Here is a 144,179-nt window from a genome sequence, read left to right on the forward strand (position 1 = left end):
AACCTAGCAACAGTAACAGATAAATCCACTGAATGCCTTCTCCATTAACCTCCAACATCCTCCAGCCATGCAGCATAAGATTCTCTTACAATGAGTGCTAGCCAGGACCCAGATTATATAGGAGATGGGAGTGGCTAACAGTGAACAGCTGAGAGCCTTAATACAGGAAAGCTTCCAGGAGCTCTCACCTGAGCAGATTAACACCTCCTGCACTGCTAGAAGCTTCTAATCAGTGCAGGAGTAGGAGAAATTGGACGCTTCGGTCTTCGGGCTCCTCTCTGTTGCGGTAAACCTGTGAAACCAGTACTGTGAAATGTTGATGTGGTGACCATTTGCTGTCTTCCTATCTCCCTCCTCCAGTACTAGGACCTCCTTTTGGTGGGGTCATGAGCAGCCAACAGCGCGGAGCATCGACCACCAGAACTGATAAAATATTTCCTTTATTATGTAATGACTCCATTACAGCGTGAAGGTGAGGGAGGGACAAAGCAGATGTTTGGGGTGATGAGGCTCCGCCGACTGGGTTAATACTCCACAATGGGAGCGTAGCCATGAGCCTGAGGGATAATGGGGGCATTGCTTATCAGGGTGGTGTGGGCCGTGGTTATGCTGGACGTTTGGCTTCGGACTTTGATCTCGCGGGCGATCTGGCACCAGGTGCAGGTGTAGCAACAGCAGGAGAGGACGCAGTCATTGCAGATAGACCCCTGAAAGAGGAAAATTTGGGTTACCCTGGTGTAAGGTGAAACCCCCCAACCCTAGAGACCCTGATGTTTCACTTACGGGAATCTTGTACCTCTCCCGGATTGCGGCCCTCATCGCAATCGTTACAGGGGGGCAGATGCCGCAGCACCAAAGGTATCCCATCAAGCGGGCGTCCAAAAGCGGAAGACAAAGGCACTCTCCAAAATCACTCGCGGTGTCACACTGCATGCAGGGGAAGCACCACATGGCGCAGCAGCCTGCGGGGAGATAATACACTTATTACCCTCCAGCCTGTAATACACAGGAGCTGAGAGGAGACGCTGCACTTATTACCCTCCACCCCGTAATACACAGCAGCCCGGAGAGGAGATGCTGCACTAATTACCCTCCACCCCGTAATACACAGCAGCCCGGAGAGGAGACGCTGCACTTATTACCCTCCACCCCGTAATTCCCAGCAGCCCGGAGAGGAGACGCTGCACTTATTACCCTCCACCCAGTAATACACAGCAGCCCGGAGAGGAGATGCTGCACTTATTACCCTCCACCCCGTAATACACAGCAGCCCGGAGAGGAGATGCTGCACTAATTACCCTCCACCCCGTAATACACAGCAGCCCGGAGAGGAGATGCTGCACTAATTACCCTCCACCCCGTAATACACAGCAGCGCGGAGAGGAGACGCTGCACTTATTACCCTCCACCCCGTAATACACAGCAGCGCGGAGAGGAGACGCTGCACTTATTACCCTCCACCCCGTAATACACAGCAGCCCGGAGAGGAGATGCTGCACTAATTACCCTCCACCCCGTAATATACAGCAGCCCAGAGAGGAGACGCTGCACTAATTACCCTCCACCCCGTAATACACAGGAGCCCAGAGAGGAGACGCTGCACTTATTACCCTCCACCCCGTAATACACAGCAGCCCGGAGAGGAGACGCTGCACTTATTACCCTCCACCCCGTAATACACAGCAGCCCGGAGAGGAGACGCTGCACTTATTACCCTCCACCCCGTAATACACAGCAGCCCGGAGAGGAGACGCTGCACTTATTACCCTCCACCCCGTAATACACAGCAGCCCGGAGAGGAGATGCTGCACTTATTACCCTCCACCCCGTAATACACAGCAGCCCGGAGAGGAGATGCTGCACTTATTACCCTCCACCCCGTAATACACAGCAGCCCAGAGAGGAGACGCTGCACTAATTACCCTCCACCCCGTAATATACAGCAGCCCAGAGAGGAGAAGCTGCACTAATTACCCTCCACCCCGTAATACACAACAGCCCGGAGAGGAGATGCTGCACTAATAACCCTCCACCCCGTAATACACAGCAGCCCGGAGAGGAGACGCTGCACTAATTACCCTCCACCCCGTAATATACAGCAGTGTTGTCGATTCTGTTTGTGGGCTCCCTCTGGTGGTTACTGCTGGTACTGGGTGACTTTGGTGGGTTGCGGCCTTTGGTTTCCACCTGTCCATCAGTGGCTGGGTGTTTCCTATTGTACCTGGCCTTTCTGTCATTCCCTTGCCGGCTATCAATGTATTCAGATGTGCTCTGTTTGGTTCCTGCCTACCTGCTCCCAGATCTTTCAGGATAAGCTAAGTGCTGATTTTCAGTTGTTTGGTTTTTTGTCCAGCTTGCTTATTATGTCTCTATGCTAGCTGGTAGCTCTAGTGGACTGAGGTTCTCCCCATGTGCCATGAGTTGGCACATGGGTTCTTGTAATCTCAGGATGGTTTTTTTGATTAGGGTTTTTTGCTGACCGCTCAGTCCCCTTTTGTATCGTTCTGCTTTCTAGTTTACAGCGGGCCTCAATTTGCTAAAACTATATATATCATCTCTATGTGTGTGCCTTCCTCTCTTTTCACCGTCAATACATGTGGGGGGGCAACTATATCTTTTGGGGTTCATTCCGCTGGAGGCAAGTGAGGTCTTTATTTTCTCTGCAGTGCTAGTTAGCTCTTAGGCTGGTGCGTGGCGTCTAGAACCAACGTAGGCACGCTCCCTGGCTATCTCTAGTTGCGTTTGTCAGGCGTAGGGCAGCGGTCAGCCCAGGTTCCATCACCCTAGAGCTCGTCCGTTATTTATTTGTACTTTGCTTGTCCTGTGCTATCCCTAGCCATTGGGGATTCATGACAGTATAGCCGGCCAACAAAGTGTTAATTGTTTGGGCTGAAGCAGGAGGAATAGAAGTGTTTAAGGGAAATTTTTTTTTTTTTTTTTCCTTCAGAGTTTTGCTGCCTAGCCCTTAATTGCTGTCTAGCTGCTTCTTACCTCCTCTTAACCCTTGAATGGCTCTGATCTTAGCTGTTTAACATAGATGTCCAGAGTTTGGCTTCCAGCCTGAGTAATCTCGCGGCAAAGGTTCAAAACATACAGGATTTTGTTGTTTACACTCCCATGTCTGAACCTAGAATTCCTATTCCAGAGTTCTTTTCTGGAGATAGATCTACCTTCCTGAATTTCAGGAACAATTGTAAATTGTTTCTTTCTATAAAATCTCGCTCCTCTGGAGACCCTGCTCAACAGGTCAAGATTGTAATATCTTTCCTGCGGGGCGACCCTCAGAATTGGGCATTTGCATTGGCACCAGGGGATCCTGCATTGCTCAGTGTGGATGCGTTTTTTCTGGCATTGGGATTGCTCTATGAGGAACCTAACCTAGAGATTCAGGCTGAAAAGGCTTTATTAGCCCTCTCTCAGGGGCATGATGAAGCGGAGATATATTGTCAGAAGTTTCGGAAATGGTCGGTGCTTACTCAGTGGAATGAGTGCGCCCTGGCTGCAAACTTCAGAAATGGTCTTTCTGAGGCCATTAAGGATATTATGGTGGGGTTCCCTACGCCTACAGGTCTGAATGAGTCTATGGCTATGGCCATTCAGATTGATCGGCGTTTACGGGAGCGCAAACCTGTGCACCAGTTGGCGGTGTCTTCTGAACAGGCACCTGAGACTATGCAATGTGATAGAATTCAGTCCAGAAGTGAACGGCAAAATTATAGGCGGAAAAATGGATTGTGTTTTTATTGTGGTGATTCAGCTCATGTTATATCAGCATGCTCTAAACGCACAAAAAGGGTTGATAAATCTTTTGCCATTGGTACTCTGCAGCCTAAGTTCATTTTGTCTGTGACTCTGATTTTTTCACTGTCTTCCATTTCCGTCGATGCCTATGTGGATTCGGGCGCTGCCCTGAGTCTTATGGATTGGTCATTTGCTAAACGCTGCGGTTTTAGTCTGGAACCTCTGGAAGTTCCTATTCCTCTGAAGGGAATTGACTCTACACCATTGGCTATGAATAAACCGCAGTATTGGACACAAGTGACCATGCGCATGACTCCCGTTCATCAGGAGGTGATTCGCTTCCTTGTACTGTATAATTTACATGATGTACTAGTGCTTGGTCTGCCATGGTTACAAACTCATAATCCTGTCCTGGACTGGAAAACAATGTCTGTGTTAAGCTGGGGATGTCAGGGGGTTCATGATGATGCACCTCTGATTTCAATCGCTTCATCTACTCCTTCTGAGGTCCCTGCGTTTTTGTCTGACTATCGGGATGTTTTTGAGGAGCCTAAGCTCAATTCGCTCCCTCCGCATAGAGATTGTGACTGTGCTATAGAATTGATTCCTGGCAGTAAGTTCCCTAAGGGTCGTTTATTTAATCTGTCACTGCCAGAGCATACTGCTATGCGGAATTATATTAAGGAGTCCTTGGAAAAGGGACATATTCGTCCATCTTCGTCCCCTCTGGGAGCAGGTTTTTTTTTGGTGGCAAAAAAAGATGGTTCCCTGAGGCCTTGTATAGATTATCGCCTTCTGAATAAGATTACAGTCAAATATCAGTATCCATTGCCATTATTGACTGATTTGTTTGCTCGCAGTAAGGGGGCTAGGTGGTTCACTAAGATAGATCTTCGCGGTGCGTATAATCTGGTGCGGATAAAACAGGGTGATAAGTGGAAAACCGCATTTAATACGCCTGAGGGCCATTTTGAGTATTTGGTAATGCCTTTTGGACTCTCCAATGCTCCGTCAGTCTTTCAGTCCTTTATACACAATATTTTCCGTGAATATCTGGATAAGTTTATGATTGTGTATTTGGATGATATTTTGGTGTTTTCTGATGACTGGGAGTCTCATGTTCTACAGGTCAGGAAGGTGTTTCAGGTTCTGCGGGCCAATTCTCTGTTTGTGAAGGGCTCAAAGTGTCTCTTCGGAGTCCAGAAGATTTCTTTTTTGGGGTACATTTTTTCTCCTTCTACTATTGAGATGGATCCCGTCAAGGTTCAGGCGATTTGTGACTGGACACAACCTACATCTGTTAAGAGCCTTCAGAAGTTCTTGGGGTTTGCTAATTTTTATCGTCGGTTCATTGCTAATTTTTCCAGTATTGTTAAACCTTTGACTGATTTGACTAAAAAGGGTGCTGATGTTGCTGATTGGTCTCCTGCGGCCGTGGAGGCCTTTCAGGAACTTAAGCGCCGGTTTTCTTCTGCTCCTGTGTTGTGTCAACCAGATGTTTCACTTCCTTTTCAGGTTGAGGTTGATGCTTCCGAGATTGGAGCGGGGGCGGTTTTGTCACAGAGAAGTTCTAATGGCTCGGTGATGAAGCCATGTGCATTCTTCTCTAGAAAATTCTCGCCCGCCGAGCGCAATTATGATGTGGGTAATCGGGAGCTTTTGGCCATGAAGTGGGCATTTGAGGAGTGGCGTCATTGGCTTGAGGGTGCTAAACATCGTGTGGTGGTCTTGACTGATCACAAGAATCTCATTTACCTTGAGTCTGCTGTTATGACCCCAATGGCGAGGGTCTCAGAGGAACGTGGAAGTCTGCAGAATACAAAAATCCAGCTCATAGGGCAGTGGTAACTGGGTTGACCATATATCTACTCCTAACGCCAACACTAGAAGTAGCCGGGGATCATTCCTACGTTGATTCTAGATGACACGCGCCAGCCGTAGAATCTAGCTACCCCTAGTAGAGGAAAACAAAGACCTTTCTTGCCTCCAGAGAAGGGGACCCCAAAGCTGGATAGAAGCCCCCCACAAATAATGACGGTGAGGTAAGAGGAAATGACAAACACAGAAATGAACCAGGTTTAGCACAGAGAGGCCCGCTTACTGATAGCAGAATAAAGAAAGGTAACTTATATGGTCAACAAAAACCCTATCAAAATCCACACTGGAAATTCAAGAACCCCCGAACCGTCTAACGGTCCGGGGGGAGAACACCAGCCCCCTAGAGCTTCCAGCAAAGGTCAGGATATAGATTTGGAACAAGCTGGACAAAAATACAAAACCAAAACAAATAGCAAAAAGCAAAAGGCAGACTTAGCTGATATAACTGGAACCAGGATCAGTAGACAAGAGCACAGCAGACTAGCTCTGATAACTACGTTGCCAGGCATTGAACTGAAGGTCCAGGGAGCTTATATAGCAACACCCCTAACTAACGACCCAGGTGCGGATAAAAGGAATGACAGAAAAACCAGAGTCAAAAAACTAGTAACCACTAGAGGGAGCAAAAAGCAAATTCACAACAGTACCCCCCCCTTAGTGAGGGGTCACCGAACCCTCACCACGACCACCAGGGCGATCAGGATGAGCGGCATGAAAGGCACGAACTAAATCGGCCGCATGAACATCAGAGGCGACCACCCAGGAATTATCCTCCTGACCATAGCCCTTCCACTTGACCAGGTACTGAAGCCTCCGCCTGGAGAGGCGAGAATCCAAGATCTTCTCCACCACTTACTCCAACTCGCCCTCAACCAACACCGGAGCAGGAGGCTCAGCAGAAGGAACTACAGGCACAATGTACCGCCGCAACAAGGACCTATGAAATACATTGTGAATAGCAAACGACACAGGAAGATCCAGACGAAAAGATACAGGATTAAGGATTTCCAATATCTTGTAAGGCCCAATAAAACGAGGTTTAAATTTGGGAGAGGAGACCTTCATAGGAACAAAGCGGGAAGAAAGCCACACCAAATCCCCAACGCGTAGTCGGGGACCCACACCGCGGCGGCGGTTGGCAAAGCGCTGAGCCTTCTCCTGTGACAACTTCAAGTTGTCCACCACATGATTCCAGATCTGCTGCAACCTATCCACCACAGAATCCACCCCAGGACAGTCAGAAGGCTCCACATGACCCGAAGAAAAGCGAGGATGGAAACCAGAGTTGCAGAAAAAAGGCGAAACCAAGGTGGCGGAACTAGCCCGATTATTAAGGGCAAACTCAGCCAACGGCAAGAATGTCACCCAATCGTCCTGATCAGCAGAGACAAAACACCTCAAATAAGCCTCCAAAGTCTGATTGGTTCGCTCCGTCTGTCCATTAGTCTGAGGATGGAAAGCAGACGAAAACGACAAATCAATGCCCATCCTACTACAAAAGGATCGCCAGAACCTGGAAACGAACTGGGATCCTCTGTCTGACACAATATTCTCAGGGATGCCGTGCAAACGAACCACGTTCTGGAAAAACACAGGAACCAGATCGGAAGAGGAAGGCAGCTTAGGCAAAGGAACCAAATGGACCATCTTGGAGAAGCGATCACATATCACCCAGATAACGGACATGCCCTGAGATAGCGGAAGATCAGAAATGAAATCCATGGAGATATGTGTCCAAGGTCTCTTCGGGACAGGCAAGGGCAAGAGCAAACCGCTGGCACGAGAACAGCAAGGCTTAGCTCGAGCACAAGTCCCACAGGACTGCACAAATGACCGCACATCCCTTGACAAGGAAGGCCACCAAAAGGACCTGGCCACCAGATCTCTGGTGCCAAAAATTCCCGGGTGACCTGCCAACACCGAGGAATGAACCTCGGAAATGACTCTGCTGGTCCACTTATCCGGGACAAACAGTCTGTCAGGTGGACAAGACTCAGGCCTATCAGCCTGAAATCTCTGCAACACACGTCGCAGATCCGGAGAAATAGCTGACAAGATAACTCCATCTTTAAGAATACCAACAGGATCAGCGACTCCAGGAGCATCAGGCACAAAGCTCCTAGAAAGAGCATCGGCCTTCACATTCTTTGAACCTGGTAAATACGAGACAACAAAATCAAAGCGGGAGAAAAACAATGACCAGCGGGCCTGTCTCGGATTAAGGCGTTTAGCAGACTCGAGATACATCAGATTTTTGTGATCAGTCAAGACCACCACACGATGCTTAGCACCCTCGAGCCAATGACGCCACTCCTCAAATGCCCATTTCATGGCCAACAACTCCCGATTGCCCACATCATAATTTCGCTCGGCAGGCGAAAATTTCCTAGAGAAAAAGGCACAAGGCTTCATAACAGAGCAACCAGGGCCTCTCTGCGACAAAACGGCCCCTGCCCCAATCTCCGAAGCATCCACCTCAACCTGAAAGGGAAGTGAGACGTCAGGCTGGCACAAAACAGGCGCCGAAGTAAACCGGCGTTTCAACTCCTGGAAAGCCTCCACGGCAGCAGGAGCCCAGTTAGCTACATCGGAGCCCTTCTTGGTCATATCCGTCAAAGGTTTCACAATGCTAGAAAAATTAGCAATAAAACGACGGTAGAAGTTAGCGAAGCCCAAGAACTTCTGAAGACTCTTAACTGACGAGGGCTGAGTCCAATCAAGAATAGCTCGGACCTTGACTGGGTCCATCTCCACAGCAGAAGGGGAAAAAATGAACCCCAAAAAGGGAACCTTCTGTACACCAAAGAGACACTTTGAGCCCTTGACAAACAAAGAATTTTCACGCAAAATTTTAAAGACCAACCTGACCTGCTCCACATGCGAATCCCAATTATCAGAAAAAACCAAAATATCATCCAGATAAACAATCAAAAATTTATCCAGATACTTCCGGAAAATGTCATGCATAAAGGACTGAAAAACTGAAGGCGCATTGGAGAGCCCAAAAGGCATCACCAAGTACTCAAAATGACCTTCGGGCGTATTGAATGCGGTTTTCCATTCATCACCTTGCTTAATGCGCACAAGGTTGTACGCACCACGAAGGTCTATCTTGGTGAACCACTTGGCACCCTTAATCCGGGCAAACAAGTCAGACAACAGCGGTAAAGGATACTGAAATTTGACAGTGATCTTATTTAAAAGCCGATAATCAATACAAGGTCTCAAAGATCCGTCCTTTTTTGCCACAAAAAAGAATCCCGCACCAAGAGGGGAAGAAGACGGACGAATATGTCCTTTCTCCAGAGACTCCTTGATATATGAACGCATAGCGGTATGTTCAGGTACCGACAGATTAAACAGTCTTCCCTTAGGAAATTTACTGCCTGGGATCAAATCTATAGCACAGTCACAGTCCCTATGAGGAGGCAGTGCACTGGACTCAGACTCACTGAAGACATCCTGATAATCAGACAAATACTCCGGAACTTCCGAAGGCGTAGAGGAAGCAATAGACACAGGCAGGGAATCCCCATGAATACCACGACAGCCCCAACTAGAGACTGACATAGCCTTCCAGTCCAGGACTGGATTATGGGTCTGTAACCATGGCAGCCCTAAAACGACCAAATCATGCATTTTATGTAAAACCAGGAAACGTATCACCTCGCGGTGTTCAGGAGTCATGCACATGGTAACCTGTGTCCAATACTGCGGTTTATTTGCTGCCAATGGTGTAGCATCAATACCCCTAAGAGGGATAGGATTTTCTAATGGTTCAAGAGTAAAACCACAGCGCTTAGCAAATGAGAGATCCATGAGACTCAGGGCAGCACCTGAATCTACAAACGCCATGACAGGATAAGATGACAGTGAGCAAATCAAAGTTACAGACAGAATAAATTTAGGTTGCAAATTACCAATGGTGACAGGACTAACAACCTTAGCTATACGTTTAGAGCATGCTGAGATAACATGTGTAGAATCACCACAGTAGTAGCACAAGCCATTCCGGCGTCTATGAATTTTCCGCTCATTTCTAGTCAGGATTCTATCACATTGCATTAAATCAGGTGTCTGTTCAGACAACACCATGAGGGAATTTGCGGTTTTTCTATCACATTGCACCGAATTAGGTGTCTGTTCAGACAACACCATGAGGGAATTTGCGGTTTTGCGCTCCCGCAACCGCCGGTCAATTTGAATAGCCAGTGCCATAGTATCATTCAGACCTGTGGGAATGGGAAAACCCACCATAACATTCTTAATGGCTTCAGAAAGGCCATTTCTAAAATTAGCGGCCAGTGCACACTCGTTCCAATGTGTCAGCACGGACCATTTCCGAAATTTTTGGCAATACACTTCAGCCTCGTCCTGCCCCTGAGACATAGCCAGCAAGGCCTTTTCTGCCTGAATCTCAAGATTGGGTTCCTCATAAAGTAAACCGAGCGCCAGAAAAAACGCATCAAGATCAGCCAATGCCGGATCTCCTGGCGCCAGCGAAAAAGCCCAATCCTGAGGGTCGCCCCGTAAGAACGAAATAACAATTTTTACTTGCTGAGCAGAATCTCCTGATGAACAGGGTCTCAGGGACAAAAACAATTTACAATTATTCACGAAATTCCTAAACTTAAACCTGTCTCCGGAAAACAGTTCAGGAATCGGTATTTTAGGTTCTGACCTAGGATTTCTGATAACATAGTCTTGTATGCCCTGCACACGAGTAGCCAGCTGGTCCACACTTGTAATCAAGGTCTGGACATTCATGTCTGCAGCAAGCATAGCCACTCTGAGGTAAAGGGGAAGGAGAAAAAAAAAACTCAGAATCTTCTTTCTTATAATCCCTCTTCTGCAATGCATTAAACATTTAATACTGGCCTGGCAAACTGTTATGACCCCAATGGCGAGGGTCTCAGAGGAACGTGGAAGTCTGCAGAATACAAAAATCCAGCTCATAGGGCAGTGGTAACTGGGTTGACCATATATCTACTCCTAACGCCAACACTAGAAGTAGCCGGGGATCATTCCTACGTTGATTCTAGATGACACGCGCCAGCCGGAGAATCTAGCTACCCCTAGTAGAGGAAAACAAAGACCTTTCTTGCCTCCAGAGAAGGGGACCCCAAAGCTGGATAGAAGCCCCCCACAAATAATGACGGTGAGGTAAGAGGAAATGACAAACACAGAAATGAACCAGGTTTAGCACAGAGAGGCCCGCTTACTGATAGCAGAATAAAGAAAGGTAACTTATATGGTCAACAAAAACCCTATCAAAATCCACACTGGAAATTCAAGAACCCCCGAACCGTCTAACGGTCCGGGGGGAGAACACCAGCCCCCTAGAGCTTCCAGCAAAGGTCAGGATATAGATTTGGAACAAGCTGGACAAAAATACAAAACCAAAACAAATAGCAAAAAGCAAAAGGCAGACTTAGCTGATATAACTGGAACCAGGATCAGTAGACAAGAGCACAGCAGACTAGCTCTGATAACTACGTTGCCAGGCATTGAACTGAAGGTCCAGGGAGCTTATATAGCAACACCCCTAACTAACGACCCAGGTGCGGATAAAAGGAATGACAGAAAAACCAGAGTCAAAAAACTAGTAACCACTAGAGGGAGCAAAAAGCAAATTCACAACAGTCTGCCAGGCGTTTGAATCCTAGACAGGCTCGTTGGTCGTTGTTTTTTTCTCGTTTCAATTTCGTGGTTTCATACCTGCCAGGTTCAAAGAATGTGAAGGCAGATGCTCTTTCCAGGAGTTTTGTGCCTGACTCTCCTGGAGACTCTGGGCCTACTGGTATCCTTAGGGATGGGGTAATATTGTCCGCCGTATCCCCAGACTTGCGACGTGCATTGCAGGAGTTTCAGGTGGATAAACCGGATCGTTGTCCACCAGAAAGACTGTTTGTTCCGGATGACTGGACCAGTAGAGTCATCTCCGAGGTCCATTCTTCTGTGTTGGCTGGTCATCCTGGAATATTTGGTACTAGAGACTTGGTGGCCAGGTCTTTTTGGTGGCCTTCCTTGTCTAGGGATGTGCGTACCTTTGTGCAGTCTTGTGAAGTGTGTGCTCGAGCTAAGCCTTGCTGTTCTCGGGCCAGTGGGTTGTTGTTATCCTTGCCCATCCCGAAGAGGCCTTGGACGCACATTTCCATGGATTTTATTTCTGATCTCCCGGTTTCACAGAAAATGTCCGTTATCTGGGTTATGTGTGACCGCTTTTCTAAGATGGTTCATTTGGTGCCCTTGCCTAAGTTGCCTTCCTCCTCTGAGTTGGTCCCTTTATTTTTTCAGAACGTGGTTCGTTTGCATGGGATTCCGGAGAATATCGTTTCTGACAGGGGATCCCAGTTTGTGTCTAGATTTTGGCGGACGTTTTGTGCCAAGATGGGCATTGATTTGTCTTTCTCGTCTGCATTCCATCCTCAGACGAATGGCCAGACGGAGCGAACTAATCAGACCTTGGAAACTTATTTGAGGTGTTTTGTTTCTGCTGATCAAGATGACTGGGTTGCTTTTTTGCCACTGGCCGAATTTGCTCTTAATAATCGGGCTAGTTCGGCCACGTTGGTCTCTCCTTTTTTTTGTAATTCGGGGTTTCATCCTCGTTTTTCCTCTGGTCAGGTGGAGCCTTCGGATTGTCCTGGAGTGGACGTGGTGGTGGACAGGCTACATCAGATTTGGAATCAGGTGGTGGACAATTTGAAGTTATCTCAGGAGAAGACTCAGCAGTTTGCTAATCGCCGTCGCCGCGTGGGTCCCCGACTTCTTGTTGGGGATTTGGTGTGGTTGTCTTCTCGTTTTGTCCCTATGAAGGTCTCTTCTCCTAAGTTCAAGCCTCGGTTCATCGGTCCTTATAGGATCTCGGAGATTCTTAACCCTGTATCTTTTCGTTTGGATCTCCCAGCATCGTTTGCTATTCATAATGTGTTCCATCGGTCGTTGTTGCGGAGGTATGAGGTGCCCGTTGTTCCTTCGGTTGAGCCTCCTGCTCCGGTGCTGGTGGAGGGAGAATTGGAGTATGTTGTTGAGAAGATCTTGGATTCTCGTGTTTCCAGACGCAAACTCCAGTATTTGGTTAAGTGGAAGGGTTATGGTCAGGAGGATAATTCCTGGGTGGTCGCCTCCGATGTTCATGCGACTGATTTGGTCCGCGCCTTCCATAGAGCTCACCCTGATCGCCCTGGGGGTTCTCGTGAGGGTTCGGTGACCCCTCCTCAAGGGGGGGGTACTGTTGTGGATTCTGTTTGTGTAAGCTAAGTGCTGATTTTCAGTTGTTTGGTTTTTTGTCCAGCTTGCTTATTATGTCTCTATGCTAGCTGGTAGCTCTAGTGGACTGAGGTTCTTCCCATGTGCCATGAGTTGGCACATGGGTTCTTGTAATCTCAGGATGGTTTTTTTGATTAGGGTTTTTTGCTGACCGCTCAGTCCCCTTTTGTATCGTTCTGCTTTCTAGTTTACAGCGGGCCTCAATTTGCTAAAACTATATATATCATCTCTATGTGTGTGCCTTCCTCTCTTTTCACCGTCAATACATGTAGGGGGCAACTATATCTTTTGGGGTTCATTCCGCTGGAGGCAAGTGAGGTCTTTATTTTCTCTGCAGTGCTAGTTAGCTCTTAGGCTGGTGCGTGGCGTCTAGAACCAACGTAGGCACGCTCCCTGGCTATCTCTAGTTGCGTTTGTCAGGCGTAGGGCAGCGGTCAGCCCAGGTTCCATCACCCTAGAGCTCGTCCGTAATATATTTGTACTTTGCTTGTCCTGTGCTATCCCTAGCCATTGGGATTCATGACACAGCAGCCCGGAGAGGAGACGCTGCACTTATTACCCTCCACCCCGTAATACACAGCAGCCCGGAGAGGAGACGCTGCACTTATTACCCTCCACCCCGTAATACACAGCAGCCCGGAGAGGAGACGCTGCACTTATTACCCTCCACCCCGTAATACACAGCAGCGCGGAGAGGAGACGCTGCACTAATTACCCTCCACCCCGTAATACACAGCAGCGCGGAGAGGAGACGCTGCACTAATTACCCTCCACCCCGTAATACACAGCAGCCCGGAGAGGAGACGCTGCACTAATTACCCTCCACCCCGCAATATACAGCAGCCCGGAGAGGAGACGCTGCACTTATTACCCTCCACCCCGTAATACACAGGAGCCCGGAGAGGAGACGCTGCACTTATTACCCTCCACCCCGTAATACACAGCAGCCCAGAGAGGAGAAGCTGCACTTATTACCCTCCACCCCGTAATACACAGCAGCGCGGAGAGGAGACGCTGCACTTATTACCCTCCACCCCGTAATTCCCAGCAGCCCGGAGAGGAGACGCTGCACTTATTACCCTCCACCCCGTAATACACAGGAGCCCGGAGAGGAGACGCTGCACTTATTACCCTCCACCCCGTAATATACAGCAGCCCGGAGAGGAGACGCTGCACTTATTACCCTCCACCTTGTAATACACAGCAGCCCAGAGAGGAGACGCTGCACTTATTACCCTCCACCCAGTAATACACAGCAGCGCGGAGAGGAGACGCTGCACTAATTACCCTCCACCCCGTAATACACAGCAGCCCGGAGAGGAGACGCTGCACTTATTACCCTCCACCCAGTAATACACAACAGCCCAGAGAGGAGACGCTGCACTTATTACCCTCCACCCCATAATACACAGCAGCCCGGAGAGGAGACGCTGCACTTATTACCCTCCACCCCGTAATACACAGCAGCCCGGAGAGGAGACGCTGCACTTATTACCCTCCACCCCGTAATACACAGGAGCCCAGAGAGGAGACGCTGCACTAATTACCCTTCACCCCGTAATACACAGCAGCCGAGAGAGGAGACGCTGCACTTATTACCCTCCACCCCGTAATACACAGCAGCCCAGAGAGGAGACGCTGCACTAATTACCCTCCACCCCGTAATACACAGCAGCCCGGAGAGGAGACGCTGCACTAATTACCCTCCACCCCGTAATACACAACAGCCCGGAGAGGAGACGCTGCACTAATTACCCTCCACCCCGTAATACACAGCAGCCCAGAGAGGAGACGCTGCACTTATTACCCTCCACCCCGTAATACACAGCAGCCCGGAGAGGAGACGCTGCACTAATTACCCTCCACCCCGTAATACACAGCAGCCCGGAGAGGAGACGCTGCACTTATTACCCTCCACCCCGTAATACACAGGAGCCCGGAGAGGAGACGCTGCACTTATTACCCTCCACCCCGTAATACACAGCAGCCCGGAGAGGAGACGCTGCACTTACTACCCTCCACCCCGTAATACACAGCAGCCCAGAGAGGAGACGCTGCACTTATTACCCTCCACCCCGTAATACACAGCAGCCCGTAGAGGAGACGCTGCACTTATTACCCTCCACCCCGTAATACACAGCAGCCCGGAGAGGAGACGCTGCACTAATTACCCTCCACCCCGTAATACACAGCAGCCCGGAGAGGAGACGCTGCACTTATTACCCTCCACCCCGTAATACACAGCAGCCCGGAGAGGAGACGCTGCACTTATTACCCTCCACCCCGTAATACACAGCAGCCCGGAGAGGAGACGCTGCACTTATTACCCTCCACCCCGTAATACACAGCAGCCCGGAGAGGAGACGCTGCACTAATTACCCTCCACTGTAGACTAATAGGGGGTTTGCGCCCTGGGGTAATGTACAGTCCAGACATGACCAGTAGGAGGCGCTCTGATAGCGTATGGCCCTGGTGCTGTAGAGGTCATTGTCCTGGGGGATGGAGACTTGTTGAGGTGCAAACTGTGCACGCGGAGGATTTTTTTGGCTTATGGAGCAGATTCTATTATACAATCCAGAAGAGACGACGCTCCATGTCCTGGAGAAAGGATGTAGGGTCAGAGGTTTGGAATTGTAAGGTCAGGGAGCAGTGTGGTCAGATATTGGGTGCTGTAGGGTCAGAGGTTGGGGGGCTGTGGGGTCAGATGTTGGGTGCTGTAGGGTCAGAGGTCAGGGAGCAGTGTGGTCAGATATTGGGTGCTGTAGGGTCAGAGGTTGGGGGGCTGTGGGGTCAGATGTTGGGTGCTGTAGGGTCAGAGGTTGGGGGGCTGTGGGGTCAGATGTTGGGTGCTGTAGGGTCAGAGGTTGAGGGGCTGTGGGGTCAGATATTGGGTGCTGTAGGGTCAGAGGTTGAGGGGCTGTGGGGTCAGATGTTGGGTGCTGTAGGGTCAGAGGTTGGGGGGCTGTGGGGTCAGATGTTGGGTGCTGTAGGGTCAGAGGTTGGGGGTTGCAGGGTCTGGGGGCTGTGGGGTCAGATGTCGGGTGCTGTAGAGTCAGGTTGAGGGTTGCAGGGTCAGAGGTTAGGGGGCTGTGGGGTCAGATGTCGGGTGCTCTAGGGTCAGAAGTCAGAGGTTAGGGGTTGCAGGGGCAGAGGTCGGTTGCTGTGTGGTGTTGCACTCACATATTCCACAGTCGTCACAGCAGTCGCACAGGTCGCTGCCCCAGCGTGGGCTCTGTGATATGGTCACGGTCTGCGTGGTGATGACCCCCGGCTGAGAGATGACGGCCTCCATCTGTTACCTGGATAGATAATAATAATAATCTCTTTATTTTTATATAGCTCTAATTTTTTCCGCAGCGCTTTATAGTTTGCACACATTATCATCACTGTCCCCGATGGGGCTCACAATCTCAATTCCCTATCATATGTCTTTGGAATGAGGGAGGAGTACCCGGAGGAAACCCACGCAAACACGGAGAGAACATACAAAACTCCTTGCAGATATTGTCCTTGGTGGGATTCAAGGCTGCAGTGCTAGCCACTGAGCCACCGTGCTGCCCTCAGATGAACAGGGGTCAGAAAAGAAGACTGTGACACCACAGACAGACCAGCAAATAGCCATCCAGGTGTCCAAACATAGTTCACCTGACCATCACCAACGACTAAGCGACTAAGATGCTGCCGCTGCGGTGGAAGGCGCGGAGAGGTGAGTGGTGCTGTGTGTGTGTGTGGTGGAGAGGGCAATGATGGGCGTGATAGGGGAGAAAGAAATGATAGAGGTGATGAAAAGGGCAATGATAGGGGTGATGGGGAGAAGGCAATGATGGAGGTGGTGAAGAGGGCAATGATGGAGGTGATAGGAAGAGAAGTGATTGGGGTGGTGGAGAGGGCTATGATGGGGATGGTGGGGGAGAACAATGATTGGGATGGTGGAGAAGGCATTGATGAAGGTGATGGAGAGGGCAATGATGTGTGTGGTGGAGAGGGCAATGATGGGCCTGGAGGATAAGACAATGATGGGATGTGGGGGATTGGGATGGGAAGAAGGGGGACTTATAATGGACTTACGAACAGGGGGAGGTGGAGGATGATGTTAGATATGGATGCAAAATGAATTGAGTGGTGGAGAAATATGCTAAGCCCCTGAAGTGTCCTCCCCCATCTCTCAATTAATTGTGAAGCTATTGGGGACTTACAATTTGTTGGGGATTGGGAGAGGAGGCGATAAGGTGCATAGGACCCTTTATAATGAACTGAAAGGTGGGAGAAGACGCTGCCAGGGGCTTGTAATGAATTGGGAGATAGCGGAAGATGTTCAGCACCTGATGGCGTCTTCTCCCACCCCCAAATTCAATGTGATGCTATCAAGGACTTATAATGAATGGGGGGGGGGCACAGGACAGGACCAAGGCTATGTGCACACGTTCAGGATTTGCAGGAGATAATTCTGCTGCATGTCCTAATGTGTGGGCAGGAAGAAAGTTACATAAAATACATTGTTTTCCCACATTTTTGCCATGTTTTTGTTACCTATTTTTCCTCATTAGTACGGGAGAAATATGCTACAAGAATTGATGTTATGCAGATTTTAATCTGCTGTAAATCTGCAAGGAAAAAATAATCAGCGTGTGCACGAGACGTCGGGGATCTCATTCACTTTCCTGTACTGTAAACCTTGCATATATTCCATGCACACATGGCCGTACAGGTAATTGGGGAGAGTCACAGACTGAACAATTTATACTACTGGGAGTCGGAGATTATAGGTAATGGGGGGCACAGTGCTGATTATCACTTTATATGTTTAATGGTGCGTGGCTAGCAGTATATTAATGGTGGGTACACATCAGTATGTGGGGGAGACACATCTGTATACAACATGTGTGTGTGTCCTTGTTATTTTTAGGGCTGCGAAGATCATCGTGACAAGACGAGTCGTGGCTGGGAGATGTCGACATCAAGGTCTGTCCAGATGGAGAAGAAACAGGAGAAAGTGGCTCTAATCAGACGAGACGTCATCGGTAAGTGCCTGGATGCAGATGTCACAGTTCACGGGGAGGACACCTTTATCATCCCCACCACTCACACCAATTTGTCATGAACCGGGGTTGATTGGTTGCCCCTGGTTCCTTCTGAAGGGGATTTATCTATATCCCACTTCCGGTTTGGAACCTGCAGCTCTCTGGCGCCCCCCTTACCCTCAGGTCAGATTAGGTACTACACCTAGGATAATTAGTCGCCAGAAAGGCTGCCTTACTTTCTACTGGCTAAAAAGCACACTGCAGCGAGGGCGATATAACTACTCCCATTCAGGTGGGAACAATAATTATCAACGCCGCCAGTCGCTGCAAAGACTCCGAAACGCCCAGGACAAATCCGCTGCCACCAGCTCCGATTGCTTAATTATTAACGGGTCCGGAGCCAACCCAGATTAGTAGTGTAATTCACTTCAGAGGACGTGACCGTACGTTATAGAACAAGGAGGGACAAGCTAGTAATTTTATATTTTACTCCAAAAAGAGGTAGTCAGTGTTTACAGAAGTCTAAAAAGATATTATAAAGAAGACAATTATCGTATGTACAGTACAATTACAAATAAAATGGGATTAAAGTTAAAAAACACTTACATTTCGTTATGTCATCTTATCTCATGGCTGACCATGTGCTGTGGGGGAAGGGCGAGCATATATCCAGATGCATCACCCCTCTGCATAGCAGCTAGACCCTGGACTAAAGACACTGCAAGACTGATGTACCACTCAGTTATTTCCCAGCCCAAAACCAAGGCTGGATACTCCCCTTTCTTAGCATTATGAAAAACCATCATCTCACATATCTTGGCGTAGGAACCTCGTAGAAAGATGACACCCGTGTCCTTATGCTCAGCATGCCATAGGGATTCGTTTAAGTATAGATATGGGGTAGCTGGGTGACCCAGTTCTGTAGTAATCCATTTCTCAATTGTGCTGGTTCTGGAACCTAGAAATCTCCCTGGCTGATAGTTCTAGTCAAGCCCATGTCAAAAATGTCTATCATTAATACTTCTACTTGTACTTTCAGTTTGAAGCCATAAAAATTCCTCAGCAGATTTGGCAGCTAGTCTCATATTACCACCACATGGCAGGAGGGAGGGAGAGTGGCTTAGAATTCCAGCCTTGTGTTGACAGGCAGAGGAAACTGCAGCTGAGAGCTCTGTATGTGTAATGTAAGTAATAAGGAGTCCTTCCTCTTTCCTGACAGTAGATATTATTCTGTATCTGCACTGTGTGACATGGAGTGATAATGTTATCTGTAAAATCCCTCATTCTACATTCTCACATTTGCGTGAAATGTCCATGTGCTGCCAGATTTTTTTATCGGGATGGTACACGGGATCGTAGAGTTTTATAGGTCCATTCACATGTGAGCAGGTCGTGGGATGCAACGACGGACAGGAGCCAGAGCAAGGGTAAACAGATTTATTAACACGGGGATTGCTCCTTGCGGGGAGATAAATCGGGGTTTAAACAGGGGGAAAAGAACCAGTATGAGGGCAGATTAGAGTAATAACGGGAAGAGTTAAAGCAACTGTTCATGAGAGACTAAACTTATCAGTCTGACTTCATAGCTGTAGAGTCCTAGAACCCATCGGTGGTGCCTACGCAAACGGCGTGTGAAGATCCCGGGGTAGTCCTGAAGAAGTTGAAGATCCGGTTCCTAACGGTGGCGACGAGTCCTTGCTGTCTTGAATGGGTCCTGGATCTAGATTCTCCATATGGGATTAAGGATAGTCTATGATGCTGCCTGTACATGGTTCAGCTTGGCAGAACACTATGGGTGAGGTAGGAAACAGTTCTATGCAAGTCACCTTGTCTGTCTCAGGTGGCACACGCACAGCAAAAACCGGCCCGGAGCGTCTGGCACATTCGGATGCAGGAGCCAGCAGGCACAATACAGGTCTCTGCTCAAAGTCACTATCCTTGACAGTTGGGGTTCTATAGCGCGTACCTGCGCTGTCTCATTGCTTGGAGGATCGAGTACCAAACTTCTCCTGCTGCACGCTCTGTCTTCCCGCCAAGTCTCTCCCCTTCTTCCCACGTGCACAGCCTTTTATCCCCAACTTGCCCCCTGCTGAGCAGTGCAAAGGTCCGTCCAGGTCAGAAAGCTTTCCCCCGGGCAACAATGGTGACAGCCACGGCAGTTCCAGAACCGGCACAAGAAAGATACCCCCGGTCCAGTCCATCTTCTTACACTCCCCCTCTCCTTTTGCTCATCATTCCATGGGCGAGTGTTCTTGTCCTCAATCTGTTGCCAAATAAATTGATCTTGGTTGTATTGGTTGAGGGGTACTCCAGCTGTTGTCCGTTCAGAGTGCCATAAGTCAGAAGGAGTAGCAGAGTCGAGTTGGGTAGTCAAGTCAGGTAGTACAGATGTTTCCAATGGGATAGTCTTATCAGGAACTTCAAGCTCTTGTCCCTCCATCAGGACTGCAGGTGGTTGTTCAGGGACTTCCTCTTCTTCACCATCAGCGAAGTCTGGAGGAAGTATCTCAGGAGCGTCTTGTACTTCCTCCACCTGGTCAGGATCTCTTGACAAACAGGGGCATAGCATGTTCCGGTGTACTATTCGAGTAGAAGCGTTCTCTTCCCCTTCTGGTTGAATTTCGTAGACGGGCCCTTCCGAATTGATGCTCCGCTTCACCCGATACAGGTTTTTCTCCCACCTGTACTCCAAGTTATCTTGAGGATGTTTATCTAGAACCAACACCCAGTCCAATGGTGGCATCCGTGGGTAGTTCTCCTCTGGGTCCAGATCCATCAAGGTAAGCTCTCTTTCTGGATGACTGAACAGCAGAATATATATGGGGTGTAACTGGTGGTCCGATGTATTCGGTTGCTGTACACCCACACTAACTCAGCTATATACTCAGGCCACTTGGCCTTTCGGTCTTCTTCCAGTGTCTTCAACATCTGTATCAGGATGCGGTTGCATCTTTTGCAGGCCACATTTCCTTGAAGGTGGTAAGGCGTTGTCCGAGATTTTTCTATCTGGTACAGACGGTGCAATTCTTCCATCACTTTCCCCAGGAAACAGGCACCTTAATTGGAATGAATGCATTTTGGGCAGCCGTACACCTGAATGAAATGTTTGCAAATGGCATGTGCAGCAGATTCAGCTGACTGGTCTCGTGTCAGGGTCACAACTGCAAACTTCGTGAAGTGGTCCGTCATTACTAAACAATGTTAATACCCTTGGTGGGTGGGCCTATTGTCAAATAGCCTATCATCAGTACTTCCAGGGGAGCCGAGGTCATGATGGTCTGTGTGGGAGCTCGCTGTTCTGGAGGTTTCGCTAGTTTGCAGCTTCTACATAGCCGACAGGTCTCTTCCACCACCGCCTTCTGCCGGGGATGATACACTAATCTTTGTAGCCATTGAAAGGTCTTCTCCTGACCAAAGTGAGCTCCTCTGTCATGCGCTTTGGGCGCCACTTTAGATAGCAGTGCCTCCGGGATTAACAACTGCCAGGTAACACCCAGCTCTCGCTGAAGTTGGATCTTCCGATACAGCAATCCATTTCTTATTTGAAGCCTTTCCCACTGCCAAAGGATCTGTAGAGTTCCCGGAGACTGGGCATCACTCTCTCTCTGACTGGGGAGTTCTTTTAATGTCATCCTCTGTCTCATTTGAACAGCACAGCACCATGTCCATGCAGGCTTCCATCAGCGTGGAAAATAAATGGTTGTGAGAAGTCGGCATAGGCTAGCACTGGCGCTTCCGTCAAGGCCACCTTCAGATCTCTGAATGCTTTCTCCTGACGTTCTCCCCATGAAATGGTTCTATTCTTTACACCAGACAGTATCCCCTTCAGAAGCTCTAGCAGTGGGTTCACTATGTGGGTAAAGTTCTTCAGGAGGCGCCGATAATGTCCAGTAAGCCCCAAGAAAGCCCGTACATTCTTCATGGTCTGTGGAGTAGGCCAGTCCTGTACTACAGCAATCTTCTCTCAGGACAGTCTCACCCCTTCAGCAAAAACGACATGTTCCAAGTACTCAATTTGGATGTGAAATAGATGACACTTCTGTGGCTTCACTTTCAAGCCGTACCTTTGAAGGCGGCTCAACACCTGTTCCAATTTTTGGAGATGTTCCTCGAACGAGGGGGCATATACGATGATATCGTCCAAATAGATTAGCGTGGACTTGAAGTTCAAGTCACCTAAACACCTCTCCATTAATCGCTGAAATGTCCCAGGTGCATTGGCCAGGCTGAACGGCATTCGGTTGAATTCGTCTAGACCCATGGGAAGTATAAAGGCTGTCTTGGCTCGGTCCTGCTCTGACATCGGCACTTGCCAATAGCCACTGACCAGATCCAACTATGAGAAGTATTTCTCGCTTCCCAGGGCAGATAAGAACTCTTCAATCCTTGGTAACGGATAGGAATCTCGCACAGTTCAGGCATTGAGTTTGCGGTAGCCCACACTAAAGTTCCATCTTTCTTTCACACCAGTACGATGGGAACAGCCTACGGGCTCTGACTCTCTCGGATAACCCCATTCTGTAGCATCTGGGTCAGCATTCCTTTTACCTCTTGGTACATCTGCGGCAGAATTTGGCAGTACCGTTCTCTTATGGGTGCGGTGTTCCCAGTCAGAGTCTCGTGTGTGATTGCTGTAGTGCACCCGATGTCATCCTCATGGCATGCTAACACATCCTGATATCGCCCTAACAGAGCTTCCACCTGCTGGACTTGTGGCGTAAGTTCTGCCAGTTCGCCCTGCATTTGTCCCTCCCACAGGTGTTGTGGCTCTGGTGTTAATGAGGTATCCACAGCCACGGTCCAAGGATCTCCCTGTTTTACTGTCAACTGCACGGCCTGTGGTGGTATTAGTTCTTCTGCATGCTCAGGATTTGTGCTACTTCACTTCTGGGAGCGTGATATTGCTTTTTCCCAAATTAGTACAATGCCCTGGGACCGTCCCGTCATATGCAGTGGCAACCAGGAGCCCTGGAGGTAGTTGCTCCACAATGGCTGGCTCTATTTGTATCTCGACTCCTTCCAGAGGGGTACAAGCCCGGACGGGCAGGGTAAGAACGGTCTGTCCCGGTGGCAAGACAAGACGAGTGGAGGCTGGAACAATCACTTTTCCCAACATCTTTCCGCCACTGGAAGTCTCTTGGGCTTGAGCCACACGGATTAGCTGCTGAAACACTCCTTTGGGGAGTGTGAGGGCTCTACTATTTCAGGAGCACATTTGGGGAATCGTTAATGAGGAGACTTCCGAATTCTTTCAGCATGTTCATCCCCAGAGGGATAGCGTGTCCTTTACCTGCGTCTCCAGCGGTCAGGACCACTCCCTTTCTACCTAGATCTTTACCGCGGGCAGTTATTTGCATCCAGACTACCCCTGCGACCGGGATGGGCAAGGGATTGGCAGCCATCAACTTTATTACTGAACCCCACTCAGGCCGCATTGCCTCTGGAGAGTTAGACGGGTAGTGTGGCGAGCACTCTTGCTGACATCCGAGGTGCTGGTGAAGTGCGATGGCACTCCCCTTAATAGAGTAATATCACCGCACACTCTTGATAGATTCTTGTGGAGACTTTATTATACAGAGGTAGATGCGGTGATAACACAATTCAGGAATAAGGAATTGGTGCAGGGATAGAGAAAATGGCGAGGTGACAAGAACAGAACGTTTCCACCCTCATAGGGTCTTATTCATATAGTCGCTGTACAAGAACAAAACAAGGTATGAGAGATCAATTCCATAATAAAATTGAAAACAAAAACCCAAATAAATAAAATATAAGTATATACATGGTAAAAACAATAAGCTTACAAGATTACGAGAAACAAAATGATGATTCACAGCATAATTGCAGTCATTGTATAGATCTGGAAAACGTCACATATAGGTCTGGAATAAGCCATAGAAGCCATCAAATATCATCCCAAGGCAAGACATGGCAATCCTTTAGAGGGAAAAGGGGTGCAAGAGACAATATCTGGATAAGCATGACTGGATATGTGTGAATATAGGGGAATTAGCCCCAATTGACCGTGCCATAAATATATGGTAGGGTGTATGCCATTATTCTAAGATGTACCCATTAAATGTGATGCTGAGTTGGAAACGATAGAGCCCATATTACCTGTTGGCAAAGTTCACTGAATGGTGTAAAGGATATCCTGCTTGCAAAAGGACACCTGTTGTAGGAAAGGGGATTTAGTACTAATGGGGCAATAAACAGAGTGATAAGTGCCAAGAGTCACGGGGCCGTGGATTACCTGGGTCCAGGGTCCGTCCGGCGCACCTGCGCCTTGGATTGTAGGCTGCAATGTGCAGTATGGAGGCATTGGTGGCTATAAAGTGTGCTGAAGCGGCCACCTGACAAGCAATGTGCAGGTGCGTTCGCACCCCCGGAGATGATGTCTCTGAGGGGCAGCGCAATCACCAAAAAGAGGCTTGGATCACAATGACCAGAATGAGGCTTGGAACACAATGGGAGAAAAACAAAAGGAGAATGCAGCATATGAACAGTGGTATAACCATTAAAGTGTAATCCACGGATACTAGTGTCCAGGTGCAGTTGTTTTGTCAAATAGAACCGATCAGGGTAACCAGTCAGATAAATTAGAGGCATCCAATGCCCATGTTGTTGGTAATGATATAAGAGTATGTGGTGAAATGGGGTAGGAACAAGGGGGACCATGGGAAGGGGTAGAGACAAAACAAGGGGAGAAGGGAAGGGAAAGGAGGGGGAGGGAAAAAGGGGGGAAACGTGAAAGGGGAACTCACCTGAATGGAGGGGTCCAAGGTAATATGGGTAAAGGCTCGCTACTTTGTCTGTGAAGAAAAGGAGAAATTAGATCAAAAAATCAAGTTCGCGGTTCAGACCCTTGGGGGAAAGTATCTGTAGGTCGCCTCTAAAGCAGGAGTCATGGGGTGCATCCTCATCATCCCCCTGATGCACACAGTCCAGCTCCATAGCATAGTATTGTTCCCAGTAAACTTGGGTGGGTTGCTTAACATGGCCCCCAGGGATATACTGGACCTAGGGCTCACCCCAACTGCTTGGTCTGCCACTTCCGTGTTGTTGGACTGCATCTTGCTGACTACACCAAGTGTGAGCAGGTCGCGGGAGGCAGTGACGGACAGGAGGCAGAGCAAGGGTTAACAGATTTATTAGCATGGGGATTGCTCCTCACAGGGAGATAGCGTGTAAATCGGAGTTTAAATAGGGGGAAAAGAAGCAGTATGAGGGCAGGTTAGATTAATAACGGGAAGAGTTAAAGCAAAGAGTCCTAGAGCCAGTCAGTGGCGCCAATGCAAACGGTGCGTGACGATCCCGGGGGTAGTCCTGAAGAAGTTGAAGATTCAGTTCCTAATGGTGGAGACTAGTCCTCGCTGTCTCAAACAGGGTGCTGGATCTGGATTCTCCATGTGGTGTGAAGAATAGTCTATGATGCTGCCTGTATGTGGTTCAGCGTGGCAGAACACTATGGGTGAGGTAGGAAACAGTTCTATGCAAGTCACCTTGTCTGTCTCAGGTGGCTCACGCGCAGCAAAAACCGGCCCGGAGCATCTGACACTTGTGGATGCAGGAGTCAGCGGGCACAATGCAGGTCTCTGCTCGAAGTCATTATCCTTGACAGTCGGGGGTGTATAGCGCGGGACTGCGCTGTCTCATTGCTCGGAGGATCGAGCACCAAACTTCCCCTGCTCCGTGTGCTGTCTTCCTGCAAGTCTCTCCTCTTCTTCCCACATGCACCACCTTTTATCCCCAACATGTCCCCTGCTGACCAGTGCAAAGGTCCATCCAGGTCAGAAAGCTTTCCCCCGGGGCAATAATGGTGTCAGCCCTGACAGTTCCGGAGCCGACGCAAGAAAGGTACCCTCGGTCCGGTCCATCTTCTTACACACACATGCAGGAAACCTACGGAGAATGAGATCCGTGAGGGTCCGAGAATGTCCTGTGCTGATCAGATTTTGAGGATCAGAATAGGACATGCTCAATGCATCTGTAAAAGTGGGCAGCACACCAACACTGCACACGGATACAGGGATGTAGCCTTATTATGTATAGCACAGTCCCTTAGTATATAGTGTACTCACTTATCATGTATAGCACAGTCCCTTAGTATATAGTGTACTCACGTATTATGTGTAAATAAATAACTTACTGATAGGGGTTTGTTATAAGTCTCCAAAAATAATGGAAGCAATGGAGAATATCCTCATAAAGCAAATACATGAAGCTGCGACCCAAGGAGAAGTCATTATTTTGGGGGACTTTTCAACTACCCTGAGATACATTGGGGAACAGAAACCTGCAGTTCCAGCAAAGGTGATCGCATACCTCCCAACTTTTGAAGATGGGAAAGAGGGACAAAGTTTATGGCACGCAACGCGGCAAATTTTAGGCCACACCTCTGACCACACCCATTCATAATTAGTCACACCCATATCCACGTCCCAACCACACCCATTTAGCACTGCTGATCACACTGTTTCATATACTATAATTATAAACAAAAAATATGGCCACACAGTGCTCCATACTGTATAATGGCCACACATGATGCTCCATACTGTATAATGACCGCACATGATGCTCCATACTGTATAATGACCGCACATGATGCTCCATACTGTATAATGACCGCACATGATGCTCCATACTGTATAATGGCCACACATGATGCTCCATACTGTATAATGACCGCACATGATGCTCCATACTGTATAATGACCGCACATGATGCTCCATACTGTATAATGGCCCCACATGATGCTCCATACTGTATAATGGCCACACATGATGCTCCATACTGTATAATGACTGCACATGATGCCCCATACTGTATAATTACTGCACATGATGCTCCATACCATATAATGACCGCACATGATGCTCCATACCGCATAATGACCACACATGATGCTCCATACTGTATAATGGCCACACATGATGCTCCATACTGTATAATGGCCCCACATGATGCTCAATACTGTATAATGGCCACACATGATGCTCCATACTGTATAATGACTGCACATGATGCTCCATACTGTATAATGACTGCACATGATGCTCCATACTGTATAATGACTGCCATGATGCTCCATACTGTATAATGACCGCACATGATGCCCCATACTGTATAATGACTGCACATGATGCTCCATACTGTATAATGACCGCACATGATGCTCCATACTGTATAATGACCGCACATGATGCTCCATACTGTATAATGGCCGCACATGATGCCCCATACTGTATAATGACTGCACATGATGCTCCATACTGTATAATGACCGCACATGACGCTCCATACTGTATAATGACTGCCATGATGCTCCATACTGTATAATGACCGCACATGATGCTCCATACTGTATAACGACTGCACATGATGCTCCATACTGTATAATGACTGCACATGATGCTCCATACTGTATAATGACCGCACATGATGCTCCATACTGTATAATGACCACACATGATGCTGCATACTGTATACTGGCTGCACATGATGCTCCATACTGTATAATGACCGCACATGATGCTCCATACTGTATAATGACCGCACATGATGCTCCATACTGTAATGACCGCACATGATGCTCCATACTGCATAATGACCCCACATGATGCTCAATACTGTATAATGACCACACATGATGCTCCATACTGTATATTGGCCGCACATGATGCTCCATACTGTATATTGGCCGCACATGATGCTCCATACCATATAATGGCCACACATAGCTACTCCTACACACGCGGCTGCGCTCCGTACACCTAGTACACAATCAGCTCTGCTCCATACACCTCGTACACATTTAGCTCCATACACCTCATACACACACGGCTCCGCTCCGTACACCTCATACACACACGGCTCCGCTCCGTACACCTCGTACACACACACACACACAGCTCCACTCCATACACCTCATACACACACACGGCTCCGCTCCATACACCTCGTACACACACAGCTCCGCTCCATACACCTCGTACACACGGCTCCGCTCCATACACCTCGTACACACTCGGCTCCGCTCCATACACCTCATACACACACGGCTCCGCTCCATACACCTCATACACACACGGCTCCGCTTCATACACCTCGCACACACACGGCTCCGCTCCATACACCTCGTGTACACACGGCTCCGCTCCATACACCTCGTACACACACGGCTCCGCTCCATACACCTCGTACACACACGGCTCCGCTCCATACACCTCGTACACACACGGCTCCGCTCCATACACCTCGTGCACATGGCTCCGCTCCATACACCTCGCACACACGGCTCCGCTCCATACACCTCATACACACACGGCTCCGCTCCATACACCTCGTACACACACATGGCCCTTCTCCATACACCTCATACACACATGGCTCTGCTACATCCACACTGGACACCTCCTGACCCCACACAAGGCATTACTTACCTCATCCTGCGGCTGCAGCACCATGTGGCAAGTTGGCAATCAGCACAGCAGCCGAGTCCTGCAATCCACGGAGGTCCCGATCATGTGACCCCTGACTCCTCCCCTCCTGTGACCTCATCACAGGTCCTGTGCGCAGAAAGCAGGCAGCCATATGGAAGGGTAAGGGCCCGGGGCATGGCTTTACACAAGGGGGCGTGTCGGTCCTGCTGTCTGCGGGAAGCAGAGCATCCCATGCTGGACAGCAGGGCAAAGGCTCAAAACCGGGACGGTCCCGCACAATGAGGGATGGTTGGGAGCTATGTGATCGGTGTCTGATAACTATGGGAGACAATTACCTCTGACAACTGGTTCAGGACCCAACAAGGAGGGGGGCACTGCTAGACCTAATATTAACCAACAGGCCAGACCGCATAGCAAATATAAGGGTTGAGGGTCACTTGGGGAATAGTGATCACAAAATAATAAGTTTTCATGTATCCTTTAATAAGATGGGTAGTAGAGGGGTGACAGGGACACTAAACTTCAGGAGGGCAAATTTCCAACGGATGAGAGAGGATCTTGGTGCAATTAACTGGGACGATATCCTGAGACATAAAAATACACAAAGAAAATGGGAGACGTTTATTAGCATCCTGGATAGGACCTGTGCACAGTATATACCGTATGGGAATAAACATACTAGAAATAGGAGGAAACCAATATGGCTAAATAGAGCTGTAAGGGGCGCAATAAGGGACAAAAAGAAAGCATTTAGAGAATTAAAGGAAGTAGGTAGTGAGGAGGCATTAAATAAATACAGAAAATTACATCAATTCTGTAACAAGCAAATATCTTGGGCCCGGGCCAGAGTAGGATCCTGGAGCTGAGCTGTCCCGAACTTACCAGGGGACACTTCCAGCACGGGGATAGGTTGGGTCTCCTCGACCTCTCTTGCCAATACCTCTAGGGGAAACCTATCGGGGGTTACACTCTAGGTTGGCGACCCCTACAGCAGGTATCACTGACTTGGGATCTTCGGGTTCCGCTCCCGGAATAACATTTACGTTTGGAGGGTTAACCCTGGTCTCCCACAGGGACTACAGCAGGGGCAAGTATCTTCACAACACAGTCCTATAAGGAAGGGTCTTCACCACTCTCACCGCATGTTTTATTTCTCCACATGGTGTGGAAAAAGTAACCTCTGCGGTCGGGTACTCTCGGAGTTCCCCATGTATATACACCACCCCCACTTTCCATCTATTGGGGTTGTCCCCGGCAACAAGTGACACATGGACCAGAGTCACTAAGCTCCTCGAGTCCAAGAGAGCATCCGTTTAGTACCCGCTGACGAGTACTGGCCCTGTTGGGGTTTTCTGCCTGTAGTGCCTGCAGCTGCGGTTCAGACTGACTGGGCGCACATAGAGACTGCGCATAAACCCGCTGTCCATAGGTTCTACAGTCAGGGGCAGTTGGCAGCCACATATCCGGGCCATTGACAATGCCAACACCTAAAATGGGCGGCACGACTGGACCTCGATTCCATTTTAAGGGAAACGGGACGTTTGTCACCATCACTTTGGGGTACCCCCTCCATGACCCTCTGTTGGGGCTCGGTTCTGATTAGCCCCAACAGAGGGTCATGGACTTTCCCCAGGCTCCTGGGCTGGCGGGGCCCGTCCTTATAACTGTAGCAGAGCAGAGTCCCATATAAAGTCCTGAGTGGCTGTATACCGCTCTATCTGGCAGACGCGGTACTGAATAAGGTGCGCGTCTCTGACTGGGGAGCACCTAGATAGAGCAGCACGGAAAGGTTGTCAGTGCCAGTTCCCCCCTAGCATCACTCCCCTTTAGTGATGCACTAATTGGAAGACCCCCAGCCGGCCAGTGGTCACTGGAGGGGAGGGGTCCTACGGCCACTCCTACAGGGGTTAAATCCAGGTGTCCGGCCGGGAACTTCCTCTTTTCCTCCCGGCGGACACCTGGAAGCTTTTGTCTGTACCCCTGCAATAATGTCGGACCCCCTGGTTGAGGCCCTGCTGAAGGGAGCAGCACAGAAAGGTGAGCACTGGCTTCAGGCCATTTTTACCAGGGTCAGGGCTCAACTTTCTGTCCCCTCTCCTCCCCCCCTGCTCACAATCCCCTCACCCGGTCCATTTCCCCTGCACCTCCAGGTCCCTGCGTGTCCGGCTCGCCCCCGACCGGCACCCCAGCTGCGGGTCGCTGTGTGCCGGGGGTCCGGAGAGCGGAGCTGCCCAGTGTCCTACGCCAGAGCCCCTCTCTGTACCGCAGCGGTCTGCCCGGATTCCTACGCCGGAGCCACTCTCGGCATCGCAGCGGTCCGGGGCCCTCCCTGCTGCGGGTGTGCAGGCGACTGCCCGGAGGAGGCGGGGTCGGGCTGGGCGACGCACCCGCCGTAAAAATGTTCACAGTCCCCCGGCGGAGGGGGCGGCGGGTCGCGCCGGTACGCGTGCGGCGCCACCACTTTCCCCCGCAGCGTGGAGGTGCAGCGCCGGGCGGCTAGAGGCATCGCCCCATTCCCCGACCGCTCCGGTGATGCTGCGGGCGGTGCAGGGGGAAGGGCGGACCGCCCGCTTACTCCGCGCCCCAGAGCGGGCTCCAGGTCGGGGAGGGGGCGGCCTCGCCGCCTCGCAGCTGCCGGCGACGTCCGGCTCCCTCCTCGGGCTCGGTCCGTCGCTCCGAGCAAGCTCCGCCCACATACTTCCGGTCCCCGCCCACACACTTCCGGTCACCGCATCAAAGCGCTGAAAACAGCGCTAGCTAGCCAGTCCTCCATTACCTTCCCTGCGGGCACATATATGCCGCCCGCAGGAGTAGCCTGGAGACTGGCATTAACGCCACACGGTCTCCAGAGCGCGCTGATCGGTCGCACCAGACCGATCAGCGCGCTGATTGTTTACCTGGCCTTACCTCCAGCCTACCCCCGGCAGACGCAGCACTGATGCCTGCTCGGGGGTATCAGGGGTCAGGCCGCGGAGGTTACAGCGCAGCTGAAGAGCGCATTGTTCGGTCCAAAAGAACCGAGCAAGGCGCTCAACAGCTGCACAGCGGGAATCACTGCGAAAGATCAGTAAACGCACCAAACACGGACATATTTACACCTCCCCCCACTGCCCAAAATCCTAATAAACAGTATACGTTTACCGCCGCCCTGTCAAATTCCAGCAACGGGATAGAATACGGTTACCTCCTAACCCCCACACACACACACACACTCCTAAGTAGCACTACGGAACCGTACACTGCCATTAATCCCCCTTGTAATAATGTTAGAACCCCCCCCATTACACCGCTGAGCAACGGTGGACGAAGGCGTAGACGCCAAACGTCCTCCCAATCCTCCTCGGACAACTCCTATCACCATTCGCGCTACCCCTCTAAACACCCCTCCCGTCACCGTCGCAGACACAGCTCCCATAGGAGCCGCCGCAGACCGCGGGCCTCAGGATGGCTGTCATCAGCAACATCCGAGGGGTCCGAAGTATCGCAGAGCCCGGATAGAAGTCGCGCACGTGGCAAATCCTCTAAATCACGGGCACCATCTAGGGCTTTCAGCCGGGGAGCACAATCCCCCGCGGCTTCCAGCCACAACAACCACCACGCAGTCGCTGAAGACAGAGCCATCAATCCGCCACTACGTGGTAGTAATCGGGCTCCAACGCACGATACTCAGCATCAGTCCCTCGCTGTAGCGGGAGCCAGAGTTTCCCCGTCCTGCGACATCACCCTGTCATCATCTGCGGGGGGTCCTCCAGGATCGGAGTACACTCGTCCAGAGTCACACAGCGGTGAGTGTTCCAAGGGTGGCAAGGAAATGTTACAAGAAATGGAGCTAACCTCAGCGGTAAAGGAGTCAATCCTACAACTATCACACTCTAGCGAACAAGTGGTGAACAATACAGCACCACAATCCGCTAATCTACACAAAGACGCCTTCTTCTGCGGGATCAGCCTGCTAGGCGCACATATAGATCAGGAAACTAGACAGAAAATCTGGAGCAACGATTATGTGGACATATGGTCGCTGATATCAGCGGACCAACAAACAGTGGATAAAGCCAACGATAGGAATTTCGATAGGGGGAGATCAAAAAATTGCATTAGCCATGAATAATTGGCTCCAGGCCTTCGCAGTATTGGGCTGTATTATGGGCCAGAAACATCCGGAACGCTGCTCCGAATTGTTATATATCAGGACACGATATATAGTTCGTACAAGTCGCACGGCGGTTCAGCCTGGCGTCTGTACGACAAGGAGTTCCGCAGGCGTCTGGCCCTACAGCCCGATCTAGGCTGGGGGGTTAAAGCAACAGACGTATGGTTGGCCCCCTGGCTAAAGCTCTACCCCAATAAGAAAGCGGGTTTTTATTCCCTTTAGGCTAACAAGAACACCAACCCTATCCGATAACCTAATACCGGCTCGCGAATTTCCCCAAATGCTTAGACAAAAAATTGAAAATGAGGTAGAACTGGGTAGAATAGCAGGCCCCCTTTAAGTCGCTCCCCTTCAAAACCATTAAAATATCATCACTAGGCATACCAAAAATGAAACCCTGTAGTTACCGCCTAATCCATCATTTATCTCACCCAAAGGGCGGTTCGGTTAACGCTGCAATTTCACCAGAAGAAGCTTCCGTATCATACGCGTCTTTCGATAAGGCAGTAGAATTAGTCCGGGCAGCTGGACCCGGCGTCCTGCTAGCCAAATCCGACATAGAATCGGCATTCCATTTACTACCCGCACACCCCGAATGTTTCCTGGGCTGCAAAGAGGACCTACATTACTAATTCGACATGTGCCTCCCGATGGGATGTTCCATCTCATGTCACTATTTTGAGCTATTCAGCACCTTCCTAGATTGGGTAGTTCGGTGCGAGACGGGCAGTAAATCCCTAATTCATTACCTCGACGATTTCCTGTTCGTCGGCCCCAGAAATTCTAATCTCTGCTCCCGATTTACTAGAAAAATTCAAATATATCGCACACAAATTCGGCGTGCCATTGTCACCAGAGAAAACGGAGGGACCATGTAATGCGTTGCCCCTTTTTGGGCATCGAAATAGATACCAATTCGATGGTTTTCCGATTACCAGAGGATAAAATACTTAAAAACCCAGCAAATGTTGAAAGGCTTTCGTGAAGTAAACAAGGTAACCCTACAGCAAATGCAGGCATTATTGGGCCTACTGACGTTCGCCTGTCGCGTAATGCCGGTCGGCAGAGCATTCTCACGCAGACTTTCTTTGGCAACAAAAGGCGCTTCGCAGCCCGGCCATAGAATTAGGCTCACTCGTTCGCTAAAAGCCGTTCTGTTAGTATGGCAGACGTCCTGCAATCGTACAACGGTTACACGTGCGTCATGGATAGAGAGATCACATGCTAGGAATTAGTGCTGACAATAGGGTGGAACAAAACAGAGGGTTTTGCAGCAATCTACAAAAACCAATGGTGCAAATCTGATTGGCCAGGGAAATGGACGACAACAAAGTGGGGGCAAGACCCGGCCCTATGGGAATTGTTTGCGGTTGTAACGGCATTGGAGTTATGGGCCGATCAGTTGAGAAACATGAACATTCATTTCCAAAAAAAAAAAAAAAAATGGGAAAGCAGCAAAGAGATTAAATCACATGTCTTCTTCATCCTTTCCCATACTCGCTCTTTTGCGCCAGCTAGCGCTGATATGCCTAGAAAACAATATTTGGTGTAGAGCCACCGTGGTGGCGGAAGTTGACGATAATATCATTAGCCCACTGTTAGTTTCCAATTGGCAGGCTTTCAGAATCCAGCAGCCCAACGCGCAACCGCGGGGTATTCTGTGTCCACTGTCCCTGTGGGACACAGTGGCCAATCATTGATGCCCTTATTCCGGGCCTCCGTTTCCCCAGCTACCGGGCTAGTGTATGGTAAGGCTTGGGAGGAGTGGTGCTCACTAAGTCAGGGTAGGCCAGTTGACGAAAGCGTCGGAACACGAAGCGCGGTGACGGATGAGGGAAGGCAGGGCCTCGAGGACCTCGGCACAACGGAAATTATTAACGGGACTAGCATTTTTTCTTTCAATTATTGGGATGGGTAGACGTAACTAAGTCCTTCTGCATAAGACAAGCCATAAAAGGTTGGAAAAGGCTTCAGCCAAGAATGTCGCCGCCCCATTTCTCTGAGACTGTTGCAGGACCTGATTGCGATATCCCCGTCAGTCTGCTCATCGCAATATGAGGCGGCCCTCATACCGGCAGCTTTTGCGACCGTCTTTTTCGGAGCACTGCGTATTAGTGAATTGCTACCGCGGTCAAAAAACACGTCGGAAGGAGGCCTAATTAATGAGGACATAGTTATATACAGCGACGCCCTGCGCATCAGGGTTTGAAAATCCAAATGCGATCCCACCGGTAGGGGCACATGGGTCCCGGTTAACTCTACAGAGGGCTCAGCTTGCCCGCTGAAAATTGTTAAAAGATACGATGTAATAGGACACGCTGGTAGATTTTTCTTCACTCAATCTTCACTCATACAGACGGGTCCCCTCTGACCAAGTACCAATTCCAGGCACAGTTCAAGCTATGCTTAAAAAAATAAAAAAAAACGGATCCAAAGGAGTATGGAACACATTCGTTCCGGATAGGGGCGGCCACAGAGGCAGCTAAGGCAGGAGTGTCAGAGGCCGAAGTGCAGAGAATGGGTCTTTGGAAGTCCGCATGCTTCGCCAGATACATAAGACCCGACTTGCTTAATTAACATGTGTTGTCTCTTACAGGGGTTGAAGTTTGGGTTGTAGGAGATTCCTACGTATACTGGGCCGAAGAGAGGGCCAAACTGCGGCCGGGAGGAACAAATCTTTACCTCCCGGGCATAAACGTTAACTGGAGGGATGTCAGAGGCCTCCAGCGGAAGCAGGTGTTCAAGGAGATGGTTGGCATAGCAAGGATGGCGGATCGCCCGGTGATATTGGTGTTACACGCAGGTGGCAATGACCTTGGCAAACAAAAGGTGGCCGAATTGTACAAATGGGAGACAACTGATATGGATTGGTTCAGCTGTCTATTCAGGAACATGATACTGGTGTGGTCAGATGGAACACCACGGGACCTATGGCGAGGAGCAAGAGATAAAAGAGCCATAGAGCGGACAAGGGGTAAATTCAATGCTCGGATTGGAAAATGTGTGAGGAAAAGGCGGTATCGTGATTCGTCACCAATACCTATAAGGGGATAACACGCCACAATTAAGACCGGACGGAGTTCACCTAACGGACAATGGCCTCGATAATTCTTGTTGGGTTTACAGGATGGGGTTGAACAGGCCCTAACATTGATGGGTGGGGTCGGAGTCCCGCGTAGGTAATACACGGGATCCTCCGTGGCGGAAGAAGCGGAGGAGGGCAAAGGTCGTAACCGCTCGTTGGGCCAATTCCCCTGTCGATCACGGACAGGAGCTCGGCGCGAGCGACCGTTACGATATGTAATTGCCTTTCTCTGCTTATTTAATTAATAAACTGTGACCGACCTGTTCAACCCACCTAGGACTGTGTGTGTTTTCATTACGGGACTGATGGGAGGGGGGAAAGCACTGGTTACGACACCCAGGTCTCCACAGTCTGGCAGACGCGGTACTGAATAAGGTGCGCGTCTCTGACTGGGGAGCACCTAGATAGAGCAGCACGGAAAGGTTGTCAGTGCCAGTTCCCCCCTAGCATCACTCCCCTTTAGTGATGCACTAATTGGAAGACCCCCAGCCGGCCAGTGGTCACTGGAGGGGAGGGGTCCTACGGCCACTCCTACAGGGGTTAAATCCAGGTGTCCGGCCGGGAACTTCCTCTTTTCCTCCCGGCGGACACCTGGAAGCTTTTGTCCCACCCTCCCTCCCTTTTAAAGGCTATTGGGGATACTAACCCGCGGGATAATGTAAATTTGTAAAGTCTATGGCAATTTAAAAAAAAAAAAAAAAAAAAAGTGTGTATATAAGCATGTGGATGTAACTAACCTTAGTAATTTTATTAAGTCACAGCGGAAGAAGCGGAGGAGGGCAAAGGTCGTAACCGCTCGTTGGGCCAATTCCCCTGTCGATCACGGACAGGAGCTCAGCGCGAGCGCCCGTTACGATATGTAATTGCCTTTCTCTGCTTATTTAATTAATAAACTGTGACCGACCTGTTCAACCCACCTAGGACTGTGTGTGTTTTCATTACGGGACTGATGGGAGGGGGGAAAGCACTGGTTACGACACCCAGGTCTCCACAGTCAGGCTGACCACCTGGTCCAGAAGGCCGTGATCCCCTTGTCCCACCCAACACTGAATAGCGGCTGACAGAGTTCGTACTAGCCGGTCGACCACCACTCTCGCCACCATCTGGTGAGGGGTTAAGGTCTCAGGCTAAAGCCATTTTTTTTTTACCAGTTGCAGTAAGTCATATGCCTGAGACCTGGCGGCTGGCGGGGCAAGACTCCGCAAAGGACCATTGGAACATCCGTTGTGCCCGTACATATGTGTTAACCCTCATTTGGCCAAGGATCTCACCTTTCAGTTTCCCATAGTCCAGGGCATCGTCCCATCTGAGGACCAAGAAGTCCTTCTTGGCATCTCCAGTCAGGAAGGGGGCCACCACTTCAGCCCACTGCGACATCGGCAAGCTCTCCCACTGTGCGGTGCACTCGAACACGGTGAGGAAAGCCTCCAAATCGTTCTCAGGACTCATCTTCCTCAGCGCTGACTGGACTTTGTATCAGCTCTCCGATCGGATTGGGGTTGGCGGTGGGGCTGCCTCTAGCAGAGTCACAATCTGCTGCATCAACAGGTTACTTGTCTGCTGCTGTTGCTTATTATGCTGTTTCTGCAGCTCCTGTTGCTGCTGCTGGGTGAGGGCCAACTGCTTTAGTATTTCCTCCATCTTGTTAGCGGGCTTGAGCTGTGGCATTGCAGGCTTAATCACAGACATGCAACACACGTTGGGGTATGCCTCAGTTCACACTGCTCACATTCAGGCAGTGACCACAGGAAAGTTCAAAACAAAGAGTCTTTAATGTCCAACGTAACTCACAAAGGAAAAACAAATGGTATCGTCTTGATCACAGCCGAGAATCAAGACAGTCCATATACGAGACCAATTGCCGTGGGCAACTGCACCGTCGTGTCACGCTGAGAGGTGCCAGGCCTTTTGGCTTCATTTGGCTCCGTGTTGCTTCACACAGGCTGAGCTTTGCAGAGCCACCAGCTCTGCAGTCTGCAAACCAAGACTGACACACACAACAACTCCTTACTGCAGGGTTTTTACAGGGAATCTGTGGCCATCGGCCACATGTAAGACCCAGCCTGGTGGAAGCGGACTGCACCACTACCATCCTGTTGTCCGCTCCCAAAATACAAGCCCATGCCGGGTTTTATAAATCTGCCCGGGACAAATAGCTTGCCCAAAACCAACACTTACTTTTATTTTGCTTTGCAATCACAGCTATGCCTGTGACTGCAATGTACTCCAGCGGCCTCAATACGCTTCTATGCGCATCCTGGGGGACACATAGCGACCTTCGTATATAATAGCTGTCACTGCCTCACAACATACAGGAGTGCAATATATAATGTACAGGACTGTAATATATAATCTACAGGAGAGTAATATATAATATACAGGAGTATTATATAGAATGTGCAGAAGTGTAATAAATATAAAGGAGTGTAATATATAATGTACAGGAGTGTAATATCTAACGAACAGGAGTGTAATATATAACATACAGAAGTGTAATATATAACCTACAGGAGTGTAATATATAATGTACAGGAGTGTAATATGTAATGTACAGGAGTGTAATATATAATCTACAGGAGTGTAGTATATAACCTACAGGAGTGTAATATATAATGTACAGGAGTGTAATATATAATGTACAGGAGTGTAGTATATAATGTACAGAAGTGTAATAAATATAAAGGAGTGTAATATATAATGTACAGGAGTGTAATATCTAACGAACAGGAGTGTAATATATAACATACAGAAGTGTAATATATAACCTACAGGAGTGTAATATATAATGTACAGGAGTGTAGTATATAATGTACAGGAGTGTAGTATATAATGTACAGGAGTGTAGTATATAATGTACAGCAGTGTAATATATAATGTACAGGAGTGTAGTATATAATGTACAGGAGTGTAGTATATAATGTACAGGAGTGTAGTATATAATGTACAGCAGTGTAGTATATAATGTACAGGAGTGTAGTATATAATGTACAGGAGTGTAATATATAATGTACAGGAGTGTAGTATATAATGTACAGCAGTGTAGTATATAATGTACAGGAGTGTAGTATATAATGTACAGGAGTGTAGTATATAATGTACAGGAGTGTAGTATATAATGTACAGGAGTGTAATATATAATGTACAGGAGTGTAGTATATAATGTACAGGAGTGTAGTATATAATGTACAGGAGTGTAGTATGTAATGTACAGGAGTGTAGTATATAATGTACAGGAGTGTAGTATATAATGTACAGGAGTGTAGTATATAATGAACAGGAGTGTAGTATATAATGTACAGCAGTGTAGTATATAATGTACAGGAGTGTAGTATATAATGTACAGGACTGTAGTATATAATGTACAGGAGTGTAATATATAACCTACAGGAGTGTAATATATAATGTACAGGAGTGTAGTATATAATGTACAGCAGTGTAGTATATAATGTACAGGAGTGCAATATATAATGTACAGGACTGTAATATATAATCTACAGGAGAGTAATATATAATATACAGGAGTATTATATAGAATGTGCAGAAGTGTAATAAATATAAAGGAGTGTAATATATAATGTACAGGAGTGTAATATCTAACGAACAGGAGTGTAATATATAATCTACAGGAATGTAATATATAACGTACAGAAGTGTAATATATAATGTACAGGAGTGTAATATCTAACGAACAGGAGTGTAATATATAACATACAGAAGTGTAATATATAACCTACAGGAGTGTAATATATAATGTACAGGAGTGTAATATATAATGTACAGGAGTGTAGTATATAATGTACAGGAGTGTAATATGTAATGTACAGGAGTGTAATATATAATCTACAGGAGTGTAGTATATAACCTACAGGAGTGTAATATATAATGTACAGGAGTGTAATATATAATGTACAGGAGTGTAGTATATAATGTACAGGAGTGTAGTATATAATGTACAGGAGTGTAATATGTAATCTACAGGAGTGTAATATATAACCTACAGGAGTGTAATATATAATGTACAGGAGTGTAATATATAATGTACAAGAGTGTAATATATAATGTACAGGAGTGTAGTATATAATGTACAGGAGTGTAGTATATAATGTACAGGAGTGTAATATATAATGTACAGGAGTGTAGTATATAATGTACAGGAGTGTAGTATATAATGTACAGGAGTGTAATATATAATGTACAGGAGTGTAGTATATAATGTACAGGAGTGTAGTATATAATGTACAGGAGTGTAATATGTAATGTACAGGAGTTTAGTATATAATGTACAGGAGTGTAATATATAATGTACAGGAGTGTAATATATAATGTACAGGAGTGTAGTATATAATGTACAGGAGTGTAATATGTAATGTACAGGAGTGTAGTATATAATGTACAGGAGTGTAATATATAATGTACAGGAGTGTAATATATAATGTACAGCAGTGTAGTATATAATGTACAGGAGTGTAATATATAATGTACAGGAGTGTAGTATATAATGTACAGGAGTGTAGTATATAATGTACAGGAGTGTAGTATATAATGTACAGGAGTGTAATATATAATGTACAGGAGTGTAGTATATAATGTACAGGAGTGTAGTATATAATGTACAGGAGTGTAGTATATAATGTACAGCAGTGTAGTATATAATGTACAGGAGTGTAATATATAATGTACAGGAGTGTAATATGTAATGTACAGGAGTGTAGTATATAATGTACAGGAGTGTAGTATATAATGTACAGGAGTGTAGTATATAATGTACAGGAGTGTAATATGTAATGTACAGGAGTGTAATATATAATGTACAGGAGTGTAATATATAATGTACAGGAGTGTAATATGTAATGTACAGGAGTGTAGTATATAATGTACAGGAGTGTAGTATATAATGTACAGGAGTGTAATATGTAATGTACAGGAGTGTAGTATATAATGTACAGGAGTGTAGTATATAATGTACAGGAGTGTAATATGTAATGTACAGGAGTGTAGTATATAATGTACAGGAGTGTAATATATAATGTACAGGAGTGTAGTATATAATGTACAGCAGTGTAGTATATAATGTACAGGAGTGTAGTATATAATGTACAGGAGTGTAATATGTAATGTACAGGAGTGTAGTATATAATGTACAGGAGTGTAATATATAATGTACAGGAGTGTAATATATAATGTACAGGAGTGTAGTATATAATGTACAGCAGTGTAGTATATAATGTACAGGAGTGTAGTATATAATGTACAGGAGTGTAATATATAATGTACACGAGTGTAGTATATAATGTACAGGAGTGTAGTATATAATGTACAGGAGTGTAATATATAATGTACAGGAGTGTAGTATGTAATGTACAGGAGTGTAGTATATAATGTACAGGAGTGTAATATGTAATGTACAGGAGTGTAATATATAATGTACAGGAGTGTAATATATAATGTACAGGAGTGTAATATATAATGTACAGGAGTGTAGTATATAATGTACAGGAGTGTAGTATATAATGTACAGGAGTGTAATATATAATGTACAGGAGTGTAGTATATAATGTACAGGAGTGTAGTATATAATGTACAGGAGTGTAATATATAATGTACAGGAGTGTAGTATATAATGTACAGGAGTGTAATATATAATGTACAGGAGTGTAGTATATAATGTACAGGAGTGTAGTATATAATGTACAGCAGTGTAGTATATAATGTACAGGAGTGTAGTATATAATGTACAGCAGTGTAGTATATAATGTACAGGAGTGTAGTATATAATGTACAGGAGTGTAATATATAATGTACAGGAGTGTAATATATAATGTACAGGAGTGTAGTATATAATGTACAGGAGTGTAATATATAATGTACAGGAGTGTAGTATATAATGTACAGCAGTGTAGTATATAATGTACAGGAGTGTAGTATATAATGTACAGCAGTGTAGTATATAATGTACAGGAGTGTAGTATATAATGTACAGGAGTGTAGTATATAATGTACAGGAGTGTAATATATAATGTACAGGAGTGTAGTATATAATGTACAGGAGTGTAATATATAATGTACAGGAGTGTAATATATAATGTACAGGAGTGTAGTATATAATGTACAGGAGTGTAATATGTAATGTACAGGAGTGTAATATATAATGTACAGGAGTGTAGTATATAATGTACAGGAGTGTAGTATATAATGTACAGGAGTGTAGTATATAATGTACAGGAGTGTAATATGTAATGTACAGGAGTGTAGTATATAATGTACAGGAGTGTAGTATATAATGTACAGGAGTGTAGTATATAATGTACAGGAGTGTAATATATAATGTACAGGAGTGTAGTATATAATGTACAGGAGTGTAGTATATAATGTACAGCAGTGTAGTATATAATGTACAGGAGTGTAGTATATAATGTACAGGAGTGTAGTATATAATGTACAGGAGTGTATTATATAATGTACAGGAGTGTAGTATATAATGTACAGGAGTGTAATATATAATGTACAGGAGTGTAATATGTAATGTACAGGAGTGTAATATATAATGTACAGGAGTGTAGTATGTAATGTACAGGAGTGTAGTATATAATGTACAGGAGTGTAGTATATAATGTACAGGAGTGTAGTATATAATGTACAGGAGTGTAATATATAATGTACAGGAGTGTAATATATAATGTACAGGAGTGTAGTATATAATGTACAGGAGTGTAGTATATAATGTACAGGAGTGTAGTATATAATGTACAGGAGTGTAATATATAATGTACAGGAGTGTAGTATATAATGTACAGGAGTGTAGTATATAATGTACAGCAGTGTAGTATATAATGTACAGGAGTGTAGTATATAATGTACAGGAGTGTAGTATATAATGTACAGGAGTGTAGTATATAATGTACAGGAGTGTAGTATATAATGTACAGGAGTGTAGTATATAATGTACAGGAGTGTAGTATATAATGTACAGGAGTGTAGTATATAATGTACAGGAGTGTAGTATATAATGTACAGGAGTGTAGTATATAATGTACAGCAGTGTAGTATATAATGTACAGGAGTGTAGTATATAATGTACAGGAGTGTAGTATATAATGTACAGGAGTGTATTATATAATGTACAGGAGTGTAGTATATAATGTACAGGAGTGTAGTATATAATGTACAGGAGTGTAGTATATAATGTACAGGAGTGTAATATATAATGTACAGGAGTGTAATATATAATGTACAGGAGTGTAATATATAATGTACAGGAGTGTAGTATATAATGTACAGGAGTGTAATATGTAATGTACAGGAGTGTAGTATATAATGTACAGCAGTGTAGTATATAATGTACAGGAGTGTAGTATATAATGTACAGGAGTGTAGTATATAATGTACAGGAGTGTAATATATAATGTACAGGAGTGTAATATATAATGTACAGGAGTGTAATATATAATGTACAGGAGTGTAGTATATAATGTACAGGAGTGTAGTATATAATGTACAGGAGTGTAATATGTAATGTACAGGAGTGTAGTATATAATGTACAGCAGTGTAGTATATAATGTACAGGAGTGTAGTATATAATGTACAGCAGTGTAGTATGTAATGTACAGGAGTGTAGTATATAATGTACAGGAGTGTAATATATAATGTACAGGAGTGTAGTATATAATGTACAGGAGTGTAATATGTAATGTACAGGAGTGTAGTATATAATGTACAGCAGTGTAGTATATAATGTACAGGAGTGTAGTATATAATGTACAGGACTGTAGTATATAATGTACAGCAGTGTAGTATATAATGTACAGGAGTGTAATATGTAATGTACAGGAGTGTAATATATAATGTACAGGAGTGTAATATATAATGTACAGGAGTGTAGTATATAATGTACAGCAGTGTAGTATGTAATGTACAGGAGTGTAGTATATAATGTACAGGAGTGTAATATATAATGTACAGGAGTGTAGTATATAATGTACAGGAGTGTAATATATAATGTACAGGAGTGTAATATATAATGTACAGGAGTGTAGTATATAATGTACAGGAGTGTAATATGTAATGTACAAGAGTGTAATATATAATGTACAGGAGTGTAGTATATAATGTACAGGAGTGTAGTATATAATGTACAGGAGTGTATTATATAATGTACAGGAGTGTAGTATATAATGTACAGGAGTGTAATATATAATGTACAGGAGTGTAATATGTAATGTACAGGAGTGTAATATATAATGTACAGGAGTGTAGTATGTAATGTACAGGAGTGTAGTATATAATGTACAGGAGTGTAGTATATAATGTACAGGAGTGTAGTATATAATGTACAGGAGTGTAATATATAATGTACAGGAGTGTAATATATAATGTACAGGAGTGTAGTATATAATGTACAGGAGTGTAGTATATAATGTACAGGAGTGTAGTATATAATGTACAGGAGTGTAATATATAATGTACAGGAGTGTAGTATATAATGTACAGGAGTGTAGTATATAATGTACAGCAGTGTAGTATATAATGTACAGGAGTGTAGTATATAATGTACAGGAGTGTAGTATATAATGTACAGGAGTGTAGTATATAATGTACAGGAGTGTAGTATATAATGTACAGGAGTGTAGTATATAATGTACAGGAGTGTAGTATATAATGTACAGGAGTGTAGTATATAATGTACAGGAGTGTAGTATATAATGTACAGCAGTGTAGTATATAATGTACAGGAGTGTAGTATATAATGTACAGGAGTGTAGTATATAATGTACAGGAGTGTATTATATAATGTACAGGAGTGTAGTATATAATGTACAGGAGTGTAGTATATAATGTACAGGAGTGTAGTATATAATGTACAGGAGTGTAATATATAATGTACAGGAGTGTAATATATAATGTACAGGAGTGTAATATATAATGTACAGGAGTGTAGTATATAATGTACAGGAGTGTAATATGTAATGTACAGGAGTGTAGTATATAATGTACAGCAGTGTAGTATATAATGTACAGGAGTGTAGTATATAATGTACAGGAGTGTAGTATATAATGTACAGGAGTGTAATATATAATGTACAGGAGTGTAATATATAATGTACAGGAGTGTAATATATAATGTACAGGAGTGTAGTATATAATGTACAGGAGTGTAGTATATAATGTACAGGAGTGTAATATGTAATGTACAGGAGTGTAGTATATAATGTACAGCAGTGTAGTATATAATGTACAGGAGTGTAGTATATAATGTACAGGACTGTAGTATATAATGTACAGCAGTGTAGTATATAATGTACAGGAGTGTAATATGTAATGTACAGGAGTGTAATATATAATGTACAGGAGTGTAATATATAATGTACAGGAGTGTAGTATATAATGTACAGCAGTGTAGTATGTAATGTACAGGAGTGTAGTATATAATGTACAGGAGTGTAATATATAATGTACAGGAGTGTAGTATATAATGTACAGGAGTGTAATATATAATGTACAGGAGTGTAATATATAATGTACAGGAGTGTAGTATATAATGTACAGGAGTGTAATATGTAATGTACAAGAGTGTAATATATAATGTACAGGAGTGTAGTATATAATGTACAGGAGTGTAATATATAATGTACAGGAGTGTAGTATATAATGTACAGGAGTGTAGTATATAATGTACAGGAGTGTAATATGTAATGTACAGGAGTTTAGTATATAATGTACAGGAGTGTAATATATAATGTACAGGAGTGTAATATATAATGTACAGGAGTGTAGTATATAATGTACAGGAGTGTAATATGTAATGTACAGGAGTGTAATATATAATGTACAGGAGTGTAGTATATAATGTACAGCAGTGTAGTATATAATGTACAGCAGTGTAGTATATAATGTACAGGAGTGTAATATATAATGTACAGGAGTGTAGTATATAATGTACAGGAGTGTAGTATATAATGTACAGGAGTGTAGTATATAATGTACAGCAGTGTAGTATATAATGTACAGGAGTGTAATATATAATGTACAGGAGTGTAGTATATAATGTACAGGAGTGTAGTATATAATGTACAGCAGTGTAGTATATAATGTACAGGAGTGTAATATATAATGTACAGGAGTGTAATATGTAATGTACAGGAGTGTAGTATATAATGTACAGGAGTGTAGTATATAATGTACAGGAGTGTAGTATATAATGTACAGGAGTGTAATATGTAATGTACAGGAGTGTAATATATAATGTACAGGAGTGTAATATATAATGTACAGGAGTGTAATATGTAATGTACAGGAGTGTAGTATATAATGTACAGGAGTGTAGTATATAATGTACAGGAGTGTAATATGTAATGTACAGGAGTGTAGTATATAATGTACAGGAGTGTAGTATATAATGTACAGGAGTGTAATATGTAATGTACAGGAGTGTAGTATATAATGTACAGGAGTGTAATATATAATGTACAGGAGTGTAGTATATAATGTACAGCAGTGTAGTATATAATGTACACGAGTGTAGTATATAATGTACAGGAGTGTAATATGTAATGTACAGGAGTGTAGTATATAATGTACAGGAGTGTAATATATAATGTACAGGAGTGTAATATATAATGTACAGGAGTGTAGTATATAATGTACAGCAGTGTAGTATATAATGTACAGGAGTGTAGTATATAATGTACAGGAGTGTAATATATAATGTACACGAGTGTAGTATATAATGTACAGGAGTGTAGTATATAATGTACAGGAGTGTAATATATAATGTACAGGAGTGTAGTATGTAATGTACAGGAGTGTAGTATATAATGTACAGGAGTGTAATATGTAATGTACAGGAGTGTAATATATAATGTACAGGAGTGTAATATATAATGTACAGGAGTGTAATATATAATGTACAGGAGTGTAGTATATAATGTACAGGAGTGTAGTATATAATGTACAGGAGTGTAATATATAATGTACAGGAGTGTAGTATATAATGTACAGGAGTGTAGTATATAATGTACAGGAGTGTAATATATAATGTACAGGAGTATAGTATATAATATACAGGAGTGTAATATATAATGTACAGGAGTGTAGTATATAATGTACAGGAGTGTAGTATATAATGTACAGCAGTGTAGTATATAATGTACAGGAGTGTAGTATATAATGTACAGCAGTGTAGTATATAATGTACAGGAGTGTAGTATATAATGTACAGGAGTGTAATATATAATGTACAGGAGTGTAATATATAATGTACAGGAGTGTAGTATATAATGTACAGGAGTGTAATATATAATGTACAGGAGTGTAGTATATAATGTACAGCAGTGTAGTATATAATGTACAGGAGTGTAGTATATAATGTACAGCAGTGTAGTATATAATGTACAGGAGTGTAGTATATAATGTACAGGAGTGTAGTATATAATGTACAGGAGTGTAATATATAATGTACAGGAGTGTAGTATATAATGTACAGGAGTGTAATATATAATGTACAGGAGTGTAATATATAATGTACAGGAGTGTAGTATATAATGTACAGGAGTGTAATATGTAATGTACAGGAGTGTAATATATAATGTACAGGAGTGTAGTATATAATGTACAGGAGTGTAGTATATAATGTACAGGAGTGTAGTATATAATGTACAGGAGTGTAATATGTAATGTACAGGAGTGTAATATATAATGTACAGGAGTGTAGTATATAATGTACAGGAGTGTAGTATATAATGTACAGGAGTGTAGTATATAATGTACAGGAGTGTAATATATAATGTACAGGAGTGTAGTATATAATGTACAGGAGTGTAGTATATAATGTACAGCAGTGTAGTATATAATGTACAGGAGTGTAGTATATAATGTACAGGAGTGTAGTATATAATGTACAGGAGTGTATTATATAATGTACAGGAGTGTAGTATATAATGTACAGGAGTGTAATATATAATGTACAGGAGTGTAATATGTAATGTACAGGAGTGTAGTATGTAATGTACAGGAGTGTAGTATATAATGTACAGGAGTGTAGTATATAATGTACAGGAGTGTAGTATATAATGTACAGGAGTGTAGTATATAATGTACAGGAGTGTAGTATGTAATGTACAGGAGTGTAGTATGTAATGTACAGGAGTGTAATATATAATGTACAGGAGTGTAATATATAATGTACAGGAGTGTAGTATATAATGTACAGGAGTGTAGTATATAATGTACAGGAGTGTAGTATATAATGTACAGGAGTGTAATATGTAATGTACAGGAGTGTAATATATAATGTACAGGAGTGTAGTATATAATGTACAGGAGTGTAGTATATAATGTACAGGAGTGTAGTATATAATGTACAGGAGTGTAATATATAATGTACAGGAGTGTAGTATATAATGTACAGGAGTGTAGTATATAATGTACAGCAGTGTAGTATATAATGTACAGGAGTGTAGTATATAATGTACAGGAGTGTAGTATATAATGTACAGGAGTGTATTATATAATGTACAGGAGTGTAGTATATAATGTACAGGAGTGTAATATATAATGTACAGGAGTGTAATATGTAATGTACAGGAGTGTAGTATGTAATGTACAGGAGTGTAGTATATAATGTACAGCAGTGTAGTATATAATGTACAGGAGTGTAGTATATAATGTACAGGAGTGTAGTATATAATGTACAGGAGTGTAGTATGTAATGTACAGGAGTGTAGTATGTAATGTACAGGAGTGTAATATATAATGTACAGGAGTGTAATATATAATGTACAGGAGTGTAGTATGTAATGTACAGGAGTGTAGTATATAATGTACAGGAGTGTAGTATATAATGTACAGGAGTGTAGTATATAATGTACAGGAGTGTAATATATAATGTACAGGAGTGTAATATATAATGTACAGGAGTGTAGTATATAATGTACAGGAGTGTAGTATATAATGTACAGGAGTGTAGTATATAATGTACAGGAGTGTAATATATAATGTACAGGAGTGTAGTATATAATGTACAGGAGTGTAGTATATAATGTACAGCAGTGTAGTATATAATGTACAGGAGTGTAGTATATAATGTACAGGAGTGTAGTATATAATGTACAGGAGTGTAGTATATAATGTACAGGAGTGTAGTATATAATGTACAGGAGTGTAATATATAATGTACAGGAGTGTAGTATATAATGTACAGCAGTGTAGTATATAATGTACAGGAGTGTAGTATATAATGTACAGGAGTGTAGTATATAATGTACAGGAGTGTATTATATAATGTACAGGAGTGTAGTATATAATGTACAGGAGTGTAATATATAATGTACAGGAGTGTAATATATAATGTACAGGAGTGTAATATATAATGTACAGGAGTGTAGTATATAATGTACAGGAGTGTAATATATAATGTACAGGAGTGTAGTATGTAATGTACAGGAGTGTAGTATATAATGTACAGGAGTGTAATATATAATGTACAGGAGTGTAGTATATAATGTACAGGAGTGTAATATATAATGTACAGGAGTGTAGTATATAATGTACAGGAGTGTAATATATAATGTACAGGAGTGTAATATATAATGTACAAGAGTGTAATATGTAATGTACAGGAGTGTAGTATGTAATGTACAGGAGTGTAGTATATAATGTACAGGAGTGTAATATATAATGTACAGGAGTGTAGTATGTAATGTACAGGAGTGTAGTATATAATGTACAGGAGTGTAATATATAATGTACAGGAGTGTAATATATAATGTACAGGAGTGTAGTATATAATGTACAGGAGTGTAATATATAATGTACAGGAGTGTAGTATATAATGTACAGGAGTGTAGTATATAATGTACAGGAGTGTAGTATATAATGTACAGGAGTGTAATATATAATGTACAGGAGTGTAGTATATAATGTACAGGAGTGTAATATATAATGTACAGGAGTGTAGTATATAATGTACAGGAGTGTAATATGTAATGTACAGGAGTGTAGTATATAATGTACAGGAGTGTAATATATAATGTACAGGAGTGTAGTATATAATGTACAGGAGTGTAATATATAATGTACAGGAGTGTAGTATATAATGTACAGGAGTGTAGTATATAATGTACAGCAGTGTAGTATATAATGTACAGGAGTGTAGTATATAATGTACAGGAGTGTAATATATAATGTACAGGAGTGTAATATATAATGTACAGGAGTGTAGTATATAATGTACAGGAGTGTAGTATATAATGTACAGGAGTGTAGTATATAATGTACAGCAGTGTAGTATGTAATGTACAGGAGTGTAATATATAATGTACAGGAGTGTAGTATATAATGTACAGGAGTGTAATATATAATGTACAGGAGTGTAGTATATAATGTACAGGAGTGTAATATATAATGTACAGCAGTGTAGTATGTAATGTACAGGAGTGTAGTATATAATGTACAGGAGTGTAGTATATAATGTACAGGAGTGTAATATATAATGTACAGGAGTGTAGTATATAATGTACAGGAGTGTAATATATAATGTACAGGAGTGTAATATATAATGTACAGGAGTGTAGTATATAATGTACAGGAGTGTAGTATATAATGTACAGGAGTGTAGTATATAATGTACAGCAGTGTAATATATAATGTACAGGAGTGTAGTATATAATGTACAGGAGTGTAGTATATAATGTACAGGAGTGTAGTATATAATGTACAGCAGTGTAGTATATAATGTACAGGAGTGTAGTATATAATGTACAGGAGTGTAATATATAATGTACAGGAGTGTAGTATATAATGTACAGCAGTGTAGTATATAATGTACAGCAGTGTAGTATATAATGTACAGCAGTGTAGTATATAATGTACAGGAGTGTAATATATAATGTACAGGAGTGTAGTATATAATGTACAGGAGTGTAGTATATAATGTACAGGAGTGTAGTATGTAATGTACAGGAGTGTAGTATATAATGTACAGGAGTGTAGTATATAATGTACAGGAGTGTAGTATATAATGAACAGGAGTGTAGTATATAATGTACAGCAGTGTAGTATATAATGTACAGGAGTGTAGTATATAATGTACAGGACTGTAGTATATAATGTACAGCAGTGTAGTATATAATGTACAGGAGTGTAATATGTAATGTACAGGAGTGTAATATATAATGTACAAGAGTGTAATATATAATGTACAGGAGTGTAGTATATAATGTACAGCAGTGTAGTATGTAATGTACAGGAGTGTAGTATATAATGTACAGGAGTGTAATATATAATGTACAGGAGTGTAGTATATAATGTACAGGAGTGTAATATATAATGTACAGGAGTGTAATATATAATGTACAGGAGTGTAGTATATAATGTACAGGAGTGTAATATGTAATGTACAAGAGTGTAATATATAATGTTCAGGAGTGTAGTATATAATGTACAGGAGTGTAATATATAATGTACAGGAGTGTAGTATATAATGTACAGGAGTGTAATATATAATGTACAGGAGTGTAATATATAATGTACAGGAGTGTAATATGTAATGTACAGGAGTGTAGTATATAATGTACAGGAGTGTAATATATAATGTACAGGAGTGTAATATATAATGTACAGGAGTGTAGTATATAATGTACAGGAGTGTAGTATATAATGTACAGGAGTGTAGTATATAATGTACAGGAGTGTAATATATAATGTACAGGAGTGTAGTATATAATGTACAGGAGTGTAATATATAATGTACAGGAGTGTAGTATATAATGTACAGGAGTGTAATATGTAATGTACAGGAGTGTAGTATATAATGTACAGGAGTGTAGTATATAATGTACAGGAGTGTAATATATAATGTACAGGAGTGTAGTATATAATGTACAGGAGTGTAATATATAATGTACAGGAGTGTAATATATAATGTACAGGAGTGTAATATATAATGTACAGGAGTGTAGTATGTAATGTACAGCAGTGTAGTATATAATGTACAGGAGTGTAGTATATAATGTACAGGAGTGTAGTATATAATGTACAGGAGTGTAGTATATAATGTACAGGAGTGTAATATGTAATGTACAGGAGTGTAATATGTAATGTACAGGAGTGTAGTATATAATGTACAGGAGTGTAGTATATAATGTACAGGAGTGTAGTATATAATGTACAGGAGTGTAGTATATAATGTACAGCAGTGTAATATATAATGTACAGGAGTGTAGTATATAATGTACAGGAGTGTAGTATATAATGTACAGGAGTGTAATATGTAATGTACAGGAGTGTAGTATATAATGTACAGGAGTGTAGTATATAATGTACAGGAGTGTAGTATATAATGTACAGCAGTGTAGTATATAATGTACAGGAGTGTAATATATAATGTACAGGAGTGTAGTATATAATGTACAGGAGTGTAGTATATAATGTACAGGAGTGTAGTATATAATGTACAGGAGTGTAGTATATAATGTACAGGAGTGTAATATATAATGTACAGGAGTGTAGTATGTAATGTACAGGAGTGTAGTATATAATGTACAGGAGTGTAATATATAATGTACAGGAGTGTAGTATATAATGTACAGCAGTGTAGTATATAATGTACAGGAGTGTAGTATATAATGTACAGGAGTGTAGTATATAATGTACAGGAGTGTAGTATATAATGTACAGGAGTGTAGTATATAATGTACAGGAGTGTAGTATATAATGTACAGGAGTGTAATATATAATGTACAGCAGTGTAGTATGTAATGTACAGGAGTGTAGTATATAATGTACAGGAGTGTAGTATATAATGTACAGGAGTGTAGTATATAATGTACAGGAGTGTAATATGTAATGTACAGGAGTGTAGTATATAATGTACAGGAGTGTAGTATATAATGTACAGGAGTGTAGTATATAATGTACAGGAGTGTAGTATATAATGTACAGGAGTGTAGTATATAATGTACAGGAGTGTAATATATAATGTACAGGAGTGTAATATATAATGTACAGGAGTGTAGTATATAATGTACAGGAGTGTAATATATAATGTACAGGAGTGTAATATATAATGTACAGGAGTGTAGTATATAATGTACAGGAGTGTAATATATAATGTACAGGAGTGTAGTATATAATGTACAGGAGTGTAGTATATAATGTACAGGAGTGTAGTATATAATGTACAGGAGTGTAGTATGTAATGTACAGGAGTGTAGTATATAATGTACAGGAGTGTAGTATATAATGTACAGCAGTGTAGTATATAATGTACAGGAGTGTAGTATATAATGTACAGGAGTGTAGTATATAATGTACAGGAGTGTAGTATATAATGTACAGCAGTGTAGTATATAATGTACAGGAGTGTAGTATATAATGTACAGCAGTGTAGTATATAATGTACAGGAGTGTAGTATGTAATGTACAGGAGTGTAATATATAATGTACAGCAGTGTAGTATGTAATGTACAGGAGTGTAGTATGTAATGTACAGGAGTGTAGTATATAATGTACAGCAGTGTAGTATATAATGTACAGGAGTGTAGTATATAATGTACAGGAGTGTAGTATATAATGTACAGGAGTGTAATATATAATGTACAGGAGTGTAGTATATAATGTACAGGAGTGTAGTATATAATGTACAGGAGTGTAATATATAATGTACAGGAGTGTAGTATATAATGTACAGGAGTGTAATATATAATGTACAGGAGTGTAGTATATAATGTACAGGAGTGTAGTATGTAATGTACAGGAGTGTAATATATAATGTACAGGAGTGTAGTATATAATGTACAGGAGTGTAATATGTAATGTACAGGAGTGTAGTATATAATGTACAGGAGTGTAGTATGTAATGTACAGGAGTGTAGTATATAATGTACAGGAGTGTAGTATATAATGTACAGGAGTGTAGTATATAATGTACAGGAGTGTAGTATGTAATGTACAGGAGTGTAGTATGTAATGTACAGGAGTGTAGTATATAATGTACAGGAGTGTAGTATATAATGTACAGGAGTGTAATATATAATGTACAGGAGTGTAGTATGTAATGTACAGGAGTGTAGTATATAATGTACAGCAGTGTAGTATGTAATGTACAGGAGTGTAGTATATAATGTACAGGAGTGTAGTATATAATGTACAGGAGTGTAGTATATAATGTACAGGAGTGTAATATATAATGTACAGGAGTGTAGTATATAATGTACAGGAGTGTAGTATATAATGTACAGGAGTGTAGTATATAATGTACAGGAGTGTAGTATATAATGTACAGGAGTGTAGTATATAATGTACAGCAGTGTAGTATATAATGTACAGGAGTGTAGTATATAATGTACAGCAGTGTAGTATATAATGTACAGGAGTGTAGTATGTAATGTACAGGAGTGTAATATATAATGTACAGCAGTGTAGTATGTAATGTACAGGAGTGTAGTATGTAATGTACAGGAGTGTAGTATATAATGTACAGCAGTGTAGTATATAATGTACAGGAGTGTAGTATATAATGTACAGGAGTGTAGTATATAATGTACAGGAGTGTAGTATGTAATGTACAGGAGTGTAGTATGTAATGTACAGGAGTGTAGTATATAATGTACAGGAGTGTAGTATATAATGTACAGGAGTGTAATATATAATGTACAGGAGTGTAGTATGTAATGTACAGGAGTGTAGTATATAATGTACAGCAGTGTAGTATGTAATGTACAGGAGTGTAGTATATAATGTACAGGAGTGTAGTATATAATGTACAGGAGTGTAGTATATAATGTACAGGAGTGTAATATATAATGTACAGGAGTGTAGTATATAATGTACAGGAGTGTAGTATATAATGTACAGGAGTGTAGTATATAATGTACAGGAGTGTAGTATATAATGTACAGGAGTGTAATATGTAATGTACAGGAGTGTAGTATATAATGTACAGCAGTGTAGTATGTAATGTACAGGAGTGTAGTATATAATGTACAGGAGTGTAGTATATAATGTACAGGAGTGTAGTATATAATGTACAGGAGTGTAATATATAATGTACAGGAGTGTAGTATATAATGTACAGGAGTGTAGTATATAATGTACAGGAGTGTAATATATAATGTACAGGAGTGTAGTATATAATGTACAGGAGTGTAGTATATAATGTACAGCAGTGTAGTATGTAATGTACAGGAGTGTAGTATATAATGTACAGGAGTGTAGTATATAATGTACAGGAGTGTAGTATATAATGTACAGGAGTGTAATATATAATGTACAGGAGTGTAGTATGTAATGTACAGGAGTGTAATATATAATGTACAGGAGTGTAATATATAATGTACAGGACTGTAGTATATAATGTACAGGAGTGTAATATGTAATGTACAGGAGTGTAGTATGTAATGTACAGGAGTGTAATATATAATGTACAGGAGTGTAATATATAATGTACAGGAGTGTAATATGTAATGTACAGGAGTGTAGTATATAATGTACAGCAGTGTAATATATAATGTACAGGAGTGTAGTATATAATGTACAGGAGTGTAGTATATAATGTACAGGAGTGTAGTATATAATGTACAGGAGTGTAATATATAATGTACAGGAGTGTAGTATATAATGTACAGGAGTGTAATATATAATGTACAGGAGTGTAATATATAATGTACAGCAGTGTAATATATAATGTACAGGAGTGTAGTATATAATGTACAGGAGTGTAGTATATAATGTACAGGAGTGTAATATATAATGTACAGGAGTGTAGTATGTAATGTACAGGAGTGTAGTATATAATGTACAGGAGTGTAATATATAATGTACAGGAGTGTAGTATATAATGTACAGCAGTGTAATATATAATGTACAGGAGTGTAATATATAATGTACAGGAGTGTAATATATAATGTACAGGAGTGTAATATATAATGTACAGCAGTGTAATATATAATGTACAGGAGTGTAGTATATAATGTACAGGAGTGTAGTATATAATGTACAGGAGTGTAATATATAATGTACAGGAGTGTAGTATGTAATGTACAGGAGTGTAGTATATAATGTACAGGAGTGTAATATATAATGTACAGGAGTGTAGTATATAATGTACAGCAGTGTAATATATAATGTACAGGAGTGTAATATATAATGTACAGGAGTGTAGTATATAATGTACAGGAGTGTAGTATATAATGTACAGGAGTGTAGTATATAATGTACAGGAGTGTAGTATATAATGTACAGGAGTGTAGTATATAATGTACAGGAGTGTAATATATAATGTACAGGAGTGTAGTATATAATGTACAGGAGTGTAATATATAATGTACAGGAGTGTAATATATAATGTACAGCAGTGTAATATATAATGTACAGGAGTGTAGTATATAATGTACAGGAGTGTAGTATATAATGTACAGGAGTGTAATATATAATGTACAGGAGTGTAGTATGTAATGTACAGGAGTGTAGTATATAATGTACAGGAGTGTAATATATAATGTACAGGAGTGTAGTATATAATGTACAGCAGTGTAATATATAATGTACAGGAGTGTAATATATAATGTACAGGAGTGTAATATATAATGTACAGGAGTGTAGTATATAATGTACAGCAGTGTATTATATAATGTACAGGAGTGTAGTATATAATGTACAGGAGTGTAATATATAATGTACAGGAGTGTAGTATATAATGTACAGGAGTGTAATATATAATGTACAGGAGTGTAGTATGTAATGTACAGGAGTGTAATATGTAATGTACAGGAGTGTAGTATATAATGTACAGGAGTGTAGTATATAATGTACAGGAGTGTAATATATAATGTACAGGAGTGTAGTATATAATGTACAGGAGTGTAATATATAATGTACAGGAGTGTAGTATATAATGTACAGGAGTGTAGTATATAATGTACAGGAGTGTAGTATATAATGTACAGGAGTGTAATATATAATGTACAGGAGTGTAATATATAATGTACAGGAGTGTAATATATAATGTACAGGAGTGTAGTATGTAATGTACAGGAGTGTAGTATATAATGTACAGGAGTGTAGTATATAATGTACAGGAGTGTAATATATAATGTACAGGAGTGTAGTATATAATGTACAGGAGTGTAGTATATAATGTACAGGAGTGTAGTATATAATGTACAGCAGTGTAATATATAATGTACAGGAGTGTAGTATGTAATGTACAGGAGTGTAGTATATAATGTACAGGAGTGTAGTATATAATGTACAGGAGTGTAATATATAATGTACAGGAGTGTAGTATATAATGTACAGGAGTGTAGTATATAATGTACAGGAGTGTAATATATAATGTACAGGAGTGTAGTATATAATGTACAGGAGTGTAGTATATAATGTACAGGAGTGTAATATATAATGTACAGGAGTGTAGTATATAATGTACAGGAGTGCAGTATATAATGTACAGGAGTGTAATATATAATGTACAGGAGTGTAGTATATAATGTACAGGAGTGTAGTATATAATGTACAGGAGTGTAGTATATAATGTACAGGAGTGTAATATATAATGTACAGGAGTGTAGTATATAATGTACAGGAGTGTAGTATATAATGTACAGGAGTGTAGTATATAATGTACAGGAGTGTAGTATGTAATGTACAGGAGTGTAGTATATAATGTACAGGAGTGTAGTATATAATGTACAGGAGTGTAGTATATAATGTACAGGAGTGTAGTATATAATGTACAGGAGTGTAGTATATAATGTACAGCAGTGTAGTATATAATGTACAGCAGTGTAGTATATAATGTACAGGAGTGTAATATATAATGTACAGGAGTGTAGTATATAATGTACAGGAGTGTAGTATATAATGTACAGGAGTGTAGTATATAATGTACAGGAGTGTAGTATATAATGTACAGGAGTGTAGTATATAATGTACAGCAGTGTAGTATGTAATGTACAGGAGTGTAGTATATAATGTACAGGAGTGTAATATATAATGTACAGGAGTGTAGTATATAATGTACAGGAGTGTAGTATATAATGTACAGGAGTGTAGTATATAATGTACAGGAGTGTAGTATATAATGTACAGGAGTGTAGTATATAATGTACAGGAGTGTAGTATATAATGTACAGGAGTGTAGTATATAATGTACAGGAGTGTAGTATATAATGTACAGCAGTGTAGTATATAATGTACAGGAGTGTAGTATATAATGTACAGGAGTGTAGTATATAATGTACAGGAGTGTAGTATATAATGTACAGGAGTGTAATATGTAATGTACAGGAGTGTAGTATATAATGTACAGCAGTGTAGTATATAATGTACAGGAGTGTAATATGTAATGTACAGGAGTGTAATATATAATGTACAGGAGTGTAGTATATAATGTACAGGAGTGTAGTATATAATGTACAGGAGTGTAGTATATAATGTACAGGAGTGTAGTATATAATGTACAGGAGTGTAGTATATAATGTACAGGAGTGTAGTATATAATGTACAGGAGTGTAATATGTAATGTACAGGAGTGTAGTATATAATGTACAGCAGTGTAGTATATAATGTACAGGAGTGTAATATGTAATGTACAGGAGTGTAATATATAATGTACAGGAGTGTAGTATATAATGTACAGGAGTGTAGTATATAATGTACAGGAGTGTAGTATATAATGTACAGGAGTGTAATATGTAATGTACAGGAGTGTAGTATATAATGTACAGGAGTGTAGTATATAATGTACAGGAGTGTAGTATATAATGTACAGGAGTGTAGTATATAATGTACAGGAGTGTAATATGTAATGTACAGGAGTGTAATATATAATGTACAGGAGTGTAATATATAATGTACAGGAGTGTAATATGTAATGTACAGGAGTGTAATATGTAATGTACAGGAGTGTAGTATATAATGTACAGCAGTGTAGTATATAATGTACAGGAGTGTAATATGTAATGTACAGGAGTGTAATATATAATGTACAGGAGTGTAGTATATAATGTACAGGAGTGTAGTATATAATGTACAGGAGTGTAGTATATAATGTACAGGAGTGTAGTATATAATGTACAGGAGTGTAATATGTAATGTACAGGAGTGTAGTATATAATGTACAGGAGTGTAGTATATAATGTACAGGAGTGTAGTATATAATGTACAGGAGTGTAATATGTAATGTACAGGAGTGTAATATATAATGTACAGGAGTGTAGTATATAATGTACAGGAGTGTAGTATATAATGTACAGGAGTGTAGTATATAATGTACAGGAGTGTAATATGTAATGTACAGGAGTGTAGTATATAATGTACAGGAGTGTAGTATATAATGTACAGGAGTGTAGTATATAATGTACAGGAGTGTAGTATATAATGTACAGGAGTGTAGTATATAATGTACAGGAGTGTAATATGTAATGTACAGGAGTGTAATATATAATGTACAGGAGTGTAATATATAATGTACAGGAGTGTAATATGTAATGTACAGGAGTGTAATATGTAATGTACAGGAGTGTAGTATATAATGTACAGCAGTGTAGTATATAATGTACAGGAGTGTAATATGTAATGTACAGGAGTGTAATATATAATGTACAGGAGTGTAGTATATAATGTACAGGAGTGTAGTATATAATGTACAGGAGTGTAGTATATAATGTACAGGAGTGTAGTATATAATGTACAGGAGTGTAATATGTAATGTACAGGAGTGTAGTATATAATGTACAGGAGTGTAGTATATAATGTACAGGAGTGTAGTATATAATGTACAGGAGTGTATTATATAATGTACAGGAGTGTAGTATATAATGTACAGGAGTGTAGTATATAATGTACAGGAGTGTATTATATAATGTACAGGAGTGTAGTATATAATGTACATGAGTGTAGTATATAATGTACAGGAGTGTAGTATATAATATACAGGAGTGTAGTATATAATGTACAGGAGTGTAGTATATAATATACAGGAGTGTATTATATAATGTACAGGAGTGTAGTATATAATGTACATGAGTGTAGTATATAATATACAGGAGTGTAGTATATAATGTACAGGAGTGTAGTATATAATATACAGGAGTGTATTATGTAATGTACAGGAGTGTAATATATAATGTACAGGAGTGTAGTATATAATGTACAGGAGTGTATTATATAATGTACAGGAGTGTAGTATATAATGTACATGAGTGTAGTATATAATGTACAGGAGTGTAGTATATAATATACAGGAGTGTAGTATATAATGTACAGGAGTGTAATATATAATGTACAGGAGTGTAATATATAATGTACATGAGTGTAGTATATAATGTACAGGAGTGTAGTATATAATGTACAGGAGTGTAGTATATAATGTACAGGAGTGTAGTATATAATATACAGGAGTGTAGTATATAATGTACAGGAGTGTAATATATAATGTACAGGAGTGTAATATATAATGTACAGGAGTGTAGTATATAATGTACAGGAGTGTAGTATATAATGTACAGGAGTGTAATATATAATGTACAGGAGTGTAATATATAATGTACAGGAGTGTAGTATATAATGTACAGGAGTGTAATATATAATGTACAGGAGTGTAATATATAATGTACAGGAGTGTAATATGTAATGTACAGGAGTGTAATATGTAATGTACAGGAGTGTAATATGTAATGTACAGGAGTGTAATATATAATGTACAGGAGTGTAGTATATAATGTACAGGAGTGTAGTATATAATGTACAGGAGTGTAATATATAATGTACAGGAGTGTAATATATAATGTACAGGAGTGTAGTATATAATGTACAGGAGTGTAATATGTAATGTACAGGAGTGTAGTATGTAATGTACAGGAGTGTATTATATAATGTACAGGAGTGTAGTATATAATGTACAGGAGTGTAGTATATAATATACAGGAGTGTAGTATATAATGTACAGGAGTGTAATATATAATGTACAGGAGTGTAGTATATAATGTACAGGAGTGTAGTATATAATGTACATGAGTGTAGTATATAATGTACAGGAGTGTAATATATAATGTACAGGAGTGTAATATATAATGTACATGAGTGTAGTATATAATGTACAGGAGTGTAGTATATAATGTACAGGAGTGTAATATATAATGTACAGGAGTGTAGTATATAATATACAGGAGTGTAGTATATAATGTACAGGAGTGTATTATGTAATGTACAGGAGTGTAATATATAATGTACAGGAGTGTAGTATATAATGTACAGCAGTGTAGTATATAATGTACAGGAGTGTAGTATATAATGTACAGCAGTGTAGTATATAATGTACAGGAGTGTAGTATATAATGTACAGGAGTGTAATATATAATGTACAGGAGTGTAATATATAATGTACATGAGTGTAGTATATAATGTACAGGAGTGTAGTATATAATATACAGGAGTGTAGTATATAATGTACAGGAGTGTAGTATATAATATACAGGAGTGTAGTATATAATGTACAGGAGTGTAATATATAATGTACAGGAGTGTAATATATAATATACAGGAGTGTAGTATATAATGTACAGGAGTGTAGTATATAATGTACAGGAGTGTAGTATATAATGTACAGGAGTGTACTATATAATGTACAGGAGTGTAGTATATAATGTACAGGAGTGTAGTATATAATGTACAGGAGTGTAATATATAATGTACAGGAGTGTAATATATAATGTACATGAGTGTAGTATATAATGTACAGGAGTGTAGTATATAATATACAGGAGTGTAGTATATAATGTACAGGAGTGTAGTATATAATATACAAGAGTGTAGTATATAATGTACAGGAGTGTAGTATATAATGTACAGGAGTGTACTATATAATGTACAGGAGTGTAGTATATAATGTACAGGAGTGTAATATATAATGTACAGGAGTGTAATATATAATATACAGGAGTGTAGTATATAATGTACAGGAGTGTAATATATAATGTACAGGAGTGTAATATATAATGTACAGGAGTGTAGTATATAATGCACAGGAGTGTAGTATATAATATACAGGAGTGTAGTATATAATGTACAGGAGTGTAGTATATAATGTACAGGAGTGTAGTATATAATGTACAGGAGTGTAGTATATAATATACAGGAGTGTAGTATATAATGTACAGGAGTGTAATATATAATGTACAGGAGTGTAGTATGTAATGTACAGGAGTGTATTATATAATGTACAGGAGTGTAGTATATAATGTACAGGAGTGTAGTATATAATATACAGGAGTGTAGTATATAATGTACAGGAGTGTAATATATAATGTACAGGAGTGTAGTATATAATGTACAGGAGTGTAGTATATAATGTACATGAGTGTAGTATATAATGTACAGGAGTGTAATATATAATGTACAGGAGTGTAATATATAATGTACATGAGTGTAGTATATAATGTACAGGAGTGTAGTATATAATGTACAGGAGTGTAATATATAATGTACAGGAGTGTAGTATATAATATACAGGAGTGTAGTATATAATGTACAGGAGTGTATTATGTAATGTACAGGAGTGTAATATATAATGTACAGGAGTGTAGTATATAATGTACAGCAGTGTAGTATATAATGTACAGGAGTGTAGTATATAATGTACAGCAGTGTAGTATATAATGTACAGGAGTGTAGTATATAATGTACAGGAGTGTAATATATAATGTACAGGAGTGTAATATATAATGTACATGAGTGTAGTATATAATGTACAGGAGTGTAGTATATAATATACAGGAGTGTAGTATATAATGTACAGGAGTGTAGTATATAATATACAGGAGTGTAGTATATAATGTACAGGAGTGTAATATATAATGTACAGGAGTGTAATATATAATATACAGGAGTGTAGTATATAATGTACAGGAGTGTAGTATATAATATACAGGAGTGTAATATATAATGTACAGGAGTGTAGTATATAATGTACAGGAGTGTAGTATATAATGTACAGGAGTGTAGTATATAATGTACAGGAGTGTAGTATATAATGTACAGGAGTGTAATATATAATGTACAGGAGTGTAATATATAATGTACATGTGTGTAGTATATAATGTACAGGAGTGTAGTATATAATATACAGGAGTGTAGTATATAATGTACAGGAGTGTAGTATATAATATACAGGAGTGTAGTATATAATGTACAGGAGTGTAATATATAATGTACAGGAGTGTAATATATAATGTACAGGAGTGTAGTATATAATGTACAGGAGTGTAATATATAATGTACAGGAGTGTAATATATAATATACAGGAGTGTAGTATATAATGTACAGGAGTGTAATATATAATGTACAGGAGTGTAATATATAATGTACAGGAGTGTAATATGTAATGTACAGGAGTGTAGTATATAATGTACAGGAGTGTAGTATATAATGTACAGGAGTGTAGTATATAATATACAGGAGTGTAGTATATAATGTACAGGAGTGTAGTATATAATGTACAGGAGTGTAGTATATAATGTACAGGAGTGTAGTATATAATATACAGGAGTGTAGTATATAATGTACAGGAGTGTAATATATAATGTACAGGAGTGTAATATATAATGTACAGGAGTGTAGTATATAATGTACAGGAGTGTAGTATATAATGTACAGGAGTGTAATATATAATGTACAGGAGTGTAATATATAATATACAGGAGTGTAGTATATAATGTACAGGAGTGTAATATATAATGTACAGGAGTGTAGTATATAATGTACAGGAGTGTAATATGTAATCTACAGGAGTGTAATATATAATGTACAGGAGTGTAGTATGTAATGTACAGGAGTGTAATATATAATATACAGGAGTGTAGTATATAATGTACAGGAGTGTAGTATATAATGTACAGGAGTGTAATATATAATGTACAGGAGTGTAATATATAATGTACAGGAGTGTAATATGTAATGTACAGGAGTGTAATATATAATGTACAGGAGTGTAATATATAATGTACAGGAGTGTAGTATATAATGTACAGGAGTGTAGTATATAATATACAGGAGTGTAGTATATAATGTACAGGAGTGTAGTATATAATGTACAGGAGTGTAGTATATAATATATAGGAGTGTAGTATATAATGTACAGGAGTGTAGTATATAATGTACAGGAGTGTAGTATATAATGTACAGGAGTGTAGTATATAATATACAGGAGTGTAGTATATAATGTACAGGAGTGTAGTATATAATATACAGGAGTGTAATATATAATGTACAGGAGTGTAGTATATAATGTACAGGAGTGTAATATATAATGTACAGGAGTGTAATATATAATGTACAGGAGTGTAATATATAATGTACAGGAGTGTAGTATATAATGTACAGGAGTGTAGTATATAATGTACAGGAGTGTAATATATAATGTACAGGAGTGTAATATATAATATACAGGAGTGTAGTATATAATGTACAGGAGTGTAGTATATAATATATAGGAGTGTAGTATATAATGTACAGGAGTGTAGTATATAATGTACAGGAGTGTAGTATATAATGTACAGGAGTGTAGTATATAATATACAGGAGTGTAATATATAATGTACAGGAGTGTAGTATATAATGTACAGGAGTGTAATATATAATGTACAGGAGTGTAATATATAATGTACAGGAGTGTAATATATAATGTACAGGAGTGTAGTATATAATGTACAGGAGTGTAGTATATAATGTACAGGAGTGTAATATATAATGTACAGGAGTGTAATATATAATATACAGGAGTGTAGTATATAATGTACAGGAGTGTAATATATAATGTACAGGAGTGTAATATATAATGTACAGGAGTGTAATATATAATGTACAGGAGTGTAGTATATAATGTACAGGAGTGTAGTATATAATGTACAGGAGTGTAATATATAATGTACAGGAGTGTAATATATAATGTACAGGAGTGTAGTATATAATATACAGGAGTGTAGTATATAATGTACAGGAGTGTAGTATATAATGTACAGGAGTGTAGTATATAATGTACAGGAGTGTAGTATATAATGTACAGCAGTGTAGTATATAATATACAGGAGTGTAGTATATAATGTACAGCAGTGTAGTATATAATGTACAGGAGTGTAATATATAATGTACAGGAGTGTAATATATAATGTACAGGAGTGTAATATATAATGTACAGGAGTGTAATATATAATGTACAGGAGTGTAGTATATAATGTACAGGAGTGTAGTATATAATGTACAGGAGTGTAATATATAATGTACAGGAGTGTAATATATAATATACAGGAGTGTAGTATATAATGTACAGGAGTGTAATATATAATGTACAGGAGTGTAGTATATAATGTACAGGAGTGTAATATATAATGTACAGGAGTGTAATATATAATGTACAGGAGTGTAGTATGTAATGTACAGGAGTGTAATATATAATGTACAGGAGTGTAATATATAATATACAGGAGTGTAGTATATAATGTACAGGAGTGTAATATATAATGTACAGGAGTGTAGTATATAATGTACAGGAGTGTAGTATATAATGTACAGCAGTGTAGTATATAATGTACAGGAGTGTAGTATATAATGTACAGGAGTGTAGTATATAATATACAGGAGTGTAGTATATAATGTACAGGAGTGTAGTTTATAATGTACAGGAGTGTAATATATAATGTACAGGAGTGTAGTATATAATGTACAGGAGTGTAGTATATAATGTACAGGAGTGTAATATATAATGTACAGGAGTGTAATATATAATATACAGGAGTGTAATATATAATGTACAGGAGTGTAGTATATAATGTACAGGAGTGTAGTATATAATGTACAGGAGTGTATTATGTAATGTACAGGAGTGTAATATATAATGTACAGGAGTGTAGTATATAATGTACAGCAGTGTAGTATATAATGTACAGGAGTGTAGTATATAATGTACAGGAGTGTAGTATATAATGTACAGCAGTGTAGTATATAATGTACAGGAGTGTAGTATATAATGTACAGGAGTGTAGTATATAATATACAGGAGTGTAGTATATAATGTACAGGAGTGTAGTATATAATGTACAGGAGTGTAATATATAATGTACAGGAGTGTAATATATAATGTACAGGAGTGTAATATATAATGTACAGGAGTGTAATATATAATGTACAGGAGTGTAATATGTAATGTACAGGAGTGTAGTATATAATGTACAGGAGTGTAGTATATAATGTACAGGAGTGTAGTATATAATGTACAGGAGTGTAATATATAATGTACAGCAGTGTAGTATATAATGTACAGGAGTGTAATATATAATGTACAGGAGTGTAGTATATAATGTACAGGAGTGTAATATATAATGTACAGGAGTGTAGTATATAATGTACAGGAGTGTAATATATAATGTACAGGAGTGTAGTATATAATGTACAGGAGTGTAATATATAATGTACAGGAGTGTAGTATATAATGTACAGGAGTGTAGTATATAATGTACAGGAGTGTAGTATATAATGTACAGGAGTGTAATATATAATGTACAGGAGTGTAGTATATAATGTACAGGAGTGTAGTATATAATGTACAGGAGTGTAATATATAATGTACAGGAGTGTAATATATAATGTACAGGAGTGTAGTATATAATGTACAGGAGTGTAATATATAATGTACAGGAGTGTAATATATAATGTACAGGAGTGTAAGATATAATGTACAGGAGTGTAGTATATAATGTACAGGAGTGTAGTATATAATGTACAGGAGTGTAATATATAATGTACAGGAGTGTAGTATATAATGTACAGGAGTGTAATATATAATGTACAGGAGTGTAGTATGTAATGTACAGGAGTGTAATATATAATGTACAGGAGTGTAATATATAATGTACAGGAGTGTAAGATATAATGTACAGGAGTGTAGTATATAATGTACAGGAGTGTAGTATATAATGTACAGGAGTGTAATATATAATGTACAGGAGTGTAATATATAATGTACAGGAGTGTAATATATAATGTACAGGAGTGTAGTATATAATGTACAGGAGTGTAATATATAATGTACAGGAGTGTAATATATAATGTACAGGAGTGTAAGATATAATGTACAGGAGTGTAGTATATAATGTACAGGAGTGTAGTATATAATGTACAGGAGTGTAATATATAATGTACAGGAGTGTAGTATATAATGTACAGGAGTGTAATATCACTGATGAACTGTGACCTCTTCCTCTGGTGACATATGTCGGCCACCTGTAATGGGGTCTCTTACCTTCGCTGTCTGGGGGTCTCCTCTCTGGGTGATGATGGCCTCTGTCTCCAGCACACGTGTCTGCTCTCACTTTCGTTTCTCACTTCCCCTCCTAATTTCCTGGGGCTCTTCCCTCCCCTCCGCTGATGTGTCTGTTCCTGTACACAAACCTCAATGCCAAAAACTGCAGCTCAACCACCAGCGCCCACATCACAGCCCTAATATTACTGCGGCGACCACCGAGCACCCACATTACAGGGTCTCCCATCTGCACCCATGTGGCATCCTGCAGAGCAGCGAGCCCACCACATGCACCCCCATAAAGGCTCATCACCTGGTCACACACAATGTATCTGGATCTCAGCTCTGGATGGTGGACAAGAGACCCTGACTCATCAGCCATAGTCTCCTCCGAGAAGTTTTTATACTCCAGATTTCCAACTTCCCACTCCATTCTTTTCCACCACAACATTTCTGTATTGTACACTTTTCTCTACTAAGTCTTCATCTCCTCCTTCCTCTCACCCATTCTTCATCATCTCCTCCTTCCTCTCACCCAATCTTCATCATCTCCTCCTTCCTCTCCCCACTCTTCATTTCCTCCTTCCTCTCCCCCACTCTTCATCATCTCTTCCTTCATCTCCCCACTCCTCTCTTTATCATCTCCCCCCTCGTCTCTCTCCTCTTCCTCATCTCTTTCCTCTCCCCCCTTTCTTCGTCATCTCCTCCTTCCTCTCACCCAATCTTCATCATCTCCTCCGTCCTCTCCCTCACTCTTCATCATCTCCTCCTTCATCTCCACCACTCTTCACCATCTCCTCCTTCATCTCCACCACTATTCATCATCTCCTCCTTTCTCTCCACCACTCTTCATCATCTCTTCCTTCCTCTCCCCCACTCGTCTCTTCATTTCCTCCTTCCTCTCCCCCACTCTTCATCATCTCTTCCTTCATCTCCCCACTCCTCTCTTTATCATCTCCCCCCTCGTCTCTCTCCTCTTCCTCATCTCTTTCCTCTCCCCCCTTTCTTCGTCATCTCATCCTTCCTCTCCCTACTCTTCATCATCCCCACCTCCTGTCCCCCACGCTTCATCATCTCCTTCCTTTCCCTCCTCTTCATCATCTCCTCCTTTTTCTCCCCCACTCTGCATCATCCCTCGCCTACTCTCCCCCCTCTTCGTCATCTCCTCCTTCCTCTCACCCCTCTTTTAATCTCCCTCCCCTTCTCGCCCCTCTTCATCTCCCCCCTCGTCTCTCTCCTCTTCCTCATCTATTTCCTCTCTCCCCTTTCTTTGTCATCTCCTCCTTCCGCTCCCCACTCTTTGTCATCTCCTCCTTCCTCTCACCCCTCTTTTAATCTCCCTCCCCTTCTCGCCCCTCTTCATCTCCTCCCTCGTCTCTCTCCTCTTCCTCATCTCTTTCCTCTCTCCCCTTTCTTTGTCATCTCCTCCTTCCGCTCCCGCACTCTTCATCATCCCCCGCCTCCTCTCCCCCACTCTTCATCCTCTCCTCCTTCCTCTCCCCCCCTCTTCGTCATCTCCTCCTTCCTCTCCCCCACTCTTCGTCATCTCCTCCTTCCTCTCCCCCTCTTCGTCATCTCCTCCTTCCTCTCACCCCTCTTTTAATCTCCCTCCCCTTCTCGCCCCTCTTCATCTCCTCCCTCGTCTCTCTCCTCTTCATCATCTCTTTCCTCTCTCCCCTTTCTTTGTCATCTCTTCCTTCCTCTCCCGCACTCTTCATCATCCCCCGCCTCCTCTCCCCCACTCTTCATCCTCTCCTCCTTCCTCTCCCCCCCTCTTCGTCATCTCCTCCTTCCTCTCCCCCACTCTTCGTCATCTCCTCCTTCCTCTCCCCCTCTTCGTCATCTCCTCCTTCCTCTCACCCCTCTTTTCATCTCCCTCCCCTTCTCGCCCCTCTTCCTCGTCTCCCCCTCGTCTCTCTCTTCCTCATCTCTTTCCTCTCCCCCCTTTCTTCGTCATCTCATCCTTCCTCTCCCTACTCTTCATCATCCCCACCTCCTCTCCCCCACGCTTCATCATCTCCTTCCTTTCCCTCCTCTTCGTCATCTCCTCCTTTTTCTCCCCCACTCTGCATCATCCCTGCCTACTATCCCCTCTCTTCATCATCTCCTCCTTCCTCTCCCCCCTTCGTCATCTCCTCCTTTTCTCCCTCACTCTAAATCATCCCCCGCCTACTCCCCCCTCTTCGTCATCTCCTCCTTCCTCTCACCCCTCTTTTAATCTCCCTCGCCTTCTCGCCCCTCTTCATCTCCTCCCTCGTCTCTCTCCTCTTCCTCATCTCTTTCCTCTCTCCCCTTTCTTTGTCATCTCCTCCTTCTGCTCCCCACTCTTTGTCATCTCTTCCTTCCTCTCCCGCACTCTTCATCATCCCCCGCCTCCTCTCCCCCACTCTTCATCCTCTCCTCCTTCCTCTCCCCCCTCTTCGTAATTTCCTCCTTCCTCTCCCCCACTCGTCGTCATCTCCCTTCTTCCTCTCCTTCCTCTTCATCATCTCCTCTTTCCTCTCCCCCACTCTTCATCATCTCCTCCTTGCTCTCCCCCTCTTCATCATCTCCTACTTTTCTCCCCCACTCTTCATCATCCCCCGCCTACTCCCCCCCCTCTTTGTCATCTCCTCCTTCCTCTCCCTCACTCTTTATCATCTCCTCCTGTAATAATTATAGGGGATAACTCAGGAGACTCTTTGCATGGAACAAGACAACTACAGGACACAGTTTTATAAGTGGTAAAGTCTATATTATCACACGGTGATTCAAACAGGTGCAGAGAGAAACTCAAGTCCACAACACTTGGTGCAAATATCAAATGCAGCTCAGCAGTCTATAGGAAACTTCAGAGGAAAATGCAATCACGCAGAAAGTCTATGAAGCACAATTATTCTTGAGGATACTTGACACGAGTAAGTCCTTGCTTAGTCCACAACACAGATAGATATGCTTATAAGGCAGTTCAAATAATATCTTAGCTAAACCAGGGAGGTCTGGGTAATAGTCTCAGGTTCTTGCAGAGCAAAAACAGCTTACATGTCCAGCAAATGCAGATGGAAGCAAACACGAGCAGCAGATGGAGGATTACTGGAACTGGTGTATGCAGCAGGAACTCAGAGCAGAGTAGCAGGATAACCCACACAGGTTCACAGGAGCAGGTATATAGCCAGGGAGTCACCAGAGGTCAGGAGCTGGATGCAAGGCAGAATACTCTAGCACAGACTGAAGGCTGGGGTGGAGTTTTATAGCAGGAAGACACAGTGCACATGAGACCAAAGGCGCCATCTTGGAAAAGGGCAGTAATGCACAAAAAGGTAATAAAAAATGTTCAGAGTCCTGACATTACTCCCTCTTTAGAAGCGGCCTCAGGACGATCCTGGACCTGGTTTCTCAGGGAATCTCTGATGAAAATGAGAAATCTTCTGTTTGGCATTGATGTTTTCCCACAGGTTCCCAAGAGTCTTCCTCAGGGGGATATCCCTGCCATCTTATCAGATATTGGAGCCGATTCCTGCGAATCCCGGAATCAACAATTTCCTCCACCACAAATTGTTCTTGCCCATCAGTCACCACAGGCTGCGGAGGTGGCACAACACATCCCTGGAAGGTATTAGGAGATACAGGCTTTAGTAAAGACGCATGAAAAACTGGATGTACCTTCATAGTCCTAGGCAGCTTCAGCCGGCAGGCCGCAGAGCTCACAATACCGTTGATCTTGAAAGGGCCAATGAATTTCTGTCCAAGTTTTTGTGAAGGAACGTTTAACTTCAGATTCTTAGTTGCTAACCACACGGAATCTCCTACCTTGAACATGGGTGCAGGTTTACGGAATCTATCAGCCGATCTCCTATAACGTTCTTGAGCTGTGGTCAGGGATTCCTTCAGAACCTCCAGATTCTGTCTCATCGCAGTCAGCCTTTCCTCCACTGCCGGAACCGGAGAATTAATTGGAGATCTAGGTAAGATACACGGATGATAACCCAGATTGGCAAAGAAAGGTGTAAATTTAGTGGAGGCGCTCTGAGAATTGCTATATGAAAATTCGGCTAACGGCAGCAACTCCAACCAATCATCCTGGAGATGGCTGACATAGCATCTTAGATATTGTTCCAGCGTCTGGTTGGTACGCTCAGTCTGACCATTTGTCTGGGGATGGTAAGCGGAAGAGAGACAGACATTAATATTGAGTGCAGAGCAAAACCCCTTCCAGAATCTTGAAGTGAACTGCACTCCTGCAGCGCCCCAGAGTCCTGGTCGTTGCAGTACTGTGGCTCCGCCGCTAAGGGGAGCTATGGTACGTCTGATGGCACTGAAGGAGTTCATCTGACCAGGTATCACAGACACCAATACATTTCACAGCTGGGCCTCCGGGGGGAGCTAAGGGTTCTATTCACTAGGCCACTCCCCACCATAGTGGGTAAACTGGGGGTCAGGCAGGAAGTCAGATCAGAAGCTGACTGGGTTGGAACCAGGCAACACCTTGTGGCAGAGGGTGTTGTGGGGGAAGATACAGTAGGGTCTCTGTCAGGGGTGGGATCCTGACAGAGGCTTGGCAACTTGAACGAACGTAACGGGACCGTGCCTGCTCAGGATAGCGGCGGTGCCCAAGGAGGGACCAGAAGCGAGATAGATTGTGCTGAGTGAGAAACGAGATCATAGCAATAGGAGAATACCAGTAGGAGTCGTGCTGTAAGACCGAGGCAACATCCTACTGAGGCGCATAACCGGTGGCCGGAACGCCGAGGAAGTATTATAATATCCAGCTTCAAGCAATACTCTAAACAGCGGCAGGACAGTCAGTCTAAGGCGGGCTGTCTAACTCAAATCACCTATGCAGTCTTGGGGGGCAACTTGTGGAGAGGGGCGACTCTAGGGTCCCGGAAGAGCTCCGAGCCTACCCGTCAAACGGGTGCCGTCCCAACCAGAACATCAGGGAGGGACGGAGGATTAGCAGAACATCATCTAATCGAGTTGTGAGGGAACTTAAGAAACAGACACAACAGTTGTGGGGACTTTCCGTAAGCACAGCAGGGAAGGACCACAACACATAGCGCAAGCAGGAAGGCACAGATTTCCACCTGAGAAGAGAACTCTGGAGGTGCCATTGGACCGGCCGGACTTGCGCAGCCTGGTGAACCGTATTCTGGACTGAGGACCCAGAGATCTTCAGTAAAGAGGTAAAGAGACTGCAACCTGGTGTCCTCGTTATTTACTGCGACTTGCACCCCACAACTGCACCATTATCATCACACCCCATTCCTATAGACTGTGCGCCCCACGGCAGGGTCACGGACCGGGGCCTAGCCGCCGTGACAACCCCAGAGCAGAGACTCAGAGGCCCGGTACCGGGTACCCCTCGGCCCTGCGGCGGTGGGGGGCGCAACACTCCACGGTCAGAGATGATCTCATCCAGAACCCCATGCAACTGAAAGACATTCTGTATAACCAAGTTCACTGTATCTTTAGCTGAGGGGAGGCCGGTGCACGGAACAAAATGAGCAGCTTTAGTCAGGCGATCAACTACCACCATGATTGTATTCATGCCCCACGATGTAGGCAGCTCCACAATAAAGTCCATTGATATAGACCCCCAAGGGTGGGACGGAACAGGTAATGGTTGTAGAAGACCCGTAGGTGCCACATGAGAAGTCTTGTAACAAGCACATACCTCGCAAGAGAGAACATAGTCCTTGGTGTCCTACAGGCAAGTTGGCCACCAGAAGAATCGGCTCAGGAACTCTTGTGTCTTCTGTACCCCCCTGTGACCAGCCAACTTGGAGTCATGTACCAACTTGAGGATCTGCAGACGGACGACCTCAGGGACGTAGATAGGTCAATCTCTGAACCACATGCCACCCTTAAAGACAAGATTAATATCCACAGGTGGGTTGGCCAGAAATACATCACCGTCATAGGCCTCCCTGCACTCCTTCCACAAGTCCTGATCGTGGATAACTCCGATAAAATTGGCATCAGGTAGAATGGTCTTGGACGGGGCTCCAGGTACGGAATCCGCAGCATGCATGGGCACCTCCTCCACCTCCCGAGATGTTTTACCTGCAGGCTCTTTGGAAGGAAGGGAAAAGTTAGAAATACGGTTATATGCAGCAAACTTCTCCTGCCTACGCTTAGTAAGGCGAATGTCTACGCGCACACAATGCTGTATAAATGTCTCTAGCTCTTGTGGTGACTCAGAGGGAGCTAGTTCATCTTTTATAATACTAGACAGACCCCTTTTAAAAATAGGCAATTGTGCATAACTGTCCCAATTGGTATCTACCGCTAATCTCCTGAATTCAGTAGCATACTCAATAACACAACGTTTAGCCTGGCGTAAAGACAATAAAGCAGATTCAGCGGTTGCACGGCGATTAGGATCATCAAACATTAATGCCATAGCGGCCAAGAAATCATCCAAATTATTTAACCGTGGGTCACGAGACTTAATCATCGGATTCGCCCAGGCGAGCGCTCGTGTGGTCAGCAGCATTATTACACACATTACTTTGGATCTATCATTAGGAAAACGGTCAGCATGCACATCAAAATATAGCATACATTGATTCACAAAGCCACAAAATTTGTTGCGATCACCATTAAATCTGAATGGGGGCAACTTAGGTGGGCTAGCTGGTGGCGGTTGCCCAGAGGGTAAAGTCACTTGGGCAGCTATTTGCGTGCTTATGTCCTGAAAAGCCCGTCCATACTGGGACTCTATGCCAGCAAGTTTGTTTTCCTGGGCAGCCATGCGGGTGCTTAAGTCCTGCAAAGTTTGTCCAAACACTTGTTGATTGTGTTCAAAGCTTCCAAACTTCTTTTGCAGACCTTCCACATCTTTCTGCAGTGTTCTAATTATGGAAAACACCTGCTCTAGTCTGCTTTCTGTTCCAGCAGTCTCCTTTCTTTTTTTTTTAGGCTAGAGTATCCTGTAATAATTATAGGGGATAACTCAGGAGACTCTTTGCATGGAACAAGACAACTACAGGACACAGTTTTATAAGTGGTAAAGTCTATATTATCACACGGTGATTCAAACAGGTGCAGAGAGAAACTCAAGTCCACAACACTTGGTGTAAATATTCCTCTCACCCCTCTTTTTATCTCCCTCCCCCTCTCACCCATCTTCCTCATCTCCTCCCTCATCTCCCTCCTCTCCCCCTTCTTCATCTCCTTCATCTCACCCCTCTTTTCATCACCTTCCCCCTCTCCCTCACTTTTTCACCTTCACCTCCTCCCTCATCTTCCCCTTTCCTAAATCTCCTACTCCCTCTACTTCATCTCCTCCCTGTTCCTCATCTCCTCCCTCCTCTCTCCTCACTTTTCTATATCTGCTCCCCTCTCCCCCTCTTCTTCATCTTCTCCTTTCTCTTCTCCCCTCTTCTTCATCCTCTCACCCACTTTCTGCTTCATCTCCTCCCCCTCGTTTCCCTACTCTCCTTCTTCCTCCTTCTTTTTTCCTTATCCTTCATCTCCTTTCTCTTCTATTCTTCCACCTTCCTTATTCTCCCTCTCATTCTTTAATCTTTTACTGACTGCTCTTCCTCTCCTCCTATTCACATCTTCTACTCCTATTTCCTTCTTTGTCTTCCCTACTTTTCTCTTCTCTTCTTTCATCATTTCCTCTTTCTTCTTCCTAATCAACTACTAAAATCTTCCCCTTTTTACTTCCTTTAGTTTGTCCTTCTTTTCCTTCTCTGCATTCTCATTATTCTTCTTTCCATCATTTAATTTTCATCCTTTTCTTCTTTCTCCCATACTTTCATTTTCCCAAAATCCTTCGTTTTCTTCTTTTCCTCCCATGTTACTTTGTTCTCTGTCTTCTCCCTTTCTTTCACATTCTTCTCATCCTTCTTCTACTGAAAGAGGTTTTCCGGTTTCCTAAAATCGCTGTCCTCTGGCTTCAGTTTGTTTTTGAAAAATCAACTGTTTTTCTCACCCTTCCCTGGTCCAGTGCTGAGACTCATTTTGCCAGTGTCTGTTGTCTGCAGCACTGAGCTGAGGTTGATAGAGCTACAGTCAATAACAGACACCGCGAGACGCAGCGGAGACTCAGCACTGGACCCTAGAACTGAGTTTATCCTGAGGAGAAGAGACTTTACGGAAACCAAACTCCCTTTGATTTTTTCTTATGCTCGTTATTTTCCTTCTCCATCTTCTCATCATGCTATTTTTTCTTCTGTTTTCTTCTTCTGGTCCTCCTTATTCTCTGCCTCCTTCATCATCATCATCATCATCATCATTATCTTCATGTCTATGTCCTTTATATTCTTCTACATCTTCTCTGTCGCCTTCATTTTCTCACCATTCTACATCTTCTCTTTATTCCCCCACTTCTCAATCTTCTACCCACGTGCTCCATCATCTTCCTATTTTTCGCCCTCAGATTCTCGTTCTACTCTGCCCCCTTCATCACTCCATTCTCCTCCTTCTATTCCACATTTCTCCTCCACATTCTCATTCTTCTTCTCATCCTTCATCTTCCCTCTCCTTCACTACCTCCATAATTTCCGTATTCTCCACTTCATTAATTTTGTATTCATTCTTGTTCCTTTTTGTCCTTCTTCTGATTCTCCACACAATTCTTATTTTCTTCTTCTATCAACTTCTCTTCATTCCCTTCTTTTACTCCTCCTTCTTCCCCTGATTCTACTAATCTCTTCATGCCTTTCTTCCTCCTACATGTTTACATCATTTTCCTTCTTCTCCTGATTCCTGCTGTTTTTTCCTCTCTGTCCTTCATCTCATTCTTCCAATGCTCCTCCTCTTCTAGCATCTCACCTCCTCAGTTTCACCAGACTTCTTTGTTCTTCTTTTTTTTCTCTTTTTCTTCATCTTCTCAACAATTTCTTTAACCTTCAGTTTCTTCACCTCCTTCATCATTTATTCTCCTGCTCTGCCACGTTCTTCTTCTTTCTAGTCTCCTCATACAACCCCTTCATCTTCATCACCTCCTCCTTGTCCTTCATCTTATCTCTAGTATCTCACTCATACACATTCTTCATCTTCTCTCTAGGCTCCTGCTCTACCTCGTCCGTCTCCTACTCCACCTTCTCTCTAGTCTCCCGTTCCACCTTCTCCATCACCTCCCTCATCTTTTCTCTAGTCTTCTGCTCCACCTCTTCCTCCATCTTCTCTCTAGTTCCTGCTCCACCTCTTATTTCATCTACTCTCTAGTCTTCTGCTCCACCTTCTCGATCATCTTCTCTCTATTCTCCCACTCAAACTCCTCCTTCACCTTCTCTATAGTCGCATACTCCACCTTCTCCACCTCTTCTTTCATCTTCTCTGTAGTCTCCTACTCCATCACCTCTGTCATGAAATATGACATAAGCCTCATTGTGCCATGACTCATGCAGAGCTCTGCTACATCTTTTGGGTTTGCAAATGACATGCCAGTTCAGCACACACACTTTCCTCCTCCACATTAGGTTTGCTGGTCTAAACACAAAGCGCTTCTGCAAACACACAGCTGCATGGCCCCCTCAGACTGCCTGTGTAATTCTAAACTACTCATCCCCCTCCCTTAAGAATGTGTTGGTAATTAGGAATCAGCCTTTATCCCACACACATGGGACTTCTTTGTTCTTGAAAAGTTAATTATAATGGCACCGATTATTGATAGCGGTGTTAATCTTACATTTTTGGAATGTGCATCAGTAGAGCCACCACATAGTGATTTTTATAGGTTCCAGAACTAGCAGGATCCGAGAAATGGATTTCTACTTAACCGGGTCCCACAGCTACCCCATATTTAGACTTAAATGTAAGCTAATCTCGCGAGAAGGCATGTAATCCTTTTGTCCTCCCTCTATGAGGTTCCCACCCCGAGTTATGGTTAATAGAAGGTTTTCCATAACTTTCCAAGGGGGCGTATCCAGCCCTCAGTGATGTCAAGAGCAGAGGGTATAAGAGGTTCAACCTTATTTTAGGAGTTGTCTTTTGCCCAGGAAGTCAGCTAAAAGAAGCTCTGCAATCTGCTCTGATGCTTTGGGATGTGTCGCCCTTCCCCCACCACGTGGGTTGCCATTGTCTGAGAGAACTGTAAGTGTTTTCATATTTAATCCCTTTTATTTTGCAATTGTTGTGTACATACTGCATTTTTCTCATTTTTGTAATATCTTTTTAGAATTTTGTACACACTGCCTATTTCTTTTTGGAGTAAAAGTTATAATATTTATTAGTTTTGTTTTCCTTGCTCTACAACGTACCTTCAACGTCCTCTGAAGTAAATTATGCTACTGATTGGGTTGGCTCCTGACCTGCTATTAATCATAAGTAATAGGAGCTGGTGGCAGCGAAGTGTCCTGAGCTTTTGAGAAAATTGGCAGCGATGGATGGCTTTTGATAATTATAATTCCCGCCTGAGTGGGAGTAGTTATGTCGCCCTTACTGCAGTGTGCCCAATAGCCAGTACATAGCATGGCAGCCTTTCTGGCAACTATTTATCCTAGGTGCCGTTCCCTGACTGACCTGAGGGTAAGGGGAGCACCAGAGAGCTGCAAGTTCGAAACCGGAACTAGGAAGTGGGATATAAATAAATCCCTGATGAAGAACTGGGGCAACCAAACACCCCCGGTTCATGACAACCTCCTTCACTTTCTCCCTAGTCTCCAGCTCCACCTTGTCCACCTCCTCTTTAATCTTCTCTCTAGTCTCCTGCTCCAATCTCCTCTCTTCATATTTTCTCTAGTCTTCTGCTCCACCTTGTCCACTTCCTCCTTCATCTTCTGTCTAATTTCCTACTCCAACTTATCCATCTCCATCATCTTCACTCTGTCCCCTGTTCCATTTCCTCCTTTATCCTCTGTCTAGTCTCCTGTTCCACCTTGTCCACCTCCTCCATCATCTTCTCTCTAGTCTCCTGCTTCATCTCCTCCTTTACCTTCTGTCGTCTCCTGCTCCACTTTGTCACCTACTCCCTTATCTTCTCTCTAGTCTCCTGCTTCATCTCCTCCTTCATCTTCTGTGTAGTCTCCTGCTCCACCTTGTCCACCTCCTCCGTCATCTTCTCTCTAGTCTCCTGCTCCATCTCCTCCTTCATCTTCTGTCTAGTCTCCCGCTCCACCTTGTCCACCTCCGCATCATATTCTCTCTAGTCTCCTGCTCCATCTCCTCCTTCATCCTCTGTCATCTCCCGCAACACCTTGTCCACCTCCTCCATCATCTTCTCTCTAGTCTCCTGCTCCATCTCATCCATCTTCTGCCATCTCCAGCTCCACCTTGTCCACTTCCTCCTTCATCTTCTCTTTAGTCTCTTGCTCCATCTCCTCCTTCATCTTCTGTCCAGTCTCCCGCTCCACCTTGTCCACCTCCTCCATAATCTTCTCTCTAGTCTCCTGCTCCATCTCCTCCTTCATCTTCTGTCTAGTCTCCCGCTCCACCTTGTCCACCTCCTCCATCATCTTCTCTCTAGTCTCCTGCTCCATCTCCTCCTTCATCTTCTGTCTAGTCTCCCGCTCCACCTTGTCCACCTCCGCATCATTTTCTCTCTAATCTCCTGCTCCATCTCCTCCTTCATCTTCTGTCCAGTCTCCCGCTCCACCTTGTCCACCTCCTCCATAATCTTCTCTCTAGTCTCCTGCTCCATCTCCTCCTTCATCTTCTGTCTAGTCTCCCGCTCCACCTTGTCCACCTCCTCCATCATCTTCTCTCTAGTCTCCTGCTCCATCTCCTCCTTCATCTTCTGTCTAGTCTTCCGCTCCACCTTGTCCACCTCCGCATCATTTTCTCTCTAATCTCCTACTCCATCTCCTCCGTCATCTTCTGTCTAGTCTCCCGCTCCACCTTGTCCACCTCCTCCATCATCTTCTCTCTAGTCTCCTGCTCCATCTCCTCCTTCATCTTCTGTCTAGTCTCCCGCTCCACCTTGTCCACCTCCTCCATCATCTTCTCTCTAGTCTCCTGCTCCATCTCCTCCTTCATCTTCTGTCTAGTGTTGTGAATTTGGATTCTGGGCTCCCCCGGTGGCTACTGGTGGAATTGAACTGGTGTTTTCATCTTCTCTGTTCACCTGTTCCCATCAAGATGTGGGAGTCGCTATATAACCTTGCTGCTCTGTTAGTTGCTTGCCGGTCAACAATGTTATCAGAAGCCTCTCTGTGCTTGTTCCTGCTCCTAGACAACTACTAGATAAGTTGGACTCTTGTCCATGTTTGTTTTTGCATTTTTGTTCCAGTTCACAGCTGTAGTTTCGTTACTGTGTCTGGAAAGCTCTTGTGAACAGGAATTGCCACTCTGGTGTTATGAGTTAATGCCAGAGTTTTAAAGTAATTTCTGGATGGTGTTTTGATAGGGTTTTCAGCTGACCATGAAAGTGTCCTTTCTGTCTTCTGCTATGTAGTAAGTGGACCTCAAATTTGCTAAACCTATTTTCATACTACGTTTGTTATTTCATCTTAATTCACCGCCAATACATGTGGGGGGCCTCTGTCTCCTTTCGGGGTATTTCTCTAGAGGTGAGCTAGGACTGATATTTTCCTCTGCTAGCATTATTTAGTCCTCCGGCTGGTGCTGGGCATCTAGAATCAACGTAGGCATGCTACCCGGCCACTGCTAGTTGTGCGTTAGGTTTAGTTCATGGTCAGCTCAGTTCCCATCTTCCAAGAGCTAGTTCCTATATATGCTTATGCTATGTTCTCTTGCCATTGAGATCATGACAGTTTGACCGGCCCACTAAAGGGTTAAAATCCTTGGCTGAGAAAGGAGAGAAATAAGTAGTCTGCTGAAATTTTTTTTTTTTTCTCTCCTTCTAATCTTTGAATGGCTCTGTGTCCACCTGTTTGTAATGGATCTTCAGAGTGAAACTGCAGGTTTGAATAATCTCGCCACGAAGGTACAAAATTTGCAAGATTTTGTTTGTCATGCACCTGTATCTGAGCCGAGAATTCCTTTGCCGGAATTTTTCTCGGGGAATAGATCTGGGTTTCAGAATTTTCGAAATAATTGCAAATTATTTTTGTCCCTGAAATCTCGCTCTGCCGGAGACCCTGCACAGCAGGTCAGGATTGTGATTTCCTTGCTCCGGGGCGACCCTCAAGACTGGGCTTTTTCATTGACACCAGGGGATCCTGCGTTGCTCAATGTGGATGCGTTTTTTCTGGCCTTGGGGTTGCTTTATGACGAACCTCATTTGGAGCTTCAGGCAGAAAAAACTTTGATGTCCCTATCTCAGGGGCAAGATGAAGCGGAAATTTACTGCCAAAGATTCCGTAAATGGTCTGTGCTTACTCAGTGGAATGAGTGCGCCCTGGCGGCGACTTTCAGAGAGGGTCTCTCTGATGCCATTAAGGATGTTATGGTGGGGTTCCCTGTGCCTGCGGGTCTGAATGAGTCCATGACAATGGCTATTCAGATCGATAGGCGTTTGCGGGAGCGCAAACCAGTGCACCATCTGGCGGTGTCCACTGAGAAGTCGCCAGAGAGTATGCAGTGTGATAGAATTCTGTCCCGAAGCGAGCGGCAGAGTTTTAGACGGAAAAATGGGTTGTGTTTCTATTGTGGTGATTCTACTCATGTTATATCAGCATGCTCTAAGCGCACTAAAAAGCTTGATAAATCTGTTTCCATTTGCACCTTACCATCTAAGTTTATTCTATCTGTGACCCTGATTTGCTCTTTGTCATCTATTACCACGGACGCCTATGTCGACTCTGGCGCCGCTTTGAGTCTTATGGATTGGTCCTTTGCCAAACGCTGTGGGTATGATTTAGAGCCTTTGGAGACTCTTATTCCTCTGAAGGGGATTGACTCCACCCCATTGGCTAATAATAAACCACAATACTGGACACAAGTAACTATGCGTATTAATCCGGATCACCAGGAGATTATTCGCTTTCTGGTGCTGTATAATCTACATGATGATTTGGTGCTAGGATTGCCTTGGCTGCAATCTCACAACCCAGTCCTCGACTGGAGAGCTATGTCTGTGTTGAGCTGGGGATGTAAGGGGGCTCATGGGGATGTACCTGTGGTTTCCATTTCATCATCCATTCCCTCTGAAATTCCTGAGTTCCTGTCTGACTATCGTGACGTCTTTGAAGAATCCAAGCTTGGTTCATTACCTCCGCACCGAGAGTGCGATTGTGCCATAGATTTAATCCCGGGTAGTAAATACCCAAAGGGTCGTTTATTTAATCTGTCTGTGCCTGAACATGCTGCTATGCGAGAATATATAAAGGAGTCCTTGGAAAAGGGACATATTCGTCCATCGTCATCTCCCTTAGGAGCCGGTTTTTTCTTTGTGTCAAAAAAAGACGGCTCTTTGAGACCATGTATCGATTATCGGCTTTTGAATAAAATCACTGTAAAATATCAATACCCATTGCCGTTGCTGACTGATTTGTTTGCTCGCATAAAGGGGGCCAAGTGGTTCTCTAAGATTGACCTTCGTGGGGCGTATAATTTGGTGCGAATCAGGCAGGGGGATGAGTGGAAAACCGCATTTAATACGCCCGAGGGCCACTTTGAGTATTTAGTGATGCCTTTTGGTCTTTCAAATGCTCCGTCAGTTTTCCAGTCCTTTATGCATGATATTTTTCGTGATTATTTGGATAAATTTATGATAGTGTATCTGGATGATATTCTGATTTTTTCGGATGACTGGGACTCTCATGTCCAGCAAGTCAGGAGGGTTTTCCAGGTTTTGCGGTCTAATTCTTTGTGTGTGAAGGGTTCTAAGTGTGTTTTTGGGGTACAGAGGATTTCCTTTTTGGGATATATTTTTTCTCCCTCTTCCATTGAAATGGATCCTGTCAAGGTTCAAGCTATTTGTGATTGGACGCAGCCCTCTTCTCTTAAGAGTCTTCAGAAATTTTTGGGCTTTGCTAACTTTTATCGTCGATTTATTGCTGGTTTTTCGGATGTCGTTAAGCCATTGACCGATTTGACTAGACAGGGTGCTGATGTTGCTAATTGGTCCCCTGACGCTGTGGAGGCCTTTCGGGAGCTTAAGCGCCGTTTTTCCTCTGCCCCTGTGTTGCGTCAGCCTGATGTTGCTCTACCTTTTCAGGTTGAGGTCGACGCTTCTGAGATCGGAGCTGGGGCAGTGTTGTCGCAGAAAAGTTCTGACTGCTCCGTGATGAGGCCTTGTGCCTTCTTTTCCCGTAAATTTTCGCCCGCTGAGCGGAATTATGATGTTGGGAATCGGGAGCTTTTGGCCATGAAGTGGGCTTTTGAGGAGTGGCGCCATTGGCTTGAGGGGGCCAGACATCAGGTGGTGGTATTGACTGACCACAAAAACTTGATTTATCTTGAGACCGCCAGGCGCCTGAATCCTAGACAGGCGCGCTGGTCATTATTTTTCTCTCGGTTTAATTTTGTGGTGTCATACCTACCGGGTTCTAAGAATGTTAAGGCGGATGCCCTTTCTAGGAGTTTTGAGCCTGACTCGCCTGGTAACTCTGAGCCCACAGGTATCCTTAAGGATGGAGTGGTATTGTCAGCCGTTTCTCCAGACCTGCGGCGGGCCTTGCAGGAGTTTCAGGCAGATAGACCGGATCGTTGCCCACCTGATAAACTGTTTGTTCCTGATGATTGGACCAGTAGAGTCATCTCTGAGGTTCATTCTTCTGCGTTGGCAGGTCATCCTGGCATTTTTGGTACCAGGGATTTGGTGGCAAGGTCCTTCTGGTGGCCTTCCCTGTCACGAGATGTGCGAGGCTTTGTGCAGTCTTGTGACGTTTGTGCTCGGGCCAAGCCTTGTTGCTCTCGGGCTAGTGGATTATTGTTGCCCTTGCCTATTCCTAAGAGGCCTTGGACGCACATCTCGATGGATTTTATTTCAGATCTGCCTGTTTCTCAGAAGATGTCTGTCATCTGGGTGGTGTGTGACCGTTTCTCTAAGATGGTCCATTTGGTTCCTCTGCCCAAGTTGCCTTCTTCTTCCGAGTTGGTTCCTCTGTTTTTTCAAAATGTTGTTCGTTTGCATGGTATTCCTGAGAATATCATTTCTGACAGAGGGACCCAATTCGTGTCTAGATTTTGGCGGGCATTCTGTGCTAGGATGGGCATAGATTTATCTTTTTCGTCCGCTTTCCATCCTCAGACGAATGGCCAGACCGAGCGGACTAATCAGACCCTGGAGACATATCTGAGGTGTTTTGTGTCTGCTGACCAGGATGATTGGGTTGCTTTTTTGCCATTGGCAGAGTTCGCTCTCAATAATCGGGCCAGCTCTGCCACTTTGGTGTCCCCGTTTTTCTGTAATTCGGGGTTTCATCCTCGATTTTCCTCTGGTCAGGTGGAATCTTCGGATTGTCCTGGAGTGGATGCTGTGGTGGAGAGATTGCATCAGATCTGGGGGCAGGTGGTGGACAATTTGAGGTTGTCCCAGGAGAAGACTCAGCTTTTTGCCAACCGCCACCGTCGTGTTGGTCCTCGGCTTTGTGTTGGGGATTTGGTGTGGTTGTCTTCTCGTTTTGTCCCTATGAGGGTCTCTTCTCCTAAGTTTAAGCCTCGGTTCATCGGCCCGTATAAGATATTGGAGATTCTTAACCCTGTTTCCTTCCGTTTGGACCTCCCTGCATCCTTTTCTATTCATAACGTTTTTCATCGGTCATTATTGCGCAGGTATGAGGTACCGGTTGTGCCTTCCGTTGAGCCTCCTGCTCCGGTGTTGGTTGAGGGTGAGTTGGAGTACGTTGTGGAGAAAATCTTAGACTCTCGTGTTTCCAGACGGAGACTCCAGTATCTGGTCAAGTGGAAGGGATACGGCCAGGAGGATAATTCTTGGGTGAATGCATCTGATGTTCATGCCTCTGATCTGGTTCGTGCCTTTCATAGGGCCCATCCTGATCGCCCTGGTGGTTCTGGTGAGGGTTCGGTGCCCCCTCCTTGAGGGGGGGGTACTGTTGTGAATTTGGATTCTGGGCTCCCCCGGTGGCTACAGGGGGAATTGAACTGGTGTTTTCATCTTCTCTGTTCACCTGTTCCCATCAAGATGTGGGAGTCGCTATATAACCTTGCTGCTCTGTTAGTTGCTTGCCGGTCAACAATGTTATCAGAAGCCTCTCTGTGCTTGTTCCTGCTCCTAGACAACTACTAGATAAGTTGGACTCTTGTCCATGTTTGTTTTTGCATTTTTGTTCCAGTTCACAGCTGTAGTTTCGTTACTGTGTCTGGAAAGCTCTTGTGAACAGGAATTGCCACTCTGGTGTTATGAGTTAATGCCAGAGTTTTAAAGTAATTTCTGGATGGTGTTTTGATAGGGTTTTCAGCTGACCATGAAAGTGTCCTTTCTGTCTTCTGCTATGTAGTAAGTGGACCTCAAATTTGCTAAACCTATTTTCATACTACGTTTGTTATTTCATCTTAATTCACCGCCAATACATGTGGGGGGCCTCTGTCTCCTTTCGGGGTATTTCTCTAGAGGTGAGCTAGGACTGATATTTTCCTCTGCTAGCATTATTTAGTCCTCCGGCTGGTGCTGGGCATCTAGAATCAACGTAGGCATGCTACCCGGCCACTGCTAGTTGTGCGTTAGGTTTAGTTCATGGTCAGCTCAGTTCCCATCTTCCAAGAGCTAGTTCCTATATATGCTTATGCTATGTTCTCTTGCCATTGAGATCATGACAGTCTAGTCTCCCGCTCCACCTTGTCCACCTCCGCATCATTTTCTCTCTAATCTCCTGCTCCATCTCCTCCTTCATCTTCTGTCCAGTCTCCCGCTCCACCTTGTCCACCTCCTCCATCATCTTCTCTCTAGTCTCCTGCTCCATCTCCTCCTTCATCTTCTGTCTAATCTCCCGCTCCACCTTGTCCACCTCCTCCATCATCTTCTCTCTAGTCTCCTGCTCCATCTCCTCCTTCATCTTCTGTCTAGTCTTCCGCTCCACCTTGTCCACCTCCGCATCATTTTCTCTCTAATCTCCTACTCCATCTCCTCCGTCATCTTCTGTCTAGTCTCCCGCTCCACCTTGTCCACCTCCTCCATCATCTTCTCTCTAGTCTCCTGCTCCATCTCCTCCTTCATCTTCTGTCTAGTCTCCCGCTCCACCTTGTCCACCTCCGCATCATCTTCTCTCTAATCTCCTGCTCCATCTCCTCCGTCATCTTCTGTCTAGTCTCCCACTTCTGTTCACTATTACTTTTTAGGTAATAATTACGTGGTGATGTGATTAGTACTGTGGCTTGTTTCTGTGGTGAGTTTTCCATCCATATGCATTCTTTCCTCTTTACCGGCTACTCTCCCAGTCTGCACAGCAGTCTGTGATATCAGGTAACATCTTTGTGGCTCCAAACATAATATTGACTGTAGGAGGAGACTGGGATTTGAATCCATTGTGTTTACTCAGGTTGTTCTCCTGTTTCCAGGTACAAGCACAGAGTATCATTTGTCCTGTCCCAGAAATGACTCATTTTGCCTGCGGGAACCGTTTTGTGCAAAATATGATGTGCAGACACGTAAAGAAAACAGCAGAGACATAGGAGGAATTTATATTCAACATGTAGAGCAGGGCAATGGCTCTGATCACCTTCATACTGCAAGGCTGGAGCTTATCCTTCCAGGATCGGGAAACTTGCCCACTTCTCTCTACCCAATCAGGTCTTCTAAGCAGCACCACCACAGACTGAAGGAAGAAGATGCACAAAGCTCAACATTTCACTAAATTTATGTAAAGAACTATATTAATGTAATAGTGATGAGGGAACGTGCTCGCCACTGCTCGTTACTCGCCCGAGTATCACTATGCTCAGTGTACTCGCCGAGCACCGAGCATTTCCGGGATTATTCGGCGGTAACTGGTGTCTCCACCCAGCATTTTTGGCGGACTTTAGAGACCCAATCAAGCTGCAGGGATTGTCTGCCAGGCCATGAAATGCCGCAGCCATCTTTGTTGTGGTCGTGCAGTGATTGGCTGGGCCGTACAGCATCATCCTGAGTATTAGAGACCTGGCGTCGCCCTGCTCATCGCATTCAGCTCCGGATTCAGCGACAGTAGGGAGAGCTGCTGCCGAGATCGGGTCAGAATCGTGGTTTTTAGAGTTAGTGTAGGTCTGCAACTCTTACATCCACAACTCCTGAGAAACCAACAGTCCTTTTTAGGGCTAATTCGTGGGTCCTGATATTGCAGCGCTAGGTAGGCAGGGCACAGCATATCCACATCAGTGCAAGGCCTGCAGGCTCTGTATGTGCGTCCATTGCTCCCACTGCATCCCTCCCAAAGCTCCATAACTGCCTGCTGCTGCTGCAGCTTCTTTACTATATACCTAGTGGCATTTTTTTCCCAAAACTTCACCCCCCAAAAAAATATACAGTGTGTTCTGTCAGACTGAGGCCTGTTGAAAAATCCTAGTTTGTCAGGCATACGTAGCAGAGTTGTGTGTGCTAGCCTTGTGCCACTTTTTTTTTGGTGTTTTAAATTCACCGAAAAAGGCCTCATATATCTGCGTGCTCCAACTTTTTGCATTTTAGTCCGTTTTGCCACTGTTTTTGCTGTCTGTTACTCTAATATGCAGCACTATTAAGCCTAACAAAATATAAAAAGGCCACATATTTGCCAGTGTGGTATTTCCATGACAGCCCTCATATATCTGTGTGCTCCAAGTTTGGGCATTGTACGCCATTTTGCCTCTGTATTTGCTGTCTGTTTCTGTACTTATATACACCACTATTTTGCATAAATTAACTTCACACTTAAGCCCCCCAAAATTGAATACAGTCTGGTATGTCAGGCTGAGGCCTGCCTGGTGTTTGGGTTTGAAAATTCGTAGATTTGCAGGCATACTGATCAGATATTATTTCGCAACTAATAAAATATTTGTGTTGAGCATTTAAAATAGTGCAGTAGTCCATTTAAAATGGGCAAGGGACAAGGGATGTGGACGTGGATGTTATGATGGTGCATGCAGAGGACAAGGCCATGGCCTAGGTGAAAGTGTGCAACAACAAAGACCCACATCTTCTTGCTCGACCTTCCTGTCCCAGTTTCTAGGGGACCGCAGCACACCACTATTGAAGCCAGAGCAGTGTGAAACGGTTGTTGGTTGGATAGCGGATAATGCTTCCAGTCACTTAGCCACCACCACCATGTCTTCCACATGGTCAAGTCTGAGTAGCCGTGAGTGTGGCCCGGATATTCCTCACCCTGATCCTCCTTCCTCCCACCATGTCGAGTCCCCTGAGACAACTGATCCCACACTTGGACACTCTGAAGAGCTGTTCAGCTTTCCATTTCAAGATTCAGAACTCCCGGCCAGTCAACTTAAAGTGGGGACAGATGATATCGCATGTAGAGATGCCCAAAGCTTTGACCAGCCCCGGTCACGCGAAGGCGATGGTGGGAAAGTCTCAGAAGAGGTGGACGATGATGAGACACAATTGCCAGAAAGTCAGGAGGAGCAGGGTGCAGATGTGGAAGACGAGGTGGTGGATGACTATGTGACTGACCCAACCTGGCAGGAGGACATGCAGAGTGAGGGCAGCAGCACACATGGGGAAGGATGCATATCACCCCAACAGGCAGGAAGAAGCAGTGTGGTGGCCACAGACAGAAGGCGTGCATCCATTCCCCGTAACACCAACATGAGGGAAGTTGCATTCCAACTGTTAGATCTTCCCGAGTCTGGTTATTTTTTAAAGATTCTGCTGATAACCCCAAATCGGCCATTTGCAGCACCTGCCATGCCCGCATCAGCAGGGGTAGCAAAACAACCAGCCTGGCCACAACCAGCATGATCAGGCACATGGCAGCAAAGCACCCGACTATGTGGGCCGAACCCCAGGCTCCAGGACCACTGCCTGCAGGTCACACCACTGCTTCTTCCACTGTTTTGTGTAGAAGCCAATCCCCAGTACACTTTGCATGTGAAGATGACTTGTGCTCTGCACTTGTTGTGGCCCACAGTCAAGCAGCACCATCATAAAGCCTGTCCACATCCTTGTTCCAACACAGCCTTCAGTTGTCTATGACCCAGTCTTTGGAATGGAAGCGGAAATACCCAGCCAATGCCCCACAGGTCACAGTCCTAAATTCTAATATTTCTCTTCTGCTTGCACTAGAAATGCTGCCTTATAGGCCTGTTGAGATGGAAGCTTTCCGCAACCTGATGGCGGCAGCCGTCCCAAGGTACTCGGTCCCCAGTCGCCACTATTTCTCCCGGTGTGCCGTACCGGCATTACACCAGCATCTTTCCCACAACATTACTCGTGCCCTCAACAATGCTGTTACAAGGAAAGTCCACCTAACCACAGACACATGGACAAGTGCTTGTGGGCAGGGACGGTACATCTCAGTGACGCCACACTGGGTTAACATAGTGGAAGCCGGGACCCAGTCGGACCTTGGGATGGAACACATCCTCCCCATTCCGGGGATTGCTGGCCCTATGTCAAACAGGGTTGCCCTCACAGTCTACAGCTCCTGCACCTCCTCCTCCACCTCTTCATCCTCCATCTCTGAAATCAACACATCAGTCAGAAGCTGGAAGCACTGCAGCACTGCCTCAGCCAAGCAGCAACAGGCTGTGCTGAAGCTAATCTGCATAGGTGACAAATCGCACAATGCAGAAGAGATGTGGACAGCGCTGAAAGAGCAGTCAGATGTTTGGATGACACGGTTGAACCTACAGCCAGGCATGGTCGTGTGTGACAATGGTCATAACCTGGTGGTGGCTGTGAGGCAAGGAGATCTCACACACGTTCCTTGCTTGGCCCATGTGCTTATCCTCGTGGTTCAACGTTTTCTGAAAAGCTACCCGGAGCTGCCGGATCTGATAGTGAAAGTACGCTGTCTGTCTACCCATTTTAGAAAGTCAACTACTGCTTCAGTTGCCCTTGCCGGGCTTCAGCAGCGTTTGCAGCTTCCCGCTCACCGGCTGGTGTGTGATGTCCCCACGAGCTGGAACTCTACGCTGCATATGTTGGAAAGGATTTGTGAGCAGAAGACGGCAGTTATTGACTACCAACATCAACAAGGCCGTCGATATTCAGTTCAGACTCCACACATAAGACCTCAGGAGTGGACATGGATGTCAGACATATGTACCATTTTCCAAAACTTTGAGGACTGCACAAAGATGGTGAGTGACAATGACGCCATAATTAGCGTCACCATCCCACTTCTCAGCATTCTGAAAACCTCTCTGCTCACAATTAAAGAGGATGCATTGCAGGTAGAGCACAAGGACATGGAGCAAGGAACCATACAGGGGATTACACTCAGCCCAGCCTCATGTCTTCTCAACATGAATTGGTAGGCAATGAGGAGGAGGAAAAACAGGAGCCACTTTCATGCGCTATAGAAGGTACTACAAGCACAGCAGTCATACCATCTGTTCAGCGGGGATGGCCTGAGGACAGGGAGGATGAGGATGAGAAGGACAGCATGGTCAGTCATCCTGTTGGTGAGGACACGGAAGTCTTTCCTGTTAGCAGTCTGGCACGCATGGCTGACTTTATGTTGCACTGCTCTTCACGTGACCCTCGCATTATAAAAATTTTGGGTGACACTCATTACTGGTTGGTGACACTTCTAAACCCACGCTACAAGGAGAACTTTCAATCTCTTCTACCAGAGGCAGAGAGGTGTGCTAAAATGTTGCAGTACCACGGGGCCCTTGTAGCTGAGTTACTTAGAAAATTCCCATGCGAGAATGCTGGCAGCAGACATCAGAGTTTGTTGTGCAACCAAGGAGTCCAAGCGAGAGAGTCAAAAGTACAATCCAGCTCAGGCAGGGGAACAATGGCAAAGTTCTGGGACAGTTTTCTCAGACCCTCCCATCGTGGCGGCACAGAGGCAAGGGGTGCTGTCACAAGAAGTGCAATGTTTGCAGATCGTACAAACATCCTCCGTGATTCCTCTGTGCCTTTTAATTATTGGGTATCCAAGCTGGACATGTGGCATGAACTGGCTCTGTACGCCTTGGAGGTCCTGACCTGCCCTGCTGCTAGTGTTCTGTCCGAGAGGGTTTTTAGTGCCGCTGGTGGAATTATAACAGATAAGCGCATCCGCCTGTCAACTGAAAATGCTGACAGGCTGACTCTTATAAAAATGAGCAAGGGCTGGAGTGGGAAAGGCTTCTGTACACCACCAAGTGAAAACAGAGAAACATAACCTCAAATACATTCTCTGTTTTGGGGCGGTGTATTCTCATGCACCTCTTCACAACCACACATAGGTATACGCAGGGCCGGACTGGCCATCTGGCAATTCTGGCAAATGCCAGAAGGGCCTGTCTGGTTGTGGGCCACCTTGTCTGCTTCGTTGTTAACAGTATCTGTGTTCTCAAGACACCCATACTGTTAAGAGTTGTAACGGAGGTATCATTAGAAATATCGGTCTTGTAGTAAATCTTGCCTTTCTATGTGAGGGTAATATTAGTAAGGCTACGTTCACATTAGCGTTAAGCTAATGTGCGTCGGGTTTGCGTCGGCGACGCAGCGGCGACGCATGCGTCATGCGCCCCTATACTTAACATGGGGGACGCATGCGTTTTTTTTTGTTGCGTTGTGCCACACATGCGTCTTTTTTGCCGCAAGCGTCGGACCAAGAAAACGCAACAAGTTGCATTTTTCTTGCGTCCGATTTTCGGCAAAAACCGACGCATGCGTCGCAAAACGCAGCGTTTTTGCGTGCATTTTGCTGCGTTTTTGCGTGCGTTGTGCGTTGCGTCGCCGACGCAGCGGCGCACAACGCTAGTGTGAACGTAGCCTTATATATCCCATCTGGAGCTTGTGAATGAGGACAGCATGGGCCTGTGTGATTTCAAATGCCAGGGCTGAATTTTAGTCCCAGTCCGTACCTGGGTATACGCTTCCAGATTTGGTCTGTTTGTTTTTATCCTCCTCCTTATCCTCATCCTCATCATCCAGACCCACTAGATGACCAGGGTGAACATGCTCTGTAATGTGCATTTTGGGCAAGGGGGCTGTGATGGCACTATTTTATTTTGTAAAAAAAAGGAACCCACATTGGGGAATTGGGCATGAATTGGGAATTGGGCACACACCACATGGCCAGCTAGGGTTGTTAAATGTTACAATGACATTTCCCAGTGAATGCATTTGTAGTGGTTGAAAGCAATGTTAAAGTTGAAAAACTCTTCAAAAATGCAGCGTCTGAACTAAGCCTAAGTGGAAGAGGACATTTTTATTCTGGGGTTAATAATTTGGCCTTACAGGCAAGTCATTAACCTGCAAAGGATGGACCTTGACATATTTCCCAGCAAAATCCGTTTTGGTTTTGTTTTCATGTGTTTTTTGTGGCACCGGGAAAAATGGCATGAATCTCGGAAAAAAATGATTAAGGCTGTGACCTAGGAGTCAGGAATGCTTCCAGGGGCGATCCCCATGATGTTCCTGTGTCATTTGAGCAGTGTTTCCATCATTTTCAGAAGTTTTTAGACCTTAACCCCTTCATGACCGTGGGATTTTCCGCTTTTCCGTATTCGTTTTTCGCTCCCCTCCTTCCCAGAGCCATAACTTTTTTATTTTTCCATCAATTTGGCCATGTGAGGGCTTATTTTTTGCGGGACGAGTTGTACTTTTGAACGGCATCATTGGTTTTAGCATGTCGTGCACTAGAAAACGGGAAAAAAATTCCAAGTGTGGTGAAATTGCAAAAAAAGTGCAATCCCACGCTTGTTTTTTGTTTGGCTTTTTTGCTAGGTTCACTAAATGCTAAAACTGACCTGCCATTATGATTCTCCAGGTCACTACGAGTTCATAGACACCTAACATGACTAGGTTATTTTTTACCTAAGTGGTGAAAAAAAATTCCAAACTTTGCTAAAAAAAAAAAAAAAAAAAAAAAAAAAATTGCGCCATTTTCCGATACTCGTAGCGTCTCCATTTTTCATGATCTGGGGTCAGTTGAGGGCTTATTTTTTGCGTGCCGAGCTGACGTTTTTAATGATACCATTTTGGTGCAGATACATTCTTTTGATCGCCCGTTATTGCATTTTAATGCAATGTCACGGCGACCAAAAAAACGTAATTTTGGCATTTCGGATTTTTTTCTCATTACGCCGTTTAGCGATCAGGTTAATGCTTTTTTTTATTGATAGATCGGGCGATTCTGAAAGCGGAGATACCAAATATGTGTAGATTTGATTTTTTTTATTGATTTATTTTGATTGGGGCGAAAGGGGGGTGATTTAAACTTTTATGTTTTTTTTATTTTTTTCACATTTGTTTTAACTTTTTTTTTTTTACTTTTGCCATGCTTCAATAGCCTCCATGGGAGGCTAGAAGCAGGCACAGCCCGATCGCCTCTGCTACATAGCAGCGATCTGATGTCCGCTGCTATGCAGCAGAAATGCAGGTGTGCTATGAGCGCCGACCACAGGGGGGCGCTCACAGCTACCGGCGATCAGTAACCATAGAGGTCTCAAGGACCTCAGCATCGCCGACCTCCGATCATGTGACGGGGGTCGGCGATGACGTCATTTCCGGCCGCCCGATGGCCGGATGCGGTAGTTAAATGCCGCTGTCTGCGTTTGACAGCGGCATTTAACTAGTTAATAGCGGCGGGTGAATCGCGATTCCACCCACCGCTATTGCGGGCACATGTCAGCTGTTCAAAACAGCTGACATGTCCCGGCTTTGATGCGGGCTCACCGCGGAGCCCTGCATCAAAGCAGGGGAGCTGGCCTCGGACGTACTATCCCGTCCGACGTCAGGAAGGGGTTAAAGGACCCCTGGGGGATCGCGGTAAAAATACTCAGGTCTCCCATAGACTTACATTGGGCTCGTTGTTCTGGCCGAGTACCCGAGTATTCCAATCTGCTCGACCCGAGCAACGAGCACCCGAGCATTTTAGTGCTCGCCCATCACTAGTAATACATAATAATTAGTGATGAGCGAGCATGCTCGCCACTACTTGGTACTCGCATGAGCATCTCACTGCTCGAGATTCTCGGAGCTCGGCGAGTTTTTCCGGGGTTGCTCGGTGGGAGCTCGGGTCCCCACCCTGAATGTTTGGCGCTCTTAAGAGAGCCAACGAACTTGCAGGGATTGTCTGCCACACATTCTAATGCCGCAGCCAAGTTGGTTCTGGCATTACAGTGATTGGCTGGCCGTACAGCGTCATCAGGTTTACATCAGACTTGGCACCGCCGTGCTCGTCACAGTCTACTCCGGAATCAGGCAGTGTAGGGGGAGGTGCAGGGCTAGGGAGAGATTTGCTTGTGTCTTAGTTAATGTAGGTATACCACAATATATTATGCACATATCCATCTCAACTAACAGTCCTTCTGAGGACTAATCCAGCTGCATAGATACAGTATCAGTGCTAGGCAGTGTATGCTGCAGACTGCAGGGCATATAGCAAGAGGGTCCATTCCAGTTCTGTGTGCTGCTGCTGCTTTGACAGATATTTCTAGACATAGCCCCAGGTATCAGGGGCCAGGAATAATTTTTTGGGGATCTTAATCCTGATTATTTGCTTAAAAAGCAATCCAGAGAACACCATTTTTCTGCTCCATCTGCTTGTTGGCACTGCAGAATACAGCCAGATCCCTTCCATATTACAGCGCTAAAAATCCATCTATTTAAAACTGGTTTGTCCGTCAAATGGATCACATATAGTGCGCTCAAAATTCTGCCATTTCATAGTTATCTACAGGCCAGCTATTTAAAACTGTGGTTTGTCCGTTACACAGATAACATATAATTGCGCTAAAAATTCTGCCATTTCTGGCCTCCATTTAAATTTTGTTGCAGTGTGTTAGCAAAGTTATTGATGCCAGTTTGCTGGTAAAAATAGTTACCTACATGGCAGCTATTTAAAACTGTGGTTTGTCCGTCACACGGATCACATATGATTGCGTTCAAAATTCTGCCATTTGTAGTGAACATGAAAAATATTGTCCTCCATTTAAAATGGGCAAGGCGCGTGGCAAGGAACAGTGGACTGGACGTGATGGTGATGGTGCAAGCAGAGGCCGTGGCCAAGCAGAAATTGTGCCACAACAAACATCCACATCTTCTCGCCCGACCTTCCTGTCTCAATTACTAGGGGACGGCAGCAGAACACCACTATTGAACCCAGTGCAGTGGCAGCAGGTTATTGGTTGGATAGCGGATAATGCTTCCAGTCACTTTGTAACCACGACCACCACCACCCTGTCTTCCACATGGTCAAGTCTCAGTAGCCGTATATTACTCACCCTGATCCTCCGTCCTCCCACCAAGCTGAGTGCCCGGAGACAACTGATCCCACACTTGGACACTTACGTTTCCATTTACAGATTCAGGCCTCTCGCCTGGTCCACTTGAAGTGGGGCAAGTGGAGATCGCATGTAGCAATGCCCAAATATTTGAGCAGCCACAGTCACAAGAGACAACGGTGGGAAAGTGTCACAAGAGGTGGACGATGATGAGACATAATTGCCAGAAAGTCAGGAGGAGGACCAGGGTGCGGAAGTGGAAGACAAGGTGATGGATGACATAGTGACTTACCCAATCTGGCAGGAGGACATGCAGAGTGAGGACAAAAGCACACAAGGGAGGGAGGGGTAGCACCCCAACAGGCAGGAAGAAGCAGCGTGGTGGCCACAGACAGAAGGTGGGCAACCGTTCCCCATAACGCCAACACAGCGGAAGTTGCCAGTACAAGTGTTACTCTTCCCGAGTATGTCTGTTTTTTGAAGAATCTGCCGATAACCCCAAAAAGGCCATTTGCACCACCTGCCATACCAGCATCAGCAGGGGTAACAAAACTACCAGCCTGACCACCACCAGCATGATCAGGCACATGGCAGCAAAGCACCTGACTTTGTGGGACAAACCCCAGGGTCCAGGAACAGTGTCTGCGGGTCACTACACTGCTTCCTAAGCTGTTGTGCATGCAAGCCAATCCCCTGTCCATCGTGCATGCGAAGATGCCTCGTGCTCTGCACCTGTTGTTGCACACACTCAACTTGCACCATCAGCTAGCATGTCCACGTCCTTGTCCCAGCACAGCATTCAGTTGTCCATACTCCAGTCCTTAGAACGCAAGCGCAAATACGCAGCCAATGCCCCACAGGAAACACTACTAAATTCCCACATTTCGAGACGGTTTGCACTCGAAATGTTGCCTTTTAGGCTCATGGAAACAGAAGCTTACCGCAACCTGTTAGCGGCAGCCGTCCCTTGGTACTTGGTCCCCAGCCACCATTATTTCTCCCAGTGTGCCGTACTCGTATTACACAAAAATGAGTCCCACAACATTAGCCATGCCCTCAACAATGCAGTTACTGGGAAAGTCCACCTAACCATGGAGACGTGGACAAGTGTTTGTGGGCAGGGACAGTACATCTCGCTGACGACACACTGGGTTAACATAGTGAAAGCCAGGACCCAGTCAGACATTGGGATGGAACAAGTGCTCCTGACGCTGAGGATTGTGGGCCCTAGGTCAAACAGGGTTGCCCCCACAGTCTTCAGCTGCTGCACCTTATCGTCCTCCTCTTCAGCCTCCATCTCCGAAATGACCACATCAGTCACAAGCTGGAAGCACTGCAGCAATGCCTCAGCCAAGTGGCAACAAGCTGTGCTGAAGCTAATATGCTTAGGTGACAAACCGCACAATGCTGAAAAGTTGTGGACAGCTCTGAAAGAGCAGTCAGATTTTTGGATGACACCGCTGAACCTACAGGTCGTCTGTAACAATGGCGGGAATCTGGTGGCGGCTCTGAGATGAGGCGAGCTCACTATGCCTGGCCCATGTGCTTAACCTCATGGTTCAGCAGTTTCTCAAAACCTATCCGGAGCTGCGGGATCTGCTTGTCAAAGTACGCCGCCTGTGTGCCCATTTTAGAAAGTCAGCTACAGCTTCCACTGCCCTTGCCGTGCTTCAGCAGCGTTTGCAGCCACCGACTGGTATGTGATGTCCCCATGCTTTGGAACTCTACACTGCATATGTTGGGAAGGATTTGTGAGCAGAAGAGGGCAGTTGTTGACTGCCAGCATCAACAAGGCCATTGGAATTCAGTTCAGAATCCACACATAAGACCTTAGGAGTGGACATGGATGTCAGACATATTGTCAGGAAATAGGATGGAGTCCTTATTACTTCCTTACACATACAGAGCTCTCAGCTGCAGTTTCCTCTGCCTGCCAACACAAGGCTGGAATTCTAAAAGCCACTCTTTCTCCCTCCTCCCTACTATATGGCTGTAAATTGAGACTAGTGTGTCTGCCAAACTCAGTGGAATCCACTGAAAAATTTATATGGCTTTAAGCGGCGCAAGCCAGACTGTGTGAAAATCCATCATCCCCCTCCGGCCTAATACCAGCCAAAACCAGTACAGCAAGCATGGGATTCTATTGTTCTTTTAAAGTTACGTCAACTGGCCCCGATCAGGGCTAGAGATATAAGGATTATACACTCACCGGCCACTTTATTAGGTACACCATGCTAGTAACGGGTTGGACCCCCTTTTGCCTTCAGAACTGCCTCAATTCTTCGTGGCATAGATTCAACAAGGTGCTGGAAGCATTCCTCAGAGATTTTGGTCCATATTGACATGATGGCATCACACAGTTGCCGCAGATTTGTCGGCTGCACATCCCAAAGATGCTCCATACAAGGCAGGATGGATCCATGCTTTCATGTTGTTTACGCCAAATTCTGACCCTACCATCCGAATGTCGCAGCAGAAATCGAGACTCATCAGACCAAGCAACGTTTTTCCAATCTTCTACTGTCCAATTTCGATGAGCTTGTACAAATTGTAGCCTCAGTTTCCTGTTCTTAGCTGAAAGGAGTGGTACCCGGTGTGGTCTTCTGCTGCTGTAGCCCATCTGCCTCAAAGTTCGACGCACTGTGCGTTCAGAGATGCTCTTAGGCCTACCTTGGTTGTAACGGGTGGCGATTTGAGTCACTGTTGCCTTTCTATCAGCTCGAACCAGTCTGCCCATTCTCCTCTGACCTCTGGCATCAACAAGGCATTTCCGCCCACAGAACTGCCGCTCACTGGATTTTTTTTCTTTTTCGGACCATTCTCTGTAAACCCTAGAGATGGTTGTGCGTGAAAATCCCAGTAGATCAGCAGTTTCTGAAATACTCAGACCAGCCCTTCTGGCACCAACAACCATGCCACGTTCAAAGGCACTCAAATCACCTTTCTTCCCCATACTGATGCTCGGTTTGAACTGCAGGAGATTGTCTTGACCATGTCTACATGCCTAAATGCACTGAGTTGCCGCCATGTGATTGGCTGATTAGAAATTAAGTGTTAACAAGAAGTTGGACAGGTGTACCTAATAAAGTGGCCAGTGAGTGTATATTCCAGATGTCCATCGAGAGATCTATAGCTTCCTGAAATTGCTAGCAGCTAAATCCTGCCATGTGGGTCTGAATAAAAAACCACACAATTTCACCTAAAGCCTGCCATGTGGGTCTAAATAAAAAAACACAGAATTTCACCTAAAGGAGGAGTGCTGCCTTGTTTTTTCTAATGGTATATGTTATGACCTGGTGGTTACGGAGCGGTACTGAGATGACCTGGTGGGTAAGACCAATCATGGACAAGCTCAGCGGAGATGGCAGCTCCACCGACAGTAATCACTGTTATGGCCTAGTGAGTACGGAGCAGCACTGAAATTACCTGGTGGGTAAAACAAATAATGTACTAGCTCTGAGGAGGTGGTAACTCTACTGACCGCAATCCCTACTCCTAACACCAACACTAGAAATAGCCGTGGAGCGTACCTAACTCTGCCTAGACGCCTCTGCACAGCCTAAGAACTAGCTACCCCTGAAGATGGAAACGGAAAACTATCTTGCCTCAGAGAAACCCCCAAAGGAAGACAGCCCCCCACGAATATTGACGGTGAGTGGAGAGGGAAATGACAAACTCAGAAATGAAACTAGATTTTTAGCAATGGAGGCCAATACTATCTAAATAGACAGAGATAGAAAGGCTACTGTGCGGTCAGTATAAAAACAAAGTCCACGCAGAGTTTACAAAAAATAACCACCACACCGACTCACGGTGTGGAGGGGCAAATCTGCGACCCCAGAGCTTCCAACTAGCCGGAATATTTCATAATGACAAGCTGGACAAAGAGACATAAATTAAACTGAACAGAAGGTCATAAGCAGGGAAATACCCAAAAACTAGCAGACTTATCTTAAGCTGAAAATGGACTGGCCAACAGAGAACTTCCAGGAAAGGACTGAATCCACAGGAAATACATTGACAGCTGGCATCCACTACAGCCAAAAGCCCAGTTAAATAACAAAGGCCAGGGAACCGATTAGTGAACGCAGCTGCTAAGTTCCACTTGAAACCACCAGAGGGAGCCCAAGAGCAGAACTCCCAAAAATACCATTCGCAACCACAGGATGGAGCCCAAGAACGGAATTCACAACAGGTAAAGGAGCTAAACCCAATGAGTGCAAGGAGCAGGTTTCTCCATAAGCGGGTCATGTGACTATGCTGTGTTTACACTTAACCCCTTAAGCCCCGAGGGTGGTTTGCACGTTAATGACCAGGACAATTTTTACAATTCTGACCACTGTCCCTTTATGAGGTTATAACTCTGGAACGCTTCAACGGATCTTGGCGATTCTGACATTCTTTTCTCAAGACATATTGTACTTCATGATAGTGGTAACATTTCTTCGATATAACTTGTGTTTATTTGTGAAAAAAAACGGAAATTTGGCAAAAATTTTGAAAATTTCACAATTTTCCAACTTTGAATTTTTATGCCCTTAAATCACAGAGATATGTCACACAAAATACTTAATAAGTAACATTTCCCACATGTCTACTTTACATTAGCACAATTTTGGAACCAAAATTTTTTTTTGTTAGGGAGTTATAAGAAACCAGCAGTTTCTCATTTTTACAACACCATTTTTTTTTAAGGGACCACATCTCATTTGAAGTCATTTTGAGGGGTCTATATGATAGAAAATACCCAAGTGTGACACCATTCTAAAAACTGCACCCCTCAAGGTGCTCAGAACCACATTCAAGAAGTTTATTAACCCTTCAGGTGTTTCACAGGAATTTTTGGAATGTTTAAATAAAAATGAACATTTAACTTTTTTTCACACAAAATTTACTTCAGCTCCAATTTGATTTATTTTACCAAGGGTAACAGGAGAAAATGGACCACAAAAGATGTTGTGCAATTTATCCTGAGTACGCCGATACCCCATATGTGGGGGTAAACCACTGTTTGGGCGCATGACAGAGCTCGGAAGCGAAGGAGCGCCATTTGACTTTTCAATGCAAAATTGACTGGAATTGAGATGGGACGCCATGTTGCGTTTGGAGAGCCCCTGATGTGCCTAAACATTGAAACCCTCCACAAGTGACACCATTTTGGAAAGTAGACCCCTTAAGGAACTTATCTAGATGTGTGGTGAGCACTTTGAGCCACCAAGTGCTTCACAGAAGTTTATAATGCAGAGCCGTAAAAATACAAAACCATATTTTTTCACAAAAATGATCTTTTCGCCCCCAATTTTTTATTTTCCCAAGGGTAAGAGAAGAAATTGGACCCCAAATGTTGTTGTGCAATTTGTCCTGAGTACGCTGATACCACATATATGGGTGTAAACCATTGTTTGGGTGCATGGCAGAGCTCGGAAGGGAAGGAGCGCCATTTGACTTTTCAATGCAAAATTGACTGCAATTGAGATGGGACGCCATGTTGCGTTTGGAGAGCCCCTGATGTGCCTAAACACTGAAACCCCCCACAAGTGACACCATTTTGGAAAGTAGACCCCCTAAGGAACTTATCTTGATGTGTTTTGAGAGCTTTGAACCCCCAAGTGTTTCACTACAGTTTATAACGCAGAGCCGTGAAAATAAAAATTCTTTTTTTTTTCAGAAAAATGATTTTTTAGCCCCCAGGTTTGTATTTTCACAAGGGTAACAGGATAAATTGGACTCCAAAAGTTGTTGTCCAATTTGTCCTGAGTACGCTGATACCCCATATGTGGGGGGGAACCACTGTTTGGGTGCATGGCAGAGCTCGGAATGGAAGGAGCGCCATTTGGAATGCAGACTTAGATGGATTGGTCTGCAGGCGTCACGTTGCATTTGCAGAGCCCCTGATGTACCCAAACAGTACAACCCCCCCACAAGTGACCCCATATTGGAAATTAGACCTCCCAAGGAACTTATCTAGATGTGTTGTGAGAACTTTGAACCCCCAAGTGTTTCACTACAGTTTTTCAACGCAGTGCCGTGAAAATAAAAAATCCTTTTTTCCCCACAAAAATGATTTTTAGCCCCCCAAATTTTTATTTTCCCAGAGATAACAAGAGAACTTGGACCCCAAAAGTTGTTGTCCAATTTGTCCCGAGTACGCTGATGCCCCATATGTTGGGGTAAACCCCTGTTTGGGCACACGGGAGAGCTCGGAAGGGAAGGAGCACTGTTTTACTTTTTCAACGCAGAATTGTCTGGAATTGAGATCGGACGCCATGTCGCGTTTGGAGAGCCCCTGATGTGCCTAAACAGTGGAAACTCCCCAATTCTACCTGAAACCCTAATCCAAACACACCCCTAACCCTAATCCCAACGGTAACCCTAACCACACCCCTAACCCTGACACACCCCTAATTCTAATCCCAACCCTAATCCCAACCATAAATGTAATCCAAACCCTAACCCTAACTTTAGCCCCAAACCTAACCCTAACTTTATCCCCAACCCTAACTTTAGCCCCAACCCTATCCCTAACTTTAGCCCCAACCCTAACTTTAGCTCCAACCCTAGCCCCAACCCTAACCCTAACCCTAGCCCTAACCCTAGCCCTAACCCTATCCCTAGCCCTAACCCTAACCCTAGCCCTAACCCTAGCCCTAGCCCTAACCCTAACCCTAGCCCTAGCCCTAGCCCTAACCCTAACCCTAGCCCTAGCCCTAGCCCTAACCCTAACCCTAGCCCTAACCCTAGCCCTAATGGGAAAATGGAAATAAATACATTTTTTTAATTTTATTATTTTTCTCTAACTAAGGGGGTGATGAAGGGGGGTTTGATTTACTTTTATAGCGTTTCTTATATCGGATTTTTATGATTGGCAGCTGTCACACACTAAAAGACGCTTTTTATAGTAAAAAAGTTTTTGCGTCTCCACATTTTGAGACCTATAATTTTTCCGTGTTTTGGTCCACAGAGTCATGTGAGGTCTTGTTTTTTGCGGGACGAGTTGACGTTTTTATTGCTAACATTTTCGGACATGTGAGAGTTGTTGATCACTTTTTATTCCGATTTTTGTGAGGCAGAATGACCAAAAACCAGCTATTCATGAATTTCTTTTGGGGGAGGCGTTTATACCGTTCCACGTTTGGTAAAATTGATAAAGCAGTTTTATTCTTTGGATCAGTACGATTACAGCGATATCTCATTTATATAATTTTTTTATGTTTTGGCGCTTTCATACGATAAAAGCTATTTTATAGAAAAAATAATTATTTTGGCATCGCTTTATTCTGAGGACTATAACTTTTTTATTTTTTTGGTTATGATGCTATATGGCGGCTCGTTATTTGCAGGACAAGATGACGTTTTCAGTGGTATCATGGTTATTTATATGCATCTTTTTGATCGCGTGTTATTTCAGTTTTTGTTCGGCGGTATGATAATAAAGCGTTGTTTTTTGGCCCGTTTTTTTTTTTTTTCTTACGGTGTTCACTGAAGGGGTTAAATAGTGGGACAGTTTTATAGGTTGGGTCGTTACGGACACGGTGATACTAAATATGTGTACTTTTATTGTTTTTTTTTTTTTTTTTAGATAAAGAAATGTATTTATGGGAATAATATTTTTTTTTTCTTCTTTATTTAGGATTTTTTTTTTTTTACTTTTTTACTTTGTCCCAGGGGGGGACATAACAGATCGCCGATCTGATAGTTTGCATAGCACTCTATCAGATCGGCGATCTCACTCACATCGCCGCAGGCTTACCAGCGCCTGCACGGCACCCGGAAGTACTCCCTTCAGGACCCGGATGCAGCCCCGCGGCCATTTTGGATCCGGGGCCTGCAGGGAGGAGACGCTCGGTACAAGGTGAGTACATTCCCTTGTACCGATCGTCTCAGGGAAGCCCGCAGGGAGCCCCCTCCCTGCGCGATGCTTCCCTGTACCGCCGGTACACCGCGATCATGTTTGATCGTGGTGTGCCGGGGGTTAATGTGCCGGGGGCGGTCCGTGACCACTCCTGGCACATAGTGCCAGATGTCAGCTTCAATAGGCAGCTGACACCCGGCCGCGATCGGCCGCGCTCCCCCCGTGAGCGCGGCCGATTGCTATGACGTACTATCCCGTCACTGGTAATTAAGTCCCAGGTCACCTTGACGGGATAGTACGTCATATGGGATTAAGGGGTTAAAAGATTCCCCCCGACGGGGTGCACATCCTGATCATTGTGTCTTTCGTATACGAGGTTCATACAGTGAGCTATGTATAAAAATGGTTGCCATAACTCTCAGAAAAGGTGGAGGATTCAGCCTCTAAGTGAGGTTACCACAGGGGGAGTGCCTTGGTTTTAGGCTGGGAAATAAATGAGTGAAGCAGCAGTCTTCACGTGTCTTTTTTCCAGGGTCTAGCTGAGAGACAGGGGTGATGCATCTGGATATATGCTCACCCTTCCCCTACAGTACACGGTCAGCCATGAGATAAAATAACATAGTGAAATGTAAGTGTTTTTCAACTTTCATCCCATTTTATTTGTAATTGTACTGTATATACGATACTTGTCTTCTTTGTAATATCTTTTTATACTTCTGCCTACTTTTTTGGAGTAAAATATAGCACTGCCTACCTTTTATGGAGTAAAATATAAAATTACTAGCTTGTCTCTCCTTGCTCTATAACGTACTGTCACGTCCTCTGAAGTGAAATACGCTACTAATCTGGGTTGGCTCCGGACCCGTTATTAATTAAGAAATCGGAGCTGGTGGCAGCGGATTTGTCCTGTGTGTTTGGGAGGCTTTATATCGAGGGCGGCGTTGATAATTATTGTTCCCGCCTGAGTGGAAGTAGTTATATTGCTCTTGCTGCAGTGTGCCCATTAGCCAGTGCAAAGTAATGCAGCCTTTCTGGTGACTAATTATCCTAGGTGCAGTACCCTGTCTGACCTGAGGGTAAGGGGGGCACCAGAGAGCTGCAAGTTAGAAACCGGTCCTGGGAAGTGGAATATAGATAAATCCCCTTCAGAAAGAACCAGGGCAACCAAACAACCCCGGTTCATGACAAATTGGTGTGAGTGGTAGCGATGATAAAGGTATCCTCCCCGTGAACCGTGACACATATGCAGCATCCTCAAAAACTTTGAGGACTCCACCAAGATGGTGAGCGGTGATGACACCATAATTAGCATCACCATCCCCCTTCTCTGTGTTCTGAAACGCTCTCTGCTCACAATGAAAGAGGATTCATTGCCGGTGGAGCATGATGAGATGGAGCAAGGATCCATACAGGGTGATTACACACAGCCCAGCCTCATGTCGTCCCAATGTGGATTGGGTGACACTGAAAAAGAGGAGGAGGAGGAAGAACAGGAGCTAGTTTCATGAGCTATAGTTGGTACTACCTGCACAACTGTCATACGCCTGTTCAGGGTGGATGGCCTGAGGAAAGGGAGGAGGAGGCGAGCATGGTCAGTCGTCCTCTTGGTGAGGACACGGAAGTCTTACATGGCTGACGTTTCCCATGACCCTCGCATTCTCAAAATTTTGGGTGACAGTCATTACTGGTTGGTGACACTTCTAGACCTACACTACAAGGAGAACTTTCTATCTCTTATTCCCGAGGCGGATGTCTCTTCCAAGGGGCATTGGAGTGCCGGCTGATGGCTCTCTAAGAACAGTGAGGGCCGACTGCTGGCCCTTTAAGAATAGTAAAGGCCGCCTGATGGCCCAATAAAAATAGGCTTTGAGACTTTCAGAGTCCCTCCTTCATAAATGATATGTCAGATGATGTGTCACAGACCACATGGTCAGATAAGGTTTTAAAATGATAAAATGACATTTCTCAGTGAATGCATTTGTCTTGGTTGAAAGCAATGCTATAAAGTTCAAAAACGCATCAAAAACGCTATTTGAGAACATAGCCCAAGATGTGGAGGAACATTTTTGTTTTGGGTTATATATTTTGCCTTATATACAGTACAAGTCATTACCCTGGAAAGAATGTTCCTTAACAGATTTCCCAGGAAAATCCATTTTGGTTTAGTTTTTGTATGTTTTATTGTAAGTCTGTAAAAGTGGCGTAAGACTCTGACAACATTGTTCACAGCAGTGACCTGGGAGTCAGAAATGCTTCCAGGGGTCTTCCCCATGCTGTTCCCATGTCATTTGAGCGCTGTTCCCATTGATTTCTGCAATTTATAGACCCTGTAAAGACCCCCGGGGGGACTGGGGCAAAAATGGTTGCGTTTCCCATAGACTTACATTGGGCTCGTTGCTCGTGTCGAGCACCCGAGCATTCCAATTTGCTCGACCCAAGCAACGAGCACTCAAGCATTTCAGTGCTCGCCCATCACTAATAATGATCTATATCACTCTTGAGGCAAACCTCTAAGAAAGTGGGAAAGGGAAGTATGGGGGTGAGGCGGAGAATTAAGAAGCATGGCAGATATTTCTGGTAAGCTGGGGGCTCAGAAAGAGATGGCGGTCTGTGTCATGAACCGGGGTTGTTTGGTTGCCCCGATTCTTTCCTGAAGGGAATTTATTTATATCCCACTTCCCAGCTCCGGTTTGGAACTTGCAGATCTTTGGCGCTCCCCTTACCCTCAGGTCAGTCAGGGTACTGCACCTGGGGTATTTAGTCACCAGAAAGGCTGCCTGCTATGTACTGTCTGTGGGACACACACTGCAGTGAGGGCGATATAATTATTCCCAGCCACAGTCGAGCAATACACTATAAAACCCCATTCCGTAACTGCCAACATTACCGACCAGCACAGGACACTTCCGTTGCCACCAGCTCCTATTCCTGAATTAATAATGGGTAAGGAGCCAACCAAATTAGTAGCGTAATTTATTTCAGAGGACGTAACAGTACGTTATAGAGCAAGGAGAAACGTAGCTAGTAATTTTATATATTTAAAAAATTTGTCAAAGAAAAAAAGAACTGAATGGCACCATGAGTTAAATTGCACTTAAAGACATATGGGATTTGATCCTTAAGGACTTAAGAAACACAGTTGCTCTTTGCCCCTGGGAAATGGTGCTTCACATATAATAGCTAAAAGATTGTCCATTGATAATAAAAAGAGATGTGGCACTCACCCAGTTTGCAGTGAAGTTGATGTCTTTTATTTTACCATATCACGGTTACAGACATTCACTTGGAGGCAGCAGGTAAAAAGTGAGGGTGCGGGGAGTATGAAAAGGACGACCTTTAGAAGCACTGTGAGCGCGAAATGGCCGTCGTCCTTTTCTCACTCCCCGCACCCTCACTTTTTACCTGCTGCCTCCAAGTGAATGTCTGTAACCATGATATGGTAAAATAAAAGACATCAACTTCACTGCAAACTGGGTAAGTGCCACATCTTTTTATTATCTATGGACAATTTTATATATTTTACTCCAAAAGGTAGGCAGTATTTACAAAGTATAACAAGATATTATAAAAGGAGACAAGTATCATATATGCAGACAATTGCAAAGATAAAAGGGATTAAAGTTGAAGATAAACTTACAGTTCTTTTATATCATTTCATAGCTGACCACGCGGTGCGGTTGAGAGGTGATACATCAAAATGCATTACAGAGCGTCTCTCAGCTAGCTTCCTAGTCAAAGGCCCACTCATAACTGACATCACTGAGTGGGCTGAGTTATGAAATGCACTCCTCTTTCTCAGAGGGACTGAAACATAGCTCGAGGATGGCACCCCATATAGTGACTATGAAACTACAATTCTTCCGGGCATGAGCTGGGCGTTAATTTGAGTCCAAACATGAAGTATCTGTATGACCCGGTTAAGCAGAAATCCGTTTCTCCGTTTATGATAGGCGCTGCGCTTAGAAAACGCACTGGTGTGTAGCCCTATTGACGCACTTCCCAAATATATAACTTTCATATCTCTGTCACCACCTGAGGTCGAATTATTCAACATGAATAATTCTCACACAAGTCAGAAGATGCATGGCTGCAAACAAAAGCATTCCTGGGGGGGAGGAGTATAGGGTTACACAGAGCTGACAGGCAGTGTGAAGAGGGGGGGTCAGAGAGCTCGCAGCTTGTGCCTGTACTCAGCTTTAATGGATGTAGCAGAGCTCAGTGTGCGTGATCATAGACAATCAAATACATCATATTCCTGACAGTCTGCTTTGGCGGAAGGTCAAAATTAAAGGGCTGCAGAGGCATCAGGAGGAAGATTGATTTGAAGGAGGGACACAAGAGTCTGGAGGACAGGGGTTGGGTCTGGAGAAGATATACAAGACTTGGAGGTGCAGAGAAGATTAGTGGGAAATAAAGAGGTCGAATTGGTTTAGAGGGACATAAGTAACAGGATAGTGACACAGATTTCTGGAGGAGGACAAAGGTGTGGAGAGGACAACAGGTTACAAAGTAATCTGGAGGAAGCAAAGGAGTCTGAAGGAAATAGGTACAGAGACCCAAAGTCTAGGTGGGAGTGGTAGTAGTCTGGAGGAGATAGGGGAGTCTGAAGGAAGACTGAGTGGTCAGAAGGTCACCGTGGCGTCTAAAGAGAACCAGGCTGAAGGGGACATTTTGATCTCGAGGGAGACATGGGATCCAGAGAGACATGGAGGAGAGGACTGACAAGTTTCCAGGGGTAGCGGGGTCTGGAAGGGGGCGGTTAAGGGAAATGGAGACACAAGTTTGTTAGACATATGTCTGGACTATACAAGAATGAGTTCCTTTATAGAAGCTTTTCATAAACTGTTCTTTCCTGAGGCCACTTCGACCTTGATTCCAAATGGTTCATTACACATTTGCTTCTTCTCCATGTACCTCCCACATACAGTTCACTGCAGCTGGGAAAAGGGACCATCTTCTCTCAGCCTTGAAAATGTTTAGTTTCTGATAAGAATGGCTTGTAGATGTTAATTAGGCTTGGATTATAAGAAGATGGAATAATCACCCCCATCTTTGTGCTCCTATGTCATGTAGAAGCTTTCTGGGACCGCCCGATCCATGGACGACTCCTCTACATCTTTATTGGCTTCATTGTATCTCTGGTAACAAACCTAGCTGACCCCAGTAATTGGTAAGGTGGTCTCTCCTTGTACTTGATGTAATGGTGGATACTCTGTGCCCACTCTGGGAGACCCCCCATACCCTGTATAGTTTGCCATTTCTTTATGCTCAGTTAAAAGTTGACCAGCGATTTCTAATTTTTTCAACAAAATTTACAAAACCAATTTTTTAGGGAGCACCTCACATTTTGGGGGGTCAATATGACAAAAAATACCCAAAAGTGACACCATTCTAAAAACTGCACCCCTCAAGGTGAGCAAAACCACATTCAAGAAGTTTGTTAACCCTTCAGGTGCTTCACAAGAACTGACGCAATGTGGAAAGAATAAATGAACATTTAACTTTTTCTAACAAAAATTTTACTTCGGACACAATTTTTGTAATATTCTCAAGGGTATCAGGAGGAAATTGACAATAATATTTGTTGTGCAATTTCTCCTGAGTACGCTTATACCCCCCAAAAATTGTTTTATCCCCCCAGATTTAACATTTTCACACTGGGAAATGGGTAAAAATGGCACCAAAATTTTGTCCCGCAATTTCTGCTGTTAGCGCTATATAAAAATAAAGATCATTTATTTATTCTGCTGAATCCCCCATATGTGGCTGTACAGTGCTGCTTAGCCATACGGAGAGACTCGGGAGGGACGGAGCGCTATTTGCCTCCTGGAGCGCAGATTTTCCTAGAAGAGTTTGTGGACTCCACATTCAGAGCCCCTAATTGCTAGAAGAGCAGAATCCCCCTCCCAAGTGACCCCATTTTGGAAATTATACCCTTGCCAAATGTGAACGCTAAAGGTGGTCTATACACACTGGTGCTCAGACGGGAGGGGGGCATTTGGATTTGGGAGCACAGCATTTGCTGAATTTCTTTTTGGGGGCAATGAGCCATTTTGCTTTTCCAGAGCCTTTTTTCTACTAGTAATGTGGAAGTCCCCTATATTTCCGTTAACAAATGACGGACCTGAGTCGGGACTTGCTTTTTTGTGGATTCAGCTGAAGCTTTTATTGGGAACATTTTACATAACGTTTTGGATCACATTTATCCTGCGCTCTACGCTGAGCACTTACTTTGTGGTTTCCATCTAAATCTCCGAGTGACATGATTCAGATGAAACTCTGTTCCGTTTCTCTGGCCAGTGGCATATCTAGGGGGGGCAGCCGGGGCATGTGCCCCGGGCGCAGCTGGCAGGGGGTCGCAGTCGGGCCGCCTAATTCGACGGTCCGCAGTGTCTCCCCCGGCAGCTACATTCTGCTGCCCATGGTCTGGGAGTCAGCTGTTCTCTCTGCCGAATGTCAAGCTGACAGCCAGCACAGAGAAGCTGCTGATCGAAGCTCCCAACATGTGCAGAGGTGGAGGGGGCCCCTGCAGGTTGGCTGCGGCAGGCAGGGAGAAATCCCTGCAGCTCCGCTGCCCAGCGATCTGTCTTCCTGCTTCCTCTCACACAGACGCGCCGCTGGATGACGTCATCATTCAGCGGCCGGCTGTGTCAGAGGAAGGCGATGAGATGCTGCGGCAGAGCGCGAGGAGAGGTGAGAGGGTGTGTGTGTGTGTGTGTGTCGCACTGCAGGGGAATGTGCAGAGAAGTGAATGGTGTGTGTGTGTGGGGAGGAGGAGAGGGCAATGATGGGGCTGACGGGGAGAGAGCAATGATGGGGATGGTGGGGGAGGAGAGGGAAATGATGGGGATGACGGGGAGAGAGCAATGATGGGGATGGTGGAGGAGAGTGCAATGATGGGGCTGATGGGGAGAGAGCAATGATGGGGATGGTGGGGGAGGAGAGGGCAATGGTGGGGCTCACGGGGAGAGAGCAATGATGGGGATGGTAGGAGTGGAGAGGGCAATGATGGGGCTGACGGGGAGAGAGCAATGATGGGGATGGTGGAGGAGGAGAGGGCAATGATGGGGCTGATAGGGAGAGAGCAATGATGGGGATGGTGGGGGAGGAGAGGGCAATGATGGGGCTGACGGGGAGAGAGCAATGATGGGGATGGTGGAGGAGGAGAGGGCAATGATGGGGCTGATGGGGAGAGAGCAATGATGGGGATGGTGGGGGAGGAGAGGGCAATGATGGGGCTGACGGGGGGGCATATGTCCTTGGGGGGGTGCCAAAATGAATTCTTGCCCCTGGTGCCAGAAGCCCTAGATACACCTCTGTCTGTGGCGGTATAAGTGATTAGGTGACTTTATTCTTCAGGTCGGTGTGATTGAAGAGATACCAGATGTATATTGGATTTTTATGTTTGGCAGCTGTCACACACCAAAAGATTTTATTGCAAAAAATAGTTTTACATCACCATATTCTGAGAGCTATAATTTTTCCATATTTTGGCCCATAGAGTCATGTGAGGTCTTGTTTTTTGCAGGACGAGTTGACGTTTTTATTGGTACCATTTTCGGGTACATGACAATTTTTGATCTACTTCTATTCCAATTTTTGTGCAGGCAGAATGAACAAAAACCAGCAATTCAGGATTTTTTTTTTCCTTCCCTATGCGTTTGGTAAAATTGGTAAGCTTTACGCTATGTGCACATGTCGCTGATTGGGGTCAGAATCTTCCGCACAAAATCCACATCTCCTGGCAGAAAACGCAGGTGCAGATTTACCGCGGATTTTCATGTGGAATTGATGCAGATTTTGTGTGGATTTTCTGCGTTTTTTACCCCTGCGGATTTCTGTAATGGAAGGGGTCAGAAATGCTGCAGTTGCGCACAAAAGAAGTAGCATGCTACTTCTTTTGTTCCGCAGCGGTTTTCATGCGGATTTTTCCGCACCATTAGCACAGCATTTTTTTTTCTCTATTGATTTACATTGTACTGTAAATCACTGTGCAGAACTGCAGCGTTTCTGAGCGGAAAAATCTGCTGCGGAGCCGCACTAAATCCGCATTGTGTGCACATAGCCTTATTCTTCGGGTCAGTAAGATTACAGTGATACCTCATTTATATTTTTTTATGTTTTGGCGCTTTTACACAACAAAAACTTTTATAGAAAGAATTATTATTTTTGCATCGCTTTATCCTGAGAGCTATAACTTTTTTATTTTTCCGCTGATGGAGCTGTATGGGGGCTTGTTTTTTGCGGGACAAGATGACGTTTTCAGTGATTCCATTTTTATTTACATTCGTCTTTTTGATCGTGTTTTATTCCACTTTTTCCAATTGATATGATGGCAAAGCATTGTTTGCGACTTCTTTTGTGTTTTTTTTTTATTTTGTAATATATTTTTTATTTATTTCTTTTTTTACCTAGTCCTTTTATGGGTTTTTCACTTTTCTTAGGCCTCTTTCACAATTCAGTGTCTCCAGTATGTGTGGTGTCAGTTTTTACATGTACTGGAGACACTGACACAAGTAGACCCATACAAATGAATGGGTCTGGGCACGTATCTGTGTTTTTTCATGGACCGTGTGTCCGACTGACCCACATTTAGACATGTCCATTTTTGTGCAGTTGCACAGATCACAAGGACCCATTCAAGTCAATGGGTCCGTGCAAACACATGGTAAACACATACCACACAAGGATGCCATCCTTGTGATGCCTCAGTATCACACGGACGGCCGCCGGGGAAAAAGTTCTACAGTAAGCGCTGTTCCCCAGCGGCAGCTGCTGAAGCCGGCTCTCATTATTCTTCCCTGCTCTGCCGGCGATCGGTGCGCGCATAGGAGAATGATGACAGTTATATTAAAGTCCGAGCAATGACAGCAGGTGGGGGCTTTTAGGACTCTTACCCCCATCATCTGATACCATACGAAACACCCGTCAGGGTGAGAGGACGCCTGGAGAAGTTCTGCAGCAGGTATATACCTATACATGTAGTACAGCTATTTTGGGTGCGGTATCCCCTTGTATGTTAAGGGCTATTTATGCCCATTGTACTTTGTGCCTATTACAGCCTGGGGTATCTTGAAACTTTGATTCTGGCATTTGGATCTGATCCCCATAAGGTCCTTGGTATGTATACTTGTTGCAGATCTCCATTTATTGTTTCATAGGATGAACTTTAGCTGGTATATTGTGGCACCGCTGTTTTAGGATTTTTGTTATCCATTATCATGTATCAAGTATTGGTGGTAGCTATACATTTATGCTCAGTATTGGTTCCCATATGATTTATGGCGTTCTCTATTACGGTTATCTTGGAATATGTCAACTGTTTTACATTTATTTATTGTTAATAAAAAGATTTTCATCTTATATTAATTTTGTGGGATCTCTTCTTAGTCTCAGGATGATATCTATGGGATTAGTGTTGGTACAGTGGTTGAAGTGCCCTGAGTGATTTTTGGACATTTGGTGATTAATCATGTAGTTATATGTTAATTAAAGACATGGCCAGAATAAAGTCCTTTATTTGAAAAAATGACACAGACTTCTTTAATATTCTAAATTAAACCATACGTACTGGAACACCTAATTCCCCGACGCCCTCGATCTCCTGCAATAAAAGTTAAATAACAAACCAACAACACACCATACCTGTCCATTGTTGTGTCCCACGCTGTAACCCATGTTTGAGGGATAATTTAGTTTTCAACCTGGACAGTGCCAAGATGCGACCATCCAGGCTGAGAACTACTGGTGACTGAGCTGCTGAGAGTGCAGCATCATTCACCAGCGGTGACATCATTGAGGCCGGGCTGAACTGTGTTGACCTCAGGACTATGGGAAAATGCCAGTGATGATGTCACCGCTAGTCACTGAAGCTCCGCTCTCAGCAGCTCATTCACCAGTTGTTTTCAGCTGGGATGGTCGCATCTTGGCACCGTCCATGTTGGAAACTAATTGTCCCTCTGACGTGGATTACAGCGTGGAACACAATGACGGACAAATATGGTATATTGTTGTTTTTTTCTTTTAGTTTCCTTACAGGAGATCGAGGGCTTCGGTGGAATTAGGCGAGGACCTAAATATGGTTTAATTTAGATTCTTAAAGGAGTCTTTGTAATTTTTTCAAATAAAGGACTTTATTCTGGCTGTGTCTTTGTTTAACATACAACTATATGATTAGTAATGGATAGGTGTCTTATAGATGCCTCTCTGTCATGAATCCCCAATGGCTAGGGATAGCACAGGACAAGCAAAGTACAAATAAATAACGGACGAGCTCTAGGGTGATGGAACCTGGGCTGACCGCTGCCCTACGCCTGACAAACGCAACTAGAGATAGCCAGGGAGCGTGCCTACGTTGGTTCTAGACGCCACGCACCAGCCTAAGAGCTAACTAGTACTGCAGAGAAAATAAAGACCTCACTTGCCTCCAGAGGAATGAACCCCAAAAGATATAGTTGCCCCCTCACATGTATTGACGGTGAAATGAGAGGAAGGCACACACATAGAGATGATATATATAGATTTAGCAAATTGAGGCCCGCTGTAAACTAGAAAGCAGAACGATACAAAAGGGGACTGAGCGGTCAGCAAAAAACCCTAATCAAAAAACCATCCTGAGATTACAAGAACCCATGTGCCAACTCATGGCACATGGGGAGAACCTCAGTCCACTAGAGCTACCAGCTAGCATAGAGACATAATAAGCAAGCTGGACAAAAAACCAAACAACTGAAAATCAGCACTTAGCTTATCCTGAAAGATCTGGGAGCAGGTAGGCAGGAACCAAACAGAGCACATCTGAATACATTGATAGCCGGCAAGGAAATGACAGAAAGGCCAGGTAAAATAGGAAACACCCAGCCTCTGATGGACAGGTGGAAACCAAAGGCCGCAACCCACCAAAGTCACCCAGTACCAGCAGTAACCACCAGAGGGAGCCCACAAACAGAATCCACAACAGTACCCCCCCCTTGAGGAGGGGTCACCGAACCCTCACGAGAACCCCCAGGGCGATCAGGGTGAGCTCTATGGAAGGCGCGAACCAAATCAGTCGCATGAACATCGGAGGCGATCACCCAGGAATTATCCTCCTGACCATAACCCTTCCACTTAACCAAATACTGGAGTTTGCGTCTGGAAACACGAGAATCCAAGATCTTCTCAACAACATACTCCAATTCTCCCTCCACCAGCACCGGAGCAGGAGGCTCAACCGAAGGAACAACGGGTACCTCATACCTCCGCAACAACGACCGATGGAACACATTATGAATAGCAAACGATGCTGGGAGATCCAAACGAAAAGATACAGGGTTAAGAATCTCCGAGATCCTATAAGGACCGATGAACCGAGGCTTGAACTTAGGAGAAGAGACCTTCATAGGGACAAAACGAGAAGACAACCACACCAAATCCCCAACAAGAAGTCGGGGACCCACGCGGCGACGGCGATTAGCAAACTGCTGAGTCTTCTCCTGAGATAACTTCAAATTGTCCACCACCTGATTCCAAATCTGATGTAGCCTGTCCACCACCATGTCCACTCCAGGACAATCCGAAGACTCCACCTGACCAGAGGAAAAACGAGGATGAAACCCCGAATTACAAAAAAAAGGAGAGACCAACGTGGCAGAACTAGCCCGATTATTAACCCCTTCCCGACATGTGACGGTATAGTACGTCACATGTCGGGACCCCCGCTTTGATGTGCGCTCCGGCGGTGAGCGCACATCAAAGTCGCGACATGTCAGCTGTTTTTTACAGCTGACATGTGCGCGCAATAGCGGCGGGTGAAATCGCGATCACCCGCCGCTATTAACTAGTTAAATGCCGCTGTCAAGCGCAGACAGCGGCATTTAACTACCGCATCCGGCCGTGCGGCCGGATATGAGCGCATCGCCGACCCCTGTCACATGATCGGGGGTCGGCGATGCTCCTCCATTGTAACCATAGAGGTCCTTGAGACCTCTATGGTTACTGATTGCCGGTGGCTGTGAGCGCCCCCCTGTGGTCGGCGCTCACAGCACACCTGCATTTTAGCTACATAACAGCGATCTGATGATCGCTGTTATGTAGCAGAGCCGATCGGGCTGTGCCTGCTTCTAGCCTCCCATGGAGGCTATAGAAGCATGGCAAAAGTAAAAAAAAAAAGTTTTTAAAAATGTGAAAAAAATAAAAAAAACATAAAAGTTTAAATCACCCCCCTTTCGCCCCAATCAAAATAAATCAATAAAAAAAACCAAAAACCTACACATATTTGGTATCGCCGCGTTCAGAATCGCCCGATCTATCAATTAAAAAAAAGCATTAACCTGATCGCTAAATGGCGTAATGAGAAAAAAATTCGAAACGCCAGATTTACGTTTTTTTGGTCGCCACGACATTGCATTAAAATGCAATAACGGGCGATCAAAAGAACGTATCTACACCAAAATGCTATCATTAAAAACGCCAGCTCGGCACGCAAAAAATAAGCCCTCACCTGACCCCAGATCACGAAAAATGGAGACGCTACGAGTATCGGAAAATGGCGCAATTTTGTTTTGTTTTGTTTTTTGCAAAGTTTGGAATTTTTTTTCACCACTTAGGTGAAAAATAACCTAGTCATGTTAGGTGTCTATGAACTCGTAGTGACCTGGAGAATCATAATGGCAGGTCAGTTTTAGCATTTAGTGAACCTAGCAAAATAGGCAAGCAAAAAACAAGTGTGGGATTGCACTTTTTTTGCAATTTCACTGCACTTGGAATTTTTTTCCCGTTTTCTAGTACACGACATGCTAAAACCAATGATGTCGTTCAAAAGTACAACTCGTCCCGCAAAAAATAAGCCCTCACATGGCCAAATTGACGGAAAAATAAAAAAGTTATGGCTCTGGGAAGGAGGGGAGCGAAAAACGAAAACGGAAAAACGGAAAAAGCTCCGGGGGTGAAGGGGTTAAGAGCAAATTCGGCCAGTGGCAAAAAAGCAACCCAGTCATCTTGGTCAGCAGAAACAAAACACCTCAAATAAGTTTCCAAGGTCTGATTAGTTCGCTCCGTCTGGCCATTCGTCTGAGGATGGAATGCAGACGAGAAAGACAAATCAATGCCCATCTTGGCACAAAACGTCCGCCAAAATCTAGACACAAACTGGGATCCCCTGTCAGAAACGATATTCTCCGGAATCCCATGCAAACGAACCACGTTCTGAAAAAATAAAGGGACCAACTCAGAGGAGGAAGGCAACTTAGGCAAGGGCACCAAATGAACCATCTTAGAAAAGCGGTCACACACAACCCAGATAACAGACATTTTCTGTGAAACCGGGAGATCAGAAATAAAATCCATGGAAATGTGCGTCCAAGGCCTCTTCGGGATGGGCAAGGATAACAACAACCCACTGGCCCGAGAACAGCAAGGCTTAGCTCGAGCACACACTTCACAAGACTGCACAAAGGTACGCACATCCCTAGACAAGGAAGGCCACCAAAAAGACCTGGCCACCAAGTCTCTAGTACCAAATATTCCAGGATGACCAGCCAACACAGAAGAATGGACCTCGGAGATGACTCTACTGGTCCAATCATCCGGAACAAACAGTCTTTCTGGTGGACAACGATCCGGTTTATCCACCTGAAACTCCTGCAATGCACGTCGCAAGTCTGGGGATACGGCGGACAATATTACCCCATCCCTAAGGATACCAGTAGGCCCAGAGTCTCCAGGAGAGTCAGGCACAAAACTCCTGGAAAGAGCATCTGCCTTCACATTCTTTGAACCTGGCAGGTATGAAACCACGAAATTGAAACGAGAAAAAAACAACGACCAACGAGCCTGTCTAGGATTCAAACGCCTGGCAGACTCAAGGTAAATGAGATTCTTGTGATCAGTCAAGACCACCACACGATGTTTAGCACCCTCAAGCCAATGACGCCACTCCTCAAATGCCCACTTCATGGCCAAAAGCTCCCGATTACCCACATCATAATTGCGCTCGGCGGGCGAGAATTTTCTAGAGAAGAATGCACATGGCTTCATCACCGAGCCATCAGAACTTCTCTGTGACAAAACCGCCCCCGCTCCAATCTCGGAAGCATCAACCTCAACCTGAAAAGGAAGTGAAACATCTGGTTGACACAACACAGGAGCAGAAGAAAACCGGCGCTTAAGTTCCTGAAAGGCCCCCACAGCCGCAGGAGACCAATTAGCAACATCAGCACCCTTTTTAGTTAAATCAGTCAAAGGTTTAACAATACTGGAAAAATTTGCAATGAACCGACGATAAAAATTAGCAAACCCCAAGAACTTCTGTAGGCTCTTAACAGATGTAGGTTGTGTCCAGTCACAAATTGCCTGAACCTTAATGGGATCCATCTCAATAGTAGAAGGAGAAAAAATGTACCCCAAAAAAGAAATCTTCTGGACTCCAAAGAGACACTTTGAGCCCTTCACAAACAGAGAATTGGCCCGCAGAACCTGAAACACCTTCCTGACCTGTAGAACATGAGACTCCCAGTCATCAGAAAACACCAAAATATCATCCAAATACACAATCATAAACTTATCCAGATATTCACGGAAAATATTGTGCATAAAGGACTGAAAGACTGACGGAGCATTGGAGAGTCCAAAAGGCATTACCAAATACTCAAAATGGCCCTCAGGCGTATTAAATGCGGTTTTCCACTCATCACCTTGTTTTATCCGCACCAGATTATACGCACCGCGAAGATCTATCTTAGTGAACCACCTAGCCCCCTTAATGCGAGCAAACAAGTCAGTTAATAATGGCAATGGATACTGATATTTGACTGTAATCTTATTCAGAAGGCGATAATCTATACAAGGCCTCAGGGAACCATCTTTCTTTGCCACGAAAAAAAAACCTGCTCCCAGAGGGGACGAAGATGGACGAATATGTCCCTTTTCCAAGGACTCCTTAATATAATTCTGCATAGCAGTATGCTCTGGCAGTGACAGATTAAATAAACGACCCTTAGGGAACTTACTGCCAGGAATCAATTCTATAGCACAGTCACAATCTCTATGAGGAGGGAGCGAATTGAGCTTAGGCTCCTCAAAAACATCCCTATAGTCAGACAAAAACTCAGGGATCTCAGAAGGAGTAGATGAAGCTATAGAAATCGGAGGTGCATCATCATGAACCCCCTGACATCCCCAGCTTAACACAGACATTGTTTTCCAGTCCAGGACAGGATTATGAGTTTGTAACCATGGCAGACCAAGCACTAGTACATCATGTAAATTATACAGTACAAGGAAGCGAATCACCTCCTGATGAACGGGAGTCATGCGCATGGTCACTTGTGTCCAATACTGCGGTTTATTCATAGCCAATGGTGTAGAGTCAATTCCCTTCAGAGGGATAGGAACTTCCAGAGGTTCCAGACTAAAACCGCAGCGTTTAGCAAATGACCAATCCATAAGACTCAGGGCAGCGCCCGAATCCACATAGGCATCGACGGAAATGGAAGACAGTGAAAAAATCAGAGTCACAGACAAAATGAACTTAGGCTGCAGAGTACCAATGGCAAAAGATTTATCAACCCTTTTAGTGCGTTTAGAGCATGCTGATATAACATGAGCTGAATCACCACAATAAAAACACAATCCATTTTTCCGCCTATAATTTTGCTGTTCACTTCTGGACTGAATTCTATCACATTGCATAGTCTCAGGTGCCTGTTCAGAAGACACCGCCAACTGGTGCACGGGTTTGCGCTCCCGCAAACGCCGATCAATCTGAATGGCCATAGCCATAGACTCATTCAGACCTGTAGGCGTAGGGAACCCCACCATAATATCCTTAATGGCCTCAGAAAGACCATTTCTGAAGTTTGCAGCCAGGGCGCACTCATTCCACTGAGTAAGCACCGACCATTTCCGAAATTTTTGACAATATATTTCCGCTTCATCATGCCCCTGAGAGAGGGCTAATAAAGCCTTTTCAGCCTGAATCTCCAGGTTAGGTTCCTCATAGAGCAATCCCAATGCCAGAAAAAACGCATCCACACTGAGCAATGCAGGATCCCCTGGTGCCAATGCAAATGCCCAATTCTGAGGGTCGCCCCGCAGGAAAGATATTACAATCCTGACCTGTTGAGCAGGGTCTCCAGAGGAGCGAGATCTTAAAGAAAGAAACAATTTACAATTGTTCCTGAAATTCAGGAAGGTAGATCTATCTCCAGAGAAGAACTCTGGAATAGGAATTCTAGGTTCAGACATGGGAGTGTGAACAACAAAATCCTGTATGTTTTGAACTTTTGCCGCGAGATTACTCAGGCTGGAAGCCAAACTCTGGACATCCATGTTTAACAGCTAAGATCAGAGCCATTCAAGGGTTAAGAGGAGGTAAGAAGCAGCTAGACAGCAATTAAGAGCTAGGCAGCAAAACTCTGAAGGGAAAAAAAAAAAAAAAATTTCCCTTAAACACTTCTATTTCTCCTGCTTCAGCCCAAACAATTAACACTTTGCTGGCAGGCTATACTGTCATGAATCCCCAATGGCTAGGGATAGCACAGGACAAGCAAAGTACAAATAAATAACGGACGAGCTCTAGGGTGATGGAACCTGGGCTGACCGCTGCCCTACGCCTGACAAACGCAACTAGAGATAGCCAGGGAGCGTGCCTACGTTGGTTCTAGACGCCACGCACCAGCCTAAGAGCTAACTAGTACTGCAGAGAAAATAAAGACCTCACTTGCCTCCAGAGGAATGAACCCCAAAAGATATAGTTGCCCCCTCACATGTATTGACGGTGAAATGAGAGGAAGGCACACACATAGAGATGATATATATAGATTTAGCAAATTGAGGCCCGCTGTAAACTAGAAAGCAGAACGATACAAAAGGGGTCTGAGCGGTCAGCAAAAAACCCTAATCAAAAAACCATCCTGAGATTACAAGAACCCATGTGCCAACTCATGGCACATGGGGAGAACCTCAGTCCACTAGAGCTACCAGCTAGCATAGAGACATAATAAGCAAGCTGGACAAAAAACCAAACAACTGAAAATCAGCACTTAGCTTATCCTGAAAGATCTGGGAGCAGGTAGGCAGGAACCAAACAGAGCACATCTGAATACATTGATAGCCGGCAAGGAAATGACAGAAAGGCCAGGTAAAATAGGAAACACCCAGCCTCTGATGGACAGGTGGAAACCAAAGGCCGCAACCCACCAAAGTCACCCAGTACCAGCAGTAACCACCAGAGGGAGCCCACAAACAGAATCCACAACACCTCTCCATTACTAAGCCGTGGGCTTGATGTCCCCTGTATGGTGACATCAACCCCACAAATTTGAACCCCACTTGCCACCGCTACAGGGCAAGTGGGAAGAGCCGGGCAAAGTGCCAGAATTGGTACATCTAATAGATGCACCTTTTCTGGGCAGCTGCAGGCTGCTGTTATAGGCTGGGGGGCCAATATCCAGGGCCCCTTACCAGCCTGAGAATACCAGCCCCCCAGCTGTGAGCTTTAGCAAGGCTGTTTATCAATAATGGGGGGGGACCCAATGCCATTTTTAAAATTATTTATTTAAATAATTAAAGAAACCACATGGGGACCCCTCTATCCTTGATAACCAACCTTGCAGAAGCTGAAAGCTGAGGGTTGCAGCCCACAGCTGTGAGTTTTGTCAGGTTGGTTCAAGAAAAAAGGGGAACCCACGTAGGCTTTTTCATTCATTTATTTAGTTAGATCGCAGGTGGCGGCTGTGGAATAACCCGATCATCCGCTCCTGCTGTCGCTGTTATTAGAGGCACCAGGTGTCGGATGACGGCAGTAAAAGTCCCAAAAGCCCCCACCTGCCGTCATCGTTTGGACATCATCCTCCTCTGTTCGCGCCGATCGGCGGCAGAGCAGGAGAGAATGATGAGAGCCGTCTTCAGCAGCTGCCGCCGGGGAACAGTGCTTACTGTAGCGCTTCTTCCCTGGAAGCCGTCCGTGTAGTAGTGATGCGGCACACGAGTGGCACATGTGTGCCGCACGTAGTACACACACAAACACGGATATCACCGGTAGTGGAAATATCAGGATGTGTGAAACTGGCCGTACTTTGATTGCAATTATAATGCATTGCAATGGACTAGCATGGTCTTAGAAGCTTTCTGTAGCTTGATGACACGGGGGTTGTCATGATGACCACGGATCACCATGGCAATGATCGGGCCCTGAGACACCGATCTGAAGGCAGAGAGAGCTCCTCCCGTCCCTGTTATGATCCGGTGACTTTGGAGCCGCATGAACTTTCTCTGGAGTAGGTGGAAACTGTACTGACCGCAAAACCTGAACTAACACCGCAACTAGAAGTAGCCGTGGGGTGTGCCTAACATACCCTAGATACCTCGACACAGCCGGAGGACTAAATACCCCTTTAGATGGAAATAGGAATTCTACCTTGCCTCTGAGCAGAACCCCAAAGGATAGGCAGCCCCCCACGAATATTCACTGTGAGTAGCAGAGGAAAGACACACGCAGGTAGAAAACAGGATTCAGCAAAAGAGGCCACTCTAGCTAAATAGGGAAAGATAGGACAGATTACTAAGCGGTCAGTATTAAAACCCTTCCAAAAATATCCACAGCAGATAATACAAAAAGTTCCACAATCTAACTAAAGACATGGAATGTATATCTGCCACTCCAGAGAATCCAGCAAGACCGAGAAAATACTGACACAATCTAAGCTGGACAAAAAAAACACTGAATAGCACAGAATTATTAAGCACACAGCATGTGTGCCACAGAAACAAAACCAGACACTTATCTTTGCAGATTTGGCAGAAGGCAGAAGGAACCAAACCAGGACCAAAACCTCCCAACAACCATGGACAACTGGCAAGGACTAATGAATCCTGCACACCTAAATACCCCAGTCAGAACTGCAATCAGCAGATACACCTGACCAGGACTGCAACTCAGGGACAACTGCATTACCACCTACAACCACCGGAGGGAGCCCAAAAGCAGAATTCACAACACGTCCCAATGCCTCCCTCTTGAATGTTGCGATCGAGCTCAATTGCAGCATTTAGGGGGATAACAGTCAGGGGCAGCGCGGACACCCCTCCTAGCTGTGGGGACCGATGGCAGGGGTCCCGCACCTCTCCCCGTGCCTCTCAGACAGCTGTCAGCACTGAACTGTCACTAAGTGTTTACACGCAGGGACAGATTAAATGCATGTTGGGAATAGCCCGTCCTGGTGCGGGAACTGACACCGGTCCATGATGGATTATGCCTGTCATTGGACGTTAAGGGGTTAATCAAAACAGTTTTGTAATCAATAAAATATACATTTTTAACCATTCACACTCCAGGTTCTTCTCCTGTTCACGTGGTTATTCTGAAGCGGGTCACAGTGTGTGCGGCATTATCCACATTCAGGATGGTCATGTTTGTGTCTAAACCAGGAGACATTGTGTGGTCCGGTCCGGCTGTCAGGTGATTTCAGAAGCCCCAGAGGTCGTGGTCTCATCTACACGAGCTGCGCTTCTCACCATCACACAAAGCAGCTGCTGCCTCTTATGGATGACAAACGGCTGTAGAAAGGGTGCTGTACGGGGTCATCGGGGTCCTCACCCCACATCCCTGAACACTCAGCCCTAGACCATTGTGCACACAGTGAGTACGGACCGGCGGCCCCATGGCAGGAAGGTGCGGCTTCCAGAGTCACTAAGATCTAATGGCTGTGGGAGAAGTTGCACTTTCCCGTTTCGTTGCCCGTGCCCTACATGTTTCGGCAAATGTTATGATAGCTAAGTGTCAATGTTGTGCCTTTACCAGGCTAAGGCTATGTTCACACGTTGCATTTTACTGCAAATGAAAAGCTGCTTTTTACAATACCAGCAAAAGCTCTGAGATTTCAGAAACACGCGCTTGTTTTTTTTTTCCTAACTAAATTGGAAAACTGCAGCAGTCAATTCTTTCAGTGTTTTTTCACCCATAGAAAGCAATGAGTAGGTCCAAAAAAAGCAGAAAAAACGATGCCATCAGTTTTTGCAGCATTTTCAGTGAAAAACACAGATACATCAGGATGAAAAACACATTTCTGTTTGTGATTTTCCCAAGCTTAAAGCAAAATGTTTTGATGTCCCCACCTGAGCCTGGATGATAGAATTAGTACAGTTTAATCAAATTAGTGGTATGTGTGACAATAAACCATGCCCTACCAACTCAATGCCTGACCAATGTGTGACAGTAAACCATGCCCTACTGTCACGATATGGTATGAAATATCATAAGTTTAGTGCTCTTGTCAGCCCAGGATGTGGGCTAGGAGGCCCCCCTTGTCTTTTGCTTCAGAGTTGAGCTTGCTTGCCAATGTAGATGGGGGAAGTGAGTTTTATTGACGAAAGGCATTTACGACCCCCAGTTCCTGTAGTAGTAAGTGCTCAGCTTTAACAGTTAGAGAAACTTCTAGAACCATGCGGTCCTTTGTTCGGTTATTGTGAGATATTAGACAAACTATTTAGGATAGTGGAATGATAAATACATATTCTTTATCTCCGTCGAAGCATCTACCCATCACTCTAAACACAGTCGCCTAACTCCATCGGGGGAAGAAGTAGGGATTGCTCTGTAAATAATAGGACATATTTGATCTCCTTAGAAAGCTCATGTTAATACAAGCTCTATGCTGGGTGTGATATGACTCTGATATGTACTGGGACGGAGTTATAAGCATTAGACCAATTTGTATCCAAGTTACTCAGACTGAAAGGTAGGAGGATCTGGAAAAGCCAGCCCTTTCTGTGAGGTCACAGACTGTAGATTATAAAGTTGTGGCCAGATCTCCCGGCTGAGTCTTCTTCTTCTCTTTTCCTGTGAGCCCTGAGCAGCACATCCAATGAGCTGGGATGTCTGGCTGACTGCCATGCAATGATCTGAGAAATGTGAGTGTTATCGTTTCTTCCTTTAATCCTTTTATTTTCATAATTACCTTGTACATATTTGCAATTGTCTCATTTGTAACATCTTTGTAAAATATTTTATAAACACTGCCTAAAAATCATTTATGGGGTATCATATTTAATACTAGTTCGTCCTTCCTGCTCTAAATACGTACCCTGTCTCTGAAGGGAATTACGCTACTATTTTGGGGGTTGGCTCCAGACCCGTTCAATTGGAGCTGGTGGCAGCGACCGTGTGCCGGCTTTTGGGGGTCCCTGTAGCGACTGCGGCTTGATAATTATTGTTCCTGCCTGAGTGGGAGTAGTTATCGCGTCGCTGCAGTGCACCCAATAGCCAGTACATAGCAGGCAGCGTTTCTGGCGACTAATCACCCTAGGTGCAGTACCTAATCTGACCTGACAGAAAGGGGGGCGCCAGAGAGCTGCAAGGTTTAAGTGGAACTGTAAGCGGGATAGACACAAATCCCTGCAGTTCATGGTATACTGAAGAGCAGTGGGATACCTAAAATAAGCCCCTGCTGTAAACTAAGAGGTCAATAGCCTCGTGTGTGTTTTTCCATCACATTGTGGCAGTGGAGGGATACCTGGGATAAGCCCCCTGCACATGTGATAGCCGTCTGTTGGTTTAAAGTCACCCCAATCCGTGACATATTGTGGGCAGCGGCTGAGGGATCTTGACAGTCACGGTGTGAATCGTGACATATTGGTGGCAGCAGTGGGATATTAGAGCATTAGTGATTTGGTTTGAGCAATCATTCCTCTCACTAAAAACTTGCAGAAACTTCTTGCGAGAACTCTGCGCAAATAAGTTTGGAGAACGAACTCAGTGTTTATTAGTTGTGAGACAATTGTGTACTGGTAATTATCCCCTCCCTTTTTCTTCGTTTTTCTATCCTATCTTTTATTTGGCAACCATGGTTGTGCTGGGAGAAACCTTTTATAAGAAGCAGTCCAAGGACACTCTTATGGCGTTGTGCATGTCACAGCAGATTGACTGTACAAACAAAACCAAGGCTCAAATGGTCGCTGAACTGGTGCAATGTGAAGCAGACCAAGCCAGGCCACAGAGCCCAGAGGCCGCAGAAGCCGGCACAAGCGAACATGGTGCTGCAGCAGAGGTCCAACCACTGAATACGGGCCCTACTGGCAACCAGGGGTGTGCAGACCTCCTCCTGCAGCTGGCTCTGCAACAATGCCCCGCAGATGACCTGGACCGACGTCTGCAGCTGATCCAGCAATACCAAGAGAGAGCCGAGCGAGAGGCTGAGAGAGCCGAGCGAGAGGCCCAGGCCCAGCGAGCCGAGCGAGAGGCCCAAGCGCAGCGGGAGTACCAGCTGCAGATGGCCCAACTGCAAATGCAGGGGTCGTCCCAGAGCCGTGAATCCAGCAGCGCTCAGACACCAAAGCCCCGGCCCGACCACTTTCCTGTTATGGAAAAGGATGGGGACTTGGACACGTTTCTGCGGGCCTTTGAGAAGGCCTGCAGACAGTACCAGCTGCCTACACAAGAATGGGCACGGTACCTGACACCAGGGCTGAGAGGAAAAGCTCTGGAGGCATTTGCTGTCCTCCCTCAAGAACAAGATGGTGACTATGAGGCCATCAAGCAGGCTCTGATAGCCAAGTACCAGCTTACACCCGAGGTGTACCGTAAAAAGTTTCGGACCCTCCTACGTGGCCCACACGACAGTTACAGTGATGTGGTGCATAGACTGGGGACCCACTTTGACCAGTGGACCCAAGGACTGTCAGTGACCACCTTTGCACAGCTGCGAGACCTGATGATCAAAGACCAGTTCTTCCGTCTTTGCCCAACTGAAGTGCGACAGTTCGTGATGGACAGAGAACCCAACGATGTGACGAAAGCAGCGCAGATTGCCGATGCCTATGAGGCCAACCGTAGATCGGAAGTGCGGAAGCCAGTCACCACCAGCTGGAGAGGGGGTAAGCCTGCAGCCAACGCCGGTACCCCTGCCAGCCAACACACCAGAGGTCCTGTCCCCGTGGCCAACAGCACCAGGCCTACCACCGAACTTCGCCAGTGTTACCACTGCAGGCAGACTGGACACCTCAGTCACCAATGTCAAGCCAAGCAGAAGAACCCCTCATCCCAGGCCCCAGGGCCTAATGCAGCCGTTCTTTTGGTGGGTGGTGTGGTTGGGAGGGTGTGTGACAACGTACAGCCCGTCACTGTGGGAGGTCGTGTTGCTACCGGCCTCAAGGACACCGGGGCTGAACGAACCCTCATCCGACCCGAACTGGCGGCCCCTGAAGAAATCATTCCGGGGAAAACCCTAACTGTCACTGGGATTGGGGGCATCAGCTGTCCCTTACCGATGGCCCGGGTTTTTATTGATTGGGGTGCCGGGAGCGGGGTGAAAGAAGTGGGGCTGTCTGATAATTTGCCCACTGATGTTTTGTTGGGGACTGATTTGGGGAGGTTGTTTGCATACTACGTCCCTGACACCCCTCCCCAATCTGCTAATAAGGGTAACGTTAACCCTGATGATGATGATGATGATGGGAAATCGCATGTGTTACCTGACCATGCTTTATCTTGTAGTGATGCATCTGCTAACCATTTTTTCCCTAGGATTGATGGTGAAAATGCTGTACCTGTGCCAACTGTATCTGATAATGATGTTTCTGTGAAAGTTGATGTGTCCATAGGTACAGGAGTGCTCAGCCACGTCGCTCTGCGGAGTGAGACGGCTGAGGAACCCCTAGCAGGGGCAAGTGTCGGTGCTACCGGAAATGGGGAAATACATGGGAACCGTGAGGAAGTGGATGCAATGCAATTGACCAGTGCCACCGAGGAAGGTAACTGGCCCATAAGTAGCAATGCTCCTGAGGTAATGGGGGTGGATGGGGAGGTAGAGCCCATAGCAGCGTCGGCTGTTGGGTCTGTAGAAATCCCCGGGGAGACAGCCTACATAGCTGCTGTCACCCGCAGTCAGAGTGCCCGGAACGCAGATAACTGTTTGCCTCCCGGACCCTCCTCAGTCATCAGAATGACTGAACCAGAGGTGGACCCAGAGCAGGTCCCAGAGGGCTCCCGTGGGGAAGGGACCCTGACGTCGCTTCTGGCTTCCCCTAGCCAGGAGTTTCAGGCCGCTCTGCACACAGATGCGAGCCTAGAGAGTTTGAGACAACTCGCCGGGACGCGCTTCTCCGAGACTGATAAGGAGAAGGTGTTCTGGGAAGGAGGAAGGTTGTACCGGGAGACAGTACCCGGAGAATCACAAACGGAGTGGTTGAGGGAAAGACAGCTGGTCGTCCCACAGCAAGACTGTGGAGACCTGGGTGTCGTAACCAGTGCTTTCCCCCCTCCCATCACTCCCGTAATGAAACACACACAGTCCTAGGTGGGTTGAACAGGTCGGTCACAGTTTATTAATTAAATAAGCTGAGAAGGGCAATTACATGTCGTAACGGCCGCTCGCGCCGAGCTCCTGTCCGTGATCGACAGGGGAATTGGACCAACGAGCGACTACGACCTTTGCCCTCCTCCGCTTCTTCCGCTGTGACTTAATAAAGGTTACCAGAGTTAGTTACATCACGTACAAGTATAATTTTTTTTTTTTTTTTTTTTTTATAAAAGTAAAATATTACAATAGCATTTACCGATTTACATCGTCCCGCAGGTTAGTCTCATCTTTAGCCTTTAAAAAGGGAGGGCGGGTGGGACAATGCTTCCAGGTGTCCGCCGGGAGGAAAAGAGAAAGTTCCCGGCCGGACACCTGGATTTAACCCCTGTAGGAGTGGCCGTAGGACCCCTCCCCTCCAGTGCCCACTGGCCGGCCGGGGGTCTTCCAATTAGTGCATCACTAAAGGGGAGTGATGCCAGGGGGGAACTGGCACTGATAACCTTTCCGTGCTGCTCTATCTAGGTGCTCCCCAGTCAGAGACGCGCACCTTATACAGTACCGCGTCTGCCAGACTGTGGAGACCTGGGTGTCGTAACCAGTGCTTTCCCCCCTCCCATCACTCCCGTAATGAAACACACACAGTCCTAGGTGGGTTGAACAGGTCGGTCACAGTTTATTAATTAAATAAGCTGAGAAGGGCAATTACATGTCGTAACGGCCGCTCGCGCCGAGCTTCTGTCCGTGATCGACAGGGTAATTGGACCAACGAGCGACTACGACCTTTGCCCTCCTCCGCTTCTTCCGCCATGGAGGATCCCGTGTATTACCTACGCGGGACTCCGACCCCACCCAACACTTTTAGGGCCTGTTCAACCCCATCCTGTAAACCAGACAGAAAAATATCGAGGCCAATGTCCGTTAGGTGAACTCCGTCCGGTCTTAATTGTGGCGTGTTTTTCTTTTGTAGGTATTGGTGATGAATCACGATACCGCCTCTTCCTCTCACATAATTTCCGATCCGAGCGTTGAATTTCACCCTTGTCCGCTCTATGGCTCTCATATCTCTTGCACCACGCCATTCGGCCCGTGGTGTTATATCCGACCACACCAGAATCATGTTCCTAAACAGACTGCTGAACCGTTCCGTATCCGTTGTCACCCATTTGTACAACTCGGCCACCTTTTGTTTGCCCAGGTCATTGCCGCCCACGTGTAACACCAATATCACCGGGCGTTCCGCCATCCTTGCTATGCCAACCATCTCCTTGAACAACTGGTTCCACCGGAGGCCTCTGATACCCCTCCAGTTAACTGTTATTCCCGGGATGTAGAGATTTGTTCCTCCTGGCCGCAATTTGGCCCTCTTTTCGGCCCAGTGTACGTAGGAATCTCCTACCACCCAAACTTCAACCCCTGTAAGAGACAACACATGTTAATTAAGCAAGTCGGGTCTTATGTATCTAGCGAAGCATGCGGACTTCCAACGACCCATTCTCTGAACTTCGGCCTCCGGCACTCCCGCCCTGGCTGCCTCTGTGGCCGCCCCTATCCGGAAAGAATGTGTTCCGTACTCCTTTGGATTTGCGCCGGTTTTTTCCAAGCATAGCTTGAACATTGCCTGGAATTGGTACTTGGTCAGAGGGGACCCGTCTGTATGAGTGAAGAAAAATCTACCAGCGTGTCTTATCGCGGCGTATGTTTTAACCATTTTTAGCGGGCAAGCTGGGCCCTCTGTAGAGTTAACCAGGACCCATGTGCCCCTACCAGTGGGATCGCATTTGGATTTTCTAACCCTGATGCGCAGGGCGTCGCTGCATATAACTATGTCCTCGTTAATTAGGCCTCCTTCCGCCGCGTTTTTTGACCGCGGTAACAATTCGCTAATACGCAGTGCTCCGAAAAAGACGGTCGCAAAAGCTGCTGATATGAGGGCCGCCTCATATTGCGATGAGCAGACTGACGGGGATATCGCAATCAGGTCCTGCAATAGACTCAGAGAAATGGGGCGGCGACATTCTTGGCTTGGCTGTAGCCTTTTCCAACCTTTTATGGCTTGTCTTATACAGAAGGATTTAGTAACGTCTACCCATCCCAATAATTGAAAGAAAAATGCTAACCCCGATAATTTCCGTTGTGCCGTGGTGCCCGACGCCCCGCCTTCCCTCATCCGTAATAGGAAATCAGTTGTTACTGCGCTTCGCGCTCCGTCGCTTTCGTTGACTGGCCTACCCTGGATTAGTGAGCACCACTCCTCCCAAGCCTTACCATACACCTGCCAGGTAGCTGGCGAAACGGAGGCCCGGATTAAGGGCATCAATGATTGGCCACTGTGTCCCACAGGGACAGTGGACACAGAATACCCCGGGGTTGCGCGTTGGGCTGCTGGATTCTGAAAGCCTGCCAATTGGAAAATAACAGTGGGTTAATGATATTATCATCTACTTCCGCCACCACGGTGGCTCTACACCAGATATTGTTTTCAAGGCAAATCAGCGCTAGCCGGCGCAAGAGAGCGAGTATGGGCAGGGATGAAGAAGACATGTGATTTAAACTCTTTGCCGTTTTCGTATTTTTTGTTTGGAAACGAATGTTCGTGTTCCTCAACTGAACGGCCCATATCTCCAATGCTGCTACCACCGCAAACAATTCCCATAGGGCCGGGTCTTGCCCCCATTTTGTTGTCGTCCATCTCTCTGGCCAACCCGATTTGCACCATTGGTTTTTATAAATTGCTGCAAATCCCTCTTTTTTGTTCCACCCTACAGTCAGCCCTAAATCCTTGCTTGCGATCTCTCTTGCCATAACACACGTGTGACCGTTGTACGATTGTAGGAACGTTTGCCATACTAGCAGATCTGCTTTCAGCGATCGAGTGAGCCTGATTCTATGGCCGGGCTGAGAAGCGCCTTTTGTTGCCAAGGATAGTCTGCGCGAGAATGCTCTGCCGACCGGCATTACGCGACTAGCGAACGTTAGTAGGCCCAGTAATGCCTGCATTTGCTGGAGGGTTACCTTATTAACCACGCGGAAGCCTTTCAACATTTGTAGGGTTTTTAGTATTTTATCCTTTGGTAATCGGAAAACCATTGAAGTGGTATCTATTTCGATGCCCAAGAACGGCAATACATTACATGGTCCCTCCGTTTTTTCCGGTGACAATGGCACGCCGAATTCGAGTGAGATATATTTGAATTTTTCAAGTAGCTCGGAGCAGAGTTTAGAGTTTCTGGGGCCGACGAACAGGAAATCATCGAGGTAGTGAATTAGGGATTTACTGCCCGTTTCGTACCGAACTACCCAATCTAGGAATGTGCTGAATAGCTCAAAATAGTGACAAGAGATGGAACATCCCATCGGGAGACACATGTCGAAGTAATACAGCTGGTCCACTTTGCAGCCCAGAAGGTGGAAACATTCGGGGTGCACGGGTAATAAACGGAATGCCGATTCAATGTCGGATTTGGCTAGCAGGGCGCCGGGTCCGGCTGCCCGGACTAATTCCACCGCCTTATCGAAAGACGCGTATGAGACAGAGGCTTCTTCTGGGGAAATTGCATCATTAACCGAGTCACCCTTTGGGTGAGATAAATGATGGATGAGGCGGTATTTACCGGGTTCCTTTTTTGGTATAATGCCTAGCGGTGATATTTTCATGTTTTTGAAGGGGAGCGACTGGAAGGGGCCTGCTATTCTACCCAACTCGACCTCCTTTTCAATTTTTTGTCTAAGTATTTCGGGGAATTCGCGAGCAGATTTTAGGTTATGGGATAGGGTTGGCGTTCTTGTTAGCCTAAAGGGAATAAAAAACCCGTCGGAGAATCCTGCTTGCAGCTGCTGAGCCGCTTTCTTATTGGGGTAGAGTTTTAGCCAGGGGGCCATCGCGGTTACGCTCACTGGGGTTCTGCCTTGTATGTGCTTTGTAAGGCTGACGAGTGCACCTTGACGCTGGGTGCCCCCCCCGCAAGCGGAGCAATCATGTCTGAATTTGCATAATGCGTGGAAACGGCAGTTTCCAGGTGTCCGCCGGGAGGAAAAGAGAAAGTTCCCGGCCGGACACCTGGATTTAACCCCTGTAGGAGTGGCCGTAGGACCCCTCCCCTCCAGTGCCCACTGGCCGGCCGGGGGTCTTCCAATTAGTGCATCACTAAAGGGGAGTGATGCCAGGGGGGAACTGGCACTGATAACCTTTCCGTGCTGCTCTATCTAGGTGCTCCCCAGTCAGAGACGCGCACCTTATACAGTACCGCGTCTGCCATTCCGGGGTGAGTTGTTGCGGATTGCCCATGAGATCCCGCTAGCTGGACACTTGGGGATCAGCAAAACTAAGGCCCGGCTGTCTCAACACTTCTATTGGCCTAAGATGGGGACAGATGTGTCAAACTACTGCCGCTCCTGTGTCACCTGTCAAAGAGTGGGGAAGGCGGGGCCTGCTCTTAAGGCTCCCCTGATCCCTTTGCCAGTGATAGAGGAGCCTTTCCAGAGGATTGCGGTGGACATTGTGGGCCCGCTGGCCGTCTCCAGCAGCTCTGGAAAGCGATTTATTCTTACTGTGGTAGACTACGCTACCCGGTACCCAGAGGCAGTAGCTCTGTCGTCAACTAGGGCAGATAAGGTGGCGGATGCCCTGTTGGCCATCTTTTCACGTGTAGGATTTCCCAGGGAAATGCTTACTGATCGAGGGACCCAATTTATGTCTCACCTAATGGAGGCTCTCTGTAAGAAAATGCAGGTGAAGCACCTGGTATCGAGTGCGTATCACCCACAGACCAATGGCTTGTGTGAACGCTTCAATGGTACCCTCAAACAGATGCTACGCATGCTGGTTGAGACACAAGGGCGCGACTGGGAGCGGTACCTCCCACACCTGCTATTCGCTTACAGAGAGGTTCCGCAGGCCTCGACGGGGTTCTCCCCCTTCGAGCTCCTGTACGGCAGGCGAGTCCGGGGACCCCTTGGGTTGGTAAGAGAATCCTGGGAAGAGGAGCCGAACCCTTCGGAAGTGTCCATAGTGGAGTATGTCATGCGCTTCCGTGACAAGATGCAGACCTTGACGCAGTTGGTGCATGACAACATGACGCAGGCTCAGGCTGATCAGAAGCACTGGTACGACCAGAACGCCCGGGAGCGGACCTACCACGTGGGTCAAAAGGTGTGGGTGCTGGTTCCTGTACCAACGGATAAGCTTCAGGCAGCCTGGGAGGGCCCGTACGTCGTCCACCAACAGCTCAACCCGGTCACCTATGTGGTCACGCTTGACCACACTCGGGGTAGGCGAAAGGCCTTTCACGTCAACATGATGAAGGCTCATCACGAACGTGAACCTTTCGTCCTACCGGTCTGCAGCGCACCCGAAGACGGGGAGGAGGACACCCTCCTGGACATGCTGGCCCAAGCCAAGGCCCGTGGGTCCATTGAGGACGTGGAGGTAAGCGCCTCGCTAGATGAACCACAGCGGTTGCAGTTGCAAACCACCCTGGAACCCTTCCGGGTCGTGTTCTCCAACCGGCCTGGAAGGACTGAGTTAGCGGTCCACGAGGTGGACACCGGGAATCACGCCCCACTACGGCGAACACCCTATCGAATCTCTGACCAGGTGCAGCAGATTATGCGCCAGGAGATCGATGAGATGTTACAGCTGGGGGTGATTCGACGGTCAAAGAGCGCGTGGGCCTCACCTGTAGTTCTCGTGCCAAAGAAGGACCGGACCACCCGGTTCTGCGTGGACTACAGGGGGCTCAACGCCATTACAGCCTCTGACGCGCACCCAATGCCGCGCATCGAGGAGCTGCTTGAGAAGTTAGCTGGCGCAGAATACCTGACAATAATGGATCTGAGTCGCGGATACTGGCAGATTCCCCTGAGCCCCGAGGCGCAGGAGAAGTCCGCCTTTATCACACCCTTTGGACCGTACGAGTCCACGGTCATGCCCTTCGGCATGAAGAATGCCCCTGCCACTTTCCAGCGGATGGTCAATCTCCTGCTTCAGGGACTGGAGAAGTACGCCGTGGCGTACTTAGATGACATTGCCATCTTCAGTCCCTCCTGGGATGAACACCTGCAGCATCTTGAGGAGGTGCTCGGGCGAATTCACCGAGCAGGACTGACTATCAAGCCGGGAAAGTGCCAGATGGGCATGAGGGAGGTCCACTACCTGGGGCACCGGGTAGGCGGAGGCACCCTGAAACCGGAGCCTGACAAAGTGGGTGTGATCGTGAACTGGCCCACTCCCAGGACCAAGAAACATGTGATGTCCTTCCTGGGCACTGCAGGGTACTATAGGCGCTTCGTGCAGCACTATAGTAGCCTGGCAAAACCTTTGACGGACCTCACCAGGAAGAAGCTACCCCACATCGTCAACTGGACAGATGGCTGTGAGGGGGCCTTCCAGGCGTTGAAAACAGCACTGTGCAACGCCCCTGTGTTGAAAGCAGTCGACAGCAGTCGACCGTTCTTGGTACAGACCGACGCCAGCGAGTTTGGCCTCGGTGCTGTGCTCAGCCAGGTTGACTCGGAGGACCAAGAGCACCCCGTGTTGTACCTGAGCCGGAAACTTTTGCTGAGGGAAGTGGCCTACTCCACCATTGAGAAGGAGTGCCTGGCCATAGTATGGGCCCTGCAGCGCTTGCAGCCCTACTTGTACGGTCGCACCTTCACTGTGGTGACCGACCACAACCCTCTGCGCTGGCTAAGCACCATGTGTGGAACCAATGGCAGGTTGCTACGCTGGAGCCTTGCCCTTCAGCAATTTGACTTCACCATTGAACACAAAGCGGGCAGGGAGCATGGGAATGCAGATGGACTGTCCCGCCAGGGTGAACCCACGGAGGTGCGCATGGAGGCATACCGAGAGGTCCTGCCGCCGTAGCGCACGCCAAAAGGGGGAGGTGTCACGATATGGTATGAAATATCATAAGTTTAGTGCTCTTGTCAGCCCAGGATGTGGGCTAGGAGGCCCCCCTTGACTTTTGCTTCAGAGTTGAGCTTGCTTGCTAATGTAGATGGGGGAAGTGAGTTTTATTGACGAAAGGCATTTACGACCCCCAGTTCCTGTAGTAGTAAGTGCTCAGCTTTAACAGTTAGAGAAACTTCTAGAACCATGCGGTCCTTTGTTCGGTTATTGTGAGATATTAGACAAACTATTTAGGATAGTGGAATGATAAATACATATTCTTTATCTCCGTCGAAGCATCTACCCATCACTCTAAACACAGTCGCCTAACTCCATCGGGGGAAGAAGTAGGGATTGCTCTGTAAATAATAGGACATATTTGATCTCCTTAGAAAGCTCATGTTAATACAAGCTCTATGCTGGGTGTGATATGACTCTGATATGTACTGGGACGGAGTTATAAGCATTAGACCAATTTGTATCCAAGTTACTCAGACTGAAAGGTAGGAGGATCTGGAAAAGCCAGCCCTTTCTGTGAGGTCACAGACTGTAGATTATAAAGTTGTGGCCAGATCTCCCGGCTGAGTCTTCTTCTTCTCTTTTCCTGTGAGCCCTGAGCAGCACATCCAATGAGCTGGGATGTCTGGCTGACTGCCATGCAATGATCTGAGAAATGTGAGTGTTATCGTTTCTTCCTTTAATCCTTTTATTTTCATAATTACCTTGTACATATTTGCAATTGTCTCATTTGTAACATCTTTGTAAAATATTTTATAAACACTGCCTAAAAATCATTTATGGGGTATCATATTTAATACTAGTTCGTCCTTCCTGCTCTAAATACGTACCCTGTCTCTGAAGGGAATTACGCTACTATTTTGGGGGTTGGCTCCAGACCCGTTCAATTGGAGCTGGTGGCAGCGACCGTGTGCCGGCTTTTGGGGGTCCCTGTAGCGACTGCGGCTTGATAATTATTGTTCCTGCCTGAGTGGGAGTAGTTATCGCGTCGCTGCAGTGCACCCAATAGCCAGTACATAGCAGGCAGCGTTTCTGGCGACTAATCACCCTAGGTGCAGTACCTAATCTGACCTGACAGAAAGGGGGGCGCCAGAGAGCTGCAAGGTTTAAGTGGAACTGTAAGCGGGATAGACACAAATCCCTGCAGTTCATGGTATACTGAAGAGCAGTGGGATACCTAAACTAAGCCCCTGCTGTAAACTAAGAGGTCAATAGCCTCGTGTGTGTTTTTCCATCACATTGTGGCAGTGGAGGGATACCTGGGATAAGCCCCCTGCACATGTGATAGCCGTCTGTTGGTTTAAAGTCACCCCAATCCGTGACATATTGTGGGCAGCGGCTGAGGGATCTTGACAGTCACGGTGTGAATCGTGACACCTACAAACTCAATGCTGACCAATGTGTGACAGTAATCAATGCCCTACCAACTCAATGCTGACCAATGTGTGACAGTAAACAATGCCCTACCAACTCAATGCTGACCAATGTGTGACAGTAATCAATGCTCTACCAACTCAATGCTGACCAATGTGTGACAGTAAACAATGCCCTACCAACTCAATGCTGACCAATGTGGGACAGTAAACAATGCTCTACCAACTCAATGCTGACCAATGTGGGACAGTAATCAATGCCCTACCAACTCAATGCTGACCAATGTGTGACAGTAATCAATGCCCTACCAACTCAATGCTGACCAATGTGTGACAGTAAACAATGCCCTACCAACTCAATGCTGACCAATGTGGGACAGTAATCAATGCCCTACCAACTCAATGCTGACCAATGTGTGACAGTAAACAATGCCCTACCAACTCAATGCCGACCAATGTGTGACAGTAAACAATGCCCTACCAACTCAATGCCGACCAATGTGTGACAGTAAACCATGCCCTACCAACTCAATGCCTGACCAATGTGTGACAGTAAACAATGCCCTACCAACTCAATGCTGACCAATGTGGGACAGTAATCAATGCCCTACCAACTCAATGCTGACCAATGTGGGACAGTAAACAATGCCCTACCAACTCAATGCTGACCAATGTGTCACAGTAAACAATGCCCTACCAACTCAATGCCGACCAATGTGTGACAGTAAACAATGCCCTACCAACTCAATGCTGACCAATGTGTCACAGTAAACAATGCCCTACCAACTCAATGCTGACCAATGTGTGACAGTAAACAATGCCCTACCAACTCAATGCTGACCAATGTGTGACAGTAAACAATGCCCTACCAACTCAATGCCGACCAATGTGTGACAGTAAACAATGCCCTACCAACTCAATGCCGACCAATGTGTGACAGTAAACAATTCCCTACAAACTCAATGCCGACCAATGTGTGACAGTAAACAATGCCCTACCAACTCAATGCCGACCAATGTGTGACAGTAAACAATGCTCTACCAACTCAATGCCCGACCAATGTGTGACAGTAAACAATGCTCTACCAACTCAATGCCTGACCAATGTGTGACAGTAAACCATGCCCTACCAACTCAATGCCGACCAATGTGTGACAGTAAACCATGCCCTACCAACTCAATGCCTGACCAATGTGTGACAGTAAACAATGCCCTACCAACTCAATGCTGACCAATGTGTGACAGTAATCAATGCCCTACCAACTCAATGCTGACCAATGTGGGACAGTAAACAATGCCCTACCAACTCAATGCTGACCAATGTGGGACAGTAAACAATGCCCTACCAACTCAATGCCGACCAATGTGTGACAGTAAACAATGCCCTACCAACTCAATGCCTGACCAATGTGTCACAGTAAACAATGCCCTACCAACTCAATGCCGACCAATGTGTGACAGTAAACAATGCCCTACCAACTCAATGCCGACCAATGTGTGACAGTAAACAATTCCCTACAAACTCAATGCCGACCAATGTGGGACAGTAAACAATGCCCTACCAACTCAATGCCGACCAATGTGTGACAGTAAACCATGCCCTACCAACTCAATGCTGACCAATGTGGGACAGTAAACAATGCCCTACCAACTCAATGCCGACCAATGTGTGACAGTAAACAATGCCCTACCAACTCAATGCCTGACCAATGTGTCACAGTAAACAATGCCCTACCAACTCAATGCCGACCAATGTGTGACAGTAAACAATGCCCTACCAACTCAATGCCGACCAATGTGTGACAGTAAACAATGCCCTACAAACTCAATGCCGACCAATGTGTGACAGTAAACAATGCCCTACCAACTCAATGCCGACCAATGTGTGACAGTAAACAATGCTCTACCAACTCAATGCCCGACCAATGTGTGACAGTAAACAATGCCCTACCAACTCAATGCCGACCAAAGTGTGACAGTAAACAATGCCCTACCAACTCAATGAGGACCAATGTGTGACAGTAATCAATGCTCTACCAACTCAATGCGGACCAATGTGTGACAGTAAACAATGCCCTACCAACTCAATGCCGACCAATGCGTGACAGTAAACAATGCCCTACCAACTCAATGCCGACCAATGTGTGACAGTAAACAATGCTCTACCAACTCAATGCCGACCAATGTGTGAAAGAAAACAGTGCCCTACCAACTCAATGCCGACCAATGTGTGACAGTAAACAATGCCCTACCAACTCAATGCCGACCAATGTGTGACAGTAAACAATGCCCTACCAACTCAATGCCGACCAATGTGTGACAGTAAACAATGCCCTACAAACTCAATGCCGACCAATGTGTGACAGTAAACAATGCCCTACCAACTCAATGCCGACCAATGTGTGACAGTAAACAATGCTCTACCAACTCAATGCCCGACCAATGTGTGACAGTAAACAATGCCCTACCAACTCAATGCCGACCAAAGTGTGACAGTAAACAATGCCCTACCAACTCAATGAGGACCAATGTGTGACAGTAATCAATGCTCTACCAACTCAATGCGGACCAATGTGTGACAGTAAACAATGCCCTACCAACTCAATGCCGACCAATGTGTGACAGTAAACAATGCCCTACCAACTCAATGCCGACCAATGTGTGATAGTAAACAATGCTCTACCAACTCAATGCCGACCAATGTGTGAAAGAAAACAGTGCCCTACCAACTCAATGCCGACCAATGTGTGACAGTAAACAATGCCCTACCAACTCAATGCCGACCAATGTGTGACAGTAAACAATGCTCTGCCAACTCAATGCCGACCAATGTGTGAAAGAAAACAGTGCCCTACCAACTCAATGCCGACCAATGTGTGACAGTAAACAATGCCCTACCAACTCAATGCCGACCAATGTGGACAGTAAACAATGCCCTACCAACTCAATGCCGACCAATGTGTGACAGTAAACAATGCTCTACCAACTCAATGCCGACCAATGTGTGAAAGAAAACAGTGCCCTACCAACTCAATGCCGACCAATGTGTGACAGTAAACAATGCCCTACCAACTCAATGCCGACCAATGTGGACAGTAAACAATGACCTACCAAATCACTGCCCAACCAATATGTGAAAGTAAACAGTGCTCTACCAACACACTGCCTGACCAGTGTGAAAGTAAACAATGCCGAGTCCGACCAATTAAATACCCTACCTATGTGTAAAAGTAAACAATTCCCTAGCAACTCACTGCCCGACCAATGTGTGAAAGTAAACAATGCCCTACCAACTGACTGCCTGACCAATGTGTGAAAGTAAACAGTGTTCTACGAACACACTTCCCACCAATGTGTAAAGTAAACAATGCCGACCAATTAAATGCTCTGTGTGAAAGTAATCAGTGCCCTACCAACTCAATGCCTGACCAATGTGTGAAAGTAAACAATGCCCTACCAACTCAATGCCCGACCAATGTGTGAAAGTAAACATGACCTACCATCTCAATGCCTGACCAATGTGTGAAAATAAACAATGCCCTACTGACTCAAAGCACGACCAATGTGTGAAAGTAAACAATGCCTGAGCATCTCAATGCCTGACCAATGTGTGAAAGTAAACAATACTCAGTGTCTAAAAGTAAACAATGCCATATCAATGGGTGAAAGTGAACAGTGCTCGTCCAACTCAATGCCCTACTAATGTTTGTATGTGAAAGTAAGCCATGCCACATCAATGGATGAAAATACACAATAACGTATAAATGTGAAAATACAGCGCTATCAGTGTGTAAAGTAAGCAGTGGCTGACCAATGTCTGACCTACTCAATTCACTGCCTATGTGTTAGGTAAACTATTCCAGACCAATTAGACTCCCCCGGCTGTTTTTACATGTGCAATTCTGCTCTTTTATTAACTCATATGAACTTATTTGTTCAGAATAGTCATTATTTTTTTCAGATATAAAAATCTTTGTCTACTAAATAATTTGATCAATTTGCTCTTGTACCCAAAAATGTTTCATGGGTTCACATGCGTCTGGTATTGGTGGCCGAACACTTTGCATTGTTCATGCTCGTACGGTGAAAGCAAAGCTGAACTGCAGGATCCTGAAAAATGCAGCAAGAAAAGCAGCAAAAAAACAAACAAAAAAACCCCCTGATCTTACAGAAAAACCTCTCTTACTGCCAAGAGATCAGCTTTTGGCTGCATAAAAAAAGCAGCAAAAATGCAACGTGTGAACATAGCCTTACTTGGTTTATCAGCATCCGTCTCTTGCAGCCACCCTGCACCAACACCTTCCAGCCTGAAGGGACTGTGCAACGGAATAGAAGATTGGATGTACAGAAAATAACTTTCCAAGAGAAAGAAATTAATTTATTAATGAGACATGAGCAGCATCTTGAGAAGGAACAGCGGACCAAAGCTCTGGGTTGTGTTTTCTTATCTATAGAGGAATCACGTATTTGGGGGACAGACCTCAGTCTTAGAAGATGTTACCCTCCAAGATCTATCTAGACACTACAAGTATCAGTGGGGTCTACATGACACGCATGCTCCTAACTAGATGTTCCTCATATTCGTATCTATATTGATTAATTTACAAGACCACACTGTTATTCATGACGTTCATGGACCTGGAGAATCTAATATGTTGGTGGAGGATATGCTTGGTAGGGTTGAGGTGCCATCGGTCCAGTCACTATTGTCGTCTGGGCTGTCACAAAGTTGACGGGCTGCTTGTGCTTCTTGATCTCACGAGCCATTTGGCACCAGGAGCAGGAGAAACAGCAGTACAGCATGCAGCAATCACTGCAGATGGAGCCCTATACAGGAACAGAAGATAGAGATGTATACCTCAGCTGGTGGGCACAAGATCAAGGCTAGACCAGGTCTTCTCCACATCCAGGACACTGAGGATACTCACCCTGATCCGGTACCGTTCTCTGATAGAAGCCCGCATGGTCATGGAGATTGGGGGGCAGGTTATGCTAGTTCCTGAGTAACCACAGCACGACCCAGGATCCAAGAGTGGGAGACAGAGACATTCTCCAAAATCACTGACCGTCTTACACTGGAAACATGGCAAACACCAAAAAGCGCAGCAGCCTGTAGGCAAGGGGAAGAAGACAAATTCATTACGTGCGTCTCAGGTATATGGGACAGTGAAAAGAGACATTTCACCCACCATAAGAAATCAACCGTCTAGAAACGGTGCCTCAAAAAAATAAGAAATCCACAAAGAAATGGTTCCAAAGACTTTTTCTCAGGCATTCAAGAATAATATCAGCTCAGTGAGATGGTTTCCGTAACCCTAACTAGAGGCAGAGCCCTCACATATCACCCAGGAAAGGAACTCACCATCCATAATGTTCCACAAATAGACTATTCTCCCAAAGCCCAGATTTCTCACCACAAGTCCTACCCAGAGTCCAGCCTCAAACATGGCACTCATCACCCACAGGGAGAGCCCCAGAACCCAGAGATGGAGATCCCTCTAATCAACCAGACGTCCAACATGAATAAGTGCCGTCCACTTCACGTAGAATCCACAAGGCTTCCTTCTTCATCCAATCTCACAGCCCCCAGCCAACCAGGCACTATTTACATGGAGGACCTCTGAGAATAATTTTACAGAACTTACATATGCCCATGTCCTGACAACAGTCACAGATCCCCGAGCTCCATTCATTTACGTTCACGTAGGTGAGCGAAACGGCTTGACCAACTGGCATGGGCTGCACTGCAACGGCCTGCATGATCTTAGGAAACAAGAGAAAAAAAGTGCAAAATCAGAAACAACCAACAGTGCAGTGTAATCCAGGGAGGAGACCAAGGAGTTATTGAGATCAGATACATCGGAGAGCACAGATTCCTCCATGTATGCTGTGTCCACCATTACCAGTCATCAAGATTCTAGACTTCTCTGGTCAAACATCATTTAATCCCCTTCATACGTCCATCGTTACTCTTCCCACACTCCGGTCATCAAGCATGTAATCACCTTCATATGTCCATCATTACTCTTCCCAATCTCGGGTCATCGACCATGTAATCCCCTCCATATGTCCATCATCACTCTCTTCAATCTCCAGTCACCCACCATGTAATCCCCTCCATATGTCCATCATTATTCTTTCCAATCTTCGGTCACCCACCATGTAATCCCCCCATATGTCCATCATCACTCTCTCCAATCTCCGGTTATCCACCATGTAATCCCCTCCATGTGTCCATCATCACTCTCTCCAATCTCCGGTCATCCACCATCATTGCTCTCTCCAGTCACCAGTCATCCTCCATGTAATCCCCTCCATATGTCCATCATTACTCTCTCCAATCTCCGGTCATCCACCATGTAATCCCCTCCATGTGTCCATCATTACTCTCTCCAATCTCCGGTCATCCACCATCATTGCTCTCTCCAGTCTCCAGTCATCCTCCATGTAATCCCCTCCATATGTCCATCATTACTCTCTCCAATCTCCGGTCATCCACCATGTAATCCCCTCCATGTGTCCATCATCACTCTCTCCAATCTCCGGTCATCCACCATCATTGCTCTCTCCAGTCTCCAATCATCCACCATGTAATCCCCTCCATGTGTCCATCATCACTCTCTCCAATCTCCGGTCATCCACCATGTAATCCCCTCCATGTGTCCATCATCACTCTCTCCAATCTCCGGTCATCCACCATGTAATCCCCTCCATGTGTCCATCATCACTCTCTCCAATCTCCGGTCATCCACCATGTAATCCCCTCCATATGTCCATCATCACTCTCTTCAATCTCCAGTCACCCACCATGTAATCCCCTCCATATGTCCATCATTATTCTCTCCAATCTTCGGTCACCCACCATGTAATCCCCCCATATGTCCATCATCACTCTCTCCAATCTCCGGTCATCCACCATCATTGCTCTCTCCAGTCTCCAATCATCCACCATGTAATCCACTCCATATGTCCATCATTACTCTCTCCAACCTCCAGTCATCCTCCATGTAATCCCCTCCATATGTCCATCATTACTCTCTCCAATCTCCAGTCATCCTCCATGTAGTCGCCTTCACGTGTCCATCATCACTCTCTCCAATCTCCAGTCATCCTCCATGTAATCCCCTCCATGTGTCCATCATTACTCTCTCCAATCTCCAGTCATCCTCCATGTAATCCCCTCCATGTGTCCATCATTACTCTCTCCAATCTCCAGTCATCCTCCATGTAGTCGCCTTCACGTGTCCATCATCACTCTCTCCAATCTCCGGTCATCCTCCATGTAATCCCCCCATATGTCCATCATCACTCTCTCCAATCTCCGGTCATCCACCATCATTGCTCTCTCCAGTCTCCAATCATCCACCATGTAATCCACTCCATATGTCCATCATTACTCTCTCCAACCTCCAGTCATCCTCCATGTAATCCCCTCCATATGTCCATCATTACTCTCTCCAATCTCCAGTCATCCTCCATGTAGTCGCCTTCACGTGTCCATCATCACTCTCTCCAATCTCCAGTCATCCTCCATGTAATCCCCTCCATGTGTCCATCATTACTCTCTCCAATCTCCAGTCATCCTCCATGTAATCCCCTCCATGTGTCCATCATTACTCTCTCCAATCTCCAGTCATCCTCCATGTAGTCGCCTTCACGTGTCCATCATCACTCTCTCCAATCTCCGGTCATCCTCCATGTAATCCCCTCCATGTGTCCATCATTACTCTCTCCAATCTCCGGTCATCCTCCATGTAATCCCCTCCATATGTAAATCATTACTCTCTCCAATCTCCGGTCATCCTCCATGTAATCCCCTCCATGTGTCCATCATTACTCTCTCCAATCTCCGGTCATCCTCCATGTAATCCCCTCCATATGTAAATCATTACTCTCTCCAATCTCCTATCATCCACCATGTAATCCCCCCATATGTAAATCATTACCCTCTCCAATCTCCTATCATCCTCTATGTAATCCCCTTCATATGTCCATAATCACTCTCTCCAATCTCCAGTCATCCTCCATGTAATCCCCTCCATATGTCCATCATTACTCTCTCCAATCTCCAGTCATCCTCCATGTAATCCCCTCCATATGTCCATCATTACTCTCTCCAATCTCCTATCATCCACCATGTAATCCCCTCCATATGTCCATCATTACACTTCCCAAACTCCGGTCATCCTCCATGTAATCCCCTCCATATGTCCATCATTACTCTCTCCAATCTCCGGTCATCCTCCATGTAATCCCCTCCATGTGTCCATCATTACTCTCTCCAATCTCCGGTCATCCACCATGTAATCCCCCCATATGCCCATCATTACTCTATCCAATCTCCGGTCATCCACCATGTAATCCCCTCCATATGTCCATCATTACTCTCTCCAATCTCCTATCATCCACCATGTAATCCCCTCCATATGTCCATCATTACTCTCTCCAATCTCCTATCATCCTCCATGTAATCCCCTCCATATGTCCATCATTACTCTCTCCAATCTCCTATCATCCTCCATGTAATCCCCTCCATATGTCCATCATCACTCTCTCCAATCTCCAGTCATCCTCCATGTAATCCCCTCCATATGTCCATCATTACTCTCTCCAATCTCCGGTCATCCACCATGTAATCCCCTCCATATGTCCATCATTACTCTCTCCAATCTCCGGTCATCCACCATGTAATCCCCTCCATATGTCCATCATTACTCTCTCCAATCTCCTATCATCCACCATGTAATCCCCTCCATATGTCCATCATTACTCTCTCCAATCTCCTATCATCCTCCATGTAATCCCCTCCATATGTCCATCATTACTCTCTCCAATCTCCTATCATCCTCCATGTAATCCCCTCCATATGTCCATCATCACTCTCTCCAATCTCCAGTCATCCTCCATGTAATCCCCTCCATATGTCCATCATCACTCTCTCCAATCTCCGGTCATCCACCATGTAATCCCCTCCATATGTCCATCATTACTCTCTCCAATCTCCGGTCATCCACCATGTAATCCCCTCCATATGTCCATCATTACTCTCTCCAATCTCCGGTCATCCACCATGTAATCCCCTCCATGTGTCCATCATTACTCTCTCCAATCTCCGGTCATCCACCATGTAATCCCCTCCATATGTCCATCATTACTCTCTCCAATCTCCGGTCATCCACCATGTAATCCCCTCCATATGTCCATCATTACTCTCTCCAATCTCCGGTCATCCTCCATGTAATCCCCTCCATGTGTCCATCATCACTCTCTCCAATCTCCGGTCATCCACCATGTAATCCCCTCCATATGTCCATCATTACTCTCTCCAATCTCCGGCCATCCACCATGTAATCCCCTCCATATGTCCATCATTACTCTCTCCAATCTCCGGTCATCCTCCATGTAATCCCCTCCATATGTCCATCATTACTCTCTCCAATCTCCGGTCATCCACCATGTAATCCCCTGTATATGTCCATCATTACTCTCTCCAATCTCCGGTCATCCTCCATGTAATCCCCTCATGTGTCCATCATCACTCTCTCCAATCTCCGGTCATCCACCATGTAATCCCCTCCATGTGTCCATCATTACTCTCTCCAATCTCTGGTCATCCACCATGTAATCCCCTCCATATGTCCATCATTACTCTCTCCAATCTCCGGTCATCCACCATGTAATCCCCTCCATATGTCCATCATTACTCTCTCCAATCTCCGGTCATCCACCATGTAATCCCCTCCATATGTCCATCATTACTCTCTCCAATCTCCGGTCATCCTCCATGTAATCCCCTC

At 44.6% G+C, this 144,179-nt stretch overlaps 2 protein-coding genes across 2 annotated transcripts in view; both read right to left on the bottom strand.

Moving 5' to 3' along the window:
- Window positions 1–422: 422 nt before the first annotated feature.
- Window positions 423–66,996, bottom strand: LOC143774147 (cornifelin homolog). Its single transcript, XM_077261483.1, has 5 exons — window positions 66,887–66,996; window positions 24,677–24,724; window positions 16,072–16,190; window positions 784–962; window positions 423–707 (listed from the first exon to the last, which is right to left on the bottom strand). Exons 3-5 carry the CDS (start codon window positions 16,181–16,183, stop codon window positions 525–527), a joined length of 474 nt encoding a protein of 157 aa, XP_077117598.1. The 5' UTR covers window positions 16,184–16,190; window positions 24,677–24,724; window positions 66,887–66,996; the 3' UTR covers window positions 423–524.
- Window positions 66,997–138,885: 71,889 nt separating this feature from the next.
- Window positions 138,886–144,179, bottom strand: part of LOC143773232 (cornifelin homolog) — a 14,361-nt gene continuing 9,067 nt past the window's right edge. The window contains exons 2-4 of the mRNA XM_077260725.1: window positions 140,028–140,145; window positions 139,311–139,492; window positions 138,886–139,209 (exon numbers count right to left, since the gene is read on the bottom strand). Coding sequence (XP_077116840.1) covers window positions 139,030–139,209; window positions 139,311–139,492; window positions 140,028–140,142 — 477 coding nt within the window. The 5' untranslated portion in view covers window positions 140,143–140,145 and the 3' untranslated portion in view covers window positions 138,886–139,029. The remainder of the gene's footprint in view (window positions 139,210–139,310; window positions 139,493–140,027; window positions 140,146–144,179) is intronic.

Source organism: Ranitomeya variabilis, chromosome 5 (assembly GCF_051348905.1).
Source record: "Ranitomeya variabilis isolate aRanVar5 chromosome 5, aRanVar5.hap1, whole genome shotgun sequence".
NCBI classification, from domain to species: domain Eukaryota; kingdom Metazoa; phylum Chordata; class Amphibia; order Anura; family Dendrobatidae; genus Ranitomeya; species Ranitomeya variabilis.

Bases quoted from the DNA above. Each gene is read 5' to 3' on its own strand.
- LOC143774147 (XM_077261483.1), bottom strand. From the start codon at position 16,183: ATGGAGGCCGTCATCTCTCAGCCGGGGGTCATCACCACGCAGACCGTG. The intron at 963-16,071 runs GTGAGTGCAACA...ATCTCCCCGCAG, and splicing joins CTGTGACGACTGTGGAATAT to GCTGCTGCGCCATGTGGTGC. The intron at 708-783 runs GTAAGTGAAACA...TTCCTCTTTCAG, and splicing joins GGGAGAGGTACAAGATTCCC to GGGTCTATCTGCAATGACTG.